Raw genomic sequence first — 144,179 nt, forward strand, 5'->3', positions numbered from 1 at the left:
ATGCATGAATATTGCTGCTTTATGCCATGCTCCTGCAGGAACCTTGCAAACTCATTTGAGAGGTACTCTCCCCCTCCATCTGACCTTAGGCATTTTACTTGCAGACCTGTTTCTTTTTCAACCATAGCTTTAAAAGTTTTGAAATGCCCAAAAACTTCACTTTTCTTTTTCATAAAATACACCCAAACTTTTCTGCTATAGTCATCAATAAAACTGACAAAATAATGACAGCCTCCAAGAGATGTAGCTTTAGTAGTCCACACATCAGAGTAGATTAATTCCAATGACTTCTTACTCTCTTGAACATGTCTAGGAAATGGTTTCCTTGCCTGTTTTCCAAACTGACAGGCTTCACATACCTTATGCATTTCTGCAACCTTGAATTTGGGCAATCCTGCAACAATATTTTGGGCCTGCATTGATTTAAGTCGTTGTACATTAACATGACCAATGCGTTTATGCCAGATATCAATATCTGCAACTACACCGGTCCCATGTGCAAACATTGCTGCACTCAATTCAGACATGTCTGCATCCAATGTAAACATTCTGCCCTTCTTATTTCCTTTTGCTACCAAGCGACCTTTATTTTTCATATCCTCAACAAAGCATCCATGAGGATTAAATCTGACCTGCAAGCCCTGTTCAACCATTTGACCAACAGAAACCAGATTCTTGGTGATATTTGGGACATGAAATACATCGGACAGGTATTTCTTTTTCCCATCCTGCATAGACAAAGGAATTTTTCCAATCTGCACAATAGGATGTGCAGTATCATCACCAGTCTCCACAAATCCTGGTTTTTCCATTTTCCTTGCATCCTCCATCCATTCTGCATGACCTGTCATGTGGTTTGATGCACCTGAGTCAACATACCATACATCATTGCTTTCTTCTGCACTTGTCACAGAATTGTTCATGTGCTGCACCATGAACAAATGCTCATTTCTGTCATCACCCTGTCTACTAGAAGATGCATAATTCCCTTGTTGCAGTTTTCCATTCATAATGTCATTCTGCTTTTTATAGCAGTCTTTAGCCATATGACCCATTTTACCACAGTAGTAGCATTCAACATTACTGTTTGCATTTTGACCTCTTTGCCATCCACCACGACCTCTTTGGCTCCCCCTGCCTCTAGAGTTACCACGTCCTCCTCCATAGGACTGGTTTTCTTGAGTTTGCTGCATATTCTGATTTCTACCACGGCCTCCAAATCGGCCTCCTCTACCTCTGCCTCTACCTCTTCCAGTATTTGAGTAGAAGACAGCTTCTTTTGAAGTTCCTCCTGAAGAAGATGCACCACCATTTCTCTGCTCCTCAGAAATTAGAAGAACAATCAACTCCTCAAAATCAGGAAATCTTTCACGGACAGAAATGGATGTTCGAAACTGCACATAATCCTTTCCTAGACCATTCAAGGTCACAGAAACTAAATCATCATCTTCCACTGGCGACCCAATGGAAGCAAGTGCATCTGCAATCTTCTTCACCTTCATATGGTAGTCGTTGATGCTCATATTTTCTCTTTGCACATTGTGCAACTCTTGCTTGAGCTGCATTTTCCTGGCTTGTGTATTTGTGCTATAAATTTTTGACAAAGTATCCCATGCCTCCTTTGGCGTACTTGCATCCTGAATATGCACAATCATAGAGTCTGAAATACTGATAGACAGCCAGTACATAACTTTCCTGGCTCTCTCATGCCATGATTTGAATGCCTGCATTTGCTGTTGATTGGGAACATCAGGAAGAACTGGTTCTTCTTCATTTCCTGCAACAAATTCCCAATATCCTTTTCCCATAAGGAAATTCGTCATTCTAAACTTCCATGCTTGGAAGTTGTTCTTGTCAAGCTTTTCAGTGACAATCTGTGAGAGAGAATCAGATGCCATTACAGAATACTGCAAAAAATTCTGTCACTGCAAAAAACACAGCTTCACCCTCACAAGGGCAAATCTGCAAAACTGGCGAAAGTGGTATTTGACCACACAGTCACTTCCTAGTGACGATTTTGCATCAACAGGCAACAGGGATGATTCTGTAACTCCCAATGTCTCTGCGCACAAGCATACAATGCAATTTTTACTGTAACTATTCACCGACCTGTAGAACAGTGGCTGCACAGCATAAAACCGAGCCTTTTCCTGAGTGCGTGCAGAAAACTTCCGTCTGCAAAACAGGCCCCGAAATGGCCTCAAATCAAAAAAACAAGGTCGCCACAGGCTAAAGCCCTCTCCCGCAGCATATACTGCCCTGTTGCTTCACCGCGAAGGGCGTCTCAACCTGAGACAATGCACTCTTGCAATTTCCAGCTGTGCTACCTGCAGAGATCTGCTCCCAAAACAGAAAATGAAAGCAACACTGCTCCTCTTACCAGACCACCGCGAGCTTGGCTTGCTTTCTTGAGCTCCTTACCATGAACAAGGCTCTGATACCATGTCAAGATTGTGGGAGAGAAGGAAGGAGTCTCACTTGTAGCTTTCTTGCTTGCACAATGGGGGAATACACACAAAGGTGGAGGCTGCAAACAGTTTTCCTCTTCTTAGTTGTGTAAGCCAAAAGAACTCAAGTACAAAGAAATAGAAGAACCCTAGATATGGGTCTCAAACCAAACTCAACTAACTAAGGTGGCATACTAACTGAGCCACGAACTAGAGTAGATAAGGATAGCTATCATGTAGCTATTATTCAGGGGCGGTGTACCAACCGCATCTGCAACTGACAAGTCGGTGACATAAATACACAACGGTCACCCTGGCGTATCATGAGTGGAGCTCGATATCTCAACAAAAGCTTGAAGGATTATTTATCCAACTCAGTTGCAAACATAAAAAAGGAGTTGATGGATGTGATTACAGAACAACTACAGACGCTGAAAGTGAATACCGCTAGCATATCTAACGTTGCAGGAGCAGGAAGAGATGTGATGCGGTCAAACACTTGGTGTAGTAAGTGTCATCAAGCAGGCCATTTAGCCACTGAATGTACACGAAAACCAACTATTCCTGGAGCCTTCTGTTCCTACTGTTTGCGGAAGAACCATACAGAGGACATTTGCTCTCTGAAGGAGATGCATGATAGGAGAAGAAAGGAAGAAGACGCAAGATTCAACCTGCTGAAATCAAAAATGACAACACAAGATATTGGACCCAAGCCTAGAGAGTTTGGTCCTAATTTCGGACCCAGAAGATTTCCTTCCCAAAGTTACAGAGGAAGACAGTCTGGTGGTGGTTAGAGATCAGAAGTGGAGTGTTACAGATGCAGAGAAAAGGGACACATCTCACCAAATTGTCCAAATCCTCGAAGGTCAGTGGATTACAAGCCCTTATGCAGTCGATGCAAAGGAGAAGGCCACACTGCAAAAGACTATCCAAGTTCAGCCCTAGTGAAAAACAGTGCTACTGATAGTCCAGCCAAGGCCCAAGAGCCTACCTCCAATTTGGTGGAATTGGAAGTTGCTACCATCACGCGTGCAAAGCAGAAGGAACCACCTGTCCAGAAAGAAAATAACCCTCCTGCCAGAACAGTGAAGTTCAGTCTTCCACCAGAAGAACAGAACAGAACAGAGCCTAACAGTGCCGTACAGAGCCCTACAGTGCCACAGAGAGTTACAAAGACAGTTACAGAGACAGGACCAGAGGTCCAGGATACAGAAGAGGAGGAAGTGCCACAAGTGGCAGAAGAAGTTTCTGTAATCCCTCTGATGGAAGAAAGAGGGAAAATGAAAATGGGTGTTGCCCCATTCCCTAATCGGTTAGAGAAGCCAGTGGATCCTATTAAGGAATACGATCTGGTCAGAGATCTAGATACCTTTAGACCAAACCTCACATTCCGACAATTATTGTTGTTGTCTCCTAGTTGCCGGAAAAGATTCAAAAGTATACTGACAAAAAGACGTGGTTTAAGGATTGCTCCCTCAACAGTGACAAAGTCCAACAAGGCTCCTGAGCTTGTAAAAGAAGTGGATGTGGCTAATGCTTTTCTAGATCCGGGTACTCCAGAGACTGGTATGTGGATAGAAGGCTGCTTCATTGCGAATGCACTGATTGATGGAGGTTCATCAGTAAACATTATGACGGATGTGACAATGAAGGATCTAGGCTTACAAGGTGTGCAACCCACCCAATGGCTCATCAGACTGGCGGATCAGAGTAGAATCAAGCCTTTGGGCATTCTCCCATATGTGAAGACTACAGTGGGTGGAAAAGATTATTGGCTAACCTATTTGGTGGTGAAGCCAAACTCTTATGGTACATCCTATCCTCTGTTACTGGGCAGACCATGGCTTTTTGAAGCCAGAGCAAGGACGAATTGGTTCAAAGGAACCTTGACCTTGGGCAGAGGACCCAATAAGTGGTGATGAAACTGTATGGTTCTCAAAAAGGACATGGATCCACCTCCTTGGAATTATCTTTTGACTCCCCTAATGAGGTTACGGATGGAATATCAGCAGACGAAGATGCTGTCAAATAGTTCCTTCCCAAGAAAACAGTGGCACATTCCTTAACAATGGATACTGTAAGTCGACTTCCAAAAGATGCAAAGCCATTATCAATGGGTGAATACTTCCTGCCTGAACCAGAAATGACTTCGGAAATCACTTCTGACAGTGAGATAGAAGCATGGATGTACTGCTCTCCCTGTTACATGGTCACAGCAGAAGCAGAAGCAGAAGCAGAGACAGAGGCAGGAGAGGAACCAGAGAATCTGTTCTTCTGTTACAGAGCTCCTACAAAGACAGAAGCAGAAGCAGAGACAGAGACAGAAGAGGATGGATATGATATGGACGAAGAAGATTATGAAAGTGAGCCAGAAGAATCTATCCCACCTGAAGAGGATACATTTGAGGAAGAAGTTCCAGAAGTATCAGAAGCCGATGAGCTCATGCTATGGGACAGAATGGTGATGGTACCATTTGGTCTGGTAAATGGATCTTCTCATATGCAAAACCTTTATAAGAAATGGATTAAGAAGAACAAGCCGTCTTTCAGCAGTGGCTCATGCCGTCCTAACCCATTTTTGCCAAAGAAAGATGATGATGATGCACCGTGCCAACAAGCACCAGTCCGACAAACCCAACAGAAATCAGAGGGTCCCTGTTATGTGACGTTCCTGGATGTGTCATCATCAGAAGATGAGTCTTCAAGCCAAGAGGTAATTAATTTTGAAACCAAACCCGAAACAGCTCTAATCCCATTCCAATGTCTTAAGGAGCAACCTAAGTCTCCACCAAAAGAAGAAGTTGGTTCTAGTGGGACATCAGAAGAGGACACCACTCCCTTGAAGGAGTCGGATCTGTACCCAGAAGCAGTCCGCGGGACCTTCATCCGTGAAGTGGAAGGTGAAAGGCAGTTAACCTTTGTGGATTCAGAAGGCACTGGATGCCACTTGAAGGTGGGTAGCAGTCTCCCAGAAGAGGAGTTGTCAACCTTGTACAACTTGTTGAAAGAGAATTTGGACGTGTTTGCATGGTCTTACAAAGACCTAAAGGGGATTGATCCCACAATATGTCAACATCATATTGACTTGGAGCCTGATGCCAAGCCAGTACGGCAACGACAGAGGCGAATGAACCCGAATTATTCCACATTGGTGAAAGCGGAGCTGCTCAAGCTTCTGGAAGCCGAGTTCATCTATCCAGTGGCAAATAGAGAATGGGTTTCACCCATCGTGGTTGTACCCAAGAAGAATGGAAAATTGCGAATATGTGTGGATTTCTGAAAGCTTAATTCCAAGACAAAGAAGGATCATTTTCCTATCCCTTTCACAGATCAACAGTTGGACACAGTGGCAGGACATGAATTTTATTCTCTTTTGGATGGATTCAGCGGATACAACCAAGTCCAAATCGTAGAAGAAGACCAATCCAAAACAACCTTCACCACAGAATGGGGGACCTACGCTTACCAAGTGATGCCATTTGGGCTCTACAATGCCCCTGCTACTTTCCAACGAGTTATGATGGCCGCATTTCAAAATCATCTTCATGACTTCATTGAGGTATATTTAGATGACTTCTGTGTCTATAGCTTGATCCGTGAACACTGGGAACATCTGGAACAATGCTTTGACCGATGCCGGGAGTATGGGATTTCCCTCAACCCCGACAAATGCATCTTTGGGGTCTCTTCTGGAGTTCTGTTGGGCCACATTGTCTCTGCACAAGGGATATCAACAGACCCTGCAAAGATTGAAAAGATCGTAGCTCTTACAGCACCCACCAACCTCAAACAGTTGAGGGGATTCCTAGGCCATGTGGGTTACTACAGAAGGTTCATAGCCCATTTTGCGACAAAGGCAACTTCCTTGCACAAGCTCCTGAGGAAAGATGCAGAGTTTACTTGGACGGAAGAATGTGACAAAGCCTTCCACACTCTTAAGCAGTGTTTGACAGAGGCACCCATTCTGCAACCTCCTGATTGGACGAAAGAGTTCCATGTACACACTGATGCATCAATTGAAGGTTTAGGTGCCGTCCTCTGCCAAAAGGGCTCCTCGAAGTTGGATCAACCGATCTATTACGCAAGCCGAAAAGTCACTGATAGGGAATGGAACTATACAGTGACCGAGCTGGAGTGCTTGGCAATGGTGTTTGCCCTAGAGAAGTTTCGCCATTACCTCCTATCCACCCACTTTAAATTTTATATGGATCATAAGGCCCTGTCCTTCTTGATGAACAAAGCAGATGTGAAAGGATGAATGATGAGATGGCTCCTTTTATTCCAGGAGTTTGACTTTGAGGTGATTACTAAGCGTGGTCGTTCCCATGTTCTGGCTGATCATCTGTCGCGTATCCCACAAACTGCAGACGAGGAGCAGGATGATCCCGACCTCCCTGATGCTTCCCTATTCTTGGTAGAAACTGTAACTCCCTGGTATGCAGACATTACCAATCTGCTGGCAACCCAACAGTACCCTCCTGGTATTTCTAGTCGGGAAAGGAAGAAGCTCATGCTAGAATCAGCCCCCTACACCCTGCTAGGTGGTGCACTGTACAAGAAAGGCAAAGATGAAGTACTCAGAAGATGTGTTGCAGGAAAAGAGATTGGGATTGTTCTGAAGGCTTGCCATGACGAGCCATGTGGAGGTCACATTGCAGGAGAAGCTACAGCCAGGAAGGCTCTGCTAGCAGGTTATTGGTGGCCTACCATTCATAAAGATTCCTATGATTACTGTAAAAGATGTGATGCTTGTCAAAGAATGGGGAAACCCACGAAGACAACTGCCATGCCATTGCAACCTATCCTTCCGTTGAAGCCGTTTGAGAAGTGGGGCATTGACTTCGTAGGTCCGATCGACCCTCCCACCAGAAGGAAACAGAACAGATACATCCTCGTATGTACGGATTATGTCACAAAGTGGTGTGAAGCTAAAGCCCTAAAGCGGGACGATGGTAACAGCATGGCCCTGTTCATGTACGAGAATATCATCACCCGTTTTGGCAGTCCCTTAGAGCTGGTAAGTGACAGAGGCACTCATTTCCTTAACAAAGTCATGGAAGAGTTGACAGAGTTGTATAAGATCTGCCATCGCAAGTCCACTCCTTATTACCCCAGAGCCAACGGCCAAGTCGAAGTCACCAATCACATCCTCTGCTCGATCCTGACAAGAACAATCGCCGCACATCGTCGTGATTGGGACGATCGACTTATAGAGGCCCTCTGGGCGTACAGAACCTCCCATAAAGCAGCAACGGGACAGACACCTTTCCAGCTGGTGTATGGTACAGAAGTTGTTTCTCCTGTTGAGCTAGAATTGCCCTCTTTGAGAGTGGCTATCAAGGAGCGTTTGGGGGACGATGATTCACTGCAACGCCGTCTCCTGCACTTGGAATGTCTGGACGAAATTCATCGGATGGCTCTACAGTGCATGGAAGCCACGCAAGCTCGACGTAAGGCTTACCATGATAGCTTCATCAAGCACAAGGAGTTCAAAGAAGGTGATTTGGTCCTAGCCTATGATTCACGCTTTGGCAAGTTTCCTGGCAAGCTCCAACAGCGGTGGATGGGCCCCTATAAGATACTTGCCGTCAACTCGAATGGCTCTGTTCAAGTACAGACCGTTGATGCCTCTGATGATCCTTTTCTGATCAATGGATATCGCCTGAAGAAGTACTTCCCTCCTTGGGGATCTTGACAATTATGGTCACTTGATCTTTTGCCTCATTGGCGCGGCACTGTACTTGTTATGATGCTACTTCTGATAGCCGTTCTTCAATCACTCCTGCTGAAGTGGACACAACCCTCTGTCCCCTCAAAACCCCCTTCCAGCCTTGATTTCTTATCCTCTATTTTCCACCAGCGACAGTGGCGAGGTGGGTTCTGACAAATGGTAGTTCTGCCATTCGCTTGCTCAATATTGAAAAAAAAAAAGAAACAAAAAAGAAAAAAAAAACAAAACATATCGGTCATGGGAGAAAAGGACTTAGGTCCCTGTCATGCCGACCTGTTCTTTGAGAAAAGGTGGAAACACCATCGGGAATAGGGGCAAATTTAATAAGAGAGAAAAAAAAAAACAAAGAAGAAAAAAAAAACGAAACAAATCTATTATGAGAGAAAAGGAAGCAATTCCCTGTCATAGCAGGCCTCGTTCCAAGAAAAGGTGATAAACACCCTTGGGCGAGAGGCTGGTTGTGGAAAAGGTGGCAACACCCAGCAGTCCAGAAAGTGGATTCATTAATTGATATCCCTAGGATTCAATTCCGAAGCTACCTCCCTTGGTACGCTGTGTCATGGGTCTCTCTACAAAGTGACTACCTATCCTCTAGCAAACAACATGTTCCTATCCAATACAATAATCGATTTGATGGCTACCTCCCTGGGTACGCCTCTTCAACAACTGATGACGCGATCTTCATCGACAACCCCTTGAGTAATGTGAGCTTTCATCCTAACCGGATGGGGAAGTGAGTACGGTTGCCCTCTGTATCTATCAACAGAGCGTGAGACAGAGGGTGGGGCGAGAGACCAGTCTTTTCCCTTCAAATCGAATGAGAGGTGAGAAGTGTGAATGAAGTGTTGCACGCACGGGATGGGCCTCTCAATGCACAAAGCACAATTTGTTTCTATGCACTACACCATAAGGCTCCTTTGCCTTCCTTCTTGCACCGTATGCCGGCATAGGGTGGGATGCACAGTTGCACCATCAAATGCGCACAAGGCATACAACCTTTGCACAAGCGACCATGAGGATTACATCAATGGGTTTTAGGAAAAGGCTGCCCTTCTGTATCTATCAACAGAGAGTGAGACAGAGGGTGGGTTGAGTGTGACTGGAGTTTCTTCAATCAATTACCAAGAGGTGAGATTGAGGGACGTTACGACACTTGGAGTCAGGTATGTTCCACTTTCCCTATGCACCCACGGGATGGGTCTTTGCCGTCCTCACAAGACACTTCACCCTATTCTGTACACTGCACTGTAAGGCTCCCTTGCCTTTCTCCTTGCACTTATGCCAGACGGGTTATACGCACTAATGCACCATCAACTGTGCACCCTGGCATACTCCCTTTGCACTATTTCCCCCTTGTTGATTCCCCAACTGGGTATGAGATATGGGTTTTAATCATTCTTTCACGAGTGATATTAGTCATGGGGCGAGTGACTGTTCTTTCATTTCATTTGAGTGACTACGAGTTGAGTGTAGTATTCCTCATCATCGACAAATTTCCTGCGATTCCTTCCATCAGCTACCTCCCTAGGTACTGTCATGTGGTCCCTGCCATGAAGGACGTGCGCCGAGAAGATGCCTTGGTCCCTCCAGCACCGACAACCACACTGGACGTACCGTCGACACTCAACCTTGATTCTTGACGAGACGGGCCAAGTTTTTCTAACCCTCCACTTTGGGTTCTTCGTGACGTTCATGTTTTAAGTGTGGGGAAGTTAGTGGATGGTCTGTGGCGTGGTCCTAGGTCCCTGATGTTCGGTTAACCCTATCCGTTAAGGTCTTAAGTGTGGGGACGCGTCCCTGCGCGTCTCCCGTGCATACTTTTCTGCATATGACTTAACCTGTTCATGCATGAATGCCTTGCCTTTCTTTTACCCTAATGGGATCCCTTTCCACCCATCCGATTATTTTCCACCCACCCTTGGGGCTGTTCCCTTGCAGTTTTCCTTCATTCTTTGATTTTGAGGTCCTGCCATGTGAATGTACCCTACATTCACTGAAGTCCAAATCCAACCTTATAGCCCTGTTCCTCCCTTTGAACTGACCATTTTTCTTTTTTACCTACCTTTATTCCGGTGCACGGTTTTTGAGTTATTAATTTTTGAAGCATTTTGCGCAATTTAGCCGGTTTTTCCATGTGAATGCGCTTTTCTTGCTTCGAAACTAGGATCTGACATCCTAGCCCTGACAACCACTTTTCCCCTGACATTTTTCCTTTTTATTCCGCATCATTCCGATACACGGTTTGTCCGTTATTAATTTTCTGGGTTTTCACGACTTTTTCGTGTGTATTTTTGACATTCTTCCATGTGAACTACCCTATTTGCATCGGAATTCCAATTTGATTTGACAGCCGTGTCTCGGATCCTTCCCCTACCTTTTTCCTTTTTCCTCCACCCTTTTTCGACTTCTGGATTTTTACTTATTAATTTTTAACTGTGTTTTCGGGAGTATTTTTGGCGTTTTTTGCATGTGAACCCCTCCTCCTTCCACCGGAACTGTGGTTTAACGTGATAACCCTGCGCCACTCCTTCCTGCGGACATTTTTCCTTCTTACTACATGTTATTCTGGTGAATGGGTTGTCCGATATTAATTGCCGATCCCATTTTCGAGTCTATTTTTTGGGTTTTTCCCACGTGAACGCGTCTTATCTCAGTCAGACCTATGTTTTGACGTGATAGGATTGTTGGGCACATCTTTTTGCACAGTTTTCATTTTTTCTGCACTTCGTTCCGATGCACGGATCTTTTGCTATTAATTTTTAATTGCGTTTTTTGGTTCGTTTTTTGTGTTTTTTGCACGTGACCGCCTTTACCCCTCCCGGAGCCTCCGTCATATATTTTTCTTGTTTTCCCCCTATTGTCCTGCCCACTTTTTGTTTTTACGCTATTTCGTTTTGACGTCCGGATTGGGAGTTATTAATTTTTCTTTATTTTTTACATTTTTTTCTCGAGCCCGTTTTGCGCGTGAACGCGCCCTTTTTCGCTTTTCCGAGTCTCCACGCGCCCCGGTCGTGTCCGCATAACCCGTACAGTCTTCCCAGCGTTATTTCAATCCCGTCACGGCAAATTTTTTTTACCCCGCTTCCCACCCTTACCCTTCCCTCGGGCACCCCCTATCCCCCTTGGACCCCTACCCGCCCATCATCCTACTCCTACCCCTACCCCTACCCCTACCCCTACCCGCCCATCATCCTACCCCTACCCCTTCCCCTACCCGCCCACTACCCTGCCCGCCCGTTCCTTCCCCCCTAACCACCTCTTCCCCTTCTCCCTTCTCCCCCGACCTGCGACCTCCCCTCTCCCTTTCTCCCTCCCTTCCATCGTCACCTTCTCCCTTCTTCCTCGCCTGCCGCCCCCCCGCCCTTCTTCTCCCTCCTCCCCCAACGCTCCGACCCTCCCCCCGCCGCCCGTTGGGCCTCCTCGCCTGCCGCCCCCCCGCCCTTCTTCTCCCTCCTTCCCCAGCGCTCCGACCCTCCCCCCGCCGCCCATTGGGCCTCCTCGCCTGCTGCCCTTCTCCCTTCTCCCTCCCTTCCCTTTCTCCCTCCTCTTCTTCCTCCCCCGTTCGTCTGCCCGCTCCCCCTCCTCTGACGGAAGTAGCCGCCGTTGCCACCGCAAAGCCGCAGACGCCGCCGACCTGCCGAGGACACCGCCGTCGCCGCCGCAGTTGCCGACGCACCGCCTGCAGCCTCCTCTTCCCCCCACCACCTCCTCTCCCCACCACCACCACTAACCCTAACTGCCTCCTCCACTAACCTTACTACGGTTAGTCCCTAACCCTAACTAACTTAACCTAAACTAACCCTAGTTAGTTCACACTACTCCTAACCCTAACTTAACCCTAGCTAGGTTAGTTTTAATTAACCATAGTTAACCTAGTTAACCTAACCCCAACCTACCTAGTTAACCTAACCCCTACCTAGTTAACTTAACCTAGCTGACTAACCTAACCTAGTTGAGTAACCTAACCTAGTTGACTAACCTAGCCTAGTTGACTAACCTAAGCAACCTTGACTAACCTGACTTGACTTAGGTAGACTAACATGACTTACCCCCACTAACCAGACTTAACTGACTTATGCCTAACTGACTTATCTGATTAATGTGATTTAGGTGATTTAATTAATCACTACATTAATTTTTCCATTAAAAAAATTCTAAAAAAATTCTAAAAATTCCTTTTGCCTTTTGCCAATTTTTGGGAGTTTGTCCGCTGGCAATTGCCTACCCTATAATTTCTGAAAATTCAATATTTCCTAATTTCACCTCCAAATTGCCCATAAATGTAGAAAATTCATTTAAAAATTCTACAAAATTCTAAAAAATTCTAAAAAAATTCCCCTCACCTCCCTTCATCATTTTCCCTTTATTCAAACATAAATAATCACAACTTAACACAAAAAAAATAAAATAAATAAAAAATAAAAAAATAAAAATCAACATAAGTAGCCAACACAAACCAAATCCACCCATCCGCTAAGGTGTTGTCATTGTTGTTTCATCAGTGATCTTTACTTTTCCTTTCCTAGATTCACTTCTTTTGGTGGACTCTTCCGTGCGCATTTTTGCATTACATACACACCCCTTCCAGGTATTTATTTTATGTGCTTTATATATTTTCATTTTCCCCTTAATCACAAATTAATTGTTAAAATGAACCCTTTAATTCACCCACAGTTTCCACGCACATTCGCGCTAAACACGCATACTTTTTAATTAAAATAAACCAGCCGTCACATGAGCACGCGCTGGCAAAAAAGCGCTCCACATCACTTTAATTTGTAATCAATGAATTGCATTTAGAGACCCAGTCGGGAATTGAAGTCCGGGAATCGAATACCTGCACCGCTTCACCTAATAATTGGTAATTTAATTTATAATAAGGAACCGCCGTTTTCTTGTTAAGGTTTATCACCTAATAAAAATTCACCCATTTTTAATAATTGATTAAAATCAACCCTTCATTAAATTAATTCCCCCCTCACTGCACTTAATTCCCCTTTTTAATGAACCATTTCGTGGGATGGGTATGCGCAGTCCTGCGAGTTTTATCACAGATGTAGTTTTGATATGTGTCAGATATGGTATGGTTTTGGTTTCCTGTCTTTGTTACGGTTACGGGTACGGTATGTAGTTTTTTCTTTTATTGCCTGATACGGGGTTCAGGGTGTTTGTCTGATGCATCGCATGAAGCTTTCGGTCGCATTTGTCTCGAGGTCATATCAAATTTTTTCTAAGATGTGGTTTGCTTGGGGTTAGTTGGTCGAGTCACGTTTTATTGGTAATTCTCTTATCCTTGGTTTTTTGTCTGTTGCTTTGCAGGCATTCTCCTTGATTGTCTGTGTTTGTGGTGTGTGTGTAACCATCTGAATGGCGCCTTCTCATGCTCCTCCTCCTATCCAGTACGTCCCATTAGTTAGTAGGGATTACTCTTCCCTACTTACTTTTGAGCCTCTCACGAAGGCGAGACTTGCTGCTTTTGTGGCCACTCCTTTTCCATTGCTTCCGGAGGATCCGTCGTTATGTGATGAGTTCCTGGCCTCTTACAGCAAGAAGACAGGCGTAGTCCAAGGCCTGTCTATGACATTGACATCTCGAGGCTTAGGGAAGGCTCTGTCTCTTCCCTTCAAAGGAGAACCTTTTTTGACCACTCGTCAGCTCTTCTCTAATGAAGAGATTCTGAAGCTGTTACAGAAGCAGACAAGGGAAGTCCTTGATGTTAAGAAGGTGATAAACTCTTCAGGAGTTTCTTTTTCTATGATTACTGATCCCGTATGGAAGACGATCTGTCAGTTCCTTCAGGAGAGGTTTATGCTTGCCAAAACGCCATCACACTATTTGTCCAAAGAGCTTTTCACAGCTTCCAGGATGGTGCTGAAAGGAGTTGCTATTGATTGGAGCACATACCTCCTTACTAAAATGGATCAGCATTTTGTTAAAGTCACCAGGGGTAATGTTACCAATGTTACCTATGGATCATATTTGTCTGCCTTCTTGACCTATTCAGGTTTACAGAAGACTGTGCCTCCACCTCCTCCATCAGATCCAGTACCTCCTCCTCCACCTTCAGAAGAGTCAGCACCCATTGACATTGAGGATGATGATTCTCCGCCTCCCCTAGTCATACCGTGCAAACGCTTGAAGCGGGTAGCGGATAAAGCCTCTTTTGTACTTCCCTCCGTACCTATCCCTGCTACTTCTGGCAGTGACCTCCCTGGGTATCTCACTTGTAATAACCTATTCAGAGCACATCGAGAAGGATCCTTGGAGATCTCAGTTTCCTCCCTGAACAGTCTCGTTTCAGGAGATGCCATTCCTTTCCTCTGCAAGGATATTCAAAGTTCCATTGAGTTGTCAGTGACAGCCTGTGTTCAACAGCTGTACGCATCCTTTTATGAGGAGCTCATGCAGTCCAAAGACCAGTTGCATAAGGCAACATCTGAGTTAGCTTCTGCTAAGGATACCCTAGCAGATTTATTTAAGCAAATGGAACAGCAAACCCAACTGGTTGCCACCCAAAGCGAGGAGATTTCTTCATTGAAGACCCAGTTATTCGAGGCTCAGTCACAGGTTACTAGCCTTTCAGACGAGAAGGAGAGGATGTCCAGCGAAGCGAAAGAATTCCAAGCTATCTTAGATGACAAGCTTTTAGCTTTACAAATGGCTAATGACACAGTGGCCAACCAAGCCTCCCAAATCCAGCACTTGCAAGATCAGCTTGCAAAGTCCCGCTCTGTTCCTCCAAGCCCTCCTGTTCCATTAATTTCTTCTCTTTCACAGCAGGACTTCGCTGCCCTACAGAGACAGGCTACTTTGTGCCCTCTATTCTAAGATAAAGTGGAGAGATTGCAGTCCAGAATGGACTTTTACGGTCTACCTTTGAGCAGTTTCAGGGATATGTCTTACCTGACCATTCTTTCTTTGTCCACTACCACTTACAGAAGATGGTTTTCTAAATGAAGCTTTCCATAATGGATTTATCTTTTCCAGAGGATGTCTGGAGTGGGGCTTGGTCTGCTGAGTTGTTGACAGAGGTAGTCAGAATGGTCTTTGAAGATTCTGTCACGCCAGATACCATGTTGATGTCATACATGTATCTCCGAGGAGATTTGTTAATTCCAAATGAGGTAGATATGGCATGGTATGTGGGGGATGTGGTCTTACAGGCTGTTTTATATGTCAATCATTTGGAGTTGCGCATAGCTGATATGTTCCAAAGTTATTCCTCCAAAGTGGCTGATTGTCATGATAATTCGTGGCATTCCATGATTGATTCGGTGGTCCTAAATCAAAGACAAAGCACAGCTCCTACCTTTGCCCAGAGTACTAACCAACTGAGGATGGATCTCTTAACCTATCTTTCCAAACATAATCCATTTGATGCTACCTTCTTTGATGCCTATCATAGACGATCTCTTTTAGGACCTTCTGTTCCTACCCTCCTCTATTACCAACAAATGGCTCACCGCTATGCTATATATATTTCCCTTTGTCAATCTAATTCCACAATTATTTTACCACTTCTTTTCCAACCTTCAAATTTCCCTCAAATTTCTATTTTCACTTACTGTTCCTTTATTGAGGATAGGGTATTTTCCCCTTCTCCACCCTGTCCTTCACCCCTCATTAATGTACCCTCCACATTTCCTATTTATCAGTTAACACCTTTCCTTAGTGATTCCTTACAAATTTCTGCCACTCCTTCTTTAACCGTTTCTTCCTTTTATGATTTTTCCTATCCTTCCCTTCATCCACTTTCCCTTATTCCACTACCCTCTCCTAACACTTCCATATCTCAACCACCTCAGTTGGTTAGTGACTGTGATGGTTTTGATAATCAGATTTCCAGAAGAAGGGGATGGAGTTCGGATGATTGCCTTACAGGACCGCAGATTAATTGGCCAGTAATTCCAGGAGAATGGACAGCTTCCAGTCAAGCTTATCAAAACTATGTTCATTTTGCCCAACAATATTCACAGTCTGCAGATCCCTCAGTGAGATTAACTGCTCACTTTGCTTGGTACCTGGCGTATATGCATAGGCACTCTCATACTGATTCAAAGCCTATTCCAAAGTTGTGCATGAATGTCAATGTTAGCATTGATTCCCAGCAGCTGGAGATACTATATTTTCATGCCCTCTATTTGCCTAGCAGATACTTGGTCCTGTTGGAAAGGATGTGCTGTCTCCAATTTTTTCAAAATCCTCCTAAAAACTTTGTAGATGAATCCTTATCTATGGATCGATTCCGACAACATCAATCTTTTAAAAGGGATCATCTTCATTGATACCTTTCCAATGTATGGTGGAAGCTTTTAATGAACAACTCTCTTTTTGAAGAAGTCATTCAGATGGTTGTGTTGTGTATTAGTGTTTGTGTTGTGAGTTTCTTTATGTCAAACGAACGTGGTGGTTTCCTATTGGATTTCGTATACGAGCTATGTTTTGGAGATTTGTAGAGATGGGGTCGTGGTTGGAGAGTTGAAGCAGATGCAGATGAAGAAGAAGCAAACTCTTATATCCTTTACAAATTTGTAGTGATTTTTTTTAGTTTGATAAGAGGTGTTAATGTATAAAGAGTTTTCCTTTCTTTATATTTTTTATATCAGAAATAGGTTATAAGTTGGGGTCGTGGTGGATGGATTCTTTGTGAAAAGATATTGAAGATCAAAGTTGAGCTTTTCCCTGAACTTGTATTCCCTTTTTCCTGGGTCGTGAGGACGCTTCCTTATTAAGTGTGGGGATATGTTGAGTGTTGAAATGACTTGTTTTTTGGCTGATTTTTGTTGTTTTTGAGAGCTGAATGGTTGATTTTATGGGATGATTGATTGATTTGGAAGTGGTTTGAGAGTGTTTTAGATGATATTGATTGTGTTTTGGAAGTTCGTGATGTTTGTTGGTGGTTCTATGATGTTCTGATAGGTTCTGAATGGTTCTGTATACCTTTTGTTTTGTTCTGTTTTGGTCTGTTTTGTTCTGATTGTCTTCTGTAAGGAGGGAAGGAGTATTGATTGATGAAGAATGAGATATTGTGAAAGTTTATTGAATGGTTTGTGAGAGTTTGAAATGGTTTGAGAGTGAGGTATGTGGTTTTGATAACCTTCTGTAACCTTCTGTAGGTCTTCTGTAGAGCTTCTGTCTCTGTTCTGTTTCTGTTTTGTTCTGTACTGTAGCTGTTCTGGTACTGTTCTGTAGACTGTTCTGTATGCTTCTGTAAGTGTTCTGTGGAATGTATGTGTGACTTTGGGAAAGTTTTCTAGCCTTGGAAAGAGGTGAATACAAGTGCAAAAGAGCTGAAAGAAGTGGAAGAAGTAGCTGCTGAAGACTCAAGAGAAGACTAGAGTGAAGTGACAGTAGTGAGCTGTGAAGAGACACTGTAGTGGCTCTGGTGACCCTTCATATCAGACATACCTCTTGGGAGGGGTATCCACGACCTAAGAGTGATTATTGAGAGTAATTTTTTAGAGATTGTAGTGAGGACATGATGTATTATTGATGGAGAGAGAGAGAGAGAGTCAGAGATAGCCAATTCTACTCAAATAGAGTGATTGTATATGAGAGATTGAGAGAGAAGACTATGAAGATATTGAAGATGAATACTATGTGATGTATTTCCATTCTAAGATGGTGTATTCCTTTGCTTTCTTTGTTCTATTGATGGATTTTGTGAAGATATTGAAGAATATGATTGATTCTATTAAAATCCGTGGGAGATCTACATGATGCTGCATGAAGATTTGTTGTGCCTGGCGTTCTTTTCTTCATTGTGATCATATGAAACATGATAAACAAGCTTGTTGATGTTACAAGATAGATTTTCTTGCAAGAGAATTCCCTTTTCCTTGGTGTTCCTCTCGGGGCTCCATATAGTCTTCTTGACCACACCTCCGATCATGATCTACTCCCACCTTATAAGAGCCATATGCTTCCCAATGGAGCCTATACTTGGACTCCAAAACTAGTATAGGTTAACCTTTGAGGTCTACAAGAATATATATAATAGTATGCCATATGATGATGGAGCTGAAGAGGATGAATCCATGTTACCCCTATCCACCTCTACCAATGAGGTACGTGGGTAAATATGTACTTTTCCTAATTATGGAATCAAACTTATTTTTGATGGGTTTCTATGTTATCATGTCTACATTTTCCTTCCTCAACTTTGTGTATGATATCCACTTTAGTATTTATAATCTCACTTTGGATATTAGAAGTGTTTCTATGTCATTATGTCTATATTTGCCTTCCTCCACTCCATATACAATACTCACTTCAGTACTTAGAATCTCACTTTAGATATTATAATCCCAAAATTGACACTTGTAGTACCAAAAAATGGAACTTATAGTACCAAAATTAGTACTTACAATGCCGAAATTTGTGCTTACAGAGTGCTTACAACACCAAAATTGGCACTGGTAAATCGATATCCCCAATATAAAAAAATGGTACTTAGAGTTTGAATTTTGGTACTTATAGTATCAAAGTTTTAAAATCTTTTAGTTCTATATTTTGATACCCATAGTACCAATTTTGGCACTTATAGTATCAAATTTTGAAACCTTTCAATTCCATATTTTAAGACCTATAATACCAATTTTGGTATTATATATTGTAAGATTATCCAAAAACATAGAAGTGAAAATTTTAGAGAAACAAAAAATATGGTAGTAGCATTTTGTACCAACTCTTTGGTCATGTGTGTCTTTAATTGAACATTGATGCTTCAAATATAGTGCTTGTTAGAGCAAAACTTGGTATATACTACTTTAATGGGCAAATAGCCCAACCCTTGGGATGTACACGAGCAATCCACCTTATAGAACATGTAAGATACCATGTGAGTTTAAAAGAAAGGATATTATATTTACTTAAATTTGTAGGATTATATTTTAAAAATAAATTTTTAATTACACTTTGAAAAAAAATCATAAGTTTAGTAAAGTAAAAAGCATCATTTTAGGGCCTTATACCATGTAAAGAAAGGGTATTTCTTAATATCCTTTGAACACACATTACATAGAAGATTTCTTATAGGTGGACCCCTCAAGGGGACATATTATCATCTTAGGTGGCAAAGAGCTGACATCGAGGTGCCAAACCTTTCCATCGATGCAAGCCACAAACTCTCATCTGAATGAAACTGACCTTCCGGGGAAGATTGGGCTATTATCCCTAGAGTAACTTTTATCTTTTGAGTGAATGCCCTTCCACTTGCTCCATCAGACCGCTAAGGTTGACTTTCATCCCTATTCGACCATTCTATAATCATATTCTAAACTTTCTTTGACGAGGAGTCATATGAGATGGAAATCTCACGTACAATTTTCTATAGTGACACTAGAACTAGCTATGTGTATAGTGGCATGATTTTATATAGTGACACTAGAACTAGCTCTATGTGGACCCTTCTACAACCACACCCAAAGAACCTAACTCTGCCTTATATTAAATAGTGACTTGGCACCTAATAGTACCAATTTTTTTCATGTTTAATATTAGGTTGTTAAAAGACCCACTAATGAAAACTTTAGAGAGGTATAACATAAGCTACTTCAAAATCCTAGTTTTGTCACTTGGAATCTACATACTATTCATGTCACACTATAGTATCAAATATGGTACTATCAATTTTGCACTATTAATACAAAGTTGAAGCTTACAATACTAAAATCAGTACTTATAGTTCCAAAATGGATACTTACAATTTCAAAGTTGACACTTGTAATTTCAAAATCAATACCGACAATACTAAATTTGGTGCTTAAAGTTTAAAATTTTGTAGTTATAGTATCAAATTTTGAAACCATTATATTCCATATTTTCAGACCTACAGTATCAATTTTGTTAGGTATCTATAGTATTAAATTTGAAAGGTGCCTACAATACCATTTTAAAACATATAGTACCAATTTTGATACATACAATATTAACTTTGAAATATACTATACCAATTTTGATATTATACTTTGCAAGCCTATCCAAAAATAGAGAAGTGAGAATCTTATAGAAATAGGGTGGTCCATAACATTTTGTACCACCTCTTTGGTCATGTTTATCTCGAATCAAACCTTGTTACACCAAATATGGTGCCAATTAGAGTAGAACTTGGTGCCTAATAACACTAAATTTGGTATTGTGTAATGTCAGATAGTTAAAAGATATGTTTAAAAAACCTTTAGAGAAGCACAATATAAGCTACTTCAAATTACTAGTTCTATCACTTTGAACCTATAGATTGTGCATGTCACACCACAATACCAAGTATGGCACTATCAATTTTGTACTATAATATCTGTTTTTTTTCTATAGATACCATATTTGATACTAAATAATATCAAATTTGGTACTATGTAGTACCAAAGTTGGCAATGTGAAGTGCCACTCTGGCATCAAGCTAAAGTAACACAATTTTAGAAAAGCTACAACAAGAGGTGTTTCAAAAAACTTCTATCACTAGATAATACTATAAAAATCAAACAAAATGTTAGAAGTACATTAAAGACGGTGCATTGGATAAGACAATAAATACAATGGGTAGATTTCCCTTACAATATGTGTGCATATACAAAGTGTGGTCCATTGTACAATATATCACTCAATGTTAGTGCAATCAAATCAATAAAAGTATCGCTCCCATTGAATGAAATAATCAACAATGAGGGGGAAGATGTCATCTTCTAAATCAAATAGGGTTGCTTGTAGCTATATGCCATTTGGTAGGCATCCTCAATCCATCCAATCAACCAAGGTTGAATTTAGGTCTTGCAAGTACACGGGGGTGTCTTGGGTCATAATATGAAGGTTCATAGGATTTGATAGCCGAAAAATTCTCATAGTTATTTTTGAGAGACTTGTATCTAAAATCGTGTACAAGAATTGTTGTGGTAGCTTTATATGTTGGACGCTTCATCCAAACACTCCTCAATAGCTTCAAGAACATGGGCTTATTGTTGACCTTGTCTAGCAAATGTGGGATGTCATGAATAGAAGGTAGCCACCCCTCATAGTCCTCCTAGCTAAATATTTCTATAAAAAACTATAGGTAGATCACTCATCATGCCACTATACCTACAAATAGCACGAGGTTAGAACATCACATGAAGTTATACATTTAAACATCCATGCTTTATAGAAATTTTGGGGAAAGTAAAATTTCAAGATTTATACCAGCTTTGGCCTTTGATAACAAAACCACACCATAATATTTGCTCTCCATCTCAAAGAGATGAGCACTTTCTCTGCATCACACCTCACCACATAGTGTAAGTGGCTATTGACACACACTATTCATGGTTTGCATTCAACTGGTAGGTAAAAATTCTACTTTGGTAGTGGTTTTGTTTAGCTTTTCAAGAGTACACCATTGACACCAAATACTATTAGTCATCTGCTATGAGCAATTACATCCTTTCATAGCTTTGTGGTTGGTGATTTCTCATCTAGTCCCATCAAGGATTAATTATTACAATGCCAAAAGCAATAATGAGTCAAGGAAGACAGAGATAGTGAAGGCATAACACACATTAAAATAGAGACCCAACTCACAACCAAAATCTCAAATAGTACCAAGTGTGGTTATAACAAATTTCCATCTTGGTACTAGACAAGAGCAAATTTGAACGAAACCAATAATATTCCTCTGTTATAAAACCCAACACAACTTTGGTACTCTAGTTTGAAACCAAATGTCTAGTCTAGGATCAATAAGAGTGCATAAGGCAAAATTTCAATACAAAAGTTAATTGAAGAAGATAGAGTATTCATATGCATTAAATTGATAAGCAACATGGTCAACTACAAAGAGCTGCTACAACAACATCTATAGTTTGCAAGTAGATGGCTTGTTACAATGACCATGGGAGTGCTTCTTCCCTACTATAAAAGAAAACTCTAACAAGGTGCAATCACCTTCAAATTAGAATCTCCCTTGGCAACTCCTTCAATATCATCCTCTTTGCTATCAACTTGGCCATTGGCTCTCCCTTTGTCAATACTCATTCCCTCAGTAGTCTCCTCACGATCCTATGTCCCCTCAGCCTCACCCACTAGCTTGATGCCATAATCAAGAACCATTCTCTCTTTGGCATCTTTTCCCTTCTATTTATGAGCCTCCCTATTCCCCCTCTCTTTGACATATTTTCCCCTCTCCTTGACATCCTCTCATTGCTACCCCCTTCTTTCCACCAGTATACCTTCTCCACTTTTAGCATCAATAGCATCCAGAACTTCCTCAGTCTCAACAGCATGTAGTAGCACCACATCAATGCAATATGATTTCTCAGCCTTAGTGCACTCCGCATCTAGCACGTCGTCATTGATAATCAGAGGTTTAACAACACCAGCTCTTGGGTTGTCTTTATCTCTGTTAGTTGTCCTCTCCTCCATATCAAAGATCCCCTAGTTGTCCCCTATTGTGTCCCCCTCTAGCTCCCCCACATACCCCTTTCCTTCCCACGTCTTGTAGGACATCCTATGGGACTTCGTTCCATTGTAAATAATATTATCTGTGTGCATTTATATCTGCGTGTGTGTGAATGAATGCTTATGTGTGTATGGGTGTCAAAAATATTGAAAAACCCGATGCCAGGAAGCTTGAATAAAACTACCAAGGAGTGTTAAATAAGCCGCCACGGATAAAGAAAAATTCATAGAACTCGAATTCCAAAGAGGAGACACATTACGTGTGGTCGAGATTTTAAAAAAACTGTGCTTGGAGAACTCTTAAGAAGACAGACGTGTACATTTTGCTGATAGTATCCTGAAGGTGAACAGAGATGGTGAGATAAAGCAGCGGATACTTGTGATAACAGATTGTGCTTTCTATACTCTAGACAACAGGTGGTGTAACCTTAAACGACGGATTTCTCTTTCTTCTATTGATCGGATTTATCTGAGGGAACTCAGTGTGACAACTTCTTTGCTATTATTGTACCAAGTGAATATGATTGTCTCCTAGCCAGTACCCGTAAAACGGAAATTGTGGAGATGCTTGTGGATGCTACAAAAAGCTTAGCTATGTAAAGCTATTGGGGGGGGAAAAGCATGAAATCAGGTCGTAAGGAAAATTGATTGGCATCCATGGCTTCCCTTTGAGCTGCTTCCCTCCTGTTCCGTGCACTTGCAGTCCATCCCGGGTGTGAGAAAATCAGAGAAAAGAGAATAGGAAAACCTGCATTGAAGTTTCCCCCTTTGCCCATCTTAGCCCTCCATAACAAACTATGTGCAACAATCTAAAAGCACATCATCTCTTCACATCGACCTCTTTCCAATACCAGGCCATCAGAGGACAATAAGGAGGTCGCTAGAATCGAAGATGAAGAGGCGATTGAAATTGAAGAAAAGCCAATGAGTGTCAGAGAGGTAATTAGAGGAGGGAGTCGACAGCTTCATTGTCGATTGGTGGACAGGACCTGGCCACTTTAGAACCTTGAAAATTGGAGGTGAAACATGCGATCTTATTGTTTCATCCCTTGCACATGGGACTTACCTTGGTGGTGATAATGATGCAGAAGATAGAGAGTACATAGAAGCTATAGCAAGAAGTTTGAATCTTGGTATCAATGTAAGTGATTGCTGGAGCTGAGCAGAAGAAACTTTAACTTGGATGTAATAGACATTTACTTTATTCACAATCTAGAGTTTCAGCTCTCATTTGTCCCCTTAAAAGGTGATGATGCAAAGATGCAAGGACAACAGACGAGGTGCCTTCTTTTTCTGAGAACTAGATGTAGCTTGTCTCTGCACGACAGCTCCAGCAACAAAGCTGAAGAAGGAGTAGAGATAGAGAAATAGAAGAGATATCTTCCAGCATCATCAACTATGGAGAAGAAGAAAGTTTTATGGAACCTAAGAATTTCAACATTTCTAATCAATCTTGCTGCCATCCTGGAAAAGGTTGATGAAACACTGCTACCTACTGTGTATAGAGAAATTGGCCTGGAACTTGGAGCAAGGTCTTTCCCTTGGGCATTTAGAGTAATTATTGAGCTTGAGATACGAGCTTGAGAGTTGAATTTTCAACTTAAGATCGGGCGGCCTAAACCCAGTGGGCTGTTTGGATTCGATTTCGTCTTGTATTTTGTAAACATCTCGGCAGTAATACAATTGTTACTTGGCATCATATTCGTCTTGCTTATTCGCTTGATTGATCTTCTATCTTGAAATTCATCAAGGTCCTTTGTGGACGCGACTTTGTTTTCGAAAACCCTTCGACATTGGTCAATAAAGTGACCATAAGAAATGTGGGTGTAGGTCCTGTGGTTGATGAATTTGCAGAGGCTTTTGCAGGCAGAGCAATCTATTCTTTGGGTAATCTTTACTCGGATTATAATCAGTTTCAGCTTGGAATTGAAAGCAAGGATATCACAACCATGAAGACTCCTTTGGGGTTAGTACGGATGTATACTCTCCCATAGGGTGCAACAAACTCAGTGACACACATGGCAAATGCTATGAATAGGGTACTCAGGGATTTTATACCACAATTGACTATGCCCTTCTTGGATGAGTTCCAATCAAAGGGTGTATAGTGGATGAAAAGAATGAAGAGATGGATGCTCATGGATGCAGATAGTTTGTTGCAGACCATATTGTGGATTGTGAGAGGATTTTTACATGTCTAGAAGAGGTGTATTTAACTCTTTTCTGGACAAAAGTCTGTCTTTGGAGTTGAAGAGGTTTTGATTGTTGGGCATATGTGTGGGCCTTATGGGCGAAGGCCATCACCAACAAAAAAAGATGGGATTGATAGAATGCAAGATGTATGCACGAATGTATCAGAGGTGCGTAGATTCTTGGGTGCATGTGTGTTCTATTTGATATGGATTCCTCACTTTGCACATGTAGCCGATGCTCTTTATCAGCTTCTAAGAAAAGGTCAGAAATTTCATTGGGAAAGGAAGCATAAGAAAGCAAAGAAGAAATTGAAGCAACTCTTAAAATCTACTCCTACATTGAGAAAGGTTGACTACTCACATGGAAAGCCTATCATTATTACTGTTGATACAAGCCCAATTGGGATTGGATGGGCAATTGGGCAAGCAAAGATATGCAATTCACTTTAGTGCTAAAGTATTGACTGAACGACAAAGAAGATATCCACAGGATAGAAGAGAATTATGGGAAATTGTGACAGCCCTTAAATGTGATAAGGAGTATTTTATGGGTGCTCATGCAGTCATTGAGACCGATTGTTTGCGGTATTGGGTATGATTACTAGTTGTGCTACTTTGGACATTGCTATGCTCTGGTGGATTGCATACATCAAATATTTGAACCCTAAATTTCAGCATATTGCAAGAAGAGATAACCTAGTGGTGGCAGACATGCTATCTCGAGCATGTTATGAGAATGAAGATGGGATGATGGATGAGGAGGAAGAATATGAATTTCTTATGGCTGAAAATGATGTTGCAAGAGTGAATTTAGCAATGTAAGGTGTTGCTACAGCATTAACAGAAGCTTGGACAACAAAGAGAAGACACTTTAGATGTTTTGTATCTTGTGTAGAAGTGTTTCTAGAAGACAAATATATAGGAGAGTGGTTGAGAATTGGTCAATACCTTAGTACATTAACAAAGAGAGATGAATGGTCAGATGAGGAGTTTAAGAAAATCAAGAGGAAAGCATATGGGTTTTTTTTTAAAGATGGATACTTATTGAAACATGCTAAAAAGAAATAGGGTATGCCAGTGCTAGTTTTGGGTGATAGAGCTTCACAAGTAAAAGTAATGCAAGAATTTCATGAAAGCTTGTGGGCTGGTCATAGAGGTGTTTGGGGTACTTTTACAAAGATCAAAGAAAGATATTGGTGACGGGGTATATATAAGGATGTTGCTCACTTTGTGGAAACATATACGGCATGTCAAATGTATTCATATGTGAGACATCGGGATGGATTGCAATCCACATATCCATTGTCTCTTCATTTTAAGTGGGTGGTGGATTTGGTCACAATGCCTACAGGTCTTTGGCAAATGAGATATCTTGTGCTTGCTCGTAAAGACTTGACTAATCAAGTGGAAGAGAAATCTTTACGTATTAAGACAACAAATGCTGTGTGTACTTTTCTCTTAGAAGAGATCTTTTGTCGGTATGGCTGTGTGGGAAAAATTACAGCAGACAGGGGTGAGTTGGATGCATATGAAGCTCATGATTTCTTTGCACAGTTGGGGATAAATCTTGCTTTAGCTTCAGCCTATAACCCTAAAGGAAATGGAAAAAGTTAAAGAGGTCACCCACCTATTGTGAAGGCATTGGCAAAAGCATGTGGAGAGAAGGTAAAAGAGTGGCCACGATTGCTCCCTTATGCTTTGTGGAACGACAGAACAACTCATAGTGCTGTTACAGGTTATATCCCTGCTGAATTGATGTATGGTCAAAAATCTATCATGCCGATAGAAGAGATGACAGTCACATGGAGTGTGTTACCTTGGGAGGAGTTGAATTGAGAGGAGTTGTTGGCCTTACGCATTAGACAGTTGGAAAGAAAGTTAGAAGACATAGAGGGAGCAGCTGCAAAGTTAAGGGCAGTAAGGATACATAACAAGAAACGGTTTGACAAAAGACATAGACTGAGACCAAGAACCATACAAGATGGGGATTGGATATTAGTTTATGATAGCAGTTTAGATAACTAGCATAGTGCCATGCATAAAGTTTCCAAAAGATGGTTTGGACTCTATATGGTAAGACATGCATTTGATAATGCTACTCATGCATTAAATGAGCTAGATGGGACAGCCATCAAAATTTCGGTAGCAAGGAAAAGAATCAAATTATTCAAAAGGTAGGAATCTACTACCTATGAGTTGCCAGAATTAGAAGAAAATAGTGGTCTTGATACAGGGGCTAGCCAGGAAGATATGGAAGATGAAGAAGTAAAGGATATGGTTGCAAAGGATGAGGAGGACTCAGAATCCGGTGATAACTAGGATTTTGGCACATATACTAGAGGATGTGCAGGTTCAGAGGGGTTGGATGTTGTGATGTTATGAGGACATAGTGTGAAAAATTATGGAATGCATCATCATCCGACTTCTTTATTGATCTAGAGAGTCAATGTGATCTGAGCTATTAGTACTAGTGTGAGTTGCATGGATTATCTAAAAATACTAGATTTTTGGATAATTTTAGTCTATTTTTTATATTATTTATTGTAAAAATCTGAAAAAGCTAGAAAAAAAGCATCTAGATTAGGATGGCATGCAAAAAGCTAGTTGATTTTTCAACCAATAGGGGATTTTCACAAGAGGGACAGATTGACGAAATTGTGTACGTCACGATCATTGTAAACATGCTGAAAATTGCAGATTGAACTGAAAGAAGAAGAAGGAGTGATCTAGGAGATCTGTGATCAGGTGTTTTCAAAGATTCTTATATCTATGCTACTCAAGCACATAGGCTTACACTTATGGATAAAGACATGATAATTCTCAGGATATTGAGATACATGTTTTCAAAGGTCCTTGAGCCAATCCCCCCTTTTTGATGTAAAGGCTTTCAACATTTTAAATGTGCCTCCATACAGAAAGAAGAAAAATGATCCAGGTCTTAAGGTTGAAGATGTCACCCATGAAAAAGACACAAGACAACATGAGAAAGAGGAAAAGTCCATAGAATAGCATGTAGATAAATTGAGGGAGTATAAAAGAAAGAAGGAAGAAGAAAATGAAGTAGAACAACTCCCATCTTTGAAGAGGAGTTATCTACCCTTCTTGAAAGGGCTGACCCTAAGGGCTTCAATGTTTCTTGCTTTTTACCTGTTGATATTAGAAAAAGATTTGATATGGTATTTTTGGACTAGGATTGTATTCAAAATCTCAAGAATAAAGTGAGAGAAGTAAATGACTCTATTCTTCTTGCTGGGATGAGGTATAGTATACCGAAATTTGTTTTTACTCACTATATTTTTATAGCAATAGACTTTCATGTTGATGGTTAGTATCTCCATTCCTTTGGTAGGTTTGTAATGCATGAGCTCCCCTTTGATATACAACAAAAGATTGAGGTTCTTGATCCATCTATCTCATACTATATGAGGAGTGAACTTGATGCAAGTGCATTTGACCATTGGTTCAATTTAATTGACTTTGAAACTTTGAAGGTTCTTCTAATTCCATATAATGAAAAGTAGGTAATTTGATATATTGTTAGATTTTATGAGATCTTTTTTGCTAGATTATTGAAATATTTTTGTTTCTAGTTCTCATTGGAGCCTAATTGGAATAGACTGTGTGGAGAGACAATGTTTCCTCATCAATTCTATAAAAGGAAGCCATGGAAATACCAAGTTGTATAAGTTATATAATCTAGGGTCTCCTTGATATTTTGATTATTTTTTTGCAGGTACTCTAAATATTTTGATCTTTCTTTTGTAATTACTCTAAATTTTATTGCCTTTTTTGTACAAATCTGTAAAAAATTTGATTGAAGTGTTAGAGAAAAAGCCTCCCATGCCTTCTGACTTACTTGTAACAATGCAATATAAACAAGTTGTGGTAAGGTCTCGATCAATATGGTTGGAACATACTAAGAAATTTTATTCTAAAAACTACCATAAACAAGTTTCATAGTTTACTTTATTGTTGATTGCAGTGTCCTCATCAAGATGATAGCTACTCTTGTGGTGGCTGGAGAGTAGTTGTAAATGCTAGAAGATTGGTTCAGTTTATTTATCTCAATGATGATAAAATTATAAAGGTAATGCGAAACATACTAAACTTTAAGATAGAGGTTTATTGCAAAATAGTCCATTGATGATAATAATATAGTCCATTGTAAAAAATAACAATGAACTACAAATCTTTTCTTAAAAATGTATGACAATTTACAAGGGATTGCTATATAAGTGAGCATGTTTGGTATATGAGAGCAAAGCTTGTGAAGTACATAATGGTCAATTGTATACAACCGACAAGAATGGATAATAGTAGGGGCTTGGACATTGAAGGAGAGGAGGTGCATGTAACTATAACAGGTGAAGCTATGCCTTCAACACCCAAGGCGACCAAAGCATCAAAGATAGGCAAAAGGACTCCTAGAAAGGATGTTCCTTCTCCTAAGAAAAGCTCTCAAAAAAAGTAGTTTTGCCTCATTGATTGTAAGCCCTTGTGTATAAGTTATGAAGATAGATGAGAAAAAATTGTCACAAAATTTGTACATGTATTTTATATTGATATTAAAGAGATCTTTTCTTCAATATCCTTGCATTGTATATTCTTCTCTCTCCTCGTTGATATCTATTTTAAAAAATGTTACAAATTTTTATTAATCAAGAAGTGAAAAGATATACACATACGTGTATATAATATGATATAAAAACTTACTTGTTTGTTATTAAGTTAGAATACAAATGAGTATAGTAGTTCAATATCTTCATTCTATAAATCCATCATCACTTGATGTAGCATTGAGGATTGCAATACTGTCCTCATTGTACCAAATATCAAGATCCACTATAGGATCCTTGCTAAAATTATAAAGATTTTGGTCTAAAGCAACTAGACTACCACCAACATAATGCCATCTACTATAATAAAAGATAATGATGAAATTTTGAGTAGAAATCATATATTTACAAGCTATAGAGTCTTGATCTATCTTACATAGAATTTTTCCTTTTGCCCTAGTGTCCCATCCCTCATCAACAAATCGTATCACATGATCATATGTTAGTCTCTTCACTGAAAGCATGGCCTTTGATCAAAGGGAGAATATTGATTCCCATTGGCTACGCTCATGGGGACAATATAAGAATCGTCATAGAAGAATATTCCATTCTCTGCAAGCTTTGTCTTCTTTCTACCTTTGTACATCTCTTCTCAAATCAAGCCATGCATCACATCAATCACATCAACAATAGACTCAACCAATTACCATTCCTCAATATTAGAGGGATAGACATCTATAAGAAAAATGAACAATTGTTATAATGGAAAACCTTAAACCAAGTTCAAGAAAAGAAAGACTTTAAGAATCAAATCCTTACAATTTGGTTTATGCATTGCAAGATTTGAACTTCCATGTTCAAATATAGGTCTCTATGCATAAACACATATTGCACCAAAACCAATTTTATGCTATTCTTATTTACTCCAAGCTTAAAATCTTGGATTCTACACTTTCAAGTAGGGATGAACGACCTCTCATATCTTTGTCTTTTCCCATGTTTTTCCTGTTGCATGGTGATCCAACTGCCTTTGCTAATGATTGTAGGAATCCATCTTCCATCTTTTTGGAATGAGTTAAACACTGATATGGATGTGATTTGGGAGCTTGGACACCTTGATCAAGGTCAAATTTATGTATCCATGGCAAAGAAAGAGAGAGAGAGAGAGAGAGAGAGAGAGAGAGAGAGAGAGGACTAAGCTACCACAAAGGAGGTAAAAACATAAGAGGGATAAAAGAAATGAGGGAAAAAAATAAGTGCTAAGATCTTTACTAATTTGAATATAGATAAAACATGTCATTATCATTAATCTAGATATATCATTAAATAAAAGTGGTCGAGATTGTATATCATTAATGTAAAGAATGTCATAATCATGAATATAGTAGGCTAAAAATAGATATTGATAATACAAAGTTGTAATATTATTATATATGTATCTTTTTGTAAAATGATTTTTTTGTGTTTTTTAAAATAGAGCTTCCGTTACGGAGCCTCTACTCCTATTGGTCTAGAGCACTTTCTCTCTATCTCCTAAAAGGCATTTTTGAGATCTCAAAACTCCCCTAATGATTGCAGATAGTCTTTACTATCTCTTAACAAGTTTTTATTTCTAGTGTTGTTAGACTTGTTACTACCCACTTGGATGCTAGTTTTAAAAATATTGCTAACTCTAAGAGACATTTAAGTTTCTCCTTAAGATGTCCCACTACAAAGTGATGTACATAGTTGTGGATGGATAGTTATCTCAATTGTTTGTAGGACTATAGATTCAAAGTTGTTGAACATAGATGGGATGAATGTAAGTCTTTTATCTTTTGCTTTTAAGTTAAAATTCTCTTGTATTCTCAATTGAGTTGTTGTGTGCCTTGTTTTAGTACAAAGACCACCCCAAGTCACATATGCTGTGGATAAGGAAGAGGTATATTGAGATCATTTTGGATAGGGCAATTACACAAGTCAACCATGACTCCCCTCTTCCTCCTAAATCTTTCAAGGCAAAGCCAAGAGATAGGTGAAACTCTACAAGCAGTACGGACACTGCTAAGGCAACCGACAAAAAGTCTTTTATTGCCTCCACAAAGAAAGATGTGCCGAAGCTTTCTCCTTTGAAGTTTGATCCATCTCCCCTAAAGACTCAAGAGAAGAGGGTACTTGTGAATTCAATTTCCTCCAGCAACAAAAAAAACATGTAGTAAGGAGCCTAGTGATAATGAATGAAGCTGATGAAGATGAACCTATGTCAAAGAAGGAGAAAAGTTCAAAGGAAGGAAAACTGAAGATTAGAAAGATGAATAACCTTGTATTCAAACAACAACAAGCATGTTCTTCTAGATACCCTTTTAGGCATCATGGCCTTTTGAATGCCTTTGACTATTCTAAGCTTCAAGCTCTTTATCGTTACTTCATCATGAGTCTCCCAAATGAAGGATGCAAGGTTTGGCAATAGTAAATCCTCAACATGCCCATATACACCTTCCCTTAACATAACCACATATTGAGCATATTATATAAAAATTCTACCTTCACTAAAAAACATGTGATTTGATCAATATATATAATGTCTACAAATTCTTTATGTGTTGCATAGAGCGTGCCACTAAGACTCTCCATGGGTTGCCATTTAGAACTTGTTAAGGAAAAGATGTCTAACACCAATAATCCACTATTTACTTGGTGCTTTAACGAAAAAATATTCACATACAATATTCAACTCAAAATTAAACTTACAATAGCTTTGTTGAGGAAAATGTTCATTTGGAGCCAAGTGCATTTTCTTTGCCATGTAAACATGTTGCACCCTAGAAAACCACCCCTGAGCTATGATTTTGAAACCAGTGGTACGTCCCTTCCCATAATACTTGATATCCTCTCATTTTTTTTCTCTTTACCTTCTGAGGGCCCTTGCAAAATGGCAACATGGTAATCCAATTGTTTATACTAAACATTTTGGGCTTCCATTTTTCATCTACACTTTTGTTAAAGAGTGCAAGAGTTTATAGAATGAGAAGGATGTGTTGTGGAAGCCATAGAAAAAAGAGAGCACACCAATGTGCAAAGAAGGAAACTTAGAGAGGAGATGTCAATGAACCCAAATCGAATGTCAAGAAGGCTAATAAAAATATACTTGCTGATAAGAATAATGCTCAAATGTGGCTCGTAAGTTACAAAATCGATAGTATTAATTGCATCTTGTTTTTATCTTATCTTTTGTCAGCCTTTATTAGCTTTATGAGCTTTGAAACTACGAAAAGTTGTCAAATCTCACAGATTTTGGCCAAAAAAGAGGAAAAATCCACAAAAGGATCTCTAATATCTCCTAAGCAGAGGAGACAAGAATACCATATTTTTGCACATGTGGCAAACTCTCATTGGCTCTTTTCTTAATCCAATGATTAACACAAGTGCTATTTTTTAAGCATTTTAGCCCTAATGTTTGCGGCGAGATTGTGCAAGACTTCTATTGCATAGAAAGTAGGAGATGTTTTTGGCATAGTGTCAAGACAACATACACAATTACTTTACTTAAGAATAAATTCATGCTTTAAAGTGTGTTACATAGGCCTTTTTGGTAGACTTGATGATTGATGCTTAGTGTTATGTAATACATTTGAAGTGTATTACTATAACTCACAAGGACTTCCAACGTGTAAGAAATCTTCAAGTAGTGAAGGATGCATTTGTTCCAATGGAATGAACATAGTTTGTAATGTTATATTTTTTGGAATAGTGTTCTTCTTGTGCTCTAGACATGTGACTATGTCCCAGTGCAAAACTGATTCACTTTCCTAAAAATATGAATTAGTTTTTGCTCTTGTCCTTTACTCTCAACTTCAATGTGCATCGTCACTGTAGTTTTTACTAGCACTATCAATTTCTATAGAAAAAACATGTGAAAATTTACCATTTCTCATTGCAGACTTTACTCTGTATAGTCTATGTAGTGCAAAGTTTCTAAGGGCTTGTAGTCACAAGGTTCATCTCTCGATTATTGATCCATCCATAATTTTGGTGCAAGATAATTTAAAAATACAAAGCTATATTGAAATTCAATAAACTTCACATGCACACCAATTAGGTGGCCAAGAGCCCAATATATTTTTTTGGCAAGAAAAAAGCCAAGAGATCCCTTGCCCAAACTCTGGCATCCCAATTTTTATATCACAAAAGTGGCTTGAGACACCGCCAGACTTCACAAGTCAAAAAGTGGCTGCAGACACCAGACTTTAGATAAGGGTTCTCTTGGCCTTTTTTTGCCAAAAAAAAATATTGGGCTATTGGCCACCTAACAAGTGTATGTGTGAATTTTTGTCACATTCCAATAAAAGGTTATGGATTCATGATCTCATGGTGGACCATGCGTACGAAGCTACGTTGATCTGATTCCTAGGTTCAAAAGGGTTAGAAGTTCATTCTTCTTCTCATTTTCACATATTTCTTTCAATACTTCCTCCATTCTCACATTTATGATCTCTGTCTCTTCTCCATTATATCATTCTTGAGCTTGTATGGCACACATCAAGCAAGTCGCTCATCATTTTGCCCCGATGATGCCATGGCCCACATGTAGCATGAGGTGGATCCTCCTATGGTGTAGCAACAAGTTCTTTTCCTTAACCACAAAGACCACCATAGAGAAGAAGAGGAGATGGAGACCAATGACTGTTATCCTTTGAGAGATAGGACGAATCTAGCATGGGTAAAAGCTTCTCATCCCAAATTTTTTATTCTAGAAGGTTGTTTGAGAAATATTACATAATATGTAGTTGAAAAGGTTGGAAATACTTTGGGGGCGAGTGATTGATAGCCCATTGCCATGTAAGTGGATAATACACAACTAGCAACCATCCATCTAAAGTGCATCACAATCACAAATAAAGACATGAACTTTATCGTTTGGCTTTGACACAGCAAGGGGACTCCTCCATAGGTTTTTGCCATGAGAGATACAGAACCATTATACTTGGAAAGCCAAAATATTTTGTATGCTATGAACATTTGTGTGTGTGTGTAATGTGATGTGTGTGTGATTTGTACTCTATTTAATTAGTTTAGATAAAGTTTTTTTTTTTGTTTCTTGAAATGCATGATGCTTATTTTTTGTTTAACATACCCACACATCAAAAGTAGTAATAGGTACATATACGAGTTGCATTATCATTTACACACAATGCGAGTATACATATTACATGTTGATATAATTTAAATCAGATTATATTAACATATAAAAATGCATCATTAACATACCACACATTATCATCACACTTACACAAATCACATATTTATTCAATGAATATTCATTTATAAGAACAAAATAAAATGCATTATATTCATCAAGAAAAATACATGCGATGTTTGATAATGATGAAAAATACAAAAAGCTGATAGCCAACAAGAAATCTCACTTGTTTCTTGGCTTTTTCATTGGTGAAGAGGAGGGGCCAATTTCCAATGAAATAGAAGTTTCCTCTTTGCTTCAAAACTAATATGCTTCCCCTTTAGCTCTTCCTCCAAGAGAAACAAGTTTGACACTTTTGTGAGCTCATCTAATGTAGTGAGTACATACACTGCTCCACCACACTCTTGGTCAAATAGGTAGAGAAGCTTTGATCACTTCACTAGTGCCACCTTCTTCAAGCTAGATATCATAGGTATTACTTGAAAGGTCCAAACTTGGTAAGGATCTGAATTTTCATGATTATATCCTCTTCTCATTGTGAGTACTTCTTATGGAAGACCACCAATTCAATAAAAATGTTGCCAATGTACTCCTTTGAATCCTTCCATTGATTCACATATCGAGATCCTCCTTGCCTTGATGCAAACTCATCTGTGTATAGTATATCATGTGAATGACATAGTCAAATCAAATAATATGATTAGTAATTGATCTAGAGTTATTGAAATGTGATGAAACTTGACCCCAGGGTGCATTAAGTTCATTGAGTCTATCGTGAAATCTTGGCAAAAAAGGATACATGCAACTATCTTGTCTAAAGTCTATGTATCTAGGGCCACTTTCTTACTAGACTTCGAACATGGCAGTTGCATGCATCATTTTTTTCCAAGATTTCACTGACAAACTCCAGTCGGGGGACCCACTGCACCCTATGGTCAAGTTTTGTCGCATAAAAATGTATGAGAGTTAGAAATCTTGCCTTTTCTATATCATCTTATATCTTTGTTTCCTCATGTATCAATGAGGCACCTCTCCAAGCATAGGGATCCATAAACTCCTTGGTAGGAAGTTGGGGTCTTTGTTTGAACTTATGTTGGAGTGCTTCAAACTTACATTCAACACAAGGTAATCTTCTTCAGCCAATGCAATTTTCTTATGTGCTGCCATGATGGCACTCACTATATCTAAGCTTGTGCCCATTAGGGGAAATATGGACTTAGAAAGGGCCTCATAAGAAATGGATCAAGAGGGTTACTTTTTCTAATCTTAGAAGACAATTGGGGCAACATGCCATGATGAGGGGCAAATGAGGTTTTGAGAAGAATTAAGGGTTGTTTTCTTAAAAAATATAAAAAATGCAAGCTCAATATATTTAGCTAAATATGGCACAACAACATTAGCCTTGTGGTTTAGTGATAGGACCATAGGCCTTTGACCCACAGGTTGGCACTTCAAACCTTGCACGCACAACGCAAAACAAAATTTTTTGTTTGTGCCTTCTAACCTTACAAGATGCGTGCTAAATGCACTTTGGGAAGTTTGTCTCCACATTTTCTACTCCAGAATGCAATTTGTTGCATTTTTAAATTACAAAACCACCAAATTTTGAGAAAAACTATATTTTTGGGTCAAAATGAAGTTTGTCTCCATGTTTTCTAGTCCACAATGCAATACCACCAACTTTTGAGAAAAACTATATTTTTGTGTCAAAAGGGAAAAAGATAGTGGATAAAATGTGCACACCACCCCCTCTCCCATTGGTCTGCCTCAAATCCAAGTGATTAAAAAATGAGATTAATTGCTAAGCTAAAGGGCCCTTTTTTAGTACATATTCTCCCTAATGATCATATCTTCCAGCCTTTGCCATCGTTGGATGCATATCCACATAATCATAATCAATGAGATCTTCTATCGAATCCTTGACCAAGATGGACAACAACTCTTCTTGCTTCATTTCCAAGTTTTGTAATACATCTGATAGAAGTAAGTACTGCATGCCATTTACTTCAATGGATATCGAGGAGGCAAGGTTGGGTTTGCAGACTTGTGGCTCTTCTAAAGAGGATGACACCGTGAGAGCCTTTAACAATATTTAACCAAAAAGATTGGTGCGCAGATCGGACGCAGGTAGCTCACGTAGTGAATTCCCAAAGGTCCCCAAGAACAAAGTACTCTACTTTTTAGCACAAACACCAATGTAAAAGCAAGCACGACATGAGATAAGAGACAAATTGGGTTGAATCTCCCCCATGCCTTGTGTGAGCACTTCACAAAGCATGTATTTTATGTATATTTCCAATCTTTTTGCTCAAAAATAGCCCAATTACAAAAATATGACAAGCTTTTAGCTTTTGAGTTTGCTTTCTACCAAAAATAGGAAAATAAAGCTAATGGACGGTGCCCAAAGAGTCTGGCACGCCCAATCTCAATGTCCAAATAAAAATAACATATCCAGGTGCATAAGCGCATACAAAATAATAATAAATAATCGATGTCTCTATAGACATAATCAAAATATAGGCGTGGCGCCTATCAAAATATAGTCCAAAGATCGAAAACCCACTAGACTCCAATGCTTTCCTCCGCCACTGCTGCTATCTCTACACATCAACTGAAGCATTCACAATCGTTAGTAAAATAACACAATTAAACCGACAAAAGTGAATACCTAGCAGTCTTCAGCAACATAAATAAATCAACTGGTTAGAAATAAATCCTAACCTTAATTTATTACGAGTGCGCACTCTAAACTCATAAACGTTTATTAATTTAATATGCATTTTGCGGAATCACCCGCTATGGAATCACCCATGTACACACTAAATTAATGAAACGCCCGAAAAGGACAGGCGTCCCCATCAACTTCTCGCACAAAGAATCCTCTTTGCGTATGAGCCCCGGTCATCTAAGTTTACGGAATCCACCGTAAAACCTCACGGAATCCACCGTGGAATATGCCTCCTGGCATCAAAGATGGGCTAAATGCATAATAGTTGAGACATCAAATGGACTTTTACTTTTTTATGAAGCTTCAACCTCCTTGGCCAACTATCTCTCATGTAAACTTCTCAATACTCCAAACTCTAACCAACAGTGTATCGATTCTTCCTACCCAAGAAAGAAAAGAACAAAAGACTAGTGTTGAGGTATACTAAACTCAAGAACTTACCTTCCCACATAATATGTTTAAATCTCAAATGTTAGAAGATGGTCCCATGATCCTAATGTCACATCCCTCATCTCCTTCGCATCCACCACCATGTATGCCTATGTTGAGAGAAGAACATAGAGAAGAAGGGGAAGATGTAGATGGAAAAGAGCTTTACCATTCCAAGCCCCTCACTTTGTCATAGCTCAATTCTCCCACACAACCTCAAAGTCAACTTGTCGAGATGGGAAGAAACATAATAAAAGAAAGAGATTGAGAAGAGCTTCACTATTCCTAGTCTCTCACTCAAACACATTCTCTCTTTCTCACTCTCATGCAATGGTTGCATAAAATAAAGGATAGAAAAAGAAGAAAATTTGCACAAAAATTGCAATAACATGAATCCAACAACATGGACAATCACATGTACCCTTATATACATAAAAATTAGGGTTAGGGTTAGACCCCTTATGAATTAGGGCTTAAGTTTACACCCTCTTTTTCACTTTAGGATTCATACCACTTTAAGGATACCCTACCCACTATGATATAACAAATTTTGTATCCTTTTAGCTTAGGAAAAATACCTTAATTGGGACTTGAGTATAAAAGGCAAGAGTGTGCCATTGTAATAATATTTTAACACATTTGTAAACTTCTCCATTTCTTGGAGCTTGAGGGCTCTTGCCTTCCCTACCAATATTAAGGCTGAATACTCAATGCCCACCATCGCAAGAGGTGGATTTCTTGTAGTAACCTCTCATTCATGATTCTCATTGTACCTTTGATATCATCTAGTTATGGCTTCATTTTGCTGTAGATTTAATACATTTTCATCTATGGCACTATGGCTATTTGATTCAATTGTTGTTTCTTGAATTTCTTGTCATTATAATTCAGTCTAGGCTAAATTCATTTCAATGTATCAAAGCCTTGAATTTGATTCTTGGCAATGTCATTTTCAATCCTAGATGTGGTTACCAACATCATCTAGGATAACTGGAGTTCAAGATTTGGTTAGAGAACTTGGTATAATTTAAACAGTGACTAGTTTGGGGGGTTACCTGCAATTAGTCTTCACTATTCTTGGAACTCTTGGTGAAGATATAAAGAAGAAATGGAGGGATCTTGGATATTTTGGTAGCTCATGGACAAGAGGAGGCCCATTTTGAAGATTCTAGGACTAACTATTGATTAATATAGTTTTGAGAAAGCTTAAACTAGATTATCTTTTGCTAATCAAGGATTTCTCTCTTCTCTCATAGTCTACCCCAAGCAAATTTACCTTATCTATGCATACTAAGATTCATTTTGAGTTTATAAACATAAGGATTGAAGAGGTACAACTATTGTTATAGCCCATTTGTTGTAGATAGTCTTCTCTTATTGTACCCATTCCAATGGACAGGAATAAGAAGAAAGAGAAATGTTGGAGAGCATAAATGAAGACTTAGTTAAGTATCGATAAAAGGTAAACTCATCCATTAGGGCTACAAATCATGGACAAAAGGATGGTAATGATGGCAACATACATGAAGAATCATAATGGCCAAGAGACCCTATTGATGAGGTACATATATCTAAAGTGAATTTATTACTTGACCCAAATGAATTCCAATTACTTTCTCATAGGATTGAATGCATGAATGAGGGTATCATTCAATTGAACCAAAAAATTGATGACAAGTTTGGAAAAAGGTTCAATCACTTTGAGAAGTTTGAATAGAATAATCAATTGTTGGACATTAAGTTTGATCAGTTAATTTCCATTCTCAACAACTTGGGTAGTAAGTGGAAAAGCACTCCACCTTTCAATGATAATGCGACATCAATTCCACATGACAATGTGAAGTCAAGGGCAACCCATCAGTTTATGCACTCAACCTATGAGCAAGTTGGTCCATCAAGAGTTAAGGTAATATTTCAACCTCCTTCTAACTCTTGATATAGGGGAAGACCAAAGTTTGAATCTTCAAAAGATAATGGACAACCTAAAAAAGCTTAGCATGCTGAAAAAGAAGAAGAAATTCATGGGTGTGACACATTCTAAAAGGAATTTTATACACAAAACTCACAAATACCTAATGCAAGGAATAGACAAGGTCCACACCATACAGATTCGAGAAGAGAGAACAGAGTTTAGTATAATGTTGATCTTGAGGAGATGATTTCTCCTATTTAGTCCCCTCATAGTCATCGGCCACATGGTACTAACTCACTTGGTCATTACTCATTTCGCAACAAGAAGAAGGGCCATCAATCCTTTAACAACAACCATGGATAACCAATATTGGATAATCTCTCTCTAAGACAGTAATCAAGAGGTTCACCCAACAACAATGGTCATCATTACCACTATGATAGAGAGTAAAAATAGAAAATCAGTATACCATAGTTCAAAGGGAAAAACCCCTCACACCAACAGAGCTTGAAGAATGGATTAATAAATTGGAAATGTATTTTAGTCTCTATCCATGCCATGATGAGGCAAAGATTTGTTATATAGCTTTACATTTAGAGGGATACGCACATATATGGTAGAGATACATGATGAAAATTGGGCAACTCTTTCATACATGGGAGAACTTTAAATCAACTATGACATAGGTTTTTGTATGCCAATCGAAAAAAGAAGGTTGGAAAGAAAGTGGTATGATCTTAGACAGCAAGGCTCTATGGTTAGGGATCATTCTAGCTACTTTCTAAACCTTTCCATGTATGTTGAGGGCATTTCTAATTCAACCAAGTTGAATAACTATTTTTTTGGATTAGGTCCAATCCTTTTAGGGCAGAGGTGGGGGCATCAAAGTCTATGAATGTACATGTAGCCATACAATATGTTGAATGCTACAGCCAGAAATATAAAAGAGAATGAGCTCTTTTCAGCCCACGACAGGAGCTACTTATCACTCAAATCAAACAATAAGGTTTGAACAATAATTAAGCTAGAAAAGAAAGGCTTCTATATATGAGAATATGGCTTCAAATACTTTCAACAAGATTCCTACATTCCCTAGAGCATATACTTACAAGCAAGGGAATAACTTTAGGCATAATGCTTATCCAAATGGGTACTTCAAGAGAGCTGAAAGTAGAGCTAAACATGCATCTAATACCATTAGCGGTAAGTCCTTCTCTAATGACAAGCTGAAAGAATTATGTTTCAAATGTGGAGAAAAATAGTCACTTGATCATAAACAAAAGTGCAAAGCTAATAGGGAAAAGTTTAATATGGTGATTATAGAAGATTTAGATGAAGATGAAGCCCATGAAGACGGTCAAATGTAAGATGAAGCTAGGAGGTCTTAGAGTTAGTCAACAAGTTTCCATTTGATCCTAGTTGTCCATAGGCATGATTAATTCTAAGGTTGCTCATATTCTTATCGATACGAGCAACACATGTAGCTTTGTAAATACCAAATCATTATTTGACTTGAAGGTATTACCTCAAGAGATGGACATCCCACTAAAGGTACATGCTATTAATGGAACTGAAGAGTTGAGCAAGGAGATATATCTACAAACACCCATTGAGCTATCATAGTCTTGTACCATTATGATAGACTTGATTGTCCTAGAATATATGGGTCCTATTGACTTTATTATTGGCTGTGATTGGCTTAAAAAGATTGGAATTTTTTCCTTGGATCTTAATTAGATGTTTATGGAGTTTACTCTTGGAAGGGGCAGCATGTAACACTTAATGGCATAGAGAGAAAACAAGTGGAAGTAATTAGAAAAAAGAAGATGAAGAGATAGATCAATGCAATTTCTTGCATTTTCACACTTTTCCTCTCAAAGGTGGATGAAAATCGACAATATTCAGCACCTAAAGAGAACGATCCATGTTTTTGTAAACTTTTGGAAGAGTTTAAATACATATTTCAGCCTCCTACATCATTATCACCTAAGAGAGAAGTGGACCATCCTATTGATTTGACACTTGATACTAAACCTATCAACAAAATCCCTTATAGGTTGCCAAAGCACGAAAGAGAAGAACTGGAGAAATAGAATAAAGACTTGCTAGAAATAGGTTTTTATTTAGCCTAGTTAGTCACCCTTTGCTTCTTCCATAGTACTTGTTAAGAAGAAAGATGGATCCTGAAAATATGCATCAATTATAGGAGCCTCAACAACAACACTATAAAGAATGAGTATCCAATTCCCTACATTGATTATTTGTTGGATGAACTCAAGGATGCAAAGTTATTTACCAAGATTGACTTGAGGTCAGGTTATCACCAAATCAAGATGAAGGAAGGTGATGGGTACAAGATGGATTTTAGAACAGAAAGGGATCCCTGCCACTTCTTGGTTATGATTAGGGAGAATATGAAATTAAAAAGGGCTCTTTAGCTTAAGAAATAATGACTCTCCTAATGAGAAGAGATTCGAGGTGGACCAATGGCAGAGAGGATGGTATGTATATTTTATCTCCCCTTTTTTCCTTGTTCCTACCACTTATGGCATTGTTTCCCTAGGTCTCATTTATTCCTCCCCTCCCCTTTTACCATCCCATGCCATGTGGGTATCATTGGACATCCAAAAAGGTCACCCAAAATTTCAAAATTTACCTCCTTCAAAGAGGATTTTCCTCCCCTCTCTTCCCTAAATCCTCTTCTTATGTCATATACAATCAAAAAAGAAATTTTTGGTTGCCGTTGATTATTGAGAGCGGAGTTTTGAGCATGGGATGTGCCTAAAATTTTCCAAAAAATCCAAAATTTAGGGGAAAAATATTCAACGTCGAAGGTGGCGGCTCCAGCTAGGACGATTTTAAGCGTCAAGTGCTTTAAAGGCGCACGAGCGATACTTGTTGATTTTTGATGATTTTTCAGACTATCGTGTAGGTTGTAAGGAGTTTCCAGCCAATGCGAGATGTCAAGCCAGATGCCCAGGATTTTTCAAAGCTCGATTTGGAGCCCGGACGGGGAAATGGCCACAAAATGGTCAAGATATGAAAAGGTGGACACTTGGGAGGCCAAAATTGGGCATCCCTTTTGAGTTTGGAGACCCCCCCCTCCCCCCCTCTTCAAAATTTTAAGCATACAAGGTGAAAAAACGTAGAGAGAGAATGAGGGATGAAGGCGCCATCTTCACGCCCAATTTTTGCGCCTCCATGGATGGAGATGGAGATGGCAGGCTGTGAGTATCCCATAGAACCGATCTTGGGGCTGATCTTCTCCCTCTTGGCCAATCTTATCGCCTGTCTTCGCCCGTCAAATGGTGGCCTGAATGAAGAGAGCTAATTCTAGTCTTTCTCTCTCCTCCCTCTCTCTCCCTTAAGGGGTTGTTCTTGTGTGGAAGAGAAGACAACGAAGAATGGTGGAGGAAAGCTTGTCCGGATGAGATCGGATTGCTTCCGGATGGATGAAGACATGAAGAGTGCTATTCTTGAAGATGCTAAGCATTAAATGCATGCTGGAAATCAGTATTGTAATCAAAACCAAGAAACTGAGACCTGAAAATAAGCGGTAATGCTATTTTTACAAAGAAAAATGATCTTTTTATATGATTTGCTTTATGAAACCTTGTTCATATAGGATGAAAGTTCATTATGATATTGTTTGCCATGAGTTTCAACTGTTTTCAACCTGAAAATTAGAAAATATAAGGCTACATGGCCGGAATTAGTGTTAAAACTCGTAAAACACGCGTTTTAAGGGTAAAATTGGGTTTTTTGCTATATAAATGAGAAATATGATATGTCACACCAACTAAATATGAGTTTCTGCTGTCAATGAACCTAAGGGCCACAGCCCACAATCAAATTTTCATTTTCAGTCATTATTTATTAAAGAAAATAGGGGAAAATGCCTAAAAATGGAAAAAATGGGTTTAAAATTAGGAAAAAATGGAAAATGGGCTGAGGAAAATTAGGAAAAATTATATCTATGTTTGTGCAATGTATAACAATGGCAAAACACAAGGTTGGCCTCAGTTTGTCCCCGTTTCTATGTCTTGTGTGTATTTATTGTTCTTTTAAAAGAGAAATGCATAGAAACCCTATCTAATTGATCAATGATACAAAATGCTAAGAGTTGGAAGAAGAGGGATTGAAACATTGAAAGATAAAGAAAATATTTGATTTATGCATTGCACTTGGCATATAGGAAACGGTTTAAATAAAGAGGATGGTAGCATGAGCATATGGCTCCGTGCCTCCTTTCAACGCAGCACACGCTAGTAAAATTTATGGAAAGAATGCTTTATGCACCATGCACGGTGCTGATCTTTCTTTTGTCTGAGCACATAGTCATACATGATTTGTATTAAGTATAATAATTAAAAGGTATCAGAAAAATCTCCTGGATGTATGGCACATGTCTTCCTTAGGTTGTGACCAACGATGAGCGTGAGAGGATATCCTAAGATGTAGGTTAGCCATTGGGTCCTAAGGGAAAATTGTAGTGAGGAATGGTACATCCTGGAACGTAAAATATTGGTATCTTGAGAGGAGTTTGTGCTCGTTTGTGTTATATGTTTAGCAGCGCATCAAAGGGCCAATCCCTGCGATGTAGGAGAGCTACAGTGGGGCTCCGACTATTAGTCGGTGGAGTGCCTCTATGTGTGTATGACGAGACATTATGCCTATGTACTTTGGGATCTTCCTCTGAGGAGTTTAAGGGAAACGTTGGACTATAAACTATAAATGCATGAATTAAGCTTTAGGGCAGTTTGTCCTTCAGCATTAGATTGACGCTCCTGGTCCGCAAGGCCATGAGGGTGTTTGTGTGTCATGAGCATGAGGTCCAACTAGTGCCATAGCCAATGCTGGCCCATTTTAGGTCCCATCAATGGTGCGTCTGCCGGGAACTGCCTATAAGTGGCGATTTTCAAATCTAGGGTTTCAAGGGACCCTAAGTTATCCATAAAATGGGGTTTTTTCAAGGATGAAAAAACTTGGCTTTCCCCATACAAAACTTACTAATGGACTTAGTCAGTTATGTAGAGCATGAGTCCTCTGCAGAAGATAATTTATGTGACAAAAAGAGTAGCCAATTAGTGGTTACCCCATCCTCTAATACGATGGCATGGGTCGAGGTTCGCCTTGGTGTGGTCTCTACCCAAGAGAAATCATGTTTAACCATCCATCAACTTAGAGGGCATGAAACAAGCATGTTGGAAACTAGGATAGTTATGGCATCAACAAGGCACCATCCTAAAGCCATAATGCCATGGGAAAGTGCTGATATACGATGGAATATGCTTGTGGTTGAAACATCTCGTGTAATGGGCCACCATGACCACATAGTAGGCATCACAAGGATGTTAGAAGCCCTAGCTGTCAAGGGAAAACCGTTACTTAAAAGGCATGGTTCCCAAGTTTTAAGATGTGGTAATCATAAATCTGCTTTAGATAAGGACCAAAAGCTCTTATATAAACCTGTTATGGACTTTCCTTCTAAAGGGAAAGGTATGGAAAACCCTCTAAGAGGGGATCAAAAGGACATGTTGAAATTTATAGGACTCCCTAGACCACTCACTGAGTTGGCAGAAAGGGATGTCAATGAGGGTAATAACCTCCCTACACCGAAAAGGGTGGGGATGGAAGAGGTTAAAGATCCTAAGAGGCTGGACCCAGATCATGATGAATAGGAAGATTTTAATGACCTGGTGTTGATCCCAAAAGGGAGGACTGAATGTCCTCCCCTTTATAGGGATCTCCTAGTGTTTTATGGGTTGCCAAATGAGGATCCGATGATTCATTTAAGAGAATATGACCTAACTTGCATTTCAAGTGCGTTTGATGAAATACATCGGATGCTTGTATTCCCAAGTACCCTAAAGGGAGAGGCAAGGAAATGGTACTGGAGCCTCCCAAGAGGGTCGATCAAATCATTTGAGGAGTCTTGTGATAGATTTCTAGATGAGTATGAAACTCTGCCCCTGCACTGTTAGGATTGTGCCTTGCCACCAGGGTTCTTGGGACAGGCCATGACTGAGGCGGATAGGTAAAGCTCCGCTTTCATCAGCTGTGTGTGAAGAATACGCCCGTGGACAGCGACTCTATACAGAAGAGAGGGAGAGAGAGAGAGAGAGGCTTGCGTGTCTCTAACCCCCGCGACTTTTTCACTCGGCCTCTATCTGACATACGTACTGATACAATATGGCTGGCCTGGATCTGGCTTTCATAGACCAAACGATGGCAGCTCTTGGTCTGGATTCTGACACCGAGGAACCAGAGGACATGGTTCCGTGCACAGAGGAGATGCCCCCTGCTCCTGACCTCCAGCCAGCAGGCAAACGCACCAAGCATGGATGCACTTGCATATTCAAGGTTCAACTAGTTCAAGGAACTTCTAACTTTTGCTCTTATTTTGATTAGCTTGAATTTCTCTAGAGAGCTTAGCAAACAACGTGATGCCAATGGTCATGACATAGGGGTCTATATTGCTACAAGAGCATGGAGTTATTGCCTTTGAGAATCACAAGCTTATGGATAAGTAAATGGCTATTACCAAGATATGTTGGCTATTATTCATGCGATAAAGAAGTGGCACCATTATTTGTATGGCAACTGATTTAGAGTTTAGAGTGATCATAGGGTCCTAAAGTACTTCCTTACTCAATCAAATCTTACTCCCAAGTAGCATAGGTGGGTAGCTACTTTGTAAAACTATGATTTTGACATCACTCATACAAGGGGTAAGGATAATGTGGTAGTTGATTCCCTTTCTAGAATGTGGGTATGCCAGGCTTTAGCTATGATTGAGCTACAAGTTGATTGGATTAAGGAATTATAGGAGGTCTATCTTTTGGATGATGAGCTTAGCCATGTACTTAAATTTTTTTAGCAAGGTCTCATGGAGAAAAACTCACATTATCAGCTTTAAAATGGCCTAATCTAACTTAATGGAAAGATTGTTATTCCCTCTACTTCTTCTTTTCACCTAAAAAGGAGTTGCTTTCTTTGCCTATAGCTAGACAGTTTGGAGTATTTAAGACCTATGATAAGATAAGAAAAAGTTTCCATTAGAAAGAACTATAAAGAGATATCAAGGATTATATCATGAAGTGTATGCCTTGTTAGCAAAATAAGGATAGCACCCATGAGATAAGTGGTTTGTTGTAGTCATTGTCTATCCCTAAAAGAAAATGGATACATATTACCATGGATTTCATTATTGGCTTACCTACTACTAAAAACAGATGGAATAGCATTTGAATAGTAGTAGATAGACTCACTAAGGTAGTCCATTTTATTTCTACTACGACCCAATTTATAGAATTTCCCTCTTCCCCCTAAGATTCATAATGTATTTCATGTTAATAATCTCAAATCCTTTTATGATACTCAAGTAAAAAATAGTTGATGAGCTACCTTCTATGGATGAAGAAAGTCTTATTCAGTACATCCCATTCTATCATTGAGTATTTGATCAAGTGGAAATGTTTGTCACTTGAGAAAGATTCTTGGTAACAAGATTCTATATTGGATGAGCTTCCCTACCTACGGGATGCATTAGTAGCTGAGGCATAGTTAACAAGGAAGGCCAGTTGTCGTATAAACAAGGCCTAAATAGCAGTCTATTTTAGAATAATTTTTACTCTGCCTAATTTCTAGAAATATGCCACCTACATAAAGTCAAAGTATTCTTCATTAGCTACGTTTTGACAAATGGTACGTCTTATTTTGATACTTCTATCAAAAGATATGAGAGTTTTTGTTCAACAAGGTGTGTTCTTAAAACAAATGTCTATTTATTACAGAGTTTGTTTCTTAAGGAGACATTAGGATTATGTATATGGAGTAAGATTTCCTTTATGTCTTCATTTCAATCAATAAATCTCAAAATTTTCATTCATTTTTCATATTTTGTATAGCTAAAATCAAAGTAGTACTTTGTTTCATCCATCCTTCTTTGTCATTGTAAATTTGTTTTTGTGGGCAAAAACCTTTGGGAAGGGATTGCTTGTAAAAATCTGGGAATACATTTTTTTTAGTGAGAGACCATTAATAATAACTTGTCACACTGGCATAGGTATAAAAGGTCTGAGACATGTAAATTTTTATATCTTTTTACAACAATACAATTATTGTCTCTCATTTCACGTCTTTCATGACTTTTCTCTCTTCTTTCGTATTTTTCTAGTCTTTCTCTCTCCTCATCAGTCATTCTCTCTTCTCTTATCCCTCTCTTTTGCTCTCCTTTCTCTCACCTCTCAGCCCTCTCCTTGATACTAGTAGTAGCTGAGGTACCAAAGGAGACCCATAATGTTCTCTCTTGGATCTTCCAACATAGTCCATATCTACATATAATTTCCAAGCAAATAGGTTGCAAGAAGCTCTACATGGAACGAGTTAGAGAATTCAACATCAATTGGCACTTTCACAGTGACCTCACGACATTAAAGTCTATGTTCAATCATGACACTAAGCCATCAATCTCATTACCTTGTCCATTTGGTATGAAGACAAACAATTCTTCTTCTGAGGCCGTGATTAATGTTGCATAGAACGGATGAGCATTGACCTACAATAGAAAGATGTCATTGAGTAGTTCACACCTTCACAAGAATTGGAAAGCCATATTTTCAAATAAACATTGAGAATGTCCATCTTTGCACTTTGCATTACCTCATGCACATATTTGACAAGCTATTGAAGTTATATGTCAATTATTTTTATGCAATGAAGCATTCCTCCAAAAGTGAAGTGATATTGAGAAAATTAGGATCTGTTAAATTCATTAGGTGTACATGGGAGAAAATCTACGATTACAAGGGAATAGAAAAAATTAGGCCTAGCTTATGGCACAATACAAAAAATATTAATGTGGAATGAAGGTGAAGAGATTCTTCAACAATATTGTTAGAATAATGGAATGTACTCGTATGAACATAGACTTAAAGAATATCTAGGAAGACAATATCTAAATATTTAGTAGAACTAGATAAGATAGATCTAGAACATATGGTGGATACTTCAGTAAGAGGACTTACCATATGCACAAATTTCTTGTATAATTTATGTATACCCTCAACTATTGCAATGCAAGTGTGTAATACAAGTGTGTGATTCATTCGCTATCTCATTGTCTCATTGTCTCTCCATCTTCCACTCACCATCACTTTCACTTCATGGTATCAATACCGTTGATCACTAGGGCATATACACTTTTCCAGAAGAATCTCATCATCGTTCACTATGGTATGGTCACTTTCTAGATCATTATGAGAATCACATTAGGCATTAATAATCTTCCCTATCTCAAGATAACTCTTAGACCACATGCTATTCTCCACCTACCTCTCTTGGATCTTATCTTGCCCATCTACTTCTTATCCATTCTTATACTCTGCAACTACTACCAATAGTGGCCAAATGTACCTATTGGCACACTAGCATTAGCAAAAAAATTTGTTTCACCTACTTATTTCCTATATTTAGTATTTCTACCCACCTCCCATCCTTGTCTTATTATCTTCTCTTTTTCCATCATCTCCAAGTTGAGAGAGAGAGAGAGAGAGAGAGAGAGAGAGAGAGAGAGAGAGAGAGAGAGAGAGAGAGAGAGAGAGAGAGAGAGAGAGAGAGAGAGAGAGAGAGAGAATCATCTTTCATTATTAGCCTTAATCAAAAGAATAAGAAATCATCCATTACTTAGGAACATTGATAGCCATCGACTCAGTAACAAATTGGTGTCAAATTTGGTAGGGTAGTATCTCAATAGTGCTTGATGGCAATTCATTAGTCTCCAACTCAAAGTTAATAGTGACCCTAGCTATTGTCAAAACAATGCCATAAATAGTTGTCACAAAACTGACACTAGCAAAGCGAGGGGGAACTTCACTAGGGCATCAACATATTCTATGAAAAGAATTTCCTAAACACATGCATCCATTAAAGTAGAAATATTTTAGATATAGCTAGAGACACAAACATAAGGCTTACAAATAACATTGTTACCTCATATAAGGGCACACAATGTTCATACTTAAGGATTTCAAAGACAAATTTTCACAATATCATGAAACAAAGAGGCTGACCTTGTGCTACAGAGACCTATCAAGAGATATATACACATTCTAAAGAATAAGTTGTCTTGGAAGCATAAAACAAAATATCTTAAAAGAGTGCATATAATAATGTGAAAAGTCATAAATGCACATATACATTTTAGAGGAATTCTGGTCAAAGGCATAAAGACATACCTATATATGAAATATGATATGCTATAAATTTTGAGTAAAAACATGAACTAACCAATTGATGAGAGGGAAAAATGCAAAGAAGTTAGTCAAAGACAATATGCTCAAAGATTTGAGTAGGAAGATGAACTTGCCAATTGATGAGAGGGAAAAATGATAAGAAGTAGTAAATAGTGGCAACAATCGCCCCATCCCCTTTGTCATTATCAAGGAATCATTATCAAGAGGACCATGGGACAAAGACATAGAGGGATTGTAATACATATACATCATGTGAGAAAAAACATAACATTTAGACAAATTTACCTCACTAGAAGATATCTAGCTTCAAGTTTGGATCAAAATCAAATCCAACATGGAATAATACCATGAGGGTCAAAAGGAAATCCCATCAAGGATTGTGCTTTGATGAATTTATTGGGTGCAGTACTAGCTCAATCATCATTCTCATCATTCATGAAGAACAAAGGACAAATTTACATTTAATGATATGTAGCTTTCTTTTATAGTTGTTGTGGGCTATGGGACTTTAATCCTCACAAACTACTTGTATAGCCTCATAATGGAAGTCCACCTAAAGTGCATGTGTGATTTTTCTTCAATGGATTTGATTACTTCTCAAGTGGTTGATCCCATACTAACTATAATACTTTCCCCTATATTCAATGATTCATGTATGTTTGATCTAACTCTATCCTCATCACAAGAAAAAGTCATATTCAATTGCTTCTACAAAAAATGTAGTCATTTTTATGTTTTTAATTTTGAAGAGGACAATAAACTAGATCTTAGAGTTGGAACCTCCCTTAGATGATGATCTAGTGGCCATTAGAGAGGTTGTGTAGCTTGAGCAATTGAAACTTTGCTAGTGAATGGCACTCAAAAGAAGTTTTGATAAAAGTGGCCATTATAAAAGCAAAAGGGAGAGGGAGAGAGAGAATGCACTCTCCTTCCCTCTCCCTCTCTCATTTCCTCCCCATCCTCTCCCTCTCCCTCTCCCTCTCCCTCTCTTTCTCTCCCTCTCCCTCTCCCTCCCTCCCCCTCCCCCTCCCTCTCCCTCTCCCTCCCTCCCCCTCCCCCTCCCTCTCCCTCTCTTTCTCTCTCATTTTCTCTCCCTCTCTCAATATATATACACAAATTATAAAAGCAAAAGGGAGAGGGAGAGAGAGAATGCACTCTCCCTCCCTCTCCCTCTCCCTCTCCCTCTCCCTCTCCCTCTCTTTATCTTTCTCTCCCTCTCTCATTTCCTCCCCCTCCCTCTCCCTCTCCCTCTCTTTCTCTTTCTCTTTCTCTTTCTCTTTCTCTCCCTCCCTCTCCCTCTCCCTCTCTTTCTCACTCATTTCCTCTCCTAAACAAGCAAAAGAGAAAGAGAATTAAACCCTAAACAAGCAAAAGAAGGAGAGAATGGACTCACCGATGAGATATGGCGAGGGTTTGGCATCTCCTCGGCAAGCCTTTTTCCTCTCCCTCTATCACGATGGTCGCGCTCTCTCTCTCTCGCTCTCCCTCTCAAAATGATCGACGAAAATACGCGAAATCAACCCGCGCTTGGTTTCGGCCTGTTTTTTTCCCCTGTGGGGCGTCGCTATCTGCGACGCAAATAGCGAAACTGCTACCTACGTCGCTACCCGCCGTCGCTATAGGTTAAAATTCTTGTAGTGTATATCCATTATATCTCAAAACTATATGATATAACATACCATTGGAAATGTCTTAATGAGAGGATTCTAATGCACCAACCACTGAGAAATTTGAAGTGTATATGCTCTAGTTATGGATTCTTGACAAAACAGCAACCTCAAAATTTTTGTGATGATGGCATCACCCTCATTTGTCCTTATGGAATATTAGTAAGGATGGGAAAGAAAGAAGAGAGTGAGAATAGAGGGAAGTAATCAAACGTCGAACAAAATTCAAATTGAATATTAGTTTTCACTTTAATGAGGATGAGTAAGATCTTGATTATGACAATCTTTGTCACCTTTATGGCGGCCTAAATTTCTAGGTTTGATGTGACCACGAGAATATCTCGACAATGACTTATTAATAATTTTTGATATATTTACTTACCAAAATATAAAAGTTTTCAAAAATAAAAAAAGATTTTATTTCTTAAAATATTTTCTCTCTCTAGGATCGCTTACAGGGCATTTTCGAGACCTCAAAACTCCCCTAATGCAACCTCCAGGAAAGAGGGTCTGATACCATGTTAGAAAACATGGTTGAGCAAGAGTGGAAGAGTAAATTATGGAGGAAAGAAGAAGAACAAGTAGGCAATCATGCTAACATGAAAGAGACTTGCTTCATTGATAGCTATGCCAAGTACATTCTTTTACAGCTATTTTTAGCTTGGATACACACCTCACACTTTTCAACAAAGTAGAGAAAAAGCCAATATAAAGTATAGCAATTACACACCTCACACTTTTCAACAAAGTAGAGAAAAAGCCCATATAGAGTTTAGCAATTACAATATTCCAAAATTTCTCTGAAACCTCATTGAGGTTACCTTGATTCCCTAATTAGAACTTGTTTCCACCCCACCAAATGATACAAGTGAGATTTCTCCATAGTTTTCCTGAACTTCCTCCATAGAGCTTGGACCTCTTGGCAGTCCCAAAAGACATGCTTGACGCGGACTCCTCCTCCTTCTTGTAGAAAACACACAACGGAGATACATCCAGGAAGTTGGAAATTCTATCTCGAGTGGCAAGCTTGTTAGTTGTGGCTTTCCACCATAGCAAGGCATTGATTTTAAAGGATGGTGTGGCCCTCCATGCCTTCTTGAGTTGCTTCTTCTAGGTTTTAAAACCTCCTCCCAACTCATCACTCCGCCAAGATTCCATGGTTCCGAAAAGCCATCTTATAGCATTTAGCTCTCAAAAGTCGATCTGCCTCTAGTAGTATGCAATGACTTGTCATGGGATTTGACCAAGTATCCTAGGAACAAGAGACTATTCATATGTGGGGATGTAGGCCACCCCTCCTTAATTTTAGAAAAGACCTCTTGAGGGCACTACATGTCCTTCCTATTCAGTAGCAATCTCCTTAATTTCACATTGAGGCTTGAGGCTGAACTTAGCAGTTTGACAAGGAGGAACAAATTCCTCCTCGTATGCATGCGAACAAAGCCAAAATATTAATGGCTAGGGAAGCATCCTCCCTTTCATTCATTGTGCCTCCCCATAGAAAAGAGCTGCATTGGGCTCTCCAAGCCATCACTAGGTGTTGGGCAACCTTGGAATGTTGCATGAGATGTTGGGGGGAGCAAAGAGTACATCAAACTATCTAACATTTGGCTAAATCTTGCCGGCTACCAAGGCATTAGACAACCAACTAGTAATCAAGATGGCCCAAGGTTGACCGTCCTGAATGCTCTTCAGGATAGTGGCAGTGAGAGAGGCTCCACTGTCCAGGATGAGTCCACCTTCATCAATCTCTCCAAGGGAAAATAGTACACTCCTCAAGAGAGCTTCAATACGGTCCCACCCAGTCGGTTTTGGCAAAGGGGAACATCGTAGAGAGAGAGAGAGAGAGAGGTGTGTAGTTACTTCTTTTTGATGAGGCAAAAATAGCCGTCCAATTTATCAGGACCCGACCTCTTCCGCAGAACGAGGCTGATTGTGCGCGTGTGACGCGTGGGCCGTGAGGCATCGCATCTGAAGGGGAGTTTTTTGTCTTTGACCCATCTATGAGACAGAGAGAGAGAGAGAGAGAGAGAGAGAGAGAGAGAGAGAGAGAGAGCTATGCATGTGTGTGTGTGTGCACGCCCCAATTTATTCTATGGGCACTTACGGTCATGCAATGCATAGCTCACACTAGATTTTTTGGGAGCTCTGTAAGTAAATCGAACTCATGAGTTCTATCAGATTTCCTTTTTCCATGTCTTTTCTTGTTTGCTTGTTTTAATTAGTAAGTCCTAGGGAGCCTTGATTGAGGCTACCCAAGCTCGAGCTCTTGTGTAATGGTCCAATTTTATAACTTTTTTTACTTCTATCAATACAGCTTTACATTCTTCCAAAAAGATAAGTAAAATGAACTTGTGGCACATTCTTTTGCCTCCTTGCGTACTTTAACAAATAATTACTTTTGTTATGAAATTTTAATTAGGATTTTGAGGGTAACACTAGCACTAGCTTGAAAACGTTACTTTGATTATATTTGAAGCTCTTAATATGAGAGAGAGAGAGAGAGAGAGAGAGAGAGAGAGAGAGAGAGAGAGAGAGAGAGAGAGAGAGAGAGAGAGAGAGAGAGAGAGAGAGAGAGAGAGAGAGAGAGAATGTATGGGTGTGTGTATTCACATGCACACACTCTTTGTGCATAAAAGGCTAGCTACTCAACCTTCTACATTTACATGTTTAACTTTGGATGCCATAACCATAATACTAATTAAATCACAAGGCCGGCCATTAAATTGAACATATGCTTCAAACTTGTTTCTCAATTTGTCTAAGACTCCCACACTCAAATATTTATCTCCGCTCCAATTAACATTAGTCAACAAAGTGGGAAAGAGCCAATATCCTAGCATTATTTCAATGCATAGATAGGATAGGTTGGAAACCAAATGAGTAACAAAGCTTGATTGTAGTGAAACCCTCCTCGTTAATGATCCTAGTCGTAAGGAGGAGGACCAACCAAGCGTACTGGGTAAGAGCCTAGACTTACATGAATGCACCATGCTAACATAGGCATCCAACAAAGTATCCACAAAGACTTGAAGCCTAATTACCTCACGATTATGAATTGAAGTTTTAGCCTCAATGGGTACAACTATAGAAATCCTTACATATCATGTGCCCTCGGAAGGTATTTGAAGTCCCCTCTCCTTACATGTTATGAGGTAATAAAATGGCCCCTACTTCTTAAGTAACATACAAGTTCTTGTTTCAAACTAGAATACAAAGCCCCTTCTAAAAAGTAATCTTCTAAATGTACCCAACTTTCATCAACTAAAATACCTCTGATCTTGGTAGGGTGAACTCACATGGTACCCTTACATTTTTGGAGTGCATCCCTTGAGGTTTTAACTCATTTTCAACCAATGCATGATAATCTAAGTTCATGTAATAATGATTCAAGTCAGGAACACGGATGGGAAACAAAGATACATTAGCACCTAAAAGTATTACTCACTATAAAGGCTTCATTCTCCAAGAGATGCTAGCTAAAGTGATAAAGCGAGCATGTAAAGAACCCAAGATTAGGGGTTGAACTATCTTAGACAATGAACATAATATTAGTGAGTTTGGGAATCTACCAATTCCCATTTTTTGAATACCAAAAAGGTGGACTTGGTAGTTTTGCCTCTTCCTTCTAAGGAAATGGCTTATTTTACTCCAATTTTCTTTGCATGTTGAACAAAGCCGAAAGGAAAAGAGAAGTTCCTTCTAGCATGTCACTAGAGTATATATGTTGTAAAAGATCAATGTCAAGTGAATCCCTTTTCATAGCGACGTATTGTGTGGACCTTGATCATGAAATATCGACAAGATAAACCCTCACTTATCCTTTAAAATATCAATTCATATTAAAGGAGTATTAGACTAACTTGAAATATGGAGACTTCCTTTAAAGTTGAAACCTTAGGGATCGAGACGTGGAGTTCTATTCAAATGGAAGAGTTGCACAAAGTCCCTCGTGCATATAGACTACAAAATTAATCATTAAGAAGATGAGTGAGAAACATTGAGAACTGACAATAGTGCATTAAAAACTTGTTTTATTACACTTTTTATTCTATTTGTAGTCCATAATGCATTATTGCACTTCATTGAGTTTCTTTCTAGCTTATAGACTCGTTTTTATTATCAAAACCACCAATGATTTTTCTCATAAACATCAAATTAAGGAAAACTGCAAAACCAAAGAAACAAAAATTAAACACATTATAAGAAAGATAAATTTTGAAATGCATTATAGTAACAATGAATTTTTTATTCAAAAGCTACGATAATGTTATTGCAACCAAAAGGAGGAAAGAGGAGTCTTAAGGAAAGAAATGCCATTATTATACTGATACAAGCTAGGGTGTAAAGTGGTCGATTAAGTTAAGGTTATATTTTCACCCTTAAGTACCATAGAAAATTCCTAATCACATTGTTCTATTGATATACGTAACAGAGAGCTATAATTTCCATTTGTACCTAAAATAGGGAGTGTATTACCTTCGCTTATTAGTCTTTTGCCTAGCCTATGACAACCTACTACTCAAAATTTTCATGGCTAGTATAATTATTGAGAATTTCCAGATAGCAACATTTTCAAGGACTTTATCTTACTTTTCCTTAGGATCAGATTGTGTTGCTAGGGAATAAGAAGCTTATTACTCTCACAAGTTGATGGTTCTAAAGGAGTGAATCTATAAGAAATCATCCATTTCATGTGCATTCAAAAGGTACTTAAAAATACCATTTCTTTACATGCTATAAGGTAATAAAATGACACATTTTTCATAAGGAACTTATAAATTTATCAAAATCGTAATTAAAAAGATCCTTTTGAAAATGTAATCCTATAATTATTTGTAAATAAAACAACCCTTATGTTAATTGCATGTGGTACACTTATATGTTTTGAGGTGCACCCTTGGAGATTGGTTGGTGGTGAGCTACTTTCAATTTATAATAAAACTGCTCTTATAGATGTCACACTCCTACTCATTTTTAGGCTGAGGCCTTGATAAATGCACCCTGTAGACTTAGGATGTGTTTTGAGGTGCACCCTCGGAGATTGGTTGGTGGTGAGCTACTTTCAATTTATCATAAAACTGCTAGACTTATAGATGTCACACTGCTACTCATTTTTAGGCTGAGGCCTTGATAAATGCACTCTGTAGACTTAGGAATGAACTTCATCCGCATGTGGATGGATTAAACATGTTGTGTCAAGGCTTTAGGAGGTGTTGGCTACTAAATATAGAGTGTTCTAACTCAAAGAGTGGGCACTTCAATCTAGGTTGTTTCACCAATTATTGTAAGATGTTGTGGTTGTTGAGAAGCTTAGTGTGGAGAGTACTTCCTTAGAAAAGGCTTACCTCATGGCCTTAAGTTTCAAAATGTAAAAATTATGTTAGAAAGAATCTTCACATCAATGCCATCGATCTGGGATACGAGAGAGGAGAACACACATCACTTGTTTTGGGAATGTATGGTTTGGAGGAGAATGAGAAGATGGATGTATGCAATTGGATGTACTGCGAACAAAAGTATAAGGCTTTTAAAGAAAGTTTATGCCTACAAAGAAAGTAGAACTCTTGTAGAAGATAAGGGTAGGTTTTCCCTAGGGTGAACAAGGGCAAATGGCTCTAAGTGTTGGCTCTACTCACCTTGAGGTTGCACCACAGGGTGAACAGGGAGGGGAAATTTAATAAATGGCTTAACTATAGTGGCCATCACTACATAGTTTAGGGGAAAAGGAAAGAGGGACCGATGGTTGATTGGTTGCAGGACTTTTCGCCATCTCTGATCATCCAATGGGAGATCTTGGTATAGTTCACGTAGCTAACCCTCCACAAACAACATGTTTTTCATGAGTGCTAGCAAGGTGAATGTGAGGTGAAGCTCACCCCACTCACCACCTCACACTCACCTTGCTAAGCTTGGGTGCGATCAAGGGTTAGCAAGGCCTAGTGGGGTCGAACTTCCCCCCGCTAAACCTGAGGGTGGCTCAGCTATAAGTTGGTCGCACTCAAGGAGCAAAGAAACAATCTCTGTTATATGGTTATATGGAAAAAGCTCAATAAATTTACTGACGTGATGTGAGGTTAAGAAGATTGACTTGGCTTCAAGAAATCTAGCACATGTTACGTCTCTCGTACCAAGTGACAAGCACATGTTCCTTGCACACTAACGTAAATTTGGTGTTTCCAGTGCTTATAAAAGGCGAGGTGGGACTAATTCGATTCACGCTTATCACCATACAGCACGCAGTACCTCATCACAGAGAGGCAATTGCAAGAAGCAACTGCAGCACACTCACGATTGCAATCAGCAACAGAAACAGAGCTAGTTTAGATATCAGAGACAGTAGATGCAGTTGGCTTACTGCTAAGGCCGGGAACGAAGCTATAATAACGATAGAGAGACGACTTGGCTTACAGCGCCTGCTATAAGTTGCTCACCAGGCAATAATTATCCATGAGGAAAGAGGAGAAGCTGCAGCAGCAGAGAATTGCAGCAGGCAGCAAGGAATGGCCGTCGTCACGCATGGTGGTGTGGTGGAGGAGTACTAGTCTGGTGAAGCCGGCGCGTGCGTCCCCTGAGGGGAAGCTCTTCTTGTCAGCCTCTGACATTCTGTGCAGGCAGATGCCTTACACGCGCAGGATACTGTTCTATCGCCTGCAACAACAAAAGGAAACACAAGAAGAAGGAAAAGAAAGAGGAGGAGATGGAGAAGCTAATAATGGTGGCGATGATAGTGATGACGATAGCAGCTCATCATCATTACAGTTATCGTATGAGGCTTTCCTGTCCCGCCTCAAAGGCAGCCTCTCTCTCGTGCTGGCCCACTTCTACCCCTTCGCCGGCCGCCTCAGATATGATGATGCAGTAGATAGCGACGATGAATATACTGGCGACGATCCAGCTGGGGCCCCTGGCCGCCTCCACGTGGACTGCAACGACATGGGTGCCGAGCTTGTGGAGGTCCACGCCCGGCTGGACGGCTATGCGGATAGCTTTGAGGAGCTTCAGTTGACCAACTTCGAGATGACGCAGCCCTTGTTTGACCAGCTCGTCCCCTTGGCTCACTTCTCCGCCGACCACCACCTCCTCGTCGGACTCCTCCTCTTGTTACCATGTACGTTTCTTCACATACTCTCTCTAAATAAAAAGAGGAATGGATTGTCACATCCATTTGGCTTGCCTTTATGGTGGTGGAATGGGAATGGGAATGGTCATGCATGGGACTCTAATTTTCACGATTGGAGCCACATGGGTTCAAAACTTGGATTTGAGGGAACTACATTAGAGGCATCTTAGAATTGTTCCTACCATATTAAAGTCATTCGCTTTCCACGATCAATAGGCTTCCATCTTGGAATCATTTCTACCATGTAGAGCAATTATTGTTATTACTATCACATCATATACACCTTCAAATTAAGCAAGAAGTGCTCATTTGGTCCATTGATGTGATTGATGATTAATTGATTATGCCATCTATTACCTCAATTCGTGTGTAGAGCATGTAGGTATCCTAGCACCAATATTTAAAAAAGGTTTAAACTTGAGGCCTTTCAACTATCAATTCATTAAAAACTTTTTTCTAGTGCATATTGACTAAGTTAAATTACATTTACCAAAATATTTGTGTTGCTTACAACCTTTTGAAATATTTTGTGGACAGGTGACATGTTTTGATCATGGTTCAGGTGTTGCACTTGGGCTTGCACATAGCCATGTCATTGCAGATGGTAACTCCATGTGGCACTTTATGAAATCATGGGCTCAATGTGCAAGAGGTGAAACTATTTCTCTCTTGCCAACACATACAAGGTCACTTCTCAAGGTCCAAACACCATCAATAGAGAAGGCAATGTTCAAAGTTGAGAATATTGATGAGCACAATGATATGAAGCAAATAGGAAAACCTCTAAGTAGGGTTGAAAAAGTATTTTCCTATACCAAAGATATGGTGAGGCTACTCAAAAAAATGGTGCATGGAAAATTTAGCTCATATGAGCTTGTTTGTGCCCATATATGGAAATGCACCACAAAGGCAAGAGGCACTTTATCAAACAAAAAGATAGGCTTTCTAAGTGTTGTCAACATGAGAAGTAGGATGGAACCAATGCTTCCACAAAGCTTCTTTGGTAATGCATTGATGTGGACCATAGCAACTTGCACAGTTGGAGAACTTTTAAATGAAGACCTTCGTATGACAGCTATGCGCATTCGTGCTTCCATATCTTGTTGCACCAACTCAACTTATTCGGGTTTTCTACATTGGCTAGAGGCGTCTCAACACAATGAAGACATTTTCTTCTCTACATGTACACTCATTACAACTCGGATGCGTGTATCTAGCTCACCAAAATTTCCCATCTTTGATATAGATTTTGGGTGGGGTAAGCCGCTCGCTGCTCGATGTGCATCTATTCATGAAGCTGGCAATGTAGCTTTCTTCCCAAGTAGTGAAGGTGTTGGGAGTATTGATGCATGCATAGCACTTCCTCAACACACCATGGAACGATTTGAGCTTGAGAACTCTGTCGTTTTTAAGGAGGCTACCAATCAATTTCTTGCCAACTCAAATACTCATTATAACTACCATTTTAAGAGTATCAAATCAGGTGTTAAAAACACGGTGCAAGCCCATAAGCTAGCTCTAGCTGCATCTTAGTGGATCTCCACTATCTCAATCTTCTCAAAGCTATTGATAATAGGTTCAATTTATTGGGTTGTTTCAAGTGAACAAGCAATGAACTCAAGATTGCTTCTACATTCGCCTAAACAAACCAATTTCAATTTGTGGATTATATAGTAATGTTTGGGTCCTTTTTTGTTGTACCTATGGCATGTCTTTCAAATAAGGAGAATCCCTTGATGTTTTGACTAATTTGAAGAGTTAGTTAGAATTTCTTTTTTCTCAGAAATATTTCTATTGCTCCAAGAATTCCAATTTGGTGGATATGATATAGTATCTTGTCATCCCAATGGAAAGAGTTATATCAACTTGTTAGTATTGCCCTTTAGAGCATATGCTTATATAATGGTGCAAGTCCTAAAAATTTACCCTTTGTTAACTTCAGTTAAGTGGCCCACTTAGCTTTGAAATGTGTGGATATCTTGCTTCTTGAGAATGAAGAGTTTATTTTTAGAAAATTAAAGAAAAAGAGTACACACACACACATACACACACAAAGAAAGGGCAATGCTCTTGTGCACGATAGTGCACCCTTGTTTTAGAAAGTAAATTGTTTTTGTCTAGTCTTTAACTAGAAAATAGCAATCTATTATGTAGTAGCTAGAGAGCATGGAAGTTGTTATGCTACAAATTATAATCAAATTACTACCTTGATATTGATTAATTTTAAAAGGATATTTTCTCTTTTGGGGCTAAGATTATGGCCAACTACGTGAGCTAAACTACATGCACAATTTTGTTATGTTTCCTAATAAATGGTCACATGATCTCTTTAAAATCCAAAAAGTTCTTGTATAGACTACAAACTTTGTACAGTGTTCCATTCCATACTTTGGAACTTTGTGTGCCAACTTTTACTAATTTGCAACTTGACGGAATAGCCTATCATGCGAATCAATTGATTAGCCTAGTAAAAACTCTGAAACTACAAAATAATCGAGTTATAGTTTAACTCAAAAGGGAAAAAAAAAGCAAAGAGCATACATCCAAGTAAATGTAAAAATTTGTGTAAAGATATTTGCCAATAGCTCTATTGCATAAAAGGTTAAGACATGACTAAGGTGCCAAGTAAGGATTTGGTACTATGGAACAATTGAAATTCATGTAGAGCCATGAGTTCAAGACACAATTCTCGTGCATTTTTGCTTCTAGAGTTGTTTAGGATCCCCTAATGGAGGATGATGTGCTTTTCTTATAATGGAATTCATCTATTTTCTCTCTCAATATTTCATCACTCTCTCTATATAAAAGTCATTATAAGGAAAGTCCCTATGTATTTCTAGCTCTTATAGTAGTTATGACATGCCACTAGTAAACAAGCCGATGTACTCTGCATTTTATAAATAGTGATTACCATAAGTTCAAGATGGTCTTAATTCTTTAATATATCCCACATTCATAACAAAACACTTAAGACAATGATGTAACTCATACATTAATTAGAGATTTTGATAGTTGCTAATTTAGAGCCATTTTTATGACATTTTTCATGCAACCTAGATGGTTTTACTTATATAAAAGTAATATAATTTACACAACTAATAAAAAATTAATCAAACTGTTGGATTTGATGATGCAAAGGAGTAAGCTAGATTACGTTGAGATATTTTTCATCTGAATTTTTAACAAACAATAAGTTAAATGTGTTGATGATAGTTAAAAGATTATAAATTTTATAAAAAGTGGTGGCAATTTAGAGTTTGGGGATGGTTTGAAGTGTTTGTGGGAAGAATTTAGCATGTATGCATGCAACTTGTGCAAAAGAACCTTCAACGAGGTTAGAAATGGGTTTGTGATGTGGAAAGGTGCTAAGCAAACTGGTTTCAGTGGGAAAAGAGTAGGTTTGAATTGGGCATATTCAAGAAGTTGGCTCATGGGAAGTAACGAATTGAAAAAAACACAAGAAATGCCATAAGAACATAGTGCTATGATGCAAGAGAGTTGTTGATTGCTACTCTTCATGTTGTAATATATCACGTCAACAAACCAGATCATTCTCTTGATCTCCCTCTTCTCCTCTCCACAATGATACATTTATTGGCAGGATTCATGAAGAAATGGGGACAACGCGATTAAGATAATATTAATGAAGATTATTGAAGAGAAAGAGAGATCAGTCAAAAGAGGAAAGGAAGGACTACAACTTTGTACCATCAAATTAACAATCAATTAATATGTGATTATCTATATGGATATAACTTTTATGATCTATTTTGAATAAAAGAATGAGTTTTATGATAATGTGGATTGGTATGTAGGTTTTTGTTAGATCAAAAAGTTAAATTGAATGAATGTGATGGATTGATTTTATAAAATGCATAGAAATGATAAAATATAGTCTAGAAATTGCAATTTTAGACACCATTTACTAAAAATGAAGGAGTGTGAGTGTTATTAATGATGAAATATTTATCAAAAGATATAGGAATTTCAGTGTCTAAGATGACAATTTTTACACATAACTAGTGGAAATTAAGTAAATCAATAAATTATCAAGTATGAAATATCAAAATATAGTTAGAGTATGTTATGGAAAGCACATAAATGAACTTTGATCTAGATAAATAGAATAATGATTAAAGAGATGTCTAATTGTTCGTGTGAAAAATGGCATTTTCAACATTTTTAAAAGGAAATTAGTGAATATTAAGATAAAGGGAATGAATCTAGAGCTAAAATTTGTGTGTGAGTTCTATGAGTCACGATAAGTCTTTCTTGTGAAGGGTTTTGATTAACAAAGCATTGAATAGTAGTATTATAAATGTGTTCTAACTTTTGTAAAATAATTTAGAAAATTAATAACTCAAAATGGGGATTGAATTTCAAAAAATTTAAAAAATAAGCTGTGGATTATTTGTGGGTTAGAGTTTGTGGATGAAACTTCATGATGTTTAGAATTTATCTAAAAGAAGTTTATTTCTTAAATGGGTTTTCAAATTGAAATAGTAATTAGTGGTTATTAGACATTAAATTGGAACATTAATGAAAGTTAAAGTTGAGGTAAGGCTTTTATATCACAATCCATCTTCAATTTGAATGATGAAATAATTGGAATTAGGATACTAGTAGCTTCAGTTCAAATTGGAGAGCTAGTTAGTAAGACTTAGGATCTTTTAATTGACATATGTGGAAATACTAAACTTGGAGCACATGTAGTAACGGTACCATTTATATGGCTAATTTAGGGTTCATAAGACTTTATTAGTTAACCCTTCAGCCTTAATTAATACAATGACCTTACATATAGTCATTTTTCCTACGTATGTGGGGGGACTTTTAGGGGACTATCAGCTTTCATTTTTACTACTTCGGAGAGATCTTGGAAACAATAGCAATGATATCCTACTATTCATTGAATTTTTGTATACTTTACAATGGAATGACCTAAACAATCGATTTAGCTTCTTAACTATGAGAGCACTACAAGTCATACAATTAAAAGCACAAGAGTGGAACCATCAATACTTGCTTTGCTATATTGGTCAATCTCATAATTAAAGTTAAGGTTAGATAATTTTGCATGCTATATTGCAATAATAAAAATATATTCATATTTTACATTGAATAAAAAGTAAAATAGCTAGGTAGGATGTAGTGTTCATTATGGTTATTCAATGTCGAGATGAAACAAAGCTTCAAATTAACCACCACCACTACACTTTTGGCAATATTCTTTCATGCCTCTCTTGTACTAGTTGATTGATATTCAGATACCATTGAAGTGATTTTTGAAACCAAGTCAACCTCATGGAAAGCACTTTGAAATCCTTTATTGATCCTCTCCTTAGAAGCATCAACAAAACATACTCATACACCTTAGTCTAGCTAGGTAGTGAAGAATCATTGTCAGTAATCTTGCACTTTAGGTTCTTCTATTGAGGTGCTTCCTTTGTCTTTATTGGGTGTGGGTCTTTGTGTTTGTGGGTGGCTTGTGTTCTTGTGTTCATGAAGTTGGAAATCATTGTCACTAATGTTGCACTTTAGTTTCTTCTATTGAGGTACTTCCTTTGTCTTTATCTTGTATTTGGGTGTGGGTCTTTGTGTTTGTGGGTGGCTTGTGTTCTTGTGTTTGTGAAGCTGGAATTCATGCCTTGCCTTAGTGTGAGAGCTTTCAACACACACACACACACGCACGCGCGCGTGCGCGCGCGCGCGCGCGCACACACACACACACACACACACACACACATGCAAAATACATATGGATAGAGGGCATTTAGGAAGGGTTACGCAACATACCCATGTTAAATAAACATCTTCTCCAATGCATACCTACATTAAAGTAGAAAATTTTTCACAAGATTAACTCACAACATCTTAAGAAGGCTTCACAACATGAATTTGCATGATTGCTAATACAACTTAAGCTACCTATTATAGAAAGTGTAAAGAGCATAGAGTGGTTGTTGGAATCTTAAGGGTAATGGTACATTTCATAGAGTCTAGAGCATACTCACATATTTTGCCAACTAGACATTTGAAATTATGTGTGCCCTTGACATAGTTGAGTTTTAGGACTTTCATAAAAATCAAAGCTAAAGACCCTTTAGTTGTATATCATGTTGATGACCTATTATGTCAAGGGGATTAATTATCAATATGTAAGTCTTTTTAATGGCCTTGATGAGAGGTGAATGGTAGGACATTGGACAACACTCTTGTTGATTCAAGTACTCAACCCTACCAGTGATCACTATCTCTCACCTAGTAGGCTCATGCTCTACCTCCAAAAAGACCAAGGTTCTCTTTCTCTCTCTATCCAAAGAAAGCATGGATGATTCAAGTTGCAATAGAGCTATTTAATTATCTTCTCACATTGTAGTTTGAAGCTTGAAAGTATAGGTATGATCATGATTTGAGTTGGTTCACTCACTATGCAAGATGAAGAGAACATTGATGGAAGTTTTCAATGTTTTTCTGAGAAGTTAGTGGTGTTAGCATACACATTGGTATATTTTTCTAAGAAGTAGTGTTGTTAGAATACACAACAATATGTGTCTAGAAACAAGCACTAGTATGATTGCATATACTTACACATACCAACATATATACTAACGATTATTCCAACACAATTAAAATTTTTCTTAATGTAAATTCCAAAGCATATAAAAGCGCAACGGACTTAGATTCAAGCTTGACGGACCTATGTAAGGTGACTCCATGTGGTGGAACCACGAGTCAATCCAAGGTATGCATTGAGGTGTCATGTGTAACTATAGCTTTGAAAAAGTTAGTAAGGGTACATTGTCATTGCTCCCAAAGATACACTCTCAAGATTGTAAGACTTGATCTCTATGTCATGACAATTCCAAAAGGAAGAACCCAAGGGACCATTGACTTGGGAAGTGTTCCAAACATCATATGGAAGTCCTACTATGTCAAGGAGATTACTTATCACTTTGTAACTCTATCACATGGGTTCAACAAAAGGGATTTTTGAATCCCCTATTTATGCACATGTTGACCGAGTGTTGGCCTCCATGAGAGGTCAATGGTGGGACATGGGACAACACTTCTATTGATTCAAGTACTCAACTCTACCAATGATCAACTATCTCTCACTTAATTGGCTCATGGTCTTGCTCCAAAAAAACTAAGCTTCTCTTTCTCTCTCTATCTTAAGAAAGAAAATAAATCATTGATGATTCAAGTTTTAGTAGAGTTATTTACTTATATTTTCACATTGTAGTCCGAAGCTCAAAAGTATAGGTATGCTCAGGATTTGATTTGGTACACTCACTATGTGAGATGAAGATAATTTAGATGGAATTTTTGAAGGTTTTTCTGAGAAATTAGTGGTGTTAGCATACACATTGGTGTATGGCTCAAAAGAAGCACTAGTATGATTGCCTATACTTCCACATGCCAATGCATATACTGATGATTATTCCAACACAATTATAAAAGTTTCTTGATGCAAGTTCCAACACATAAGAACTCGATGGAATTACCTTCAAGCTCAATGGTCCTATCTAAGGTGACTCCATGTGGTGGAACCATTGCTTAGTCCATGGTATGATTTGAGGTGTTAGGTATAGATGTAGCTCTAATATTTTTAGTAAGGGTGCATTATCATGGCTCCCCAAGATACCTCCTTAGGGCTATAACGAGTAATCTATATGTTGTTACAACTGCAAAAGGAAGAGTCCGAGGCACCATTTACTTGGGAAATGTTCCAAATTTGGCAGTGAAAGCACTCTCTTATCTCATAGTACATCAAAAACCTACATGTATGTTGCTCTCTAGTCTTTGGCTCAAGCTATTAAAATTAGTATATTTGGTCCTCTTGGGGAAGCAACATTTTATCGTGACCACTCTATATCCATAAACTAATGTGGCATGTGCTAAGCTAACCAATGGTACATTGCACACCCTATAGTGCTATTGGCCTAGATGGCCATATAGTGATCAATATGTCATAGGTTGCTTCCTGTCAGCTATGTGTGTTGGCATAAGCAGCTTGTCAATCTTGTACCTAGTCATCTTGGTAGTGTGTATATCCTTGTCCATCATTTTTATTCTATGTGCATGTGCAGCACACACATAGCTATATTGGAGAAAGTTTATCAAATAGTATTATGTAGATTCTTGAAGACATGCCAAAGCAAAATTTTGCTACCTTACTCTACGACCATACATATCACAAATGTCCTCGACAAGCCTAAGGAAAAGGGCCTTGGGGATAAGTTTATTGAAGGTCTTTTGTGTCTTTTTGATTTCCCTAAGTGCATTCATCTACTACCTAACCACCCTTATCATAGACTTTTGAGCCCCCTCTTTTGCAGAGTTGGCAAATGCATGGGAAAATGCCCCTTGTTTGCCCTTTTCAAAGTTTCCAACTCTCTAGGAATTGCCCTCAAAAGTCAAAATACTAGAGATTGGATCCTTTGCGCTCGTCTCGTAGGTTCCCTTGGTGTCTTTAGCACCTAGCCTTGAATTGCATCTTGTGAGTGTTGAGTGTCTCCTAGTTTCTTTGGTGTCTCTCACTCCTAGCCTTCCTAAGGACTTTTCCCTTGGCTAGCATGTTCTTAATTGATAGGTACCCCATCTCCCATTTTTTTGTTAGGATTCTTCCCTCTTATCAAGGCTTTCATGCTTAGCATTAACCAATGGTTGATTTCTGTATTCTTGATTTTCCCTCTGGTCTTGTGTGCCCTAAGCTTTTATATCAACTTGCCCCTATGGAAATTTATGTGTAGTGTGTTTGATTCTTGCCATTAAGTCTATACCATGTGTCTACAATAGTGCAATTTAGACACTTGACATGTTAACTATTGAAATCTTGAAAAATAAATGCACTATAGAACCCAGACCCTACAATTCACAAGGGTAGCATTATATAGTCTAGGAATGTGTACCTACATGCAGTAGCATCTGGGTGGGTAGAAAGAAACACAATATATTAAAACAAGGTTTTTAGTATTTATGTGATATTTGCATGATCTCTATACATGAAAGAAAATTGAGGTGATCTTCAAGGTGAGACAATGAATATTATTTGCCACTCATGGTATCTACAAAAGATAACCAAAAATTCCAACTTAAACATTTTATACAAAGGAAAATGTAATCAAATCCTCTATTGAGAGCATCTTATGAATTCTAATCGATCTAGTTCCTCTCATCTAAGTTTGCTATCCATATATAGCTTGGATGTGCTAAAATATCCAATATAGGTTAGGCTACCATGGTCCTCTATGACCAAGAGTGACGGTCTTTAATCTCCATAGTAGTTGCTTCCTCCACATGTTGAGCACATGTCCCCTTACCCAGAAGAAGGCCCATCACAATGAGCTTCATACTAATACTTTCTCTCATTTTTTAGCTCCATAATCCCTAAGAATGCCAATGCATGACCTAGAGAGGGTCTAGTAAGAATTTGTGTACCACAATGGTTGACAAAACCTACTTTGCTACTACCACCTTCCCTACTAGAGAGAGAGAGTTTTCATCACTACTACAAAGGTCCTAAAATTCTCCTCATCTCCATCTAGGTAAATATTTGTGTCATCTAAAAATTCTACGTTTGAAATATCCTCAAAATCTAGGATAGGAAGTCTGATGCCTCAAATAATTGTAGCTCTATCCCACACAACGAGCGCATGGCTTTGTAACATATGAGAAAAGAAGAGGTGCAAACTAAACTCTAAATGTTGAATCTAGCACATCACCCTTTCAACACTCTGATCTGAAAGCATGCATGGAGGGATTTCCATAATGGCCAAATGCCTTGTCATGCATAGTAGGGTCCATGACTAGGAAATTCCTCGATGAGTTGCTTCATTTGGCTAATGCATGACCTAAACAAGGCCTAGTAAGAAGTTATTGTAAGACATAGTGGCTAACAAAACCAAATTTGCTACTATCACCCTCCTTGCTAGACATAGTCTTAATGTTTTCCAATACAATAGCTTATGGCTTGTGTTGAGTAGTAGGGGTGCCAACTACTACTCTAAAGAAATATTATCCTTACATGTCAGCCTAAGTATCTCATTGAAGTGCCCTAAAGGACCCAAGTGAAATCCTCATGGTGCTTCCAATCTAGTTACTAAGTGTCACAAACCCAAAATCCATAGGATTTTTGCCAATTAATAGAAGCTTCTAAACCTCTATAAAATATCTCCATCATAGCTACAAAGGTCCCAAAATTTTCATCATCCCCATCTAGGTAAAAAGCTACATCATCGACAAATTATACATCCAACAACTCCTCAAACTCTAGGATGGGAAGTTTGATGCGTTGGATACTTGTAGCACAAAAAGGAGCTCATGGCCTTTCCAACAACTAAGAAAAGAAGAGGGGAAAGGTGACATTCTCGTCTGAGTGACCTCTAAATGGTGAATCTAGCTCATCACAACACAACAAGATTTGGACTTCAGGATGCACATAAAGACATTCTTGCAATGGTGAAATGCAATGTAACATGCAGTAGAGTTTGACTCCAAAATGTGGGAATGGAAAGGGATGAATTTCATCTTTTCTACATGCACGAAACTGACCTAAAAATGCATCAATGCTTGCCTCAAACATTGGATGACACAACCATTAGACATAGAGGATGGTAGAAATTTGATAACAATGAGTTGAATAAAATATATATGTTGATCTCACACACATGTAAATCCACATCATGCCAAGGACACATGTCCATGGATGCAAGAATTATGGAGTGAAATTTGCCACATGTCATCATTTTGTGTTACCATGTGTGCACATATCCAAAATTCATGGCCAACTGTTTGCCATGTGGCAAGCATGCCATGTTTTTCGAGATACCATTTAACTTATGACTTTATGCTCACATGGTACATGCTATATATTCACACCATCTTGGGTCAAATTACAAGTATAGCATCTTTAGAGTGCAAGGTTGATTGAATCCAAACAAGGTCAAGGAGCACACTTTAGAGGTACCTCACTTCCTTACTTTGTTAATACAATGAACTTTGCCACATGTCATCATTTTGTGTTACCGTGTGTGCACATATCCAAAATTCATGGCCAACTGTTTGCCATGTGGCAAGCATGCCATGTTTTTCGAGATACCATTTGACTTATGACTTTATGCTCACATGGTACATGCTATATATTCACACCATCTTGGGTCAAATTACAAGTATAGCATCTTTAGAGCACAAAGTTGATTGAATCGAAAGAAGGTCAAGGAGCACACTTTAGAGGTACCTCACTTCCCTACTTTGTTAATGCAATGAACTTTAAAATGTTTCCTTGGCTTTCATTTAGTTGGATGCTACCGCTTAGAACGTACAACACACAAGGAGACATTTTGAGAGTGTCAAAATGGCTATTTGCACCCCATAGGGTCCAGGCTAGGTACTTTAGGTTTTGTTTTCTTAGAAATCAACCAAAGCGTGTTCTTTGGACAAGCACCCTATTTCCAGTAAGATTGAGGATGGTGTTGTACATAGTGAACTGTTTATAGTAGGTTTCTGAAGGGGATAATCCTTACCTATAAGGAAGGTTGAGGATGGCCTTCTCAAGGGGGCACCCTTACCTACTAGGAAGGTGTTCATAGTATAGATGTTTGTAGATGACAATATCAACATAGTAGGATCTAAGTAAATAACCTTGAACACCTTAATGGAGGTTATGAGGTTTTCTCAATATAGTTGCAATCCATGATCATTGCCATCAAGTTAAAGGTTTTATGCCTTCCCTTAGAGGGCCTCCCCACTTGGCATTTTGGGGAAGATATTCAAAGGTCCTTCACACTATGTTTGTCCTACATTCAAAGGTGGATGACCACAATCATAACCTTGGCCTTGGCATACCATGCATTGTAATAATTCCCTCTCTAGGAGTACAATGCTCATGGTGTTAAGCATCTAATAAAAGATCATAGACTCCATTAAATTCCAAATCATTTTTGTATTATTTCTTTGATATCATCTAGCTCATAATGATATACTACAGGCAATGTTGAGACCTTCATTTTCCTAGATAATACATCACCCACAACATTCTTTTTGCCTTCCACATAAGTTCTCTAAAATTGAAGCATGGAAAAGAAATTTTTTCATTGCATATGCTTATCAAAACATTAGTCAAAGAAAGAAAATATCAAAGATTTTGATTATCTTTTTGCCTCAAAAGTATTATCCTTTGCAATAGTGTTTTCATGTGGAAAGAGCATGATTTACAACAAGTAGCTCTTTCTCATTAACTTACAAAATTCTCTTTGCACCCTACTGTGAAAATTTACCTTTTTACAATGCAACTTGGATAATGGTTGATTCAGTTTTTAGAGCTTATATCCATGGAGCTTTAATGGTAGGTTGGCCTAAAGGTTCCTATGCCACAATGGTATGCAATGATAGGTTGGTCTTAAATAGGTGGTAGTAGACTATAAGTTGTTTTGTGACCATTGGGCATTGCAATAGCATTGCAATCCATGATCATTTCAAACAAGATAAAGGTTTTGTGCCTTCATTTATAAGACCTTCCCTCTTGGCATGTAGGGAAAAGATTTAGAATGCTTAAGTTGAGAATATTTTTTCCCTACATAGGTTACCCATTGGGCTTGCATCTATCTTTCTTAGAGGCTTGATTGGCTCATGCAAGGTTGAAAAAGAAGTTGAATGCCTAGAGAGGTCAATGTATGGGGCTTGAAGGAACCTCATAGTGATGAGAAATAACTCTTAAAAACTATGTTTGTCCTACATACAAAGGTGCATGACCACAGTCATAACTTTGGCCGTTACAGATCATGCATCATAAGAATTTCCTCTTTGGGAGTACAATCCTCATGGTATTGAAAATATAATAGAAATTTATAAACTCCATTAAATTCCAAATGCTCTATATATTGTCTTCCATGTCATCTAGCTCATAATGATATCCTATAGGCACTACTAAGACCTTTAGTTTCCTAGACAATACATCGACCACAACATTCTTTTTACCTTCCACATCTAATATCTTAAATTGGAACATGGATTAGAAATTTTCCCATTGCATATGTTTCTCAAGAACTTAGTCTAAGTAAGAAAATATCTTAGAGTTTTGATGATCTTTTTGCACAAAAAGATTAGGCCTTGCAAGTAGTGTTTTTAACACTACAAGGAAACAAAGCAATAGCGATGCCGATTAGCGATGCATAATAGCAACATCGATGCTAATAGCGACACAAATAGTGACGTCCCACAAAAAAAAAGGGTCAAAACTTGAGCGTATTTCATTTCGTGCATTTGTAAAAGTTTTCAAGAGGGAGAGCGAGAGCGACCGTTTTGCATAGAGGGTGAGAGAGGGAGAGGAAGAAGGCTTGTCACTGTCGTTGCCGCCACCATCGCCACCGTCATTCACGAAGGAGAGGAGGAGCCATCGTCGCGAAGAGGAGCCGCCAAACCCTCCTGCAAATCTTTATGGTGAGTCCATTCTCTCTCTCTCTTTTACTTGTTTAGGGTTTAATTTGTGTATATTGAGAGAGGGAGAGGAAATGAGAGAGAAAGAAAGGGAGAGGGAGAGGGAGGGGGAGGAAAGGGAAGGGGAGAGGGAGGAAGAGAAAGAGAAAGAGAAAGAGAGGGAGAGGGAGAGGGAGGGAGAGAAAGAGAAAGAGAGGGAGAGGGAGGGGGAGGAAATGAAAGAGGGGGAGGGAGGGGGAGTGCATTCTCTCTCTCTTTTACTTTTTTTAATATAATTTGTGTATATTGAGAGAGGGAGAGGAAATGAGAGAGAAAGACAGGGATATGGAGAGGGAGAGGGAGAGGGAGGAAATGGGAGAGGGAGGGAGAGAGAGAGAGAGAAAAAGAGGGAGAGGGAGGAAATGAGAGAGGGAGAGGGAGGGAGAGAGATATAGAGAGAGAAAGAGAGGGAGAGGGAGAGGGAGGAAATGGAAGAGGGAGGGGGATGAAATGAGAGAACGAGAGGGAGGGAGAGTGCATTCTCTCTCTCTTTTATTATCATTTGTATAATTTGTGTATATTAAGAGAGGGAGAGGAAATGAGGGAGAGGGAGAGGGAGAGGGAGAGGGAGAGAGAGAGAGAGAGAGATAAAGAGAGGGAAAGAAAGGGAGAGGGAGGAAATGGGAGAGGGAGGGGGAGGAAATGAGAGAGGGAGAGGGAGGGAGGGAGAGAGAAAGAGAGGGAGAGGGAGAGGGGGAGGAAATGGAGAAGGGAGAGGGAGGGAGACACTACAAGATATAGACCTTATACCGACGTTTAAAGCGACGAAAATACAAACAACAAAATTTGGCCCCGTCATCGCAAAAAGCGTCGTATTGATGACGCCATAGAAACGTCGCTATTGGCATTGCTATATGCGTCGCATTTGCGACACATATAACGATGCCAATAGCGACGCATATAGCGATGCAACCAGTAAATTTGCGACGCACATAGCAACGCCAATATAGACACAAGCAATAAATTTGCGACGCAAATAGCGACGGTAACAAGGAAAAAAAAAATTTGTGGCAGGGCAGAGGCATACAAAATAGTTTATGCACTACTGCATACAAAGCGCTTGCAAACAAAAAGAATGTATACTGAAATCATAAAACTGATACTTGAAATAAATACATGATCGCATAAAATGCGATTGGTACAATCATGAAGGATATCACTAATACATAGAAAATGTCTACATAGATCAGGCGACTAAAAACTAAAGGTGTGTGAGCTCCAAGGATCCAAGGGTGAGCTACAAATCCTCGTCCCCCGAAAGCTCGTCCCACCGCAAAGGAGCATCGAACGGATTCTGCAGAAAAAGAAACAACACATCAATCCACCATACAATAATGCATTCAAATATCTCATGGTAACTACGGACAAGAAAGATGAGTGACTTACAGGGCGGGCCACCGCGTCTATACAATCAGTCGATCAATGCATTGAGACCGTGCCTCTCTGCATATCGAGTCTCAAGGCCTTACGGATCGCGATTTGTAATGGAGTGCTGCAAAGAAAACAAAATGCTAAGTGTTAGAAACATGATTCTCAGTACAAAGAATATTTCAAAAAAACAAACAAGCAAAACAAAAGAGAAACTTACAAAGTCCTCCAAATATGTCCTCTGGCCGCCACTCCCAAGATGATGGACCACTTCGGCCTCAAGTCGTGCCCTCGCCGCCTCCCACTGTTGCTGACTCCAATGTCCTAGCGAATCTGTAGCCTCCTCCCTTAGTCGGCGCCAGTCGTCTGCATCTAACCACTCGGGCTTTGTAGCCTCACTCTTGATTGCCTTGCATGCGTCGGATCGTTTATGTGACATGTATGCACGCATGCAATCCATCATCCAGCCCGTAGAGAATCTATCTACTGCGACTGGCACCGGAAACTCCTCATGCAAGGATGCTACTATGTAGTCCTTACTCCCCTCCGGTATGTTCTTCAAGTGATCCAGGACGTTGTGCCGAAAAACTTGTTGGCACAACTCTCTCATGCGAGCCATCACCCTCCTCCCCTCATCATTCATGATGATGACTCCCGACCTACTATCAACCAAGTATCCATAACCCCTAGGAGTCTGCCTAAGATGGGTCCTCTCCCATCTCCGTCCACGCTCTTGGGCATATCCAGGAGACCCCTCTATATCTGGTGTATGGACGGGGGTAACCTCTCTCAGAGTGGCACTCAAAGGGGTGCCACCAAAAGGGGTGCCACCTGCTGACGGCTGTGCAAAAGCCGGAGTAACAGGAGTAGACGTCCCCACAGGTGTAACAAATCCTAGAGGTGATGCAGCTCCAGTTGAACGACGAGACGGAGACACCATATCCGTGTCTCCACAGCAGCATCCCCTTGATCTTGATGCAGTCCCTCCCTCTGGCCCAAGTTGTGACCATCGAGATTGTTTGCTCGAAGCTGAAGCATCTGATCGCGCTGAAGTAGATCTAGTAGAGCGCCCTGACGAAGAACGAGACAGCTCTTGGTCTGCCATCTCTCTGAATCTCGCGAGTTGGTCTCGAGACATGCGTGCCATCATGTCCTAAAACTCCTCATCACTCATCCCTCGACTCATCCTGAAAATGTCACCTGCACAGATAAAAAATGGTGTTAGAATAATCAATTTAAACTATACAAAGCACAATAATATAAATCTTTTTTGAAAAATCCCTCTTAAAATGCATATCTTATGTACCTTTATGGAAGATCTAAACAACGAATTGAGTAATACAATTCTCCAAGAATGAAGTATCCTATGGTCCCATGTTAATCTCCTGACACAACTCTGCATACACTAGAAGGTCGATAGACATGTCACCACAAAAGAATGAGTCTGCCTCGTTCTCAAAAAATTCTTGGACTCCTATATTTCCATCATTGTTAGCCGATGCGGGCTCCAAGCTTGCAGTGGCCTCCACCCCTTGTAATATCGACCCCTCTATTTGCATATTATCTTTATCTATGCCCGAAAAATCGCTTTGATCATATACTCTCGCACTTCGAGGAGTTGAAGGTATCACATACCACCATCGAGGTTGTCGGGGGTTTGGATAGAAGATTACCTATTCACAAACACGTACAAAGCGAGTTCAAACCATTGTGACATAAACCATGTCATATTACAATTAGCAAGCAAATGACTCTATCCACCTGTTCACAATGGGCCGGCAACACAAAGGTGTCACGGAAATCCGTCCATTTTTTTTCGGAATCTATTTCGAGAAATCCAAACTCGTCGAACTGTTGCTCCAGCTCCTCCAAGTACCACTTTGAACCATCGCACATCGAATAGTATCATGGAGAAGCTACGGTAATCCATTGTAATAATACTTTGCAAGTTCCCAAAATACTCCATCTCATCCACAACCGTGTTCGGATCCGTTGCTCATCGCTGGCTCTCTTGCTCAAACCTTGCCATGACACCACAGTCCATTGTGGAGCGCATTTTGTCAATACGCTCCACGCAAAAATACCATCCGCGCGACCACGCTGCACTATATATTTTGCACTTTACATTGAAATACTCAAATTAGATGTCGCATATAAAATTTAGATACGACATATTCTAAACCCCTCATCACCTTTGGACTACATCCCCTCAAGAACTCCCACTCCTCCATTGAGACCTCTGTCCCTTCGCTGGATGCTACGGTCAAGGCTCCATGCAACCATCGTGTTGACATAAATCACGGCATCTCCTCTATGCCTTTGCGATATCAAATCGGTCGATGATGCGTACTGCGTCGGAATTCAGCTCACGCTTCCTCTCGATCTTGCCTTGCAATCTGGTACTTGGCGAGCCACGTCTCCATGGAGGCATGGTGCAACATACAAAAGCGATTCACCTTCTCTTCCATTGAGGCATCCATTCTTTTTTCTACCCCATTTCCAACCACCACATCTCCAGTTAGTCTATCATCGTCCTTCAACGTCCATAGCATTTCATTGTCTCGTTCCACCGTTGGTAGCCATTGTGAGATATGCACTAACGCCTCTGACACTAACCAACCTTCCGCCATGCTACCTTCTGGACAAGCTCGTTGTTGCACAAAGCCTTTCAGGGTTTTCATGAAGCGCTCCAGGAAGAACATCCATCGCATATGGACATGTCTAGCAATCTCCACTTCGTCCACAAGATGCACAAGAAGGTGAACCTGTATCGTGAGCATGCTAGTGAGTAGGTATTTCTCAAAGAGACAGACCGTCTCCACTGCTCCCCACCTTGTGGATTCAATAGAGGATGTCTTAATCTCTTTCTGTGAGATCCATTGTACCAAAGTCGACAACTTGTAAATGGCCCCGCGAATTTCTGGAGTAAGGCATCCTGCAATCGCGATCGGTAGAACAAACAACCACAAATGGAAAATCATTATGAATAATGGCCACTTTTCAAATTGCAAAATGCCCACGCTAATTACAATCCATTCTGTTCACAAACCTGACATATCTTATGTCAATCATGGGATTTTAGCCCCGACAATTGGTCATCTTTAGAAAATACGGACCTGAGAGAACGCATCATACCCGTCGGAGTGCGGATAGACTTGATTACTTGCTTCACAATGCACTCTTCTTTGGTGGACAAAATCCAAGGAGCGCGAGGAAGCTACACTCCCCCTTCAGCACTCGATTGCGGCCAAAGCACCTCCATCTTACCTACCTCCTTCAAATCCATTTGTGACCCTATAGTGTCTCTCTTTCCTGTGATGTGGTCCCATAGAAAGCTACCCATATTCTTGAAAATATGCATGGGTGTAAAATATTACACAGCGCAGCGAACAGAATCTGAGAAAGAGATAGAGAGTACACAACAGATAAGAGGAGAATCAGTAAATTCTTTAACTCCAAACAACTGATACAAAGATGGCTCTGTCCACCTGTGTGCTTCCACTGTGTGAAGCTTAGATAGTGATCTAGACAGAAGATAGGTGAAGAGCTTAAGGCTAGCTGGAATAACAACTCTGACTGGGTGAAAGATGAGTGAGTGATGGCTGCGAAGGGGTTTAGCTTTTATAGCCTGCGAAGGTCGTTAGGTCGGCCTGCTGACCCGACCTACCATATGAGCCTCCACTAGTCGGCCAGGGAATATTCCAGGGAAGAGCTTAAGGCTAGCTGGAATAACAACTCTGACTGGGTGAAAGATGAGTGAGTGATGGCTGCAAAGGGGTTTGGCTTTTATAGCCCGCGAAGGTCGTTAGGTCGGCCTGCTGACCTACCATATGAGCCTCCATTAGTCGGCCAGGGAATATTCCCTTTACCATCGAGCCGAGGGCGCTGCCCCCGAACCCCCCAGCCAGGGGCCACTTTCACGGCCCCCGGACCCCACAATAGGGGCCCCTTTTAACTCCCTTACACCGCAACTCGATGCAATGCGCCTCGAGTTTCTACCAGCTTAACCACTCCGTCTAACCCAAAGATTAGACCCACAATGGTCACCTTTTTGCCATCCGATCACATAGACCTCATCTGATATACAAGTCAGGACTCCACCAATGTCCAGGCTCACACTTGGCTTCTCCTCATAATGGGGGCCTTACAACTTTGAGCACCATGGATCATTGGTAGCACCTAATGAGGGTGGGGCATTGATCATATCTAACACCCCCCCTCAATGTCCACCCATAGGTGAACTATCTCCTCGGCCCAATGCCGAGTCTCTGAAGATGAACTTGAAGCAGATCCTTCGTAAGTGCTTTGGTGAAGATATCTGCTCCATTCTCCTCTGTTGGACAGTAGACCAATTCCACTATCCCATCCTCCATCAAATCACGCACATAGTGATACTGGATCTCTATATGTTTGGTGCATGCATGAAACACTGGATTTTTGGCAATGGCGATGCAACTCTAATTGTCACATCTCAGCACAGTTGGTTCTTCATCTTGCACTCCCATATGCCATAGAATCCTTCTCAACCATACGACCTCACATGCAGCAAAACAAGCTGCCTTGTACTCTGCTTCGGTAGAAGACAATGCCACTGTTGGTTGCTTCTTACTAATCCAAGAGAAAATTCCTGAACCCAAAGAGAAACAATAACCAGAAAGTGACTTCCTGGAAGCAATGTCTCCTGCCCAATCTGAGTCACAATTCCCCACAAGAGAAGTTTCGAAACTGTATGTGATACCATAGTCAAGAGTTTTCTTCAAGTATCTGAGCACCCGCATCCCAGCCTTCTAATGACTCTCATGAGGTTTGTTTGAGAACCTGCTCAAAACACCAACAGCAAAACTGATATCTGGTCTGGTGTTACACAAGTAGATCAGACCAACCTCCTATACCTCCCAATGTCTGCTAGTGCTGATGTATCCTCGACGGATAACTTTGCATTCACTTCCATAGGTGTAGCTATCTCCTTGCACTCGGTCATGCCAAATGCCTTCAAGATCTCCCATGCATACTTCTTCTGAGAGATGAAGATCTTTCCTGGCTCTTGCTAGACTTCAATCCCCAAACAATAGTGCAGCAAGCCCAAGTCTGTCATTTCAAACTCAGAACTCAAAGCCTTTCGAGTTTGATTGATCATATCTTCATAGCCACCTATAATAAGAAGCTCATCCACATATAGGACAATCACTACAGACTTTTTACCATCCCTGTAAACATACAAGTTAGCATCTGAGGCATATCTTTTGAAGTTTAGGTTTAAAAAGAACATATCTATCTGCTGGTACCATGATCTGGGGGCTTGTTTCAGCCCATACAATGCCTTCTTCAGTTTACACACTTTGTTCTCAGAATGGGGGGCCTCAAACCCTGGTGGCTGAGCCACGTACACCTCCTCCTTGAGGTCACCATTTAAGAACACTGACTTAACATCCATTTGGTACATTGGCCACTTCTTGTGGGCAGCCACTGCAAGTACCATGCGAATAGTGGTCATTCTGGCAGTTGGGGCAAATGACTCTTGAAAATCAAACCCTTCAACTTATGAAAATCCTTGGGCAACCAGTCTAGCTTTGTACTTTTCTAAGGTACCATCAGCCTTGTACTTTACCTTCCAGATCCACTTGGTGCCAATAACCTTCTGCTTTGCTAGTCAATCCACTAGCTCCCAAGTGTCATTCTTCATTATGCTGTCATACTCCGCCTGCATAGCAGCCTTCCATGATGGATCTACAAGTGTTTCTTCTAAGTCAGTTGGCTCCTTTACTTCTCTCATAATCTCAACCATCAAGGCCATATTGACTATGTGAGCAGAAGCCCTCCTTTGCTCCTCTATTCTCTGAGACCTCCTTGGTCCGTCTGCCTTCTCCTCAACAGATGTAGGCATAGGATTATTCTGGTCATAGAGCTGCTTCACCCAGTGCGGCAATGGCTTTTCTGGTGGGGTGATGTCAGGTTGGTGAACTTTTCCTCATCATCTAAAGATGACGCTTCCTCCTCCTTAAGGATAGGGATAGCTCTCGAGACAGGCTCATAGTGGACTACTTCTTCGCTTGATGATAAAGTGGAAGAACTTGCCTTCTCCTCCTCCACTGTATGCGGCTCCTCCTTGAACACCACATCATGGCTCGCGATGATCTTCTTTGCCTCTTGGTCATATAATTTGTAAGCCTTCTGCTCATCACTATAACCCAAGAAGATACATTTTCTGCTTTTTGGTTGTAACTTGTTTTTCTTCTCATCTGGAACATATGCATAACATTTACATCCAAAAATTCTGAAATGTGAGACAGATGGTTTCTTACCAGTGTAAGCCTCATGAGGTGTTTTTCCCTTGAGAGCCTTTGTATAGCTCCGATTTAGAATGTAGACTGCAGTATTAACAGCTTCAGCCCAAAAATGGTTAGGCAATCCCTTGCCCTTTAGCATGCATCTTGCCATCTCCACAATGGTGCGATTCCTACGTTCCACAACACCGTTCTGCTGAGGTGTGTGAGGCGTCGTCAATTGATGCTTGATCCCTTTGCTCTTGCAAAAGCCTTCAAACTCCTTTGGGTTGAACTCACCACCACCATCTCTTCTAAATTTCTTCACACTTTTCCCTGTTTCATTCTCACCAAGTATTAGCTATTCTTTAAACTTACCAAAAGCTTGAGCCTTATCACGAAGGAAGTACACCCACATCTTCCTACTGTAGTCGTCAACAATCAACATAAAATAAGAAGATCCCCCCAAGGCCTGTGTAGGCATCTTACCACACAAGTCAGCATGCACCAACTCTAGAGGAGCCTGTGCTCTATTCTTGCTTTCTTATGGAAATTCCTTTCTCTGTTGTTTGCCCATCATACAAGCTTCACATGGTTCCTTCAATTCAGTTATTGTAGGTAGGTGAGCAACCATACCTTGCTTTTGCATCTCCTTCAATACTGCAAATCCGATGTGTCCAAACCTTTCATGCCAAAGCTTACTTGTGCCCACTCCAGCCGTGGTTGTAAGAGCACTTAGCTCATACAGGTTGTTCCTTCTTTCTCCTTTGCCAACAATTGTGCCAGCACTATCAATAATTTCTGCACCTGTCTTTTTGAACCTCACTTCATGACCAAGATCAGTTATGGCAGCAACTGATAAGAGATTTCTCCTGATTTCGGGAACATACAACACATTTGAAAGCTTTTTGACTTCACCATTTGCAGCAACAAAAGAAATAGCACCTGTGCCCGCAGTAGGGCATTTAGCATCATTTCCAACCGTCACAGTGATGGATTCTTGTAGAGGCTGCATAGAATTGTATAGACCTTTCTTGTTGGTCATGTGACGGGAGGCCCCACTATCCAACACCCATGAGTCAGTGGTAGATTCTTCTTGCGCTAAGGAGCACACTTCCTCAACGGTCGCCATGAATAATTCCAACTCTGCTTCAGTCGTATTGGCTATCTCTTTCCCTTTACTTTTAAGGGTACCATTCTTTTCATCTGCCTTCTTGACACGACAATCTGCAATTGCATGTCCTTTCTTCTTACAGTAGAAGCACTCTCCTTGAAACTTCTTCTTGCCACCCTTCTTCTTTTTGTCACCATCATTTTTGGTGGAGGAAACACCTTTGCCTTTTGCATTGGTAGAGAATGCAGCATCTCCATTGTTGCTTCCTTCTCGGGCTTTCAGCCTCAATTCCTCCTCCATTAATAATGCACAAAACTCCTCAAAAGTCAAAGCTTGAGGTCTCACCTGAGTATTAAGGGCAGTTACTAGTCCATCAAACTTTTGTGGACAAATCCGAAGATACCTCCGAGCTAGCTCTTCATTAGTCTTTTGTATCCTAGCGCCAGCCATCTGGTTGCGCAGATTCTTAATCCGAGTCATGAATGCTTCAACCGTCTCTCCTTCAGCAGACTTCTCCGCTGCTAGTTGATTCTCCAAGTTTTGAATCCTTGTTTGGTTTCATGTTTCATACTGACTCCTTAGTACATTCCAAGCATCTGACGCTTTGGTTGTATGTTGAATCAGAGTCAAGACACTGTCAGAACAGCTTGTAACTAAGGCACACAATGCATCTGCATTCCTTCGTTTCCAAGCTCGTAGAAGATCTGCATTCGAAGGAATCATCACACTAGGATTTGATGGGTCGGGGGTAGGCTGTGGTTCTGCGTCAGTCCCCAGCACAGTCTCCACAAGCTCATAAGAATCATGGATAGTTGTAATTTTGAACTTCCACAAGGTGTAGTTTGTACCATCTAACTTGCCTTCGCTGAAGGTTGGTGGACGAATCCTCAGTATTTGAATAGCCGATACAACAGCACCACCTCCTGCACCGCTTCCTGGTGCACCAGAATTGCTTCCCGGAGTCGACATAGTTTCTCTTTGCTGTTGAAGCCTTTGCCTCTTGCACGCTCTCTGATCTCTAGAGCCCCCTGGGCTCTGATACCATGTAAAATATTACACGGCGCAGCGAGCAGAATCCGAGAAAGAGATAGAGAGTACACAACAGATAAGAGGAGAATCAGTAAATTCTTTAACTCCAAACAATTGATACAAAGATGGCTCTGTCCACCCGTGCGCTTCCACTGTGTGAAGCTTAGATGGAGATCTAGACAGAAGATAGGTGAAGAGCTTAAGGCTAGCTGGAATAACAACTCTGACTGGGTGAAAGATGAGTGAGTGATGGCTGCGAAGGGGTTTAGCTTTTATAGCCCGCAAAGGTCGTTAGGTCGACTGACCTACCATATGAGCCTCCACTAGTCGGCCAGGGAATATTCCAGGGAATATTCCCTTTACCATCGAGCCAGGGGCGCTACCCCTGGACCCCCGCCAGGGGGGCCGCTGGCCCCCTAGGGCCCCCCAGCCACGGGCCGCTTCTGTGGCCCCTGGACCCCACAATAGGGGCCCCTTTTAACTCCCTTACACCGCAACTCGATGCAATGTGCCTCGAGTTGCTACCAGCTTAACCACTTTGTCTAACCCAAAGATTAGATCCACAATGGTCACCTTTTTGCCATCCGGTCACATAGACCTCATCTAATAGTCTGAATGGCCAAATTTGGAGGGTTCATTATTTTAAAACCTCAACTAATTAGTAACTTAATCATTTTCTTACAAGTGTCATTTTTGAAACGTTTTTGGCCCTAATGAATTTTTTTTCTATAGATACCATATTTGATACTAAATAATATCAAATTTGGTACTATGTAGTAACAAAGTTGGCAATGTGAAGTGCCACTCTGGCATCAAGCTAAAGTAACACAATTTTAGAAAAGCTACAACAAGAGGTATTTCAAAAACTTTTATCACTAGATAATACTATAAAAATCAAACAAAATGTTAGAAGTACATTAAAGATGGTGCATTGGATAAGACAATAAATACAATGGGTAGATTTCCCTTACAATATGTGTGCATATACAAAGTGTGGTCCATGGTACAATATATCACTCAATGTTAGTGCAATCAAATCAATAAAAGTATCGCTCCCATTGAATGAAATAATCAACGATGAGGGGGAAGATGTCATCTTCTAAATCAAATAGGGTTGCTTGTAGCTATATGCCATTTGGTAGGCATCCTCAATCCATCCAATCAACCAAGGTTGAATTTAGGTCTTGCAAGTACACGGGGGTGTCTTGGGTCATAATATGAAGGTTCATAGGATTTGATAGCCGAAAAATTCTCATAGTTATTTTTGAGAGACTTGTATCTACAATCGTGTACAAGAATTGTTGTGGTAGCTTTATATCTTGGACGCTTCATCCAAACACTCCTCAACAGCTTCAAGAACATGGGCTTATTGTTGACCTTGTCTAGCAAATGTGGGATGTCATGAATAGAAGGTAGCCACCCCTCACAGTCCTCCTAGCTAAATATTTCTATAAAAAACTATAGGTAGATCACTCATCATGCCACTATACCTACAAATAGCACGAGGTTAGAACATCACATGAAGTTATACATTTAAACATCCATGCTTTATAGAAATTTTGGGGAAAGTAAAATTTCAAGATTTATACCAGCTTTGGCCTTTGATAACAAAACCACACCATAATATTTGCTCTCCATCTCAAAGAGATGAGCACTTTCTTTGCATCACACCTCACCACAAAGTGTAAGTGGCTATTGACACACACTATTCATGGTTTGCATTCAACTGGTAGGTAAAAATTCTACTTTGGTAGTGGTTTTGTTTAGGTATTCAAGAGTACACCATTGACACCAAATACTATTAGTCATCTGCTATGAGCAATTACATCCTTTCATAGCTTTGTGGTTGGTGATTTCTCATCTAGCCCCATCAAGGATTAATTATTACAATGCCAAAAGCAATAATGATTCAAGGAAGACAAAGATAGTGAAGGCATAACACACATTAAAATAGAGACCCAACTCACAACCAAAATCTCAAATAGTACCAAGTGTGGTTATAACAAATTTCCATCTCGGTACTAGACAAGAGCAAATTTGAACGAAACCAATAATATTCCTTTGTTATAAAACCCAACACAACTTTGGTACTCTAGTTTGAAACCAAATGTCTAGTCTAGGATCAATGAGAGTGCATAAGGCAAAATTTCAATACAAAAGTTAATTGAAGAAGATAGAGTATTCATATGCATTAAATTGATAAGCAACATGGTCAACTACAAAGAGCTGCTACAACAACATCTATAGTTTGCAAGTACATGGCTTGTTACAATGACCATGGGAGTGCTTCTTCCCTACTATAAAAGAAAACTCTAACAAGGTGCAATCACCTTCAAATTAGAATCTCCCTTGGCAACTCCTTCAATATCATCCTCTTTGCTATCAACTTGGCCATTGGTTCTCCCTTTGTCAATACTTATTCCCTTAGTAGTCTCTCACAATCCTATGTCCCCTCAGCCTCACCCACTAGCTTGATGCCATAATCAAGAACCATTCTCTCTTTGGCATCTTTTCCCTTCTATTTATGAGCCTCCCTATTCCCCCTCTCTTTGACATATTTTCCCCTCTCCTTGACATCCTCTCATTGCTAACCCCCTTCTTTCCACCAGTAGCCCTTCTCCACTTTTAGCATCAATAGCATCCAGAACTTCCTCACTCTCAACAGCATGTAGTAGCACCACATTAATGCAATATGATTTCTCAGCCTTAGTGTACTCGGCATCTAGCACGTCATCATTGATAATCAAAGGTTTAACAGTAGCATCTCTTGGGTTGTCTTTATCTCTGTTAGTTGTCCTCTCCTCCATATCAAAGATCCCCTAGTTGTCCCCTATTGTGTCCCCCTCTAGCTCCCCCACATACCCCTTTCCTTCCCACGTCTTGTAGGACATCCTATGGGACTTTGTTCCATTGTAAATAATATTATCTATGTGCATTTATATCTACGTGTGTGTGAATGAATGCTTGTGCATGTATGTGTGTCAAAAATATTGAAAAACCCGATGCTAGGAAGCTTGAATAAAACTACCAAGGAGTGTTAAATAAGTCGCCAAGGATAAAGAAAAATTCACAGAACTCGAATTCCAAAGAGGAGACACATTACCTGTGGTCAAGATTTAAAAAAAACTGTGCTTGGAGAACTCTTAAGGAGACAGACGTGTACATTTTGCTGATATTATCCTGAAGGTGAACAGAGATGGTGAGATAAAGCAGCGGATACTTGTGATAACAGATTGTGCTTTCTATACTCTAGACAACAGGTGGTGTAACCTTAAACGACGGATTTCTCTTTCTGCTATTGATCGGATTTATCTGAGGGAACTCAGTGAAAACTTCTTTGCTATTATCATACCAAGTGAATATGATTGTCTCCTAGCCAGTACTCGTAAAACGGAAATTGTGGAGATGCTTGTGGATGCTACAAAAAGCTTAGCTATGTAAAGCTATTGGGGGGGGGAAAGCATGAAATCAGGTCGTAAGGAAAATTGATTGGCATCCATGGATTCCCTTCAAGCTGCTTCCCTCTTGTTCTGTGCACTTGCAGTCCATCTCGAGTGTGAGAAAATCAGAGAAAAGAGAAGAGGAAAACCTGCATTGAAGTTTCCCCCTTTGCCCATCTTAGCCCTCCATAACAAATTTGTGCAACAGTCTAAAAGCGCATCATCTCTTCATATCGACCTCTTTCCAACACCAGGCCATCAGAGAAAAATAAGGAGGTCGCTAGAATCGAAGATGAAGAGGCGATTGAAGTTGAAGAAAAGCCAATGAGTATCAGAGAGGTAATCAGAGGAGGGAGTCGACAGCTTCATTGTCGATTGGTGGACAGGACCTGGCCACTTTAGAACCTTGAAAATTGGAGGTGAAACATGCGATCATATTGTTTCATCCCTTGCACATGGGACTTACCTTGGTGGTGATAATGATGCAGAAGATAAAGAGTACATAGAAGCTATAGCAAGAAGTTTGAATCTTGGTATCAATGTAAGTGATTGCTAGAGCTGAGCAGAAGAAACTTTAACTTGGATGTAATAGACATTTACTTTATTCACAATCCAGAGATTCAGCTCTCGTTTGTACCTTTAAAAGGTGATGATGCAAAGATGCAAGGACAACAGACTAGGTGCCTTCTTTTTCTGAAAACTAGATGTAGCTTGTCTCTGCACGGCAGCTCCAGCAACAAAGCTGAAGAAGGAGTAGAGATAGAGAAATAGAAGAGATATCTTCCATCATCATCAACTATGGAGAAGACAAAAGTTTTATGGAACCTAAGAATTTCAGCATTTCTAATCAATCTTGCTGCCATCATGGAAAAGGCTGATGAAACACTGCTACCTACTGTGTATAGAGAAATTGGCCTGGAACTTGGAGCAAGGTCTTCCCCTTGGGCATTTAGAGTAATTATTGAGCTTGAGATACGAGCTTGAGAGTTGAATTTTCAACTTAAGATCGGGTGGCCTAAACCCAGTGGGCTGTTTGGATTCGATTTCGTCTTGTATTTGTAAACATCTCGGTAGTAATACAATTGTTACTTTCGAAAACCCTTCGACATTGGTCAATAAAGTGACCATAAGAAATGTGGGTGCAGGTTCTATGGTTGATGAATTTGCAGAGGCTTTTGCAGGTAGAGCAATATATTCTTTGGGTAATCTTTACTCGAGTTATGATCAGTTTGGAATTGAAAGCAAAGGATATCACAACCATGAAGACTCCTTTGGGGTTAGTACGGATGTATACTCTCCCACAGGGTGCAACAAACCCAGTGACACACATGACAAATGCTATGAATAGGGTACTCAGGGATTTTATACCACAATTGACTATGCCCTTCTTGGATGAGTTCCAATCAAAGGGTGTGTAGTGGATGAAAATAATGAAGAGATGGATGCTCATGGATGCAGACAGTTTGTTGCAGACCATATTGTGGATTGTGAGAGGATTTTTACACGTCTAGAAGAGGTGCATTTAACTCTTTTCTGGAAAAAAGTCTGTCTTTGGAGTTGAAGAGGTTTTGATTGTTGGGCATATGTGTGGGCCTTATGGGCGAAGGCCATCACCAACAAAAATAGATGGGATTGATAGAATGCAAGATGTATGCACGAATGTATTAGAGGTGCATAGATTCTTGGGTGCATGTGTGTTCTATTTGATATGGATTCCTCACTTTGCACATGTAGCCAATGCTCTTTATCAGCTTCTAAGAAAAGGCCAGAAATTTCATTGGGAAAGGAAGCATAAGAAATCAAAGAAGAAATTGAAGCAACTCTTAAAATCTACTCCTACATTGAGAAAGGCTGACTATTCACATGGAAAGCCTATCATTATTACTGTTGATACAAGCCCAATTGGGATTGGATGGGCAATTGGGCAAGCAAAGATATGCAATTCACTTTGGTGCTAAAGTATTGACTGAAAGACAGAGAAGATATCCATAGGCTAGAAGAGAATTATGGGAAATTGTGACAGCCCATAAATGTGATAAGGAGTATTTTATGGGTGCTCATGCAGTCATTGAGACCGATTATTTGCCGGTATTGGGTATGATTACTAGTTGTGCTACTCTGGACATTGCTATGCTCCGGTGGATTGCATACATCAAATCTTTGAACCCTAAATTTCAGCATATTACAAGAAGAGATAACCCAGTGATGGCAGACATGTTATCTCGCGCATGTTATGAGAATGAAGATGGGATGATGGATGAGGAGGAAGAAGATGAATTTCTTATGGCTGAAAATGATGTTGCAAGAGTGAATTTAGCAATGCAAGGTGTTGCTACAGCATTAACAGAAGCTTGGACAACAAAGAGAAGACACTTTAGATGTTTTGTATCTTGTGTAGAAGTGTTTCTAGAAGACAAATATATAGGAGAGTGGTTGAGAATTGGTCAATACCTCAGTACATTAACAAAGAGATATGAATGGTCAGATGAGGAGTTTAAGAAAATCAAGAGGAAAGCATATGGTTTCTTTTTTAAAGATGGATACTTTTGGAAACATGCTAAAAAGAAATAGGGTATGCCATTGCTAGTTTTGGGTGACAGAGCTTCACAAGTAAAAGTAATGCAAGAATTTCATGAAAGCTTGTGGGCTGGTCATAGAGGTGTTTGGGGTACTTTTACAAAGATCAAAGAAAGATATTGGTGACGGGGTATATATAAGGATGTTGCTCACTTTGTGGAAGCATATACAGCATGTCAAATGTATTCATATGTGAGACATTGGGATGGATTGCAATCCACATATCCATTGTCTCTTCATTTTAAGTGGGTGGTGGATTTGGTCACAATGCCTACAGGTCTTTGGCAAATGAGGTATCTTGTGCTTGCTCGTGAAGACTTGACTAATCAAGTGGAAGTGAAATCTTTACGTACTAAGACAACAAATGCTGTGTGTACTTTTCTCTTAGAAGAGATCTTTTGTCGGTATGGCTGTGTGGGAAAAATTACAGCTGACAGGGGTGAGTTGGATGCAGATGAAGCTCATGATTTCTTTGCACGGTTGGGGATAAAGCTTGCTTTAACTTCAGCCTATAACCCTAAAGGAAATGGAAAAAGTGAAAGAGATCACCCACCTATTGTGAAGGCATTGGCAAAAGCATGTGGAGAGAAGGTAAAAGAGTGGCCACGATTGCTCCCTTATGCTTTGTGGGACGACAGAACAACTCATAGTGCTGTTACAGGATATAAGCTTGCAGAATTGATGTATGGTAAAAAATCTATCATGCCAATAGAAGAGATGACAGTCACATGGAGTGTGTTACCTTGGGAGGAGTTGAATCGAGAGGAGTTGTTGGCCTTATGCATTAGACAGTTGGAAAGAAAGTTAGAAGACATAGAGGCAGCAAAAACTGCAAAGTTAAGGGCAGAAAGGATACAGAACAAGAAACGGTTTGACAAAAGACATAGACTGAGACCAAGAACCATACAAGATGGGGATTGGGTATTAGTTTACGATAGCAGTTTAGATAACTAGCATAGTGCCATGCATAAAGTTTCCAAAAGATGGTTTGGACCCTATATGGTAAGACATGCATTTGATAATGCTACTTATGCATTAAATGAGCTAGATGGGACAGCCATCAAAATTCCGATAGCAAGGAAAAGAATCAAATTATTCAAAAGGTAGGAATCTATTACCTATGAGTTGCCAGAATTGGAAGAAAATAGTGGTCTTGATACAGGGGCTAGCCAGGAAGATATGGAAGATGAAGAAGTAAAGGATATGGTTGCAGAGGATGAGGAGGACTCAGAATCCGGTGATAACTAGGATTTTGGCACATATACTAGAGGATGTGTAGGTTCAGAGGGGTTGGATGTTGTGATGTTATGAGGACATAGTGTGAAAAATTATGGAATGCATCATCATCCGACTTCTTTATTGATCTAGAGAGTCAATGTGATCTGAGCTATTAGTACTAGTGTGAGTTGCATGGATTATCTAAAAATACTATATTTTTGGATAATTTTAGTCTATTTTTTATATTATTTATTGTAAAAATCTAAAAAAGTTAGAAAAAAAGCTTCTAGATTAGGATGGCATGTGAAAAGCTAGTTGCTTTTTTAACCAATTAGGGGATTTTCACAAAAGGGATAGATTGATGAAATCGCGCACGTCGCAATCACTGTAAACATGCTGAAAATTGCAGATTGAACTGAAAGAAGAAGGAGTAATCTAGGAGATCCGTGATCAGGTGTTTTGAAAGATTCTTATATCTATGCTACTCAAGCACATAGGCTTACACATATGGATAAAGACATGATAATTCTCAGGAGATTGAGATACATGTTTTCAAAGGTCCTTGAGCCAATCCCCCCTTTTTTATGTAAAGGCTTTCAACATTTTAAATGTGCCTCCATACAAAAAGAAGAAAAATGATCCAGGTCTTCAGGTTGAAGATGTCACCCATGAAAAAGACACAAGACAACATGAGAAAGAGGAAAAGGCCATAGAAGAGCATGTAGATAAATTGAGGGAGTATAAAAGAAAGAAGGAAGAAGAAAAGGAAGTAGAATAACTCCCATCTTTTGAAGAGGAGTTATCTACCCTTCTTGAAAGGGCTGACCCTAAGGGCTTCAATGTTTCTTGCTTTTTACCTGTTGATATTAGAAAAATATATGATATGGTATTTTTAGACTACGATTGTGTTCAAAATCTCAAGAATAAAGTGAGAGAAGTAAATGACTCTATTCTTCTTGCTGGGATGAGGTATATAGTATACCGAAATTTAATTTTACTCACTATATTTTTATAGCAATAGACTTTCATGCTGATGCTTAGTATCTCCATTCCTTTGGTAGGTCTGTAATGCATGAGCTCCCCTTTGATATACAACAAAAGATTGAGATTCTTGATCCATCTATCTCATACTATATGAGGAGTGAACTTGATGCAAGTGCATTTGACCATTGGTTCAATTTAATTGACTTTGAAACTTTGGAGGTTATTCTAATTCCATATAATGAAAAGTAGGTAATTTGATATTTTGTTAGATTTTATGAGATCTTGTTTTGCTAGATTATTGAAATATTTTGGTTTCTAGCTCTCATTGGAGCCTAATTGGAATAGACTGTGTGGAGAGACAATGTTTCCTCATCAATTCTATAAAAGGAAGCCATGGAAATACCAAGTTGTATAAGTTATATAATCTAGGGTCTCCTTCATATTTTGATTATTTTTTTGCAGGTACTCTAAATATTTTGATCTTTCTTTTGTAATTACTCTAAATTTTATTGCCTTTTTGGTACAAATTTGTAAAAAATTTGATTGAAGTGTTAGAGAAAAAGCCTCCCATGCCTTTTGACTTACTTATAACAATGCAATATAAACAAGTTGCGGTAAGGTCTCGATCAATATGGTTGGAACATACTAAGAAATTTTATTCTAAAAACTACCATAAACAAGTTTCATTGTTTACTTTATTGTTGATTGCAGTGTCCTCATCAAGATGATAGCTACTCTTGTGGTGGTTGGAGAGTAGTTGTAAATGCTAGAAGATTGGTTCAGTTTATTTATCTCAATGATGATAAAATTATAAAGGTAATGCGAAACATACTAAACTTTAAGATAGAGGTTTATTGCAAAATAGTCCATTGACGATAATAATATAGTCCATTGTAAAAAATAACAATGAACTACAAATCTTTTCTTAAAAATGTATGACAATTTACAAGGGATTGCTATATAAGTGAGCATGTTTGGTATATGAGAGCAAAGCTTGTGAAGTACATAATGGTCAATTGTATACAACCGACAAGAATGGATAATAGTAGGGGCTTGGACATTGAAGGAGAGGAGGTGCATGTAACTATAACAGGTGAAGCTATGTCTTCAACACCCAAGGCGACCAAAGCATCAAAGATAGGCAAAAGGACTCCTAGAAAGGATGTTCCTTCTCCTAAGAAAAGCTCTCAAAAAAAGTAGTTTTGCCTCATTGATTGTAAGCCCTTGTATATAAGTTATGAAGATGGATGAGAAAAATTTGTCACAAAATTTGTACATGTATTTTATATTGATAGTAAAGAGATCTTTTCTTCAATATCCTTGCATTGTATATTCTTTTCTTTTCTCATTGATATCTATTTAAAAAAATGTTACAATTTTTTATTAATCAAGAAGTGAAAAGATATACACCTAAGTGGATATAATATGATATAAAAACTTACTTGTTTGTTATTAAGTTAGAACACAAATGAGTGTGGTAGTTCAATATCTTCATTCTGTAAATCCATCATCACTTGATGTAGCATTGAGGATTGCAATAATGTCCTCATTGTACCAAATATCAAGATCCACTATAGGATCCTTGCTAAAATTATCAAGATTTTGGTCTAAAGCAACTAGACTACCACCAACATAATGCCATCTACTATAATAAAATATAATGATGAAATTTTGAGTAGCAATCATATATTTACAAGCTATAAAGTCTTGATCTATCTTACATAGAATTTTTCCTTTTGTCCTAGTGTCCCATCCCTCATCAACAAATCGTATAACATGATCATATGTTAGTCTCTTCACTGAAAGCATGGCCTTTGATCAAAGGGAGAATATTGATTCCCATTAGCTACGCTCATGGGGACAATATAAGAATCGTCATAGAAGAATATTCCATTCTCTGTAAGCTTTGTCTTCTTTCTACCTTTGTACATCTCTTCTCAAATCAAGCCATGCATCACATCAATCACATCAACAATAGACTCAACTAATTACCATTCCTCAATATTAGAGGGATAGACATCTATAAGACAAATGAACAATTGTTATAATGGAAAACCTTAAACTAAGTTCAAGAAAAGAAAGAATTTAAGAATCAAATCCTTACAATTTGGTTTATGCATTGGAAGATTTGAACTTCCATGTTCAAATATAGCTCTCTATGCATAAACACATATTGCACCAAAACCAATTTTATGCTATTCTTATTTACTCCAAGCTTGAAATCTTGGATTCTACACTTCCAAGTAGGGATGAACGACCTCTCATATCTTTGTCTTTTCCCATGTTTTTCTTGTTGCATGTTGATCCAACTGCCTTTGCTAATGATTGTAGGAATCCATCTTCCATCTTTTTGGAATGAGTTAAACACTGATATGGATGTGATTTGGGAGCTTGGACACCTTGTTCAAGGTCAAATTTCTGTATCCATGGCAAAGAGAGAGAGAGAGAGAGAGAGAGAGAGAGAGAGAGAGAGGACTAAGCTACCACAAAGGAGGGAAAAACACAAGAGGGATAAAAGAAATGAGGAAAAAAAATAAGTGCTAAGATTTTTACTAATTTGAATATAGATAAAACATGTCATTATCATTAATCTAGATATATCATTAAATAAAAGTGGCCGGGTTTGTATATCATTGATGTAAAGAATGTCATAATCACGAATATAGGAGGTCAAAAATAGATATTGATAATACAAAGTTGTAATATTATTATATATGTATCTTTTTGTAAAATGATTTTTTTGTGTTTTTTAAAATAGAGCTTTTGTTAAAGAGCCTCTACTCCTATTGGTCTAGAGCACTTTCTCTCTATCTTCTAAAATGCATTTTTGAGATCTCAAAACTCCCCTAATGATTGCAGATAGTCTTTACTATCTCCTAACAAGTTTTCATTTCTAGTGATGTTAGACTTGTTACTACCCACTTGGATGCTAGTTTTAAAAATATTGCTAACTCTGAGAGACATTTAAGTTTCTCCTTAAGATGTCCCACTACAAAGTGATGTACATAGTTGTGGATGGAGAGTTATCTCAATTGTTTGTAGGACTATAGATTCAATTGACATAGATGGGATGAATGTAAGTCTTTTATCTTTTGCTTTTAAGTTAAATTCTCTTGTATTCTCAATTGAGTTGTTGTGTGCCTTGTTTTAGTACAAAGACCACCCCAAGTCACATATGTTGTGGATAAGGGAGAGGTATATTGAGATAATTTTGGATAGGGCAATTACACAAGTCAACCATGACTCCCCTCTTCCTCCTAAATCTTTCAAGGCAAAGCCAAGAGATAGGTGAAACTCTACAAGCAGTACGGACACTGCTAAGGCAACCAACAAAAAGTCTTTTATTGCCTCCACAAAGAAGATGCGCCGAAGCTTTCTCCTTTGAAGTTTGATCCATCTCCCCTAAAGCCTCAAGAGAAGAGGGTACTTGTGAATTCAATTTCCTCCAGCAACAAAAAAAACATGTAGTAAGGAGCCTAGTGATAATGAATGAAACTGATGAAGATGAACCTATGTCAAAGAAGGAGAAAAGTTCAAAGGAAGGAAAACTGAAGATTAGAAGGATGAATAACCTTGTATTCAAACAACGACAAGCATATTCTTCTAGATACCCTTTTCAGCATCATGGCCTTTTGAATGCCTTTGACTATTCTAAGCTTGAAGCTCTTTATCGTTACTTCATCATGAGTCTCCCAATTAAATGATGCAAGGTTTGGCAATAGTAAATCCTCAACATGCCCATATACACCTTCCCTTAAAAGAACCACATATTGAGCATATTATATAAAAATTCTACCTTCACTAAAAAACATGTGGTTTGATCAATATATATAATGTCTGCAAATTCTTTATGTGTTGCATAGAGCGTGCCACTAAGACTCTCCATGGGTTGCCATTTAGAACTTGTTAAGGAAAAGATGTCTAACACCAATAATCCACTATTTACTTGGTGCTTTAACGAAAAAATATTCACATACAATATTCAACTCAAAATTAAACTTACAATAGCTTTGTTGAGGAAAATGTTCATTTGGAGGCAAGTGCATTTTCTTTGCCATGTAAACATGTTGCACCCTAGAAAACCACCCCTAAGCTATGATTTTGAGACCAGTGGTACGTCCCTTCCCATAATACTTGATATCCTCTCATTTTTTTTCTCTTTACCTTGTGAGGGCCCTTGCAAAATGGTAACATGGTAATCCAATTGTTTATACTAAACATTTTGGGCTTCCATTTTTCATCTACACTTTTGTTAAAGATAGTGCAAGAGTTTATAGAATGAGAAGGATGTGTTGTGGAAGCCATAGAAAAAAGAGAGCACACCAATGTGCAAAGAAGGAAACTTAGAGAGGAGATGTCAATGAACCCAAATCGAATGTCAAGAAGGCTAATAAAAATATACTTGCTGATAAGAATAATGCTCAAATGTGTCTCGTAAGTTACAAAATCAATAGTATTAATTGCATCTTGTTTTTATCTTATCTTTTGTCAGCCTTTATTAGCTTTATGAGCTTTGAAACTACGAAAAGTTGTCAAATCTCACAGATTTTGGCCAAAAAAGAGGAAAAATCCACAAAAGGATCTCTACTATCTCCTAAGTAGAGGAGACAAGAATACCATATTTTTGCACATGTGGCAAACTCTCATTGGCTCTTTTCTTAATCCAATGATTAACACAAGTGCTATTTTTTAAGCATTTTAGCCCTAATGTTTACGGCAAGATTGTGCAAGACTTCTATCGCATAGAGAGTAGGAGATGTTTTTGGCATAGTGTCAAGACAACATACACAATTACTTTACTTAAGAATAAATTCATGCTTTAAAGTGTGTTACATAGGCCTTTTTGGTAGACTTGATGATTGATGCTTAGTTTTATGTAATACATTCAAAGTGTATTACTATAACTCACAAGGACTTCCAACGTGTAAGAAATCTTCAAGTAGTAAAGGATGCATTTGTTTCAATGGAATGAACATAGTTTGTAATGTTATATTTTTTGGAATAGTGTTCTTCTTGTGCTCTAGACATGTGACTATGTCCCAATGCAAAACTGATTTACTTTCCTAAAAATATGAATTAGTTTTTGCTCTTGTCCTTTACTCTCAACTTCAATGTGCATCTTTGCTGTAGTTTTTACTAGCACTATCAATTTCAATAGAAAAAGCATGTGAAAATTTGCCATTTCTCATTGCAAACTTTACTCTATATAGTCTATGTAGTGTAAAGTTTTGAAGGGCTTGCAGTCACAAGGTTCATCTCTCGATTATTGATCCATCCATAATTTTGGTGCAAGATAATTTAAAAATACAAAGCTATATTGAAATTCAATAAAACTTCACATGCACACCAATTAAGTGGCCAAGAGCCCAATATATTTTTTTGGCAAGAAAAAAGCCAAGAGATCCCTTGCCCAAACTCTGGCATTTCAATTTTTATATCACAAAAGTGGCTTGAGACACCGCCAGACTTCACAAGTCAAAAAGTGGCTCCAGACACCAGACTTTAGATAAGGGTTCTCTTGGCCTTTTTTTTCCAAAAAAAAAGTTGGGCTATTGGCCACCTAACAAGTGTATGTGTGAATTTTTGTCACATTCCAATAAAAGGTTATGGATTCATGATCACATGGTGGACCATGCGTACGAAGCTACATTGACCTGATTCCTAGCTTCAAAAGGGTTAGAAGTTCATTCTTCTTCTCATTTTCACATATTTCTTTCAATACTTCCTCCATTCTCACATTTATGATCTGTGTCTCTTCTCCATTATATCATTCTTGAGCTTGTATGGCACACATCAAGCAAGTCGCTCATCATTTTGCCCCGATGATGCCATGGCCCACATGTAGCATGAGGTGGATCCTCCTATGGTGTAGCAACAAGTTCTTTTCCTTAACCACAAAGACCACCATAGAGAAGAAGAGGAGATGGAGATCAAGGACTGTTATCCTTTGAGAGATAAGACGAATCTAGCATGGGTAAAATCTTCTCATCCCAAATATTTTATTCTAGAAGGTTGTTTGAGAAATATTACATAATATGTAGTTAAAAAGGTTGGAAATACTTTGGGGGTGAGTGATTGATAGCCCATTGCCATGTAAGTGGATAATACACAGCTAGCAACCATCCATATAAAGTGCATCACAATCACAAATAAAGACATGAACTTTATCGTTTGGCTTTGACACAGCAAGGGGACTCCTCCATAGGTTTTTGCCATGAGAGATACATAACCATTATACTTGGAAAGCCAAAATATTTTGTATGCTATGAACATTAGTGTGTGTGTGTGTGTAATGTGATGTGTGTGTGATTTGTACTCTATTTAATTAGTTTAGATAAATTTTTTTTTTTGTTTCTTGAAATGCATGATGCTTATTTTTTGTTTAACATACCCACACATCAAAAGTAGTAATAGGTACATATACGAGTTGCATTATCATTTACACACAAATGCGAGTATACATATTACATGCTAATATAATTTAAATCGGATTATATTAACATATACAAATGCATCATTAACATACCACACATTATCATCACACTTACACAAATCACATATTTATTCAATGAATATTCATTTATAAGAACAAAATAAAATGCATTATATTCATTAAGAAAAATACATGCGATGTTTGATAATGATGACAAATACACAAAGCTGATAGCCAACAAGAAATCTCACTTGTTTCTTGGCTTTTTCATTGGTGAAGAGGAGGGGCCAATTTCCAATGAAATAGACGTTTCCTCTTTGCTTCAAAACTAATATGCTTCCCCTTTAGCTCTTCCTCCAAGAGAAACAAGTTTGACACTTTTGTGAGCTCATCTAATGTAGTGAGTACATACACTGCTCCACCACACTCTTGGTCAAATAGGTAGAGAAGCTTTGATCACTTCACTAGTGCCACCTTCTTCGAGCTAGATATCAGAGGTATTACTTGAAAAGGTCCAAACTTGGTCAGGACCCGAATTTTCATGATTATATCCTCTCCTCATTGTGAGTACTTCTTATGGAAGACCACCAATTCAGTAAAAATGTTGCCAATGTACTCCTTTGAATCCTTCCATCGATTCACATATCGAGATCCTCCTTGCCTTGATGCAAACTCATTTGTGTATAGTATATCATGTGAATGACATAGTCAAATCAAATAATATGATTAGTAATTGATCTAGAGTTATTGAAATGTGACGAAACTTGACCCCAGGGTGCATTGAGTTCATTGAGTCTATCATGAAATCTTGGCAAAAAAGGATACATGCAACTATCTTGTCTAAAGTCTATGTATCTAGGGCCACTTTCTTACTAGACTTCGGACATGGCAGTTGCATGCATCATTTTTTGCCAAGATTTCACTGACAAACTCCAGTCGGGGGACCCAGTGCACCCTATGGTCAAGTTTTGTCGCATAAAAATGTATGAGAGTTAGAAATCTTGCCTTTTCTATATCATCTTATATCTTTGTTTCCTCATGTATCAATGAGGCACCTCTCCAAGCATAGGGATCCATAAACTCCTTGGTAGGAAGTTGGGGTCTTTGTCTGAACTTATGTTGGAGTGCTTCAAACTTACATTCAACACAAGGTAATCTTCTTCAGCCAATGCAATTTTCTTATGTGCTGCCATGATGGCACTCACTATATCTAAGCTTGTGCCCATTAGGGGAAATATGGACTTAGAAAGGGCCTCATAAGAAATGGATCAGGAGGGTTACTTTTTCTAATCTTAGAAGACAACTGGGGCAACATGCCATGATGAGGGGCAAAGGAGGTTTTGAGAAGAATTAAGGGTTGCTTTCTTAAAAAATATAAAAAATGCAAGCTCAAAATATTTAGCTAAATATGGCACAACAACATTAGCCTTGTGGTTTAGTGATAGGACCATAGGTCTTTGACCCACAGGTTGGCACTTCAAACCTTGCACGCACAACGCAAAACAAAATCATTTGTTTGTGCCTTCTAACCTTACAGGATGCGTGCTAAATGCACTTTGGGAAGTTTGTCTCCACATTTTCTACTCCAGAATGCAATTTGTTGCATTTTTAAATTACAAAACCACCAAATTTTGAGAAAAACTATATTTTTGGGTCAAAATGAAGTTTGTCTCCATGTTTTCTAGTCCACAATGCAATACCACCAACTTTTGAGAAAAACTATATTTTTGGGTCAAAAGGGAAAAAGATAGTGGATAAAATGTGCACACCACCCCCTCTCCCATTGGTCTGCCTCAAATCCAAGTGATTAAAAAATGAGATTAAGTGCTAAGCTAAAGGGCCCTTTTTTAGTACATATTCTCCCTAATGATCATATCTTCCAGCCTTTGCCATCGTTGGATGCATATCCACATAATCATAATCAATGAGATCTTCTGTTGAATCCTTGACCAAGATGGACAACAACTCTTCTTGCTTCATTTCTAAGTTTTGTAATACATCTAATAGAAGTAAGTGCTGCATGCCATTTACTTCAATGGATATCAAGGAGGCAAGGTTGGGTTTGCAGACTTGTGGCTCTTCTAAAGAGGATGGCACCGTGAGAGCCTTTAACAATATTTAACCAAAAAGATGGGCTAAATGCATAATAGTTGAGACATCAAATGGACTTCTACTTTTTTATGAAGCTTCAACCTCCTTGGCCAACTATTTCTCATGTAAACTTCTCAATACTCCAAACTCTAACCAACAATGTATCGATTCTTCCTACCCAAGAAAGAAAAGAACAAAAGACTAGTGTTGAGGTATACTAAACTCAAGAACTTACCTTCCCACATTATATGTTTAAATCTCGAATGTTAGAAGATGGTCCCATGATCCTAATGTCACATCCCTCATCTCCTTCGCATCCACCACCATGTATGCCTATGTGGAGAGAAGAACATAGAGAAGAAGGGGAAGATGTAGATGGAAAAGAGCTTTACCATTCCAAGCCCCTCACTTTGTCATAGCTCAATTCTCCCACACAACCTCAAAGTCAACTTGTCGAGATGGGAAGAAACATAATAAAAGAAAGAGATTGAGAAAAGCGTCACTATTCCTAGTCTCTCACTCAAACACATTCTCTCTTTCTCACTCTCATGCAATGGTTGCATAAAATAAAGGATAGAAAAAGAAGAACAATTGCACAAAAATTGCAATAACATGAATCCAACAACATGGATAATCACATGTACCCTTATATACATAAAAATTAGGGTTAGGGTTAGACCCCTTATGAATTAGGGCTTACGTTTACACCCTCTTTTTCACTTTAGGATTTCTACCACTTTAAGGATACCCTACCCACTGTGATAAAACAATTTTTGTATTCTTTTAGCTTAGGAAAAATACCTTAATTGGGACTTGAGTATAAAAGGCAAGAGTATGCCATTGTAATAATCTTTTAACACATTTGTAAACATCTCCATTTCTTGGAGCTTGAGGGCTCTTGCCTTCCCTACCAATATTAAGGCTGAATACTCAATGCCTACCATAGCAAGAGGTGGATTTCTTGCAGTAGCCTCTCATTCATGATTCTCATTGTACCTTTGATATCATCTAGTTATGGCTTCATTTTGCTATAGATTTAATACATTTTCATCTATGGCACTATGGCTATTTGATTCAATTGTTGTTTCTTGAATTTCTTGTCATTATAATTTAGTCTAGGCTAAATTCATTTCAATGTATCAGAGCCTTGAATTTGATTCTTGGCAATGTCATTTTCAAGCCTAGATGTGGTTACCAACATCATCTAGGATAACTGGAGTTCAAGATTTGGTTAGAGAACTTGGTATAATTTAAATAGTGACTAGTTTGGGGGGTTACCTGCAATTAGTCTTCACTATTTTTGGAACTCTTGGAGAAGATATAAAGAATAAATGGAGGGATCTTGGATATTTTGGTAGCTCATGGACAAGAGGAGGCCCATTTTGAAGATTCTAGGACTAACTATTGATTAATACAGTTTTGAGAAAGCTTAAACTAGATTATCTTTTGCTAATCAAGGATTTCTCTCTTTTCTCATAGTCTACCCCAAGCAAATTTACCTTATCTATGCATACTAAGATTCATTTTGAGTTTATAAGCATAAGGATTGAAGAGGTACAACTATTGGTATAGCCCATTTGTTGTAGATAGTCTTCTCTTATTGTACCCATTCCAATGGACAGGAATAAGAAGAAAGAGAAATGTTGGAGAGCATAAATGAAGACTTAGTTGAGTATCGATAAAAGGTAAACTCATCCATTAGGGCTAAAAATCATGGTTAAAAGGATGGTAATGATGGCAACATACATGAAGAATCATAATGGCCAAGAGACCCTATTGATGAGGTACATATATTTGAAGTGAATGGATTACTTGACCCAAATGAATTCCAATTACTTTCTCATAGGATTGAATGCATGAATGAGGGTATCATTCAATTGAACCAAAAAATTGATGACAAGTTTGGAAAAAGGTTCAATCACTTAGAGAAGTTTGAATAGAATAATCAATTGTTGGACATTAAGTTTGATCAGTTAATTTCCATTCTCAACAACTTGGGTAGTAAGTGGAAAAGCACTCCACCTTTCAATGATAATGGGACATCAATTCCACATGACAATGTGAAGTCAAGGGCAACCCATCAGTTTATGCACTCAACCTATGAGCAAGTTGGTCCATCAAGAGTTAAGGTAATATTTAAACCTCCTTCTAACTCTTGGAATAGGGGAAGACCAAAGTCTGAATCTTCAAAATATAATGGACAACCTAAAAAAGCTTAGCATGCTGAAAAAGAAGAAGAAATTCATGGGTGTGACTCATTCTAAAAGGAATTTTATACACAAAACTCACAAATACCTAATGCAAGGAATAGACAAGGTCAACACCTTCATACAGATTCGAGAAGAGAGAATAGAGTTTAGTATAATGATGATCTTGAGGAGATGATTTCTCCTATTTAGTCCCCTCATAGTCATCGGCCACATGGTACTAACTCACTTGGTCATTACTCATTTGGCAACAAGAAGAAGGGTCAGCAATCCTTTAACAACAACCATGGATAACCAATATTGGATAATCTCTCTCTAAGACAGTAATCAAGAGGTTCACCCAACAACAAAGGTCATCATTACCACTATGATAGAGAGTAAAAATAGAAAATCAGTATACCATAGTTCAAAGGGAAAAGCCCCTCACACCAACAGAGCTTGAAGAATGGATTAATAAATTGGAAATGTATTTTAGTCTCTATCCATGCCATAATGAGGAAAATATTTGTTATATAGCTTTACATTTAGAGGGATACGCACATATATGGTAGAGATACATGATGAAAATTGGGCAACTCTTTCATACATGGGAGAACTTTAAATCAACTATGACATAGGTTTTTGTATGCCAATAAAAAAAAGAAGTTTGGAAAGAAAGTGGTATGATCTTAGACAGCAAGGCTCTACGGTTAGGGATCATTCTAGCTACTTTCTAAACCTTTCCATGTATGTTGAGGGCATTTCTAATTCAACCAAGTTGAATAACTATTTTTTTGGATTAGGTCCAATCCTTTTAGGGCAGAGGTGGGGGCATCAAAGTCTATGAATGTACATGTAGCCATATAGTATGTTGAATGCTACAGCCAGAAATATAGAAGAGAATGAGCTCTTTTCAGCCCACGACAGGAGCTACTTATCACTCAAATCAACTAATAAGGTTTGAACAGTAATTAAGCTAGAAAAGAAAGGCTTCTATATATGAGAATATGGCTTCAAATACTTTCAACAAGATTCCTACATTCCCTAGAGCATATACTTACAAGCAAGGGAATAACTTTAGGCATAATGCTTATCCAAATGGGTACTTCAAGAGAGCTGAAAGTAGAGCTAAACATGCATCTAATACCATTAGCGGTAAGTCCTTCTCTAATGACAAGCTGAAAGAATTATGTTTCAAATGTGGAGAAAAATGGTCACTTGATCATAAACAAAAGTGCAAAGCTAATAGGGAAAAGTTTAATATGGTGATCATAGAAGATTTAGATGAAGATGAAGCCCATGAAGAGGGTCAAATGTAAGATGAAGCTAGGAGGTCTTAGAGTTACTCAACAAGTTTCCATTTGATCCTAGTTGTCCATAGGCATGATTAATTCTAAGGTTGCTCATATTCTTATCGATACGAGCAACACATATATCTTTGTAAATACCAAATCATTATTTGACTTGAAGGTATTACCTCAAGAGATGGACATCCCACTAAAGGTACATGCTATTAATGGAACTTAAGAGTTGAGCAAGGAGATATACCTACAAACACCCATTGAGCTATCATAGTCTTGTACCATTATGATAGACTTGATTGTCCTAGAATATATGGGTCCTATTGACATTATTATTGGCTGTGATTGGCTTAAAAAGATTGGAGTTTTTTCCTTGGATCTTAATTAGATGTTTATGGAGTTTACTCTTGGAAGGGGCAGCATGTAACACTTAATGGCATAGAGAGAAAACAAGTGGAAGTAATTAGAAAAAAGAAGATGAAGAGATAGATCAATGTAATTTCTTGCGTTTTCACACTTTTCCTCTCAAAGGTGGATGAAAATCGACAATATTCAGCACCTAAAGAGAACGATCCATGTTTTTGTAAACTTTTGGAAGAGTTTAAATACATATTTCAGCCTCCTACATCATTATCACCTAAGAGAGAAGTGGACCATCCTATTGATTTGACACTTGATACTAAACCTATCAACAAACTCCCTTATAGGTTGCCAAAGCACGAAAGAGAAGAACTGGAGAAATATGATAAAGACTTGCTAGAAATAGGTTTTTATTTAGCCTAGTCAGTCACCCTTTGCTTCTTCCATAGTACTTGTTAAGAAGAAAGATGGATCTTGCAAATATGCATCAATTATAGGGACCTCAACAACAACACTATAAAGAACAAGTATTCAATTCCCTACATTGATTATTTGTTGGATGAACTCAAGGATGCAAAGTTATTTACCAAGATTGACTTGAGGTCAGGTTATCACCAAATCAAGATGAAGGAAGGTGATGAGTACAAGATGGATTTTAGAACAGAAAGGGATCCCTGCCACTTCTTGGTTATGATTAGGGAGAATATGAAATTAAAAAGGGCTCTTTAGCTTAAGAAATAATGACTCTCCTAATGAGAAGAGATTCAAGGTGGACCAATGGGAGAGAGGATGGTGTGTATATTTTATCTTCCCTTTTTTCCTTGTTCCTACCACTTATGGCATTGTTTCCCTAGGTCTCATTTATTCCTCCCCTCCCCTTTTACCATCCCATGCCATGTGGGTGTCATTGGGCATCCAAAAAGGTCACCCAAAATTTCAAAATTTACCTCCTTCAAAGAGGATTTTCCTCCCCTCTCTTCCCTAAATCCTCTTCTTATGTCATATACAATCAAAAAAGAAATTTTTGGTTGCCATTGATTATTGAGAGCGGAGTTTTGAGCTCGGGATGTGCCTAAAATTTTCCAAAAAATCCAAAATTTATGGGAAAAATATTCAACGTCGAAGGTGGCGGCTCTAGCTAGGACGATTTTAAGCGTCAAATGCTTTAAAGGTGCCCAAGCGACACTTGTTGATTTTTGATAATTTTTCAGACTGTCATGCAAGTTGTCAGAAGTTTCCAATCAATGTGGGATGTCAAGCCAAACGCCCACGATTTTTCAGAGCTCAATTTGGAGCCCGGACGGGGAAATGGCCACAAAATGGTCAAGATATGAAAAGGTGGACACTTGGGACGCCAAAATTGGGCATGCTTTTTGAGTTTGGACCCCCCCCCCCCCCCGCCCCCCCCCCCCCCCCCTTCAAAATTTTAAGCATACAATGTGAAAAAACATGGAGAGAGAATGAGGGATGAAGGCGCCATCTTCACGCCCCATTTTTGCGCCTCCATGGATGGAGATGGAGATGGTAGGCTATGAGTATCCCATACAACCGATCTTGGGGCTGATCTTCTCCCTCTTGGCCAATCTTATCGCCTATTTTCACCCATCAAATGATGGCCTAAATGAAGAGAGCCAATTCTAGTCTTTCTCTCTCCTCCCTCTCTCTCCCTTAAGGGGCTGTTCTTGTGTGAAAGAGAAGACAATGAAGAATGGTGGAGGAAAGCTTCTCCAGATGAGACCGGATTGCTTCCAGATGGATGAAGACATGAAGAGTGCTATTCTTGAAGATGCTAAGCATTAAATGCATGCTAGAAATCAGTCCTGTAATCAAAACCAAGAAACTGAGACCTAAAAATAAGCGGTAATGCTATTTTTACAAAGAAAAATGATCTTTTTATGCTATTTGCTTTATGAAACCTTGTTCATATAGGATGAAAGTTCATTATGATATTGTTTGCCATGAGTTTCAACTGTTTGCAACCTGAAAATTAGAAAATATAAGGCTACATGGCCGGAATTAGTGTTAAAACCCGTAAAACACGCGTTTTAAGGGTAAAATTGGGTTTTTTGCTATATAAATGAGAAATATGATATGTCACACCAACTAAATCTGAGTTTCTGCTATCAATGAACCTAAGGGCCACAACCCACAATCAAATTTTCATTTTCAATCATTATTTATTAAAGAAAATAGGGGAAAATGTCTAAAAATAGAAAAAAAATGGGTTTCAAATTTAAAAAAATGAAAAATAGACTGAGAAAAATTAGGAAAAATTATATCTATGTTTGTGCAATGTATAACGATGGCAAAGCATGAGTTTGGCCTCGGTTTGTCCCTGTTTCTATGTTTTGTGTGTATTTATTGTTCTTTTAAAAGAGAAATGCATAGAAACCCTATCTAGCCGATCAATGATACAAAATGCTAAGAGTTGGATGAAGAGGGGTTGAAACACTGAAAGATAAAGAAAATATTTGATTTATGCATTGCACTTGGCATATAGGAAACGGTTTAAATAAAGAGGATGGTAGCATGAGCATATGGCTCCGTGCCTCCTTTCAACGCAACACGCGCTAGTAAAATTCATGGAAAGAATGCTTTGTGCACCATGCACGGTGCTGATATTTCTTTTGTCTGAGCACATAGTCATACACCATTTGCATTAAGCATAATAATTAAAAGGTATCAGAAAAATCTCCTCGATGCATGGCACCTGTCTTCCTTAGGTTGTGACCAACGATGAGCATAAGAGGATGTCCTAAGCTGTAGGTTAGCCATTGGGTCCTAAGGGAAAATTGTAGTGAGGAATGGTACATCCTGGAACGTAAAATATTGGTATCTTGAGAGGAGTTTGTGCTCGTTTGTGTTATATGTTTAGCAGCGCATCAAAGGGCCAATCCCTGCGATGTAGGAGAGCTACAGTGGGGCTCCGACTATTAGTCGGTGGAGTGCCTCCTATGTGTGTATGATGAGGCATTACGCTTATGTACTTTGGGATCTCCCTCTGAGGAGTTTAAGGGAAACATTGAACTATAAACTATAAACGCATGAATTAAGCTTTAGGGTAGTTTGTCCTTCAGCATTAGATTGACGCTCCTGATCCACAAGGCCATAAGGGTGTTTGTGTGTCATGAGCATGAGATCCGGCTAGTGCCATAGCCAGTGCCGGCCCATTTCAGGTCCCATCAATGGTGCGTTTACCAGGAGCTGCCTATAAGTGGCGGTTTTTGAATCTAGGGTTTCAAGGGACCCTAAATTATCCATAAAATGGGGTTTTTTCAAGGATGGAAAAACTTGGCTTTCCCCATACAAAACTTACCAATGGACTTAGTCAGTTATGTAGAGCATGAGTTCTCTATAGAAGATAATTTATGTGACAAAAAGAGTAGCCAATTAGTGGTTACCCCATCCTCTAATACGATGGCATGGGCCGAGGTTCGCCTTGGTGTGGTCTCTACCCAAGAGAAATCATGTTTAACCATCCATCAACTTAGAGGGCATGAAACAAGCATGTTGGAAACTAGGATAGTTATGGCATCAACAAGGCACCATGCTAAAGCCATAATGCCATGGGAAAGTGCTGATATACGATGGAATATGCTTGTGGTTGAAACATCCCGTGTAATGGGCCACCATGACGACATAGTAGGCATCACAAGGATGTTAGAAGCCCTAGCTGCTAAGGGAAAACCGTTGCTTAAAAGGCACGGTTCCCAAGTTTTAAGAAGTGGTAATGATAAATCTGCTTTAGATAAGGACCAAAAGCTCTTATATAAACCTATTATGGACTTTCCTTTTAAAGGGAAAGGTATGGAAGACCCTCTAAGAGGGGATCAAAAGGACATGTTGAAATTTATAGGACTCCCTAGACCACTCAGTGAGTTGGCAGAAAGGGATGTCAATCAGGGTAATAACCTCCCTACACCGAAAAGGGTGGGGATGGAAGAGGTTAAAGATCCTAAGAGGCTGGACCAAGATCATGATGAATATGAAGATTTTAATGACCCGGTGTTGATCCAAAAGGGAGGACTGAATGTCCTCCCCTTTATAGGGATCTCCTAGTGTTTTATGGGTTGCCAAATGAGGATCCGATGATTCATTTAAGAGAATATGGCCTAACTTGCATTGCAAGTGCGTTTGATGATATACATCGAATGCTTGTATTCCCAAGTACCCTAAAGGAAGAGGCAAGGAAATGGTACTAGAGCCTCCCAAGAGGGTCGATCAAATCATTTGAGGAGTCTTGTGATAGATTTCTAGATGAGTATGAAAAGAAGGAGTCTTATCCTTCTGTTAAAGAGTATGCTAGAGCCTTTGATAGTACTCTTAGGCTTTGGCTAAGAAGAGCTAGTGCACTACTAGATGATGTGCTATGTGAGCTCTTTCTGAGTGGCTTAGAGATTAATACGCAAATCCAAGTGGAACTGCAAAATCCTAAGTTGTTAAGGGAAGAAAAACTGCATGCAATTGATTATGAGGGTCATATTCAGAGATGTTGGGAAAACTTTTGGAGTTTTCCCCGCTCAGTACAAGTGCATCCTAGCTTCCAACCATTCCTGCAAGAAGACAGCTCACTTGTTGATACCAAGGTAGCCTATGAGGAGAACCTTGGTGGCCAAAATTTCAAAGCAAAAAATGGCCATCCTATGAGTAGTAATGACATGCCTATCAGTGAAAAGGTTCCAAGCCATGTAAGTCCCATTAGGGCTTGCAACACTTCCACAAAAGGTAGTTGTGATGGCAATATGGATCGCACCAATGGGCCTATGAGTGTTGATAAGCATTCTGTGTGTGGTTCTAATTTTGTTGCTAGTAAGGCTCTTGCGAGACCTTTGGTGTTGGAATCATGTTTCCGGGTGGATGTTGTTCCCTCCAGTGAAAGCATGGTTCTTATGGAAGAAAATTTGCAGTGTGGACGTAAACAAGTAAAGACATCTTTTGTAAAGAGGATGCAAAATGCTAAAAGTCAACCTGTGCTTCACAAAGGTCATAAGGATGTGAGGCCATTTGGCCATAGGAATAAGTTTGCATTGAGTTCCTTAGACCAGTGCACCAACTTGAGGGAATGCAAGAATATTAAGGGAAATGTGAGATGGGTTTGGAGATCCAAAATCTCCAAAAGTGTGGCAGGAGTGTCGGATGCAAGGCCAAGGATCTCATCTGGATATATTTTGTCAAACCCCCAAGAGGATAAGACTGGATATACATTTGACAATATACACTGCCTTGGGATACACCCATGTGATGTGCCTAGGCCTGAAGCTCTACCTAGTTTGGGTTGCAGCACTGATTTATGTGAAATCCCAAATGGGGGAGGTTCAAATGAGTACGAAGCTATGATTCTTTCTCCCAAAGGAGCCACTCAGTCACTTGAACGACCAATTTATTTGGATTACAATAAATGTGGGGCATGAGAGCCCACTGAGGCCGTTGATTCAGCTCATACTGCCCCATAAGGGATCGGCCTTATTGATGAGTTATTTGTGGAAAGTCTTGGACTTGTAGCTCTACAAAAACCTAAGATCAAAAAATACAAGATCAAGTTTTTAGCTAACTTGCATGAGTAGCATGGAGCTAGTCGGCCTATGGTATGCTATCCTTGGCACCCTGGGTAGTCTGATAGGGTGTGATGTATATGCCAAGGACATCAGTATTACGTGGACTAAAATGACCTATCTAGTTTTAAGCTAGGAAGGCTAGCTGCTTTGGATATTACGTCCAGATTTCGTTAGCCCAAGAGGGCCGATCAGTTTTTGTAGTGAAGTGTTTTATTTCATTAGGCCAAGAGGGCCAGTTGTCTGTTTAGTACAGGTGCGGTTAATGGTTTCTTGTTGTAGTCTTGTGTTAGACAAGTTCGAAGAAGAGCTTGGAAGGAGCCTTTGTCGCGTGGACGCTTCTCGTGGCTCTATCCAAGTGATATCTCTCCTTTACGAGTCTTGTGTTTTTATGTTGTATGTGTCTGTGTACTTGTAGGGGATTTTCTTTTCTTGTTGGGGACTGGCGTTCAAGGCATGAAGTCCCAGGTTTAGGTTAGGTATGTCTGAGGGAGGTCTGAGTAGTCATTGCCTCTTGTCAAGACATTGCCAGACATCAAAAGACCTGTTTTGGAAGGGAGTCCTAGTGACTCTGTTCTGCTAGCCTGCTAGGCAGCCGTTCTAGGAGATCTTGTTAGTTGTGAGGCAGTTAAAGAAGCCTGTCAAAGAAGAAAATAATGATGATGAAAAGAAACCCTGAATATCTCAAAAGGAAAATAAATATATACAAAGGTGTGTAAAAAGGGGCTCTAACCCCTATCAAAAAATTGAAAAGAAAGGAAAATTTATGAGCAGTTGATCATCGCCGTGTGAAGGCCTGGTAGGTTCCTAGGGACGAGTCAGACCCGGGGCTGATGCCTTGTCTCACTAGGGGTGGCGTCTTGCTGGAAAAGAAGAAAGTAAGGAAGGTTGGAGCGAAAATAAAAGTGAGAGTCAGAAAAGGATTAAGTATTGCCTTGCGAGGTCTTGGCAGGTTCTTGGGTACTGAGACATGACCTGAGACCGATGCCCTGTTCTCCTTGGGTCACTACGCTCAGCTCCCTCCTTTTTACATGCCCGAGTATAGAAAATAAAAACCTAAAAGGAGCAATGTGTTAAAGAAAATACTTCTTGATCAGGCTATAGGAGTCCTCGCCTAGTAGGAGCTCCTAGTTGTGTTGTCCTTAGTTAGGTAGGTAGTTCAGACCACTACTTCGGGCAACCTCTTTGATAGTTCTTTTTAGTCTGGCCGTGTTAGAGCAGTCGGTTAGTGACTAGCTGCGGACCTTCTATCAAATTATGCTAGGCCTACTCCTTGTGGATTTCATGCCTTGGTTTTGTCAGGGGGTAGGGTGAGCATTGTGTTGTGTTTAGTATGATTTCTTTTGTATCAACTTGATGGTTCCTTTGGTTGTTTTTGTGCAGATCTGTTGTGGGATTCGGCGGGCTAAGTCACCCTATCCCATGGTCGCCAATGAGAGCGGATTTTTGAGCTCAGGATGTGCCTAAAATTTTCAAAAATTTCCGAAATTTAGAGGAAAAATATTCAACATCGGAGGTGGCGGCTCCAGCTAGGACGATTTTAAGCGTCAAGTGCTTTAAAGGCGCCCGAGCGACACTTGTTGATTTTTGATAAATTTTTAGAATGTCGTGCGGGTTGTCAGGAGTTTCTAGCCAATGCGGGATATCAATCCGGACGCCCAGCATTTTTCAGAGCTCGATTTGGAGTCCGGACGGGGAAATGGCCACAAAATGGTCAAGATATGAAAAGGTGGACACTTGGGATGCCAAAATTGGGCATGCCTTTTGAGTTTGGACCCCCCCTTCAAAATTTTAAGCATACAAGGTGAAAAAACGTGGAGAGAGAATAAGGGATGAAGGCGCCATCTTCACGCCCCATTTTTGCGCCTCTATGGATGGAGATGGAGATGGCAGGCTCTGAGTACCCCATACAACCGATCTTGGAGCTGATCTTCTTGCTCTTGGCCAATCTTATTGCATGTCTTTGCCCGTCAAATGATGGCCTAAATGAAGAGAGCCAATTCTAGTCTTTCTCTCTCCTCCCTCTCTCTCCCTTAAGGGGATGTTCTTGTGTGGAAGAGAAGACAATGAAGAATGGTGGAGGAAAGCTTGTCCCGATGAGACCGGATTGCTTCCGGATGGATGAAGAAATGAAGAGTGATGTTCTTGAAGATGCTGAGCATTAAATGCATGCTGAAAATCAGTCCCGTAATCAAGACCAAGAAACCGAGACCTAAAAATAAGCGGTAATGCTATTTTTACAAAGAAAAATGATCTTTTTATGCTATTTGCTTTATGAAACCTTGTTCATATGGGATGAAATTTCAGTATGATATTGTTTGCCATGATTTTCAACTATTTGCAACCTGAAAATCAAAAAATATAAGGCTACATGGCCGAAATTAGTGTTAGAACCCGTAAAACACGCGTTTTAAGGGTAAAATTGGGTTTTTTGCTATATCAATGAGAAATATGATATGTCACACCAATTAAATTTGAGTTTCTACTATCAATGAACCTAAGGGCCATAGCCCACAATCAAATTTTCATTTTCAATCATTATTTATTAAAGAAAATAGAAAAAAATGTCTAAAAATGAAAAAAAATGGGTTTAAAATTAGAAAAAAAATGAAAAATGGGTTGAGGAAAATTAGAGAAAATTATATCTATGTTTGTGCAATGTATAACAATGTCAAAGCATGAGGTTGGCCTTGGTTTGTCCCTGTTTCTATGTTTTGTGTGTATTCATTGTTCTTTTAAAAGAGAAATGCATAGAAACCCTTTTGAAACGATCAATGATACAAAATGCTAAGAGTTGGATGAAGAGGGGCTGAAACACTGAAAGATAAAGAAAAGATTTGATTTATGCATTGCACTTGGCATATAGGAAACGACTTAAATAAAGAGGATGGTAGCATGAGCATATGGCTCCGTGCCTCCTTTCAACGCAGCACGCGCTAGTAAAATTCATGGAAAGAATGCTTTATGCACCATGCACGGTGCTGATCTTTCTTTTGTCTGAGCACATAGTCATACACAATTCGCATTAAGCATAATAATTAAAAGATATCAAAAAAATCTCCTGGATGCATGGCACCTGTCTTCCTTAGGTTGTGACCAACGATGAGCGTGAGAGGATGTCCTAAGCTATAGGTTAGCCGTTGTGTCCTAAGGGGAAATTGTAGTGAGGAATGGTACATCCTGGAACATAAAATATTGGTACCTTGAGAGGAGTTTATGCTCGTTTGTGTTATATGTTTATCAGCGCATCAAAGGGCCAATCCCTGCGATGTAGGAGAGCTACAGTGGGGCTCTGACTATTAGTCAGTGGAGTGCCTCCTATGTGTGTATGACGAGGCGTTATGCCTATTTACTTTTGGATCTCTCTCTGAGGAGTTTAAGGGAAACATTGGACTATAAACTATAAACGCATGAATTAAGATTTAGGGCAGTTTGTCCTTTAGCATTATATTGACGCTCCTGGTCCGCGAGGCCGTGAGGGTGTTTGTGTGTCATGAGCATGGTGTCATGCCGTGAGGCCCATTTCAAGTCCCATCAATTATATTTAATGGTTGAACTATCTTTTCTAAAGTTTATCTTATTAAGTTTTCCATGAAAGAGCAAGAATCTTCTAGCCTTACCCCACCAATAGATGCATTTTTGGGGTCAAATTTTCAACCTTGGACATATGGGAATCTAGTTCAATGATAACATTATCTCCATGCAATACAATTAAATATAGAACTTTTTTTTATCTTGGTTATAACATCTTTTCTAATAACTGATAAGGCTTTAGATTCCAAACAAACTGGCTTAAAGTGTGTGTCTTTGACATGCCTAGAGGGAGATCTACTCTAAATTTTTGGATTCAACTCTAAAGCTAGAAACATGTAGTAGAGGCATGGACATCTAGAGTCGACTCCCTTTGACAAATCATACATCCATTTGAGTGTCTTCAAATTCCCTACTATGTGCCATTCCACCTTGTAGTTCCCAAATCTCTTGACAAATATCTCTTCTCCTTCTTGCTTTCTCTTAATCACATCCGATATTGAAGCTTGATGGAGAATCCAATATAGTATATCAAAATCCTCTTTATCTATTTCACAAGCTCCTAATCGTTGGTTATTGTATTCAAATTGAATATTAAGTAACAATGAATCATTGCATGGACTTGATGAAAGTGTTCTTCTCATCAAGGTAATAGAGACTCTTTTTAATTTTGTACTCTTCAAAATCTCACTTTCATCATCAACATGTGTAATAATAATCACAAACTTGGTTGCTCCATGTGCATCTTCTAGAGACAAATCAAAGAATTTGATAATCAAACATTGCATGGTAGGCAAGTCAAGAAAAATATTATTAGATTCATTAAAAAGAACCTCTTTTTTCTTGCCCTTGAAGATGGTCTTGATATGGAAAGGCTCACCCAAAACTTTCATCACATTATTATTAACTCTTTGTATGATAGTATTAAACACATATGGACTTGGAGGTAAAAGATTGTATACCTAACCTTGTTTCATATTTGATTATATTAGCTGAAAAATTTGTGTATATATATCTCAACTAATACCAATACTACCTAAAGTCTTTTGCACTTGCTCAGTATCTAAAGAATATTACTTAATGAAAGAATCTAAGTATTGTCTACTAAAAAGAACCTCTTTTTTCTTGCCCTTGAAGATGGTCTTAATATGGAAAGGCTCACCTAAAACTTTCGTCACTTTACTATTAACTCTTTGTATGATAGTATGAAACACATATGGACTTGCAGTAAAAATTTGTATACATGACCTTGTTTCATATTTGATTGCATTAATTGAAAATTTTTTGTATATGTATATAAACTAATACCAATACTATCTAAATTCTTTTGCACTTGCTCAGTATCTAAAGAACGATACTTAATGAAAGAATCCAAGTATTGTCTCTTTACTTTTTTGAATTTCTTCCTTTCAAGAATATTCTTTGGGAGTGTTGAAGGTAGAGGGTGATAATAAAATTGAGATCACTTTGAAGCATCTCTCTCAATTGCATTTGGTTGAAGAAGAGACTTAAAGAAGATCAATATTACAAACCAAATGATATTATAAACAAAGTCATATTCAATATTTCTCAAGTAGAAAAATATACCTTACTTCTGGGATTCTTTTCGTGCATCCATGTCCTTTTCCTTTGAGATTCTCGATGTTTTTCAAAGATCTTTGTCAATTTGAATACCTAAATTAGTTTGCTTTCATTAGTGTGCTTTGATATGTTTCTCCAATGAATGGATCTTTTATTGACAATGTTCTAATTTTTGTAAAACCTCATTCTTTGCTTTGTTAATAAGTGATTCTCTAATCTAATAACATAATTTTTTATAACAAGATCAAGTATAGCCTCAAAATCCATTATAAACCATCAATAATAAATCTTATTAATAAATATCTATTGTATAGAGGAGGTATTGTGGGAGCTTTCGCTCAACCGCCAAGACCCATGGACCGCTTATTGATTCAAGCGTTCCAAGCCGAGCACTAATGGCTACCTCTCACATAGCCGATGCGCAATGCATACCTTACGGGTGTAGTGAGCTTATCTTGATGCCGTTCGAGTTACCTCCTCTCCCGTGCACTCCGGTAGCTCCATGATCCAAGTGCAAGCTTCAAGCAAGCTCCATCCTCAAGCTCCACACTCCAAGCTCCATGTCCGTGAGCAAGACAAGAGAAGAGAAGAAGAGAGGAGAAGATGGAGAGCTTCTCCTCCTCGGTCCCTCACCCTCACACACTCACTCCCTCACACTCTCACACTCCCTCTCTCAAGCACAAGCTCAAGCAAGCAAGAAGAAGGAGAAGAAGAAGAAGAAGAGAGCTACTTTTGGCCACACACAAGAATGAGCTTCTCATTCACTTTTTAACTTTATATACAAAACCCTAAATCTCTTTTGGGCGGTCATCCCCTTTTTCCCTTTTTTACATGGCCGGCCATAGCCTATAGGCCCTTTTTCCCATTGTCCTTCTCTCTTCCTAGCTTCCTTTCCACCGCCCGTCTACATTTACAAATTACACGAGTGAGAGCCCGGTGCTCTTTTACAAGATTTCAAGGTGCACCTTTTTATTTTAAAATGCGCCTTTCCCCTTTTGCCTTTGCCTTGGACTTTTAAGGTTGCCCTTGCACTTTTGGTCTTTTCTCCTTTTCTTTCTTCAGTCGGGCTACCTTTTTTCCGCCTTTGCCCTGCGTCTTTTCCACTTCTTTTTGCTTTCTTTGTGTTGGGGTTAACATTACCCCCCTCCTAGACGAGTGCCAGTCCCATGGCACTCGTCGTCGTAGGTAGTAGGCTGTAGCATGCACCGAAGACGTGGGTGACAAGGACGCCGGTGGTTTCCGTGGAGGAGTGCTGGTGGTGGTGTGGTAGAAGGTTTTGGGGGCCTGTTGGTGGCCAAGGTGGCTGGTGGAAGGTTGTTGGAGTTGGCGGTAGGGCAATTTTGTGTTGGGGATTGCATTGATGGCCAGTACAAGGGTTGGTTTGTTGGGGATTCGGCACGTGATGATCTTTTGCGGGCTTGTTGGATAGTAAGGGATAAGCATTCAGAGTTGAGTGTTGATGAAGAGCGAACAACACCTTATACCTGCAATTGGAAAACCTCACATGTGGTCTCTCCTTAAGGGGTAGTGCTAGGCTTCTCATCGTGCACAAGACATATTTTGATTAGTTTGGGAGATAGGTCAAACTCTAAGCAAGCCTAGAGTATTGTCCTATACTTGAGGACCCAAACTGTGGATATATTTTGGTGTAATTATTATGTGAGTGCTCGTGCATACTTAGATATTACATAGTTAGAAGACCGTGGGCTAGTTTTTCATAACAATTCGTGGATGAAGCAAAGTTGTCCATGTGGAGAAGGAGTACACGTGAAGGCATATGAGACATCCTTTGCATTTTGACTGCACGATGTAGTATAATGGAATACAAGGACACCGCACTTTCAGTAGAGCTGGAAACTATTGGACTTGCTTGATGAGTACGGTGTACTTTTCATGGCCAATCGTGCGGTGCTTATCACCACTGATTGCAATGGTACGAAGGCAGAGTGCAAAAGAAAATTGTGCAAGTGGGTCAGGGTGACAGGTTTAACCTTAGGCGAGACAAGTTCCCCAGGTATGTCCTGCCCTTGATGTGCCCTGAACAATTGTGGGTGAGTGTAAGGGGCTAGGGGACTAGGGACGAAGCCGGTCGACCAAGGTCACTAGACATACCCAATTTGAGGACCCCTAGGTGCTGTGCTATGATCGTGGGTGCTTCTTATTTTTCCATGCTTTTCCTTTTCTTTTCTTTTCTTTACTTTTTTTTTCCTTTTTTCTCTTTTTTTTTTTGCTTGAGTACAACCATTACAATATGTTGAGGCTATCAGCCTTCCAATGGGTTGGAAAATGTCAAGCTTCGAAGGCTTAGAAAATGAATAGTACAATGATGATGGTGCCCTAGCCTCGTTGTTAGAGAAGCAGTTGGCAAAAGGGGGAGATACACTTGAGATATTGCAACCCTTTTTGTGGCACATGCGATGTGGGTACAATTGAGGTAACGACTGCCGTGAGCCAACTATAGAGCTTGACCCAGAAAGGGGGTGTGGCCCAGGAATGTTTTGTGGGCCATGCAATGTGGGCGGTTGGCAAGGGTGCTTTCGACAGCGTGGCTTTGCCGCGGCTCGTTGTGGGGTTGTGGGTGTTGCGGTGATTTGGGCATTGAACATTTTCGCACAAGGACCTGTATTATCCTGCATCCACTTATCGCTTCATGAGAGCATATGCATTGTGTATGCCGCAACTATAATAAACCAGTGCAATGCAAGGAGACATCACTTATTTGAATTCTATGGTGTTGACTAGACATTTATCACCTGCGCTTGATTAGCTTTTTCTTTTGCTAAAGACGTAGCATATATTAAACACAGATATAATAAGTTCATCCAAGTCAGGAACATGTGAACACTTAACAAGTCGGGAACACTTAACCATTAAAAACCAAAAGTCCTGGCCAGTTATCATTTCATAAGCCCTTTATGCATTATGGACTACTCGATTTGTACAAGGCGGGGCGAGTATGGATGGCCGGGTGATTGGGGCTCTGCTGGTGTGGCGCTCCCATGGGGGTGAGCAGGGAACATGTCAGCCAGGACATGAATGGTGTAATCCCGGCCTGCTACCGTCTCCAGGATGTCTTCAAATAATTCATTAAATTCTTCTCTTTCCCGAGCTACCCTTTTTGCCTTTGAGCATCTGGGGCCCGAGCGGGAGCTGGGAGTTCGTACCACTAGTGCTACCACCTGTTGCGCGTTTCGAGTCTTGACTTTCTGGACTCGAGGATTTTTCGGCCTTCGCCCTGGACAGTGGCGCTTAGGGCCTCGCTTCTTGGCATACCTTTTGATGGTGGGCACATAGCACTCTGGTGGAGAGGCGCATGCCACATGCTCTCGCCTTCTGCGAAGAGCGTCCTTGCACGCTAGATCTCCATGATTCTCCATGCGTTCTGCCGCAAAAGGAAACCTGCAAGATGCAATCCAAGGGTTTAGACCTTGATACAGGATACAACTATTTGCATGGAAGGGATTTTAGTGTGGTTTATGAAGTGCATATGACAAGATGGGGAGAGGTGAGGCATGCGGTGATTGTTGTAGAGGAATAGCCCCCATGCTGATGTTCGCGTTGCCTCCAGTCATTAGCGGATCTTAGTTTATGCTAAGCCCCATGGACTGGTTGTCGTGGAGTGGGACAGGGTACATCCTCGTAAGGATAGACCAAAAAGGGAAGAAGGTGTATAGGAAGGGACTACACCCTGTCTACACCATCAGAGTTGTTGGTCAAGGCCTCCTATGGCGGCAATATGGGTTGTATGCCCTTCACTTGGAGGTGGGGCTGGTCACACGACTTTCAAAAGTGTGATGAGAGGAGGACCTGAGGAGCTTAGCCTGTCCAACCCGACTCTTCTCCCTGCGCTAGACTATCATTGCTTGTGTGTGTTGATGTTGTTTATACATGGTGACACAAAAATCAGTGTTTATTTATATACATATCTATGAATCCATGTCACATCACGAGGATAAGAACCAAGTGTAGAACTCGGGGTTGTATCGGAGCGTGGCACATGCATCTAGTATTGGTGGCAGCTGACTTAATACTGATAGATATTTTGCCACGTCCAGTAGCATGGAACCTTGACCGAGTCTACTAGCAATATGTAACTCCTCCTCAATGAGAACCTTATCAATCAAAGGGCCCTAAAGCCTAGTCCCAGCTAAGTCCGTACCCCGAATGTCAGTGAGTACTCGAAGGGATGTTGGTGCCACATAGGTTGGGTCCCTTTGGGATCGCCATTTGGCCAATCGCTCCTCAGAGACTGTCATGATCTGAGCCCCTAGTTCGGCCATTACAACGTGGCTTTTGCACCAACGCTGCTCAAATTGACTCTGGCCTGCTGACAGTCGCTTTAGTAGCTCTATGTCTACAAGATTCGGTCGGCAGAGCACTTCATTGAACGTGATGGTTAAGCGTAGTTCGTCAGCCTCCTCGTCATGGATGAGTCGCATATGTTCATGCAGGAGCCTGTCGTAGTGCCCGTTAAGATGTTCTTGTTCTTCCCATGATAGAGGAAAGGTCAAGTAATCTCCAAGCTGCTCCTTGGGGATTGTGCCCATGTCCGCAAGGATGTAGACACGCGCGACCACTTTGAGCTTAGCCTCCAACTCAATTAAGCATTCTGCGACACTTCTATGTTCAACGAGGGCTTGCTCTGTTGCTATCTCATGCAAAGTTCTAAGAGTTTCCTTAGGCTTTAGCATGGCTAGGGACTCAGGCCTAGATGAGGAAGATTGGTCAACGCTAGGATTTCTTATGCTCTTGGGATTCTCACGTTTCTCCTGAGGTTTTGCTGCTATTTCATCATGGTTCTTCTCGGATGTGACTGGTATAGATTTGTCACCCTGTTGTGATAGCGTTGTATCCACTCTTGATTGATCAACATGAGTTCTATTGTCAGTGGATAGAGTGTTGCAAGTAACTGTTGATGGCAACTGTTGCTTTGGTTTGTTAGAGCACACAAATGTGTCTGAGGTTTCACTGCTATTTGGAGAGGCATCAGTGGGTTCATTGGTGGATGGACTCAATGCTTCATTCATCAGCTCTCCAGCGCTCTTCGTCTCAATGTTCTTGGGGTCCAAACCACCTGCAACTGTTGTTGTTTTCTCTGCTTTCTCCTCTTTTTCTTGGTCAATGAAGGTGCCTCTCTCAATGACTCAGGACCCTGGGCTATATCGATCGCGGATGTGCTTGGTCGGGCCTCAGCATTTCCCTCTTCTAGTGTGTCCTTATGGGACGTAGCCGTGGTCTGATGAATAGCCTTGCCCGGTTGTGAGGGCACAACTGCCGCTCTTTTTGGAGAGTCTAGCTTTTCAACCAACTCCCTTGCGTTTGACTTCTCTGTCCTGGGCTTTAGGCACTTTGAAAGTGCTGGAGTTGTTGAGGGATTTGGTTGCGACACCTCCTCCACATGTAAACTACTAAGGACACATTCCACAAGGGGCATTGTCACGGCCAAGGGCTGTGACTGCTGTGATCCCAGATTGGAAGTAGTAGCAACTAGTTCAGTGGGCTAGCTACCCTTGGTGGATTGTGGTGTCAAGTCCCTAGGGCGATCAGAAGTGGTTGTGTCTTTCGTTGGCCTTTGAGCACTCATTTGTGTAGATCGAACATGAGCTGATCTAGTCGCATTAGGTGGCTCAGGCATATCCTTGGGTTGAGAGCTACAAATGGCATCATGTCCCACCTCTTTGACGATTGGAAGCTTAGATGGAGATAGAGGTTGGAATTGAGTAGTCGCCCTTGACAACTACTGTGGTGCTTCCTGTGTCTGTTTGGGAGAAGAGGGCGTAGGAGATCTAGGACTCCTAGGTGGATGTGCCACTAGCTGAATGATTTTCTCAAGGCTATTAGATGATTGTGCCATTTGCTTTGTTGAGCGAGTAGCCTTGCCATGAGCAATGTTGTGCCTATGATGTTTGTTCTCCCCTTGGGAAATCAAAGGCTCATTGGGCACTGATGACTTTTGTGCACGCTCAACGATTACATATGATATCTGCTTATTAAGAATGCTAGGTTGAGGCTCTTTCTTTCAAACACTCATGTTTGGTTTCTTGCCTCGAGACCTAGAGTTTCTCTTAGATTTCCTCCTGTGCTTCCTTGCTTTTGATGCACTCTGGCCTTCAGTCGACCAGGGAGGTTTAGCAAGGGGTTTTGGCACCCAAATCCATTGGTTGCCTGCATAATACCCTTGAGCCCGAAGCAACGCCTTGGCTATCCATCGTGGCATTGTGTTGGCTCTCCATCGACGCCTCCATCTATAAGGCTTGGGCTTCTTTTGGAGTCTTCTACTATATTTGTAAGTCCAAAGCCCGTCCTTGGCATTGTCTCTTGACCTTTTTGTTTCAAGCATGGCCTCACTCACTGGTCCTCATTGTTCGACCTATGCTTGTATCAACTCTTCCAACAAGTCCTTGCCCTCGTTAGTAGGCTTGACTGTTACGTCAGCACCTTCCTTGCCTTTCCCTTGAGGTTCGATGAGGTCACCCTTGATAAAGGTGGTGACTATCCTCACACCCGGTAGTGTCAGGTGTATCCTCTGTGCTACATAGTCAGCCTCACATTTGGTCGCCCTTTTGAAGGGTCTTCCTAGGAGGGTTTCTTTCCTGCAGCTAGCACTTTTTGGAGGAAGAAGAAATAGGATAGGCAAGCTTTCTGTTTCAATTGTCGCAAGGATTTTGCACTTCCCTATGAGTGCTTGTGGGTGTCCCCCATAAGGGCTAAGAATTGCACTAGTCGGTATCAGCTCTGGTTGGCCTAGTAGGGTCCATGATTCATAGGTCAAGATATTAAAATATGCTCCTTCATCAATTAGAGCATCAACACTATGCTCTCTTAATGCGGTGAGTTTGACCCTAAGATAAGCAGGTGGTACTATGTCTTCATCTTCCAGGTCCTGGATTGTAAATTTAAGCCTTCTAACTGAGGTCTGTCCTGGCCTCCCAGGCCTCTTAAGGTCCTTTCCTAGCACAGCAGAACCTCACAGCTAGTTCCATGTCCCTGTCTCACCCAGAACTTGAATCTGGTCCCCTGTTTAAGCTTGTTATACAGCAACAGAAAACCCTACTGTTTGTTTCTTTTTCTTTGTTTTTTCCTATCCTAAATGCATCCAAAACACAAAGTAAATATCAACACTACTCCATTCCACAACATAAATCTCAGAAAGCAAAAAACCTACTCGCCAAGGAGATCGAATACCCTCTTCAACCCCCTCGCTTCCTACCTATCTACCTCAAGCACCGGTTCGGGGAAAACCCTACTCCAATGCTCGATTCGAAGCGCGCAAGTGCTCAAGGCTTGAATCCGTTTGTCCCGGCAACGGAACCAAAATGTGGGAGCTTTCGCTCAACCGCCAAGACCTACCGACCGCTTATTGATTCAAGCGTTCCAAGCCGAGCACTAATGGCTATCTCTCACATAGCCGACTCGCAATGCATACCTTACGAGTGTAGTGAGCTTACCTTGATGCTGTTCGAGTTACCTCCTCTCCCGCGCACTCCGGTAGCTCCACGATCCAAGTGCAAGCTTCAAGCAAGCTCCATCCTCAAGCTCCACACTCCAAGCTCCATGTCCGCGAGCAAGACAAGAGAAGAGAATAAGAGAGGAGAAGATGGAGAGCTTCTCCTCCTCGGTCCCTCACCCTCACACACTCACTCCCTCACACTCTCACACTCCCTCTCTCAAGCACAAGCTCAAGCAAGCAAGAAGAAGGAGAAGAAGAAGAAGAGGAGAGCTACTTTTGGCCACACACAAGAATGAGCTTCTCATTCACTTTTCAACTTTATATACAAAACCCTAAATCCCTTTTGGGCGGTCATCCCCTTTTTCCCTTTTTTACATGGCCGGCCATAGCCTAGGCCCTTTTTCCCATTGTCCTTCTCTCTTCCTAGCTTCCTTTCCACCGCCTATCTACATTTACAAATTGCATGGGTGAGAGCCCGGTGCTCTTTTACAAGATTTCAGGGTGCGCCTTCTTATTTTAAAATGCGCCTTTCCCCTTTTGCCTTTGCCTTGGACTTTTAAGGTTTCCCTTGCGCTTTTGGCCTTTTCTCCTTTTCTTTCTTCAATCGAGCTACCTTTTTTCCACCTTTGCCCTGTGTCTTTTCCACTTCTTTTTGCTTTCTTCGTGTTGGGGTTCACAGGTGTGTTGTTTTTTATGGGACCTTTGGGGTATAATCTTCTATCCAACTAAAGATTAAGATTTTTATTTCCTTCAAATCTAAGCATATATTTCATGGACTCCAAAATAGTATTGAAGTTTTTTCTATTCTTAATTGGTTCTTACTCACTCTCTAGGTCAATGTGAAAATGATAAAGACTTATTTTATTAGCATGACAACTATAATGGGATGATTGGTCTATAGCTAAGGATGTGATCTAAAGATTTGTATGGAAAAAGTTGTATGCATTCAAAAAAGAAAAAGAATAAAGAAGAAACTAATAAGGAGCAAATGAAGGAAAGAAGACAATGAGAACGGGGGAGGTAATCAAAAGTTGGAAAATTTCAAGTTGAATATTCACTATCACTTTTACAAAGAGAAAGTAGGGTCTTTATTAGGGAAATCATTGTCACCTTTATGGATGCTTAGATCTCTAGTTTAATTTAAGCCATAAGAATATGATGATAGCGACTTTTTAATTATTTTATATATGTTTATGTATTAGAAAGTAAACTTTTTGAAAAACCACAAAATGATTTTTCTTCTCAAATATTTTCTCTCTCTATGATCTCTTATAGGGATTTTCCAAGGCCTCAAAACTTCCCTACTATTTTTTATTCTCTTCATCATACTTGGCTAGTTCCAATGGTCTCTAGGTTGACTTGTGGAATAACTTGATTAATAAGGTCATAGATAGGGTTGTTTTTTGTATTGAGAGATTGACTAGGACTAGTGTCTTTGCTGGTAGTGGGAATCTAAAGCTTGTCCTCCTCTTGACAAGCGCATGCACCTACATCACAGTTCGATTCTTAGGTTTCCTTTAGATGGTTTAGATTTTTGTGATTTTGTTGTTTTTGTTAATGTTTGCCTTGTCACCCTATGCCCTTCCTTAAAGATTTATCCTTATGGTTTTTGGTCTTCTTAGAAAGCAAAAGTTTCTTGAGGTTAATTGAGTGTGGGCCTACTTGCATTTCTTCTTGGCCTCTGGTTACAAACTAGTCTTGACACTCTCTTACATGGTTTCCTAGCTAACCCTTATGGCTCTTCCAATACTAAGATGACAACTTGCAACACCCATCCACACAAGCCATGTACCAAATGCATGCTTCACTAGCCCCTTTTTCAAAAGAATTATCTTGTGCACATTCAAGGTGATAGTGGAAGCATAGTGCACCTTTGATAGGGCCTTCAATATAGAGAGTTGAGCCCTCTTGTCTGAGGTGAAAGTGACATGTACAATGGCAATGCCACCAATCAAGATTTGGTCAATGTACTGCCTTATGGAGACATTCTTCATGAAAACTCTTGGGTCCATTTGGCAACTTACAAAGCCATCGATATCAAACATAGTCTATATTGAAAAAAGAAGTTAGCTCAAAATAGTATGCAAAGTAAGACAAAATGTCTAGATGGATGATTGTTACACTTCTTTCTTGTCATTGATAACAACCTTCGAGGTTTTGGGTCATGGTCAAGTCTTAACTTAACTTAGACTCATCCATTGAGGGGGCTTGTTGCTCTTTAAGGGGTACATGTCTTGCCACCAAGCTGGATTGCAATGTTTTGAACTCTTGGGTGCCAAATGTAGCATGCTCTACCAAGTCAATGGCATTTCCAAGAACCATGAGTACACCTTGAACATTCAATTTGTGGGTTACTATACTTCATAGGTAGGTCCTTAAACATGAGGAAAATTTCATTAGCAATTAGTAGCATTGGCAACACCTCATCCTTCCTCACTTCAAAAAATTTATTCACATTGTGGAGAGATAAAAAGTATTTGTTGTCGATGAAGACCTCACTCATGCTATCTATATGAAAATCTACATCTATGATAGATGGTGTGTCCCCTTGCTCACATGAGCCACTCCCCATGCTATTGTCCACAAGGACTATAGCTTTATTGACCATAAGGTTTAGAGATTTATATTTTTTGTAGCCCTTGCTACCTCTTTAGTGTTGTCTAGTGGTGAAGGGTTTAGGTTAGGGACATTTTTAAGCAAGTCTCACACTTCTCTCCAACACCTGAAAATGACTTAAAAGTTATATTGAGGCCAAAAACTACTAAGCCTTGTAAAGAAAAAACCCTTGTACTCTCTAGGATAATATATATTCTTTTTTTTTGCAATCTATCACTTGAAAATATTTTGTGTTTTTGTGTCCACGTGATAGATTTTTTTTTTTTGCAATCTATCACTTGAAAATATTTTGTATTTTTTGTGTCCTAGTCTTTTATGAACCCATGTTATAGTGGTAGATGTGTTGATATTTTCAAAAAGATAAAGATGATAGAAATATAATACAAATTTAAAGTGAAATAAAATTTCTATTTGATAGGCTAGATATGGTAGTTTTGTTCCAAAATGTCATCTTACCCTTTCATGCACTATAGCATCTAGGGACTCCTAAGAAGCTCATCTAGTTTTTTTTTTTTTGGGTCAACTGTGGAACAAATTGGCATTTTTGGCCTGTCCAAGAATAACTTTTTCATGTCAAATTTTATATTTTTTAATTTTACTTCATCACTTAGATGACACATCCTAAGTTGTCATTCGACAAATGAGAAAAGCTAAGTAGTCAGCTGCCTCGATAATTGAGTGCTTATTCTATTTAATCATCACGTTTTTAATTGATGTTCCATATTAAAAATTACATCATCATATATAAATATAGTATGAGACATTTGAAATTGAATAAAAGTAATGATTTTTCATTTCATATTAGTTTACAAAATACATTATTGAAGTGTGCATTTGAAAAACTCTAAGTACTTCGCATCACTAATCTCTCTCTCCTCTCATCCTTCTAGCTAATCTCACATCTCTTTGTATGATCATCACTCACTTAGAATGAATTATGCATAGATACTAATCCTCAAAAAGGGTGATAAGGTAAGCTTTTGCGACCTCTTATATAGCTTCCAGTGTAAGTCCTTGCATGTGAAATTTATCTCTCTAAGAGTGGAGGATTTTCTTCATTATGTATGAAAAGGGCACTCTCTTAATCAACAAGTCTATGCTCTTTCAGTACTTGTGGATCTCCCTACTAAGGGTTTCCAAGTGATATTTTTTCCTACTCTTTAGCCTTTTCCCTAGGACTCATCTGGCTAGACCTCACTATACTTGCCATCTTTGCACTTGTTGGGATAGATCTTGGGACTGAGGTTGGGGCTAAGGTGTAGGTTGCTTGACTAGGGTTGGTTATGGAGCATGGAGGAGGGGTACTAGAGAAGGAGGAGGAATTACTTTGGGTTGCTTAGTTCATATCTTAGGATGTTGCATGGGGCCCTTTCCACCTATTGAGTACCCCTCAATTGCATGTGCACTAGGATCAAGCATATCAATCCCACTCTAGGGTGTATTCATGTTGTGGTCAATGTATCCCTCACCATCATTAGGATGTCGCATGGGTTGCTTAGTTTGTATCTTAGGATGTTGCATGGGGTCCTTGCCACCTATTGAGTACCCCTCAGTTGCATGTGCACTAGGATCAAGCCTATCAATCCCACTCTAGGGTCTATTCATGTTGTGGTCAATGTAGCCCTCACCATCATTGGTGCCATCTTCTTCATTCATAGAAGTGTTATCCTCATTGTTCTCTGGATTTTTGTTGTCACACTCCTCATCTTCACTTTCTTCTTCATCTTCAAAATAGTCTTCTTTGCTCATGAGCTCTTCTCAAGGTATCTAAGGCCAATCTAGGGAGGGTCTTTGAGCCTTTGCATGAATGAGGGGAAAAAGGACTGTAAGTTGGCAAAGTTGTGTTGTTGTTAGAGTCATCCCAGTAGCTAAAGTGGGGGATTTTTAAGCCTTGCCATGGTGGATAATACTTGCCCTTGGCCTTGGCTTGGTAGTGAATATTGTCATGATGTTTGCTTAGTGCGAACCATGAGGTGGATTAGAATAGGGAAAAAAAAAGACAATGATAGAAGTATGAAATAAGAAATGAATTAAAATAGCTCTATTTATATAGAACATAGTATTAGGGTTTAAGGGGGATTCACACGTGGTTTTACATATTTGCCCATTTTGATCATTTTCTTTGCCTTGTCATGTGCCATGCTACATGTATATTCACTAAAAATGTGTTTCACCACCTTTCTTTGTTACATGCCTAAATTTTCTACTTGAGAAATTTGGCCAATGTGGTAGCCATAGCATTCTCCAATGTGATGCATCGATCAAAGGTACATATATAAAACCAATTGAGCATTTCTATGGGGTATCTTTTCCTAATGCAAGAATCTCCATTGGTAAGTTTTTTTTAAATATGCATCACAAGCTTGGTAATGAGGTTTCTCTATACATTGGGTGCTCCACATTTCCAAAGACATGTAATTCTCCAAAAAATATGATCCATGAGTATATTATATGTGCTACAAAAGTATGGAGTGTTGACATTAGATTGGGAAAGTAAATGATATTAAATATAAAAGAACATATAAGCACTAAACTTGGAGACATACCATGTGGTAGGTGATGTTGGTTTCTCTCCCATGCATTGATAACTAGCTTTGTAAAATCTTTGTACTACTTTATGAAATTCAACTTGAGTGGAACAATCTGTTGATAGTTTTACCATTATAAACTCTAGATTATCAAAATAATGTAAAACTTTAGCTTGAGTATTCTTAAGTGTAGGGTCTCTTTCAAAATGTATACTACATTTGCACAAATCTCTCCACAACTCCCACTTTAAACCTTGATGGCTTGCTAGTCATATTTATAGTGAAAGAGATGGTGAGTGAGAGAGGGAGAGACAATAAGATAGAGAATGAATCACAGACTTGTATTACACACTTGCATTGCAATACCTAAGAGTACACATATATATACAAGAAAGTTGTGCATATGGTAGGTCCTCTTACTGAAGTATTTACCATATGTTCTAGATCTATCTTATCTAGTTCTCTTAAATATCTAGATATTGTCTTCTTAGATATTCTCTAAGTACATGTTCATGAGTACATTCCATTAGTCTAACTTTCCCCCTCTTTAGAAATGGATAACAATATTTGCTAATATTCTTCCTCCCTTCTCAAAAGAAAATAGGATTTTCTTTTGCAGTACAAAGACTTTCTACCAATCATCTTGGCTATAAGAGAAGTAAGATTACAATGTTAAGTATAGCATGAGACCTTGTCCTTGTTGTTGCAAAAGATATGCATAAATCTTTTCTTGCAATGATTCAATGGATGTAAGTTAATGGTGAAGATATTTGAACTTTGGTTAATGGTGGATACCTTGATGAAGAGTTGATCACCATTGTTCGCTTCATGATAGATTTGAGAAGAGATGGGATCATTATGTAGATAGATGATGTATTGCAATTGGAACTTGAGAGTGGTGGAGTAAAAAAATGGTGAGAGAAAAGAATGAGATGGAGATATAATCACAATGTGACTAGATACCATAGTAAGAGAGAGATTGATAAGGTGCTTGTGACTTGATCTATCGAAATGTTGTTGCTGATGAGAACAAAAGTGTAAAATAGCATGTGATTGATAATGAATTTCAAGCATGTTATCTTTGAGAGGAGTCCAAGGGTTGGGTATAACATCTTTAGTATTAGCATACTTAGTGTTGGTGTACTCTTTTATCCATATACAAAGTAGTTTGTGCAAATTTGCATGTGTTATTTTATACTTTATCCATTCGTTTTCCCTCCTTTGGAAGGCTAAGATAGTTGACTTATTTGAGAAAAATACAATTTGTAGATGATGATTTGGGTAAGGTATGAGGTAGACCATTTCATAATGAGATTGAGAAAAAATTTGAAGAGTGAGTACTTTTGATTATTGATGAGATTGTTGCCATGTAAGTTAAAATAATGATTGAGATTTGGGCATAAAACTAGAGCAATATGATTCTAGGAGGAAGATAATTATGTGGATGGTTTGATAGGGTAGTATAGAAATAAATGATGATTTGATGGATTGAGGATGATGGGAGATTTAAAAAAATAGTATGGATGGAATGTGATGGTAGGATAAAGTCATGTGTAGGGATTAAGGATTGCATATTTAGAAGTAGTGATGTGATAATGATGAATTCATGGAGATAGGATTTTGATGTAAACTTGGAAACATTCTGATGGTCCCAAATGTGTAGGAGGAAGCCAAGAGTGTGTGTGTAATTTCATTTGATTAAGATATTGTGGCATAAAGTTGAAGTGAAGCATGTATGTGACCATCAAAAGATGAGGATATTGAGTACATAGAGATAAGGACCAAGATATGATATTGAGATTGAACTGAAGTTTGGATAGTGAGTAGATGTGGAGGGACAAACGTAAGGAAATCTGATAGTACCCAGAGATGTAAGAGAAGTCAAAGCGATGTACCTAATGAGGGAGTGACCTTGAAGGTTGGTAGAAATATCCAATAAGATTTGATGAGAAACAATAAGGGTATCCACATTGTAAAGTGAGAGAGTGGCAAAGTTTTTCCATCCTTTTTCCACTAAAGTAGCTTCCAAATGTCTTGATAAAGAAAGTTCAATAAAGAGGCCACAAACAATGCCTTCTTGGGCCTTGAGATATTGGGTAAAAAGAGCATCCCCTTCTTCAATTATTGTTCCAACTGAGATGATGATCGAGCCTTGTATTTCAAGATTCAAGAGGAGAGATTGGTAGGGATGACAAAAATTGCAGTATTGAGAGTGATTGCGAGAGCAAAAAGAACATTCTTAGATGGATGAGTTAAGAGCATGAGAGCACATAACGAAAGAGTCATGAGAGAGAGGTTGATATGAGGGGCCTTTATCTGGTAGAGAATTGGAGTTGTTCATCGAATAATTTTCTATGTAGTCCATTAGTTGATAGGAGAGAGTGAATAGTGGACTTCATGAGGATACAAGCATCCAACATATGTATTGCATTATGTGATTTGGCAAGGATAAGATAAGAGAGAAGGGGTGATGATGTGGATAAGGCTCAAAACAGGAAGGTGGGAATAAATGAGATTAATGGGAGCTTGAAAACCTTAGAGTTAGGTGATAATAAGGTATAGAAAAAATATGTAGCTAGGAGAAAAAACCTTAAGAATAAGATGTGATGGTAGATGGCCCTAATGGGTAGTAGTTCTATGGGTCACAAAAGGATAGGTGGTATCAAGAGTCAAGACAAGACCTTAATATTGTGAAGAGTGAAAAAGGATAGGTGAGGTCACAAGGTGCTTACCATATGTAATTATTTCTTGTGGAGCCCACAACATTCATGGGATAGGCATGTAGATGTGCTTGTGGCCAAGCTTCCAATTGAGGGCTCAATAATAGGCATGATGGTAGTAGTGCCAAATGTGATTGATGCAATTGTATTGATGCTGGTTGATGTTGCTTGGGTTGGTGTGAATGAAGGCTTGACTGCTTAAATGTGAATGGGAGGTCTATAAAGCATTAAACCTTAAAAATTTTAGAAGCCCTTTTAAATTTATCACAACATTGAGAAATATACCCCCTTGGGGGGTTCACTATATATATATATATATATATATATATATATCCTTTATATAACATGCATTCATGTCCTATTTATAAATATCCTAATTTGTGAATTTTTCTTGAATAAAACACAAATTTTTTTAATTCAATATCCAAGTAACCCCTTTATATGACACCCTTTCGTATGTAAAAAATGTATAAAAATGGTATTTTAAAAATCCCTTATTTTTGAACTCATGTTATACATACATATATTCATGAGTGATCCCCCTCCCCCCAAGAAAATATAGATGATGTGTCAGATTGTGCCATTTGTTGGAGAGCCCATAGACCTGGTCGTTGAGAGTTTGAATGTTATGTGATCAGTGGTGCTGGTGGAGCTGAGGGCTAAGCTGGAGAGTGATGTAGATAGAGACACCTATGATTAGAAAGGGCTTCCAAGTTAGCAATTAAGAGCTGAAGCAAGGTGATAATAGACCTCAAAATAATTCAATAAACAATGGAAAGTTTATACCTATGGATCTTTTTAAAGAGTGTAAAGAGAAGGGTCTATGTTTCAAATGTGGTGAAAAATATACAGTTGAGCATGATCCAAGTGCACTTACAAGAATGTCAAGGCTAAGAATTACAACATGATCATACTTGAGGATGTGGATGATGAGGTTATTGAAGAATGGATAGTGAGTGCACAAGCTGAATTTGAAGAGCATGATGAGGATCTTGATCTCAATCAGTCTTATGACATTGCAAATGGATTTCTATTTGACCCTGAAAGGCATGTTCCTTTTGATCCTGGTGAGATAGATTTACCTACTACTACCACTACCCTTTGTTCTATTTCCATGGATGTCAAGAATCGCGTGGTGGAGGGGGTTGCTCAAGATGCTGTGCCGAACACACACAGAATGCACAAGGAGAAGCTCACTCAAGAATCAAGAAGAGAGATGGAGGCCAAAACGTTTTCTTGCTGATTTCTTCTTCTTCTTCCACACTCTTTACAATGTACACAAAGTATAGATAAGATACAACATAAAATGAAAGTGGCCTACTAAGTCAAACAATGCATAACCGACTACACTAGTTGACTGGCGCTATAACTATGCTAGCTGTAAATAGGTGTAACAACCTGAATATAATAAGTAATGAGTCAGTGGCCATGTGAGAGTCATAATGATCACCGACGTGCAAAGTGTAGACGTGTGGACCCATCTAACCAGGCGGTCCATCATCAATGTCCGCATGTGTTGAGCTTGTCATCTCAACACTCCCCCTCAAGCTCAACTGCATCTCTGCAACTCCAAGTAAGCTTCGAAACTTTTGAAGCTTCTCTGTATCCAAGGCCTTCGTGAAGATGTCAGCTATCTGATCCTGTGTGCTGACATACACCAAGTCAATCTCACCTGCTAGTACCTTCTCTCTCACAAAGTGGTAGTGTACCTCAATATGTTTTGTCCTAGCATGGAACACAGGGTTCCTAGCCAACTGTATACTACTCATGTTGTCACAATAAATGACAACTGGACCTTCCACCTGGACATCCAAATCAGCCAATAGCTTTTGCAGCCATACTACCTCACATGCTGCAACAGCAGCACCTCTATACTCAGCCTCTGTACTCGACAAAGCAACTGTAGATTGCTTTTTGCTGCTCCATGCAACTGCTGCACTACCAAGAGAGAACATGTATCCGCTGGTAGATCTTCTATCAGACATACTACCAGCCCAATCTGCATCTGTGTATCCAAACACCTGTACATCTGTACCTGCCTCATAGAAAATTCCATAATGTAATGTGGACTTCACATATCTCAATATGCGTCTGACTGCATCCAAATGTGGCTTTCTAGGTACTTGCATAAACTGACTCACAAGACCAACAGCATAGCTCAAGTCTGGCCTTGTAATGGTCATGTAGATCAAACTCCCCACTATCCTCCTGAACATAGTAGGGTCTTCTATCTCATCCCCAACATCAACACTCAGCTTTACATTCTGCTCCAACGGGACTGAAAGTGGTTTGCATGCAGTCATACCATACTTGGACAACATATCCAAGCCATACTGTCTTTGGAACAACCATATACCATCATCACATCTGATCACCTCAATGCCAAGGAAGTACCTTAGCTCACCTAAATCCTTCATCTCAAACTTCATCTTCAAATAGCCCTTGACTTCAGCAATCCCACTATCACTATCACCTGTAATAATCAAGTCATCCACATAGATGACTATGATGACCAAACTTGCATCTCCCTTTCTCACATAAAGTGAGTGATCAGCATCAGAAACATAAAAGCCAATATTGACAAGATACTCTCTGATCTTGTCAGACCATGCTCTTGGTGCTTGCTTGAGCCCATAGAGTGCCTTCTTCAACCTGCACACATACGTGGGATGCTCTAAATCTTCATAACCTGCTAGCTGATCCATATACACTTCTTCCTGCAAATCACCATACAAGAAGGCATTCTTTACATCCATTTGCTGCAACCTCCAACCTTTGGCTGCTGCCAAAGCAATCACACATCTGACAGTTGCCATCCTAGCAACTGGACTGAAGGTTTCATCATAATCTATGCCATATGTTTGGGCATAGCCTTTTGCAACCAGCCTAGCTTTGTACCTGCTAATAGAACCATCTGCATTGTGCTTAATCTTATAAACCCACTTACATCCAATAGCTTTCTTTCCCTTTGGCAATGATACTAGATCCCAAGTCTTATTGGCCTCTAATGCAGCCATCTCCTCATCCATTGCTGCATCCCAATGAGCATGACCAACAGCCTCCTCAAAACATGTGGGCTCAACATCCTCAACTAGTTTCACCATATAAGCATAATGGTGAGCTGCATAACCCTCAAAACCAAATCTTTTAACAGGGTATCTCACCCTGCTAGACCTGCGTACCACTGGATCACTCAATGGAGTCTTTGCATTAACACGTGCTCTCTGCACACCTGGAGTCCTCACTGAAGGAATGCCAAGCTCATCATCCAAGCTCTCTGAGCCACTGGAGTCTCCATCAAGAACTGCATCAATACCTTCTAACACTTTATTCTTTCCTTTGTCTTTACCTGTAGTGCTACTAGATGCACCCGAAGATGTAGAGGTACTCCTTAGTCTCCCAGACCAAGGACTACCAGATGATGTCTCTGGTCCACTAAGAGTTCGTGATTCTTGCTTTTCAGCCTGCACATGAGTGTCATGATCATCATCATCATCCAATGCATCACCACTAGATGCATACCAACTGCTCATTTCATCAAAGATGACATCCCTGCTCACTCTGAACTTACATGTGACAGGGTTGTAAAAGCGATACCCTTTCTGCTCTAAAGAGTATCCAATAAAGACACACTTTTCAGCCTTTGGATCCAGTTTCTTCCGCAACTCATCTGGCACATGAACATACGCAATGCAGCCAAATACTTTCAAGTGTAAAACATCAGGCTTCTTACCTGTAAAACATTCTTCGGGGGTCATACCATGAACTGCAGCTGTGGGAGTTCTGTTCATAATATAAACAGCAGTATGAACAGCCTCAGACCAAAAATGCTTAGGCATATTCTTTTCAGCCATCAAGGCGCGTGCAACTTTTGCAATATGCCTGTTTTTCCTTTCTGCAACCCCATTTTGCTGTGGGGTATACCTGCATGTGAACTGTCTCTTTATCCCATGAGACCTCAGAAAATTACTGAACTCATTTGAGAGGTACTCTCCCCCTCCATCTGACCTCAGGCACTTTACTTTCAAGCCTGTTTCTCTTTCAACTGCAGCCTTGAAAGTTCTAAAGTGCTCAAAAGCTTCACTCTTTTCCTTCATAAAATATACCCACAGCTTTCTAGAACAATCATCAATGAATGTGACAAAGTATGAACTGCCTCCAAGAGATACATTTTGTGTAGGCCCCCAAATGTCTGTATGCACAACATCAAGGATATTTCTGCTTACATCTCTATCATGTGAAAAGGGTTGTCTTGCCTGCTTACCAAACTGACATGCTTCACATACCTTCTGAAATTCTGCAACTTTAAAAGTAGACAAACCTGTAACCAACCCTTTGGACTGCATTAATTTCAGCCTTTGTACATTTGCATGTCCAATGCGTTTGTGCCAAATTTCAATGTCTGCAACAACACCTTTTCCTTTGGCATACATAGCAGCATTCATAGTAGGAATTCCAGCATCTAGAGTGAACATACGTCCAACTCTACTTCCCTTTGCTACCAACCTGCACTTGTCATTGAAGTCTTCTACAAAGCAGCCCTTTGCATTAAATCTGACTTGCAGCCCTTGCTCTACCATTTGACCGACTGACACCAAGTTCTTTGTAATAGATGGCACATGCAATACATCTGAAAGACTCTTTGTCTTACCATCATGCAAGGACAAGGGAACTTTTCCAATGTGTCAAATTGGGTGGCATGAGTCATCACCCGTCTGCACATAACCTGCATTCTGCAAATCCTGCATCTCCCCAAACCATTCTGCATGGCTGGTCATATGATTGGATGCACCTGAATCAACATACCAAACATCTTCATGTGTTCCCTTTCCTGTAACAGCATTCAGCATATGCTGCATAACGAACAAACGTTCATTTTTATCTTCATTTTGTCGTGAAGACGATGCATAGTTTCCTTGCTGCAACTTACCACTGCGGATATCATCTCTCTTAGCAGAACATTGGGTTGCAATATGACCTGTTTTGCCACAGTAGTGGCACACAATACCAGAGTTGTTAGAACCTCTGTTCTGCCATCCACCTCTTCCTCTAAAGCTCCCCCTGCCTCTAAAGTTACCACGACCTCCTGAAACCTGCATATCGCCAAATTGCTGATTCAATCTGTTTTGCTGGTTGTCACTACCACGTCCTGTACCACGGCCTCTTGAAGAGAACCTGCCACGTCCCCTTCCTGAACTGGAGTAGAAAGCTTGGACCTGTTCACCACTTCTTTCAGGTGTCTCACTCTGCATGTTGATCTCTTCAGTGATCATAAGGGAGACCAACTCATCGAAATCTGGAAATGGCTTTCTGACATATACAGAAGTTACAAAAGACTTCCAAGCCTTTTCATTGTTAAGTCCACCCAAGGTAGACGACACCAAATCATCATCATCGGGCATTGCATCAATCACTGCCAATGCATCTGCAATGCTTCTTACCTTCAGTGCATACTCATTGATAGACATCTTCCCTTTCTTCAATGTATTCAACTCTTGCTTGAGTTGAATCTTTCGTGCCTTTGTATTTACAGAAAGCATACTTTCAAGTATGGTCCAAGCTGCATATGAATTCTCTGCATTTCTAATGTGTCCCAGCATATTATTGTCAATTACTGCAGACAACCAATACATGACCTTTTTATCCTTTGCATTCCATTCCTTCCGTGCCTTTGTCTCTTCTGCAGTTGGAGGATTACTCATCTCCGGTTCCTTTTCTTCACCTGAAACAAACTCGTAGAGGCCTTTTCCAATAAGGAAGTTCGTGACACGGAACTTCCATGAAGGGTAGTTGTTCTTTTCAAGCTTCTCAATGATAGGGCTTCCACTGTTCTCTGCCATTATCACAAAATTAATACCAACAGCAAGTAAATCTTCTGCAACCCTGGACCTGTAGTGCACAGCAATACATCAGACAGCCTTTTTAACTGTCTGCTCAACAATACATGCAATCTGCAATCTTTTTTGCAGATAAACCTTGTGTTTACTCACTGGTAAACACCTTTGAACTTATAGATCTGAAATCTGTAACCTGCGCACCCACGTTCGGTCAATACAATCGAAGTCACAGTGTACCCCGAAACTGCTGTCCGCAACCTTGCGGCTCTAAAACGGGCCCTGAAACGGCCTCAAATGCCCAAAATCTCTGCGGCCAAGCCCTAAAGGGCTTATCTGCAGAATATACAGCGCTCTTCGCGCACACCAAATCTCACAGCAATCTGAGATTTTTGCTCTGCACTGCTTTCGGTGCCTCCACAGGCACTATCCAAGAGAAGGAGTGGAAGAATGGGAGAGATTCTTACCCGTAGCTTGCTTGCTCGAACCTTGCTTCTTCTCCTTTGCTTCAACCTTCGAAATCAGCCTCTCTCAATGGCGCGGCTCTGATACCATGTCAAGAATCGCGTGGTGGAGGGGGTTGCTCAAGATGCTGCGCCGAACACACACAGAATGCACAAGGAGAAGCTCACTTAAGAGACAAGAAGAGAGATGGAGGCCAAAATGTTTTCTTGCTGATTTCTTCTTCTTCTTCCACACTCTTTACAATGTACACAAAGTATAGATAAGATAAAACATAAAATGAAAGTGGCCTACTAAGTCAAACAATGCATAACCGACTACACTAGTTGACTGGCGCTATAACTATACTAGCTGTAAATAGGTGTAACAACCTGAATATAATAAGTAATGAGTCAGTGGCCATGTGAGAGTCATAATGATCACCGACGTGCTAAGTGTAGACATGTGGACCCATCTAACTAGGCGGTCCATCATCAATGTCCGCATGTGTTGAGCTTGTCATCTCAACAATGGATACTTGGACAAGTTCAAAGAGCCCTAATATACTTTGTATGAAGAGTACAATTCATGGAAAGGATGTGTTTAACTTGATAGACAGTGGCAGTATGCACAGTTTTGTGAATAAGTCCATTGTGAATAGGTTACTTTGTTCTCCCACTAATTTACATTAGTCCATAAGAGTACAAGTAGCTAATGGAAAATAGGAAATAAACACTCAAATGTGTCCAGAGTTTCCCATATAATTAGGTGAAAATTATGAGGCACAAGTGAACCTAATTACTTTGAAAATGGGACCCATTGATATTGTGCTTAGGTGTGATTGGATGATAACTTTAAGGAAGATTGCTATGGATTTCTTGTAGTTGTACATGGAGTTTTTCATTGATTGAAAGCTTATCCATCTATAGGGAATTCCTAGTAAATTTGATTTTCAGCTTATCACCATAAAGTAGCTGAAGAAGGAGTTTAAGAGGCATTCTTAGATTTTTTGTTTTACACCTAAACAAAGAGGTTGATGATCAATCTAGGAATTCAACTGAGCATCTAGATTTGAAGGCTCTATTTGATGAGTGAAAGGACTTGTTTGAAGCACATGTTTCATTACTTCCCAAGAGAGCAATGGATCACCCTATAGATTTGGAGCCACATTCAAAGCCAGCCAATAAGCCAACCTACAAATTGTCTAAATGTGAGTGTGAAGAAGTGGCAAGGAGATTCTAGAGATGGAGTTCATTGAGCCTAGTTTGTCACCTTATGCATCTTTGATCTTATTGGTGAAGAAATGGAGCCCCAAGAGGAACACCAAGGAAAAGGGGTTTCTATTGCAAGAAAAGCAATCTTGTAACATCAACAAGCTTTTGCTTCATTCTTTTGAGAACCACAACAAGGAAAAGAATAAATCTTCATGCAGCATCATAGTAGATATCTCCCACGAATTTAATAGAATCAACCATAATCTTCAACATCTTCATAGAATCCATCAATAGAACAAGAAAAAAAAAAGACACCACTTTTGAATGGAAATAATCACATAGTATTCATCTTCATTGTCTTCATAGTTATCTCTTTCAATCTCTCATAGAAGGATACATTGTTTTGATAGAATTGACTATCTCTGACTCTCTCTCTCTCTCTCTCTCTCTCTCTCTCTCTCTCTCTCTCTCTCTCTCTCTCAATCAATCAATCAATAGTACATCATCTGATTACTACAATACTCAATAATCACTCATAATAATCATTCTTAGGTCGTGTATGCACCTCTCAAGAGATATGGGAGGTATGAAAGGGCATCAGAGCCACTACAGTGTCTCTTCATAGCTCACTACTGTCACTTCACTTTAGTCTACACTTGAGTCTTCAGTTTGCACTTGAGTCTTCAACAGTTATTTCTTTCATTTATTTTAGCTCTTTTAAACTTAGATTCATCCTTTACAAAAGTTAGAAAAATTTTCCAAAGGACAACCTCATATCATAGAACACTTACAAAAGATCTACAGAGGATTTACAGAATCGAAATAGAGCAGAGACAAAACAGAGACAGAAGCTCTACAGAAGGTCTACAGAGGATCAATAGAAAACATCAAAACCTCATAACTCATACTAAAACAATTCCAAACTATCAATAAATACTCAATAATATTTCAAAAGATCTCAACCTTCATCAAACATCAATCCATGCTTCATACAGAAGAAAATCAGAACAAAGCAGAAGCTAAACAGAAGGTATGAGAACCAATCAGAACCTCTACAGAACCTATCAGAACATCACAAAGCCTCATACTTCTACTGAGAATCATCATGAGCTTCTAAAACATAATCAATATCATCCAAAACACTTTCAAACACTTCCAAAAAGACCAATCATCACTCAAAATTCATAAAAAATCAACCGTTTAGGCCTCAAAAACAACAAAAATCAGTCAAAAAGGCAGTCTTTTTCCACTCTCAACATATCCCCACACTTAGAAAGGAAGCGTCCTCGCGACCTAAGGAAAAGAAGAATATAAGTTTAGTAAAGAGCTCAATTCAATCTTTTGTCTTCAACAACACTTCATAAAATCAATCAATCACGACCCCAACAAGTAACCTATATATATGATAATACTACAACGAAAGAAAAACACCCTTGTGGATATTATCTCCATTTTTAAAAAAATTGTTAGCATAAAAAACTCATAAAGGATATAAGAGTTTTCTTTAAATCAACATAATATTCTACTAGATTTTAATCCAATATATTCTTCATCAATCCAGCTTCAACTTCAGCTCCATTCAATAAAGATAAACAATATGCCCACACCACAACTCACACTACTTTACAAAAACAATATCCGAATGGCATCTCTTTTAAAAAAGGAAAAGCTAGAGAGATGTTTTCTGATCAAGCTTCAAAGTTACAAAGGATAATGGATCAGTGAAGATGATCCCATTTAAAGGATTAATGATTTTTAAACCTTTCTAAGGATAAAGATTCATCCACAAACGTTTTTGGAGGATTTTGCAAGAACTACAAACAACACATTCTCTCTAGTAGGATGACAAATCTGCTTGGCAAGCACAAAGCATGAAAATAAAGCACATCCAGCTGATGGGTATCCACATTTATATTGACATCCAAACATAACGTTTGCACTTGCTTTTGATCACCATGAGAGTGACGGTGTATAAAGGCTAGATACCATGAATAATGAGCAATCATTCTTACTAATGGATCCAAAGATTGAGAATGAAGCTAAGAAAAATGTAAATAGTTGTGAAAGGCTTGATTCATAGTCTTCCATTCTCCTTGAATCACATGCCAACTAATTTGGGGTCCCGTCAAAGAATATCATATACTCCAATTTATTCTTCTCAGAATTGTGTGATCAAAACCTTCGTATTTTATAACCAACAGAGGGGGTGTCTGAATAAAAGATGAAAGAGATGGGGATGGAATAAGGGATAAGGGATGAAGAGAGGGATAAGCAAAATCATAAAAAGAAGAATAAGATAAGGTAGGAAAATCCAGCAATGTAGCAATATCAGAAAGAAAGCGAGTAAGGAAATGTGGTGGGAATGTGGACAGGAAATGAAAAGATGGGGGAGGACAAGGAAGAAGGGGAGAAACTACCCGATAGATGATGAAAGGACATTGCGTAAAAATAGGAATATGGAGTGTGTCCTTAGGTTGAAATAAAAGGGGTAAAATGACATGTGGGGTATTTTGGAAAAGAGACAGATAAGCGTCATACCTATAACCCATTTGTTGATAGTAAGTCAAGGATGGAACTGATGGTCCTAAGGCAGAACGTCTAGCATAGGCCTAAAAAAATAAAGGATCAAAAGGATGTTGCTTGGAAAGATAGGATAACAGATCCACCCTCAGTTGGTTGACATTTTGCACATGAGAAAAAGTCTTTAACTATCTTTGATTTAAGATCACATAATCTAGCATAGGATGCCAATAATCCTCTGGACAATCAAGTACTCTAGAAGAATACTTTTGAAACATTTCATCAATTTTAAGCTCCAATGGTGTACATAGAGTACTACTTGCAAACTACATCTCCAACATACTAAGAGAGTTCTTCATCATCTGGAATTAACAAGTCACCTCTGAGGTACATATAGGACATCAACATTGAATCTGGGACTACCAAATCCTCAAACACCATCATGACCACTTTAGACAACAGATCCACAGACCAGGTTCCACTCCAACCATCCTCTGGAGGAGATAGATAAATCCATGGTTGAAAGTTTAACATAAAAGGCTAACTTCTGTTGTTGATAATGAACAAAGAAAGAGTGGGCGGGAGGAACAAACTCCATAAACTGCTCAAAATTAGTCCATAAGATATCCATTCTAGACTACAATCTCTCAACCTTGGCATGAAATAAAGGACACAAAGTGGCATTTCGTTGAAGAGAAGCCAAGTCCTGCTAAGACATAGAAGGAATCATGGGGACATTGGGACTTGGAGGAATGGATCGTGATTGCACCAGTTGGTCCTTCAATTGTTTAATCTGGGAGGCTAGGGATTCCAGTATATTGTGCGCAATTTGTAAATCTGATAGTTTGATGTCCAAAAGAGTCTTAAACTCTTGAGCTTCGTTGGACATTTTCTCTTTCTCTTCAGAAACCTTGGTGACCTCTGATTGAGCTTCTGCTAACTAATTTTTCAAAGAAGATATGTATTCTCTCTGGATCTTAATCATTTTGGTTTGCTGCTCTATATGCTTATACAGATTAGAAAGAGTGTCTTTGGGAGAGGCTAGCTCTGTGGTTGCCTTATTCATCTGGTCTTTGGATTGCATCAATTCTTCATAAAAAGAAGAATATAACTATTGAGCACAAGCTGCCCACTGAGAGTTCAATAGAACTCTAGATGCCTTTACAAAGGAAAGGAATGGCATCCCTGTCACTACGCGGTTCAGCGAAGGAATTGACATATCCAAAGAATCCTCTCGATGTGCCATGAATAAATTGTTGCATGTGAGGTAGGCAAGGAGTTCACTTTAAGAGGTAGCAGAAACTGACATTGAAGAAATGACCGATGGAATTGTATCTGCTACATGCTTTAAGCGCTTACACTAAATGACTAGTGGAGGAGGGGAATCAATATCCTCTATGCCAATGGGTTCTGAGTATTCTGAAGGTGGAGGGGGAGGAACTAGATTAGATGGAGGAGGAGGTAAAACATGCTTCGTAAGGACTGAATATGTCAGAAAAGCATATAAATATGAACCAAAGGCTACATTGGTAACATTTCCTCTAGTCACCTTAACAAAATGCTGGTCCCGCTTCGTAAGGAGGTAAGTGCTCTAATCAATGTTAACCCCTTTCAAAACCATCCTAGAAGCTGTGAAGAGCTCCTTGAACAAGTAGTGAGATGGTGTCTTGGAAGGCATGAACCTGTCCTAAAGGAATTGACAGACTAGCTTCCAGAAAGGATCAATGATCATTGAAAAAGACACTCTTGAAGTGTTAATCACCTTCTTGACATCAAGTACCTCTTTAGTTAGCTTCTGTAACAACTTGAGGACGTCTTCATTGGAGAATAAGTGTCTGGTTGTGACAAAGGGTTTCCCTTTGTAAGGGAGGGACAAAGCCTTCCCTAACCCTCGAGGTGTTAGGACCATGGAAGTACCACGAACCAAGCCCAATTTCTTACTATATGACGGGAGAAACTCATCAGAGAGGGCTGGATCATTTGGAATTAGAGGAAGAGGAGCACCCACAAAATATGCAAGGCCAGCTTTCACAATAGGCTCAAAAGTCAGTAGGGAAGAATAATCTCTACTGATCAATGGGACATACTAAACATGAGGAGGTATACGAGGTGCCATTCAGATAGTAAACACACAACACAACTCACAAACAAAAGAGATGCCTGCAAAACCAGTAAAAAAGATCAAAGATTAAATATCAACAAAGGGTTTTGAAACGAGACTCGACCAACTATCCCCAAGCAAGGCACATCCTAGAAAACATTCGACATGACCTCTAGACATATGCAACCGAAAGCTTCATGCTATGCAACAGACATGCACCCGAGACCCCGTATAAGGCAGATAAAATGAAAAATAAATTCAGATCGTACCCTTAACTATATAAATCAACCAAATCAAGAACCACACACGTCATAACCAAAACACCATTGACCATTAGTTGACAAGAAAACACCATTCTAAAGACTACACGTGCCTATCCTGCGAAGGGTATTCATTTGAAAATGGGAATAAGAAAGTACAATGAGGGGAATGATTTTAGTGAAGGGTTTTTTTTAATAAATTATTAAAAATGGGTGAAATTTTATCAGGTTGTAAACCTTAATAAGAAATCAACGGTTCATTTTTAAATGGTTATTTACAATTTATTAAGGTAAAACTGTGCTTTTAATGAATCTCGGACTTCGATACCCAGACTGGGTCTCTAAATGTAGATTCATTAATTGAAAATTTGATGTGTCTGAAGCGCTCTTCTTTTTCAGCGCATGCATTTTTGTGACGACTGGTTCATTTTATTTAAAATTAAGGTGCCTCTGAAACGCATGTAGCGTGTGCAAAGTGAACAGTTGGTTGAGTTTTATTTAATTAAAAAGAATGTGTATTGAGCGCGGATGTGCGTGCCATGGTGGTGATTAAGGTTCATTTTAGAAACTAATATGTGAATTTTTGGGATAGTGGAAAAAAATGAGAAGAGCGAAAAGAATTACATGAGTGTGTGTGTGTGTATAAAGATACTGAATGCGTATGTATTAGTCCCTAATGCAAATGAATCTCAAAAGAGAAAAGCCAACAAACTAAAAAAGATTTAAAAATTGTAAGCTCTGAAAAAAAACAAACCAGCATCTCATTAAAAACATAATTTAAAAAATGTGGTGTTGGGTGAGATTTTTGGCAAGACAATACTAGATTTTCCAATATTTTTCCATTTATGTTTGGCATTTAACATGTTTTTTTCAAGAATATTGTCAAAAAATAAAAATTTGATTATTTTATGAAGCATGTTTAGATTTTCTTTAAAAAATAAAAAGTAAACAAAAAGGTGGATTGAATTTTCTAAGATTTTTTTTTCTCTATTTTTAAACGATTTTTAACCATTTTTAATAGATTTTAAATGAATTTTAAAGTGCTTGAATTTTTAGTAATTAATTTGTGGAATTTCAGCTTTGAAAAATAATTCAAAAATTATATAGTTGATCAAATTAATTTTTATTTTTATTTTTTGGTAAACTTTTTAGGAATTTTTATAAAATTTTTCGATTTTAATGTGTTTTAAAGGGTTTTTTAAACTGTTTTTTAATGAAAAATGGATACCTAGCTGCGTGTGAACAGCAGCTCGCAAATGGATGGGACAAACCACTGCATGAACAAGTCCAGATGCGTGTCCTCACACGTGAACACTAGTGTGAAAAACGGCACGGACGTGAAGACCAAAACTGCACCCTTGGAGGATTGGGGGGGAAAGGGAGGGAGGGTATGGTGTGGAAAGTGAAAGAGAGAGAGAGAGAGAGAGAGAGAGAGAGAGGAAGGGAGAGAAAATGTCGGGTGGGGTATTTTTTATTTTTTAAAATTAATAATAATAATAATAAAATGAAGAGAAAAATGAAAAAAACCCCTCGTCCCACGCTTATGTGCGGGATGAGGTAAAAAAAATTGCAGTGGCGGGAAAGCAACGGGGGCCGGGATGGCGACTGGGAAGGCGCGGATGCCATGAGGGCATCATGAGGCTTGTAAAATAAAAAACACATACAGTCATGCGCAAGGCGAGGCATGGATGCCATGGGGGCATCACAAGGCACATAAAATCAAAAACACACACAGTCACACGCGAGGCGAGGTGCTTTGGGACATGATAAGATAAAGAAAATTTAATAATAGGCAAACCATGAGCCGGAACGCAATGCGGTAAATAGGAAAACGGTGCCGGAAGTCGAGGGGAAGACAAGGAAAAAGGCAACAGGGTGTCCGAGAACAATTCAGGTCATTCACATGGGAAAAACACAAAAATAAGGCCGAAGACACATACGACAATTAATATCAAAAAATCTGTTTGCGGAAATGAAATGCAAGAAAAACGAAAATTGTGAGAAAAGTCATGGCCGACATGCCTATTATGTCAGAACACAGTTCCGACAGAGATAAGACCTGTTCACATGGAAAAAACCAGAAAATCAACCTTGAAACGGGATGTAGAGATTAATATAAAAAGATCTGGTCACCGAAACAAAGGGCAGTAAAAAGGAAAAATGCCGCGGGGGGGGGGGGGGGGGGGGGGGGGGAAGGGGACTTACAGGGCTAGCACATTAAAATGCATATCCAAGAGAATGAGGAGGGGTTCACATGTGAAAAATATAAAAATCGAACCAAAAAACGCATACAGAAATTAATATTAAAAAATGCATTAGTCAGAACGAAGTGAGGGAAGAAGAAAAAATGTGCAAAAAAAAGTCCATGACAATGCTATCACATCAGAACACAATGCCAAGCAAGAGAAACCCTGTTTGCATGGAAAAAAACCCAAAAATCGTATCCAAAACGGGATTTGAAAATTAATATTGAATGATCCGTGTACTAGAATGGAGGGAAATTAAAAGGAAAAATGTTAGGATAATATAATCGGCAGGGTTGTCACATCAAATTTCAATGCGGATGTGGTTAGGAGGAGTTCACATGGAAAAAATAAGAAAATGGAGCCCGAAAACACCAAGAAAAATTAATAACAAAAAATCTAGAGGGCAAAATAGGGCGGAAGAAAAATGAGAAATGGCCAAGAAGGGTGGCTGGACAAGGCTATCTAGTCAGAATTGAATTCTGAAGAGAATAGGGCAGGTTGATATGGAAAAAGAGCAAAAGTATGCACGAAAAAGATACGAAACCACACAAAAATTAATTACGAAAAAACCGTACAACGGAATAATAAATTGATAAAAGGAAATATGTCCAAAGGAAGGCATAGGATAGGGCTGGTATGTCAGATAATTGTTCCAAAACAATAAAGGAGAGTGCACATGGAGACCGTACAACACGGCAGGGATGTCACATTACTAATTATGGTGAGGAAAGCCATCGATGGAAAAAGATAGAGCACGCAAGTCACAATCACTCATGTTGGAAATGGGAGAACAGTCACTCCCCCAAGCACTCACAGTACTTGATGAATACTGATTGAAACCCATATCTCACCCCCGGTATAGAAATCAACAAGGGGAATGGTGTAGGGGGAAGTACGCCAGTGTTCATAATTGTTGTTGCAGTCATGAATCCCACCCGTCTGGTGCATAGATGCAAGGAGGAAGGCCAGGGAGCCTTGTAGTGCAGTGCACAAAATAGGGTGACGTGTCCTATGATCATGGCAGAGACCCATCCCGTGTATGCAGAGGGAAACGAAATGTACCTAACTCCAATTGTTGTAACGTCCCTCAACCTCACC

This window comes from Lygodium microphyllum, chromosome 8 (genome assembly GCF_053477565.2).
Source record: "Lygodium microphyllum isolate KBCC chromosome 8, Lygodium_microphyllum_v1.1.10, whole genome shotgun sequence".
Taxonomy (NCBI): Eukaryota; Viridiplantae; Streptophyta; class Polypodiopsida; order Schizaeales; family Lygodiaceae; genus Lygodium; species Lygodium microphyllum.